The 119,035-nt window shown below is 44.5% G+C and overlaps 5 protein-coding genes and 2 long non-coding RNA genes across 14 annotated transcripts; 3 read left to right on the top strand and 4 right to left on the bottom strand.

The window, feature by feature from the left end:
* Nucleotides 1-7,559: 7,559 nt before the first annotated feature.
* HSPA5 (heat shock protein family A (Hsp70) member 5) lies at nt 7,560-12,662 on the top strand. The gene is made up of 8 exons (XM_079962077.1): nt 7,560-7,734; nt 8,527-8,758; nt 9,109-9,246; nt 9,819-9,931; nt 10,025-10,415; nt 10,918-11,155; nt 11,346-11,513; nt 11,786-12,662. The coding sequence occupies exons 1-8, from the start codon at nt 7,616-7,618 to the stop codon at nt 12,349-12,351; spliced, it is 1,965 nt and encodes a 654-aa protein (XP_079818203.1). The 5' UTR covers nt 7,560-7,615; the 3' UTR covers nt 12,352-12,662.
* A 1,139-nt stretch (nt 12,663-13,801) lies between these two features.
* Nucleotides 13,802-22,067, bottom strand: RABEPK (Rab9 effector protein with kelch motifs). The gene is made up of 7 exons (XM_079962211.1): nt 21,770-22,067; nt 19,313-19,473; nt 17,698-17,850; nt 16,587-16,748; nt 16,193-16,342; nt 15,354-15,503; nt 13,802-14,080 (listed from the first exon to the last, which is right to left on the bottom strand). The coding sequence occupies exons 1-7, from the start codon at nt 21,841-21,843 to the stop codon at nt 13,833-13,835; spliced, it is 1,098 nt and encodes a 365-aa protein (XP_079818337.1). The 5' UTR covers nt 21,844-22,067; the 3' UTR covers nt 13,802-13,832.
* A 2,421-nt stretch (nt 22,068-24,488) lies between these two features.
* Nucleotides 24,489-38,125, top strand: PPP6C (protein phosphatase 6 catalytic subunit). Its single transcript, XM_079962240.1, has 7 exons — nt 24,489-24,944; nt 30,385-30,480; nt 31,243-31,308; nt 34,229-34,370; nt 35,680-35,759; nt 35,898-36,107; nt 37,150-38,125. The coding sequence occupies exons 1-7, from the start codon at nt 24,870-24,872 to the stop codon at nt 37,396-37,398; spliced, it is 918 nt and encodes a 305-aa protein (XP_079818366.1). The 5' UTR covers nt 24,489-24,869; the 3' UTR covers nt 37,399-38,125.
* Nucleotides 37,649-40,849, bottom strand: LOC307207959. Its single transcript, XR_013834892.1, has 2 exons — nt 40,680-40,849; nt 37,649-40,593 (listed from the first exon to the last, which is right to left on the bottom strand). It is a non-coding gene; the product is annotated as an uncharacterized lncRNA (long non-coding RNA).
* A 5,047-nt stretch (nt 40,850-45,896) lies between these two features.
* Nucleotides 45,897-57,269, top strand: ARPC5L (actin related protein 2/3 complex subunit 5 like). Its single transcript, XM_079962280.1, has 4 exons — nt 45,897-46,160; nt 53,299-53,369; nt 54,424-54,600; nt 56,631-57,269. Exons 1-4 carry the CDS (start codon nt 45,995-45,997, stop codon nt 56,691-56,693), a joined length of 477 nt encoding a protein of 158 aa, XP_079818406.1. The 5' UTR covers nt 45,897-45,994; the 3' UTR covers nt 56,694-57,269.
* Nucleotides 51,133-53,307, bottom strand: LOC307207952. The gene is made up of 2 exons (XR_013834884.1): nt 52,081-53,307; nt 51,133-51,934 (listed from the first exon to the last, which is right to left on the bottom strand). It is a non-coding gene; the product is annotated as an uncharacterized lncRNA (long non-coding RNA).
* A 1,020-nt stretch (nt 57,270-58,289) lies between the features above and the next one.
* On the bottom strand, nt 58,290-102,397 carry GOLGA1 (golgin A1). 8 transcript variants are annotated; one of them, XM_079962049.1, is made up of 25 exons: nt 102,244-102,320; nt 101,526-101,631; nt 92,156-92,426; nt 91,328-91,418; nt 90,230-90,304; nt 88,926-89,023; nt 87,966-87,998; nt 86,272-86,400; nt 85,457-85,626; nt 84,043-84,154; nt 83,048-83,143; nt 82,539-82,664; nt 80,440-80,535; nt 76,469-76,564; nt 71,014-71,109; nt 69,477-69,632; nt 68,688-68,783; nt 67,253-67,333; nt 65,120-65,222; nt 64,439-64,599; nt 63,375-63,533; nt 62,789-62,848; nt 62,064-62,210; nt 60,680-60,766; nt 58,290-59,915 (listed from the first exon to the last, which is right to left on the bottom strand). In XM_079962049.1, exons 3-25 carry the CDS (start codon nt 92,288-92,290, stop codon nt 59,835-59,837), a joined length of 2,484 nt encoding a protein of 827 aa, XP_079818175.1. In that variant the 5' UTR covers nt 92,291-92,426; nt 101,526-101,631; nt 102,244-102,320; the 3' UTR covers nt 58,290-59,834. The 8 variants fall into 8 exon arrangements, with proteins under 8 accessions (XP_079818175.1, XP_079818176.1, XP_079818174.1 ...); XM_079962050.1 differs by lacking the exon at nt 101,526-101,631 and having other exon boundaries at nt 69,477-69,629; nt 102,244-102,397; XM_079962048.1 differs by lacking the exon at nt 101,526-101,631 and having other exon boundaries at nt 102,244-102,397.
* Nucleotides 102,398-119,035: the final 16,638 nt, after the last annotated feature.

Raw genomic sequence — 119,035 nt, forward strand, 5'->3', positions numbered from 1 at the left:
CTCCCCTGCTGTTTTACTCAGCTGAATAAATGAGTGATTATGGGAATCTCCTCTGTCTATGGCATTTATTGGCTTTTCAGTGACCAAGGCAGCTTGGGCCCAATTAGTTGACCCCAACACCCATCCCTCAACAGCTCCCATCTTGATACTTGATTTATATAGTATTTTATTAGTGCCTGTTAAGGTAGGGTTACCAGACGTTCCCAGTTCCCGGGGACAGTCCCCGGATTTGCAAATCTGTCCCCAGGAAATGTGGCAGCGGCAGCCTCAGCAGCCTGATAGCGCATTTGGCTCTGGCTGGCTTCAGGAGCTGCTCACTGCTCACTGCTGTGGCGCCCGCCATTTTTCCTCTCCAGAAGTCCCCATATGATGTGTCTTGTGCACAACACATCATATGGGGACTTCCAGAGGGGAAAAATGGTGAGCACCATGGCCATGAGCAGCTCCTGAAGCCAACCAGAGCCAAATGTGCTACCAGGCTGGCTCCAGGCTGTTGACTGCCTCTGCCGCTGCCACCACTGCCAAAGGGGAACCGGGGACGTCTAGTGGTACAGATCTCCTGCTCACTTCCCCCTTTGTTTTGACTGATCGGGGAAGGCTCAAGAGTCACGGGTGGGCAGTGCGCCATTGCCCAGGAGGGATGCAAGGTGCGTAGTTTCTCTGCCGGGCAAGGTGCAAAGCCCTTCTTTCACACCCTGTGAAACATAAATGCGCAGAGTTTTTAAAAAACTGGACAATGGCGTGCCACGTGCCCGTGATGCCCGAGCCTCCCCTGATCTCCTGCCCCCTTCCCCCTTTGTTTTGACTGATTGGGGGAGGCTTGGGAGTTGCAGCCAGCCGGCCGTTGCCCAGTTTTTTTAAAACTCTTTGCATTTACGGTATGTTTCACAGGGTGCAAAAGAAGGGCTTTGCACCTTTATACAATATGCATGTGTGCTTGGGCTCAGGGTCTTTTGCCTCACCATCCCCACTACTGACTCCCTGTTGCTACTCAGCTTAAAAAAAAAAAAAAAAAAGCGGTCCCTGGATTCATTGAAAAAATTTGGTAACCGTATGCTAAGGCACATTTTCTCTCTTGGCTTCAGTCTTGGCTGGTAGGAGGGGCTAGCACCTTGAAAGACAACTGGCAGAAAAAGAAGCATACCTGCATCCTCAGCTCTGAGGCTCAGCACCATATGCCTGAGTGAAAAATAATCATTTTGTGATGTATTCACAGAGTTCTGCACACATCAAACAGGTAGTTTAAAGTGTGTGTAGAAAACATATTTATTTCTAGGCAAAGAAGAGCCAAGCTCATTAATCTGAATTGGTTCTGCAATTATTGTGTTTGTAGCACCATTAAGGCCTTTCAGTGGCACTTGCAAAAAGGCTGGAGATATAACATGGTGTGTTAGTGAGGGATTGCAAGGAGCAGGACACACACCCCTTCTCCCATTTGGGGCTGTAATCTACACAGCTGGCAAGAGAGGTGGGTGGGACGAGAGCAGATGGTATCCAGAACCTCCCACCCCATTCTCTCTTTTTTACCCCAAATCAGCTTTCCCCTTGCCCAAAATAATTACCCAGCCAGATTATCTGACTGGGCATTCTTAAAGTAGGCTTTGACCACCAGGTGGCTTCCCCAAGGTTTTGTTGGACAACTGGCTGTCATACTGTCTGAGGCTAATGGGAGTTGTAGTTCAGAGCGTCTGGAAGGCATCAAATTGGCAAGGCTCCTTTGAAAGTTTAAGGCAAGGATTCAGATACGCATCTGAATATCTTGCTGGAAAACAACAGGAACATGTTGTGCCCATATTTGCCTTCATGGCTTCCCATAGATATCTGGGTAGCCACTGTGGGAATGCAGGACGCTAGACTAAGGGGGGCTTTGGTCTGGATATTATGGTTTGTCTCATGCGTTTTTATTGTTAAGCAACAAATCAGTTCACAGAAGGAATTACTGAAGGCTGTTTACTTTCCACATGGCACATTTCACAACACCCAGTAGTTTGATGTTAAATTGTTGCTGTAACATCCAGCCTTTATTTGCAGCTCTTGTTTCCCCTTGAATGACGGTAGTGTGTGGGACCCCAGAATAGAGCGTAACTCTCGTATCCTGTTTAGCAGAAGTAATTTGTATGAGGACTGTATAGTGACACAACAAGCTTATAAAAGTTTTAACTGTCATGATTTCTTCCATCGAATTGTGGGAATTGTAGTTTGTGAGAATACTGATACATCTCCATTAAAGATCCCCGTCACAGCAGAACTATAGCTCTCAGGATTCATTGGGCTTGGGCGCATCCAGGAGGGGGCAGGGGGCAGCTGCCCCCACAGATCAAGTAAAACAATAAAAATACTTAATTAACTGAGGTTCTGCCCCCCCCCATAAATTCTGGCTACACCTATGCCTTGGGAAGATGGAATAACTGTTAAACCTATTTAATTATGTGGCATAGATATATATATGTATATAACACTGCTTTTTTTCAAAGGTAGAATCACCTCTGTTTTATCCTGCAGAGGGTTAACAACAGCAGCTAGGAGGAAGATGTGCACTTTAGTGGCATTAAGCAAAATTTAACCTCTTAGAATCATAGAATTATAGAATCTTAGAGTCATAGAATCTTCTTGGTATAGGTCTTGTTATATTTTATAGGTATACAGGCTTCACAGGTTCTTCCTGAAGGCAGCTGAGCAAGTTGAGGAAGTCTGTGCTCAAGTAACCCTAGGACAGCTCCCTCATCTTCTGCCTGGATGAATGCTAGGAAGTTGAATGGCAGGATATGGTGCAATACTACGAAACTGTGGGGTGACTCATACTATGTACATTTATTCAGATATTAGTCCCACTGGGTGGTATCTGACTTAAGTCATAAAAGACCAATTGATATCAATGTCTGCTGACTTCTGTAGGTTTACTCTGAGCATGGCTTAGGCTTCCAGACGGTTGCTGTTTTCAGGTGGGATGCAATCAGATACTGGCAAATTTATGTATTTATTTATTTGATTTATATCCCACTTTTCCTTCAAGGAGCTCAAAGTGGCATACATGGTTTCCCTTTTCCTTGTTCTATTCTTGCAACAACGCTGTGAGGTAAGTTAAGCTAAGAGACAGTGAATGGCCCAATCACCCAGTGAGCTTCATGGCTGAGGGGGATTTGAACCCTGGTCTACCAGGTCCTAATTCAACACTATAACCACTGCACCACACTAGCTTTAAATCCAGGTTGTGCAACTGAAGTTGATTTGGTGCTTTTGTGCAACAAACCTGCTTCCCCAATCCCATCAGAATTTTTATAATAAGTAACAAGAAAATGCACTGGAAAGTGATAGATAATAATTGCTTGATGAAGTATCTCTGCAAACAATCAGAATAGAAGTTCTAGAAAAGATGGTGTGACTGTTGTCTACCCTCCCCACAAATTTTGTGCAAATAAAAAAGAGCAAAGCGACCCTAATTGGATACCACCCATAGTGTGCAAAACTAAGTGTATTTAAGATTCAAAAGCTCAACCTAAACAATATCCCTTCAGTGGATGGTTATGTCTGTTTTTCCCATGGGAACTCTCAGTTGGACATTCTATGCCAGGGATGCCCAAACTTTTTTCAAAGAGGGCCAGATTTGATGAAGTGAACATGCGTGAAGGCCGACTTTTTTTTTATTTTTACCCCAAAGTTGTTGAGCTTTTTTAACAATTGTTAAGCTTTTTTTAGGATTTGACCCCAATGAATAAACTGCCACAGGGCCGGATAAAAACAGACTTTGGACGTGCCTGTGAATGCTTCATGTAAAAAATCGTGCGTGACTACTGCACGTGTGTGTGTGTGTGTAGAGGATCTTCTTTGTCTTATCTACCTCTATGCTGTGACATAAAGAAGAAAGATTATCTTACCCATCAAAAGAGTTTATTTGTTGCCAGCAAATATGGACCCTGGCAAGCTAGTACTTGATATAATGGTTTGAAAAGAGTTTTTCCTTTGCATTAATTATTGTCAGAAGCAGGGGCACGCCTACAACTGGAGTTGCTACACCTGTGACTAAGGGGGAAATTGCAAGTTGATTTTTTCCCTAGTCACGAAAGCTTATGCAATTTTGAATATTTCCCAACACCTTATACCTTCAAGCTATTGCACTGTTTTTATGAGGCTGTCATTCTCATGAACAGTTATGCCACTTTCAGACAACCTGTTAATTAAGCATTCGCATTGATTTGGAAGTTTGCAGGAAGGTTAGACAACCCAGGCCAGGCATAGGCAAACTTGGCCCTCCAGATGTTTTGGGACTACAATTCCCACCATCCCTGACCACTGGTCCTGTTAACTAGGGGTGATGGGAGTCATATTCCCAAAACATCTGGAGGGCCAAGTTTGCCTATGCCTGACATAGGCTATTTATTGAACATGCATTTTGATTTCTTTGCAGGGACATTAAGCAACACTGAGTCAAGCAAGTGTAAGCCCACACTTTCCATTTAATTTTCCTGTCACTTTTCTTATTGCAATAAGTCCATTTTGGGTGGGATGGGGAACAGGTTTGTTTGCAGTATTCTGGTGAAAAGAACGTACGTAAGAAGAGCTTGCTAGATCAGGCAAGTGGCTAATTTAGTCCCGCACCCTACTCTCACAGTGGCCAACCAGATGCCTCAATGGGAAACCTGCAAGCAGGACCTGAGCACAGGAGCACGCTCCCCTTCTGCAGTTTCCAGCAACTGGAATTAAGAACTAGAGGCAGAGAATGCCTATCATGGCTAGTAGCCATGGATATGCTTTTCCTCCATGAAATTGTCTAATAAGCCATCTAAGTTGGTGGCCATCACTGCTGCATGTGGGAGTGAGTTCCATAATAGTCAATTTCTTTTATTTCCCGAATCTTCCAACATTCAGCTTCATCGGATGCCCACAAATTATGGCATTACAAGAAACAGAGAAATGCACTCTCTATTCACTTTCTACATGCCATGCATAATGTTATAAACTGTCAGTTTGCATTTCTTAGTGCAGAAAGTATAGATCTGATGTATAGAGATCTTTCCTATTCTCCTTAATACACGAGGATTCTGGAAGCTACTCTGTGTGACAGAAGCAAGCAGAGGGGTTAATGATTGGGTTATACCTTCTGGGAAGCTGGTTTGAACTAGTTCTCTTATCTCTTCCAATTAAGGGCATGCTGACTATAGAATGCTTAGTGTTAAGGTTTAGTCTTAAGTTTTTGTAAGTGCTGCAACTGGATTTTTATGGACTGTGCCAATCCTGAATGTACAGTATTTGGACTTGTGACCATTATGCTCATTTGCCTTCAGCACAAGTAAAGCTCTACTGGATAAAATATTGCCTCTGGTCTATTTTTGGAAACTCTGCTACTACGAGTTTACGTTTTTTCTTCACACGTACAACATAAATGTGTCACCTCTTCCTGGCCTTTTCCCTAATCAGAAAGTCCCAAATACTGCAACTGTTGCTGGAGGCCTCCCAATCACTGTTGATTGTGGAACCTGAATTTACAGTCGCACGGCTGGATCCCACCAAAAAACAGCAGCAGTCTGTTGGTTACAAGGGGGTGGTGCTAGTATTGTTGTAGGGCAAATCTGCTGTTTCACTAGTACCATTAACTACTCGTGAATCGGGCTGAAGAAAGAGTCTGTATTTAGGCTCCCCATTTTCTCCTACATAGAATGAACTGTGTTACAACACCATATAACACAGTTTGTCTGCTTAATTATATACTCCCTATTTTGTCTGGGAAACTCAAGGGATGAAAACGAGGTTCCAACGTTATACCCTCACAATAACCCTGTGAGGTAGGCTAGGCTGAAGCAGAATGACAGGTCTATCCTCGGCCAGTGAGCTGCATGGCCTACAGAATATAGCAGCCAGCATCTCCCCCAGTCCTAGTCTGACACTTTAACCGGTGCAAAGCAGCCTTCAGTACGGCCTACGGAGACACTGTGGCAGCCATAGGCACAGCAACCCATGCCTTTTTCTGCTCCCGCCTATAAGAGGCTGCTAGGCCTCGTAACCATAGAAACTTCCAGAAAGAGCCAACCCTTCCTGCCTAGAGATTTTTCAACATGACGCCCAATTCCAGCCAATGAGCTCGCTCCGCTTGGCTCATGCAGCAGCCCTTGATTGGACTGCAACACCGGTAGGACGGCCCAATGAGGTTCGAGGACGGCCGAGAGGAAAGAGAAGGGGTGGGGATGGAAAGCGACACAACCAAGCCTGACGGAGCGGTGCGCGACGGGGGCCTGACGTCACAAAGGGAGCGGACCTATCGGCTCCGGCCAGCTTGGTGGCAAGCGACCAATCGGGAGGCTCCAGCGAGAGAAAATGGGCCAATAGTGCGACTCCACGCAAGGCCACGGGAAGGTATATAAGAGCAGAGGGGGACCTCTGGGCCAGACCGTGATCTTAGAGTGAGAAAATCGCACTTCAGATCGTTGCGTTCGTCGGATAGAGCGTGAGGCGACCGCGAGGTCCTGTTACCTAATACAGGTAAGGCTCGGGGTGGCCTAGTGCTTGAGCGGAGGAGGGGGCGGGGGCCGGGGCCTAACGAGAAGGGGAGGGCGGCGTCTCCAAATCTATCGGGCCTTGTGGGGTCCCCCTTGCCCTCAAAATGCCACTTCGTTCTCAGTTATCCAGGTTCCCATTGAGAAAAATCCTATCGCGGCTCACGGTCCAAAGCGCGCCATTTTTATTCCCATTTCCTGCCAGTTCCATATTCCCCTTGGTGGTGGTGGGGTGGCGATTGCAATGATAACAGTATTTGGCATGCATAAATGAATGAATAAAAGGGGTTTATATCGCAGAATAGGAACAGAGGTTTGTGCGGGGTATTCTTTTTCGCTCCCCTTGCTCCTTATCGGGGAGAGGGGATTTATGCAAAAAGCAGAACTTGCTAGACGTCTCTGTATGGTGTTTGTTTGTTTGTTTGGGGTAAATGGTAATGGCTGGGTTTCTGGTGGTGGGTACAGCGACTACTCCCTTCTCCCACTTTTTATGATGGTTTTCTTATGAGAATGGATGAAGGCAAAACAGCTGCGGTTGTAGTGAACAATGTTAATTATTTGATTTGAGGCTACTCGTTTTACAGTGGCTCCGTATACCAAAAAAATGGGAGGGGGGAGCAGGCTATCTCTGGCACTGGATTACCAATTTACTCTTTGCCTTTAACGTTGGGATTGTCTGAACTAAAGTTAAGAGGTTGATAGCCCTTTTTTGATGTGTTCGGTTTTGCAGCTTTTACTCACTGCCTTTCCACATGATTTTTCTCAATGAATGTAGAATTTACCACAGTGTGTGGGTTCACATTCATGTTAAGTATCACGACAGCTACATATTTTCTTAACCCCTTGGCTGCCTTTTCCTTGAACAGAAAAGTTTGGGGTGGGGTGTTCTCTTTGAGCTGCCTGCATGTTTGCAGGCTGTGGGTGTTGGTAGCCTCTAGTCTTGATTGGCCCTCCCAGCCTTTGCTAAGGATATGTGGGACCAGTAATACTTACTCTCTAAATCTGCCCCCATTTCTGTTAAATGGGCATCATGGTATTGTCTTTTTGCTCATAGTATTGCCACTGATGATTAATTTTGCTTATTACAGGGTTTTTCTCTTACTGTGAATACTTGGTACAAGGGCAGAATGAAGTACGCGCTTGTCTGCCTGTTGCTCATTGGCAGTGTATTTGCTGCTGATGACGATGACAAAAAGGAAGATGTGGGGACTGTGGTTGGCATTGATCTGGGAACCACATATTCCTGGTAAGTAAAAGAAGGGTGCCTGTTTGATTGAGTGGCTTCTGTGTGTCTTGAATAGCTTATGGCCACTGCACCAAAATATGGCCAAGATTTGATGCAGTGTTGTGAACCGTCATTCTGCACTAGTGTATGCAAATTAATTGTACTGTACTACTATTTTAATGCACTTAGTACGTCAGGGGAGTAACAATATGATAGCTATGCAGCTCAAACTATTTTGATTCAATGTAGTCTTACAGCTAAAAGCTTGAGTACTGGCCAGAAACATTAGTATTAACCTGTTTAGCCCAGAGGATACAACTACAGTGGTGCCTCGCAAGACGGAAAACTCGCAAGACGAAAGAGTTTTCCGTTTTGGAGGTGCTTCGCAAAACGAATTTCCTGTGGGCTTGCTTCGCAAGACGAAATGTCTTGCGGGTTCCTGCGGGTTTTTTTTCCTCCCCCCCCCTTTCTAAGCCACTAAGCTGTCAATGGGCTTGCTTCGCAAGACGAAAAAACTGCTAGACAAAGAGACTCGCGGAACGGATTCTTTTCGTCTTGCGAGGCACCACTGTAGCTTACTTGTTGCACCTCTTCACAGGGCTCAGATTTTTGGCTTGATTTGCTTGATTTTCTCCTGTTTGCTGTTGGTTTTATGTGAATTCTGTTTTGTTTTTTTGTTGGTGTTCCTTTTTTCTTGGTTGTGTTAGTGCATTTTAATGTACTGTATTTCAGGTGTATTATATTTTGTGAACCACCCAGAAGGCTTTAAATAATACATATATTTTAAAAAGTAACTTCCATTCTCTTTTACAGTGTTGGTGTTTTCAAGAATGGGCGTGTGGAGATAATTGCTAATGACCAGGGTAACAGAATCACACCCTCCTATGTGGCCTTCACACCAGAGGGGGAACGTCTTATAGGTGATGCAGCAAAGAACCAGCTGACTTCAAACCCTGAGAATACTGTATTTGATGCCAAGCGCCTCATTGGTAGAACATGGAATGATCCTTCTGTGCAGCAGGATATAAAATACCTACCTTTCAAGGTACTCATTTTGTGCCTTTTATGTTATGGTATATATAAAGTACATTGAACACCTTTTGGTGTGAAATTTGAACCCAGCCTGTCCCCAATCGTAGCACTGTCTTAGAGACACTAGGTCACTAAGCAATGTATGAATTGTTTTTCCAGTCCACACAACTTATGGCACTGCTTTCACTCTGCTTAAGATACCAGCATCCAAGCATGAGTTATTCTGCATCTGGCAACCCGATGGGCAGGTTGTCTGGTCCTGCCGCTTCTTCAATGGAACCTCTTTAAGTCCACCACAATATTAATATTGTAGATGGTGTGCTTTTGGTTTGTAACCATGTCCACTTGTACTTGTCTTTACAGGTCATCGAAAAGAAGTCCAAGCCCCATATTCAGGTTGATATTGGAGGTGGCCAAATGAAGACCTTTGCCCCAGAAGAAATTTCAGCAATGGTTCTGACTAAAATGAAGGAGACTGCTGAGGCCTACTTGGGAAAGAAGGTAAGATGATGTTTCCGCTGGAGCACACAAGCAAAAAGAATAGGCACTGAGGGGAGCCTTCGTGAATCTACCGTGTATGGAGATTGGCCAGTGCTTGGTCTAATCTTTTGCTGCTTACTCTAGTTAGCAGCAGGTCTCGATGCCTTTCTGGTCTAGAGATCATTCTAAACTGGCTTGAACATGTAATATTCTACTTACAGTGTAAGTGCTCTGCCACTGAGCTTTGATGCCTCCTAACAGGCCTGGCTGCTTGTACACGAGGAGTCCCCGCTTTTTTGGTTCCCCAAGACATAAAATGGATGGGGGTGGTAGAATTGTTCTCCAAGCTGAGAAGGCCAATCTGTAGCCTTCTGGATGTGTTTTAATTCCAATTTCCAATATCTCTGACAGTTGACAATGCTGGATGGGGCTGATGAGAGCCCTGCAGCATCTAGAGGGCAACAGGCAATCCACTCCTCTAAATAGTCTTGAAAGGTGCATTCTAGACAATCGGGCTCCCCACCCCCCAAAAAAACCCTTTATTAGATGTTAATTTGGAAACAGCAATCAGAATTACTCTCATTCTTCTCCAGGTCACCCATGCTGTTGTCACTGTGCCAGCTTACTTCAACGATGCCCAGCGTCAGGCTACAAAGGATGCTGGTACTATTGCAGGCCTGAATGTCATGAGAATAATCAATGAGCCGTAAGTAGGGTTTTAATAGTCTTCTGCCAGTATTTGGAGTTTGTGTGCGCTTTTCTCACATTTACCAAACTAACAAGTTGCTCTTTCTTACAGGACTGCTGCTGCTATTGCTTATGGCCTAGACAAGAGGGAGGGCGAGAAGAACATCCTTGTCTTTGATTTGGGTGGTGGAACCTTTGATGTCTCCCTCCTCACAATTGATAATGGTGTCTTTGAAGTTGTGGCAACCAACGGAGACACTCACCTGGGTGGGGAAGACTTTGACCAGCGTGTAATGGAACACTTCATCAAGCTCTACAAGAAGAAAACTGGAAAGGATGTTCGGAAGGACAACAGAGCTGTTCAGAAGCTTCGTCGAGAAGTTGAAAAGGCCAAAAGAGCGCTTTCTTCTCAACACCAATCTAGAATTGAGATTGAATCCTTCTTTGAAGGAGAAGACTTCTCTGAAACCTTGACAAGAGCAAAATTTGAAGAACTGAACATGGTAGGTATCTTGAATTTTAAAATAGGTTGTTTCTAATAAAATGGCTCTACTATTTGGAGCAATTGCTGTACACAAAACATAAAATTGGGAGAGAAGTAAGATTATAGTAACGTAATAACATGTAGTACATGCGCGTCATGGGAAAAATAAGGTGGTGCCCTCCTGTGTGAAACTCCCAAGTTACAAGAGAAAAATAAGGTGGTGCCACTTCCAAGACACTATGCTGGTCAAACTGCACCAACAGCAGAGAATAAATTGGTTCCCTAATGGCTTGAGTCAAAATTGCTTGCCCTCTAAAAGATAGCAATGACTGATCTTTGTAGATTCTCCTGTTAAAGGAAAATGAGATATTAAGAGTAGGCCCATCTGATCTCAAATAGCATCATACATGGGCATCTTGGGGGCGGGATGTATCTGATAATTTGGTGACTGTATCATCTTGTGGCCTTGTTCTGTGATTGCCTTTCCACATCAATTAAGTGATTTTTAATTCTGCTTGTAGGATCTCTTCCGTTCCACCATGAAACCTGTCCAGAAAGTCCTAGAGGATGCAGACCTAAAGAAGTCTGACATTGATGAAATTGTGCTTGTTGGTGGCTCTACTCGCATCCCCAAGATACAGCAGCTTGTGAAAGAATTTTTCAATGGCAAGGAACCCTCTCGTGGAATCAACCCTGATGAAGCTGTAGCTTATGGTGCTGCTGTGCAGGCTGGTGTACTCTCTGGGGATCAAGATACTGGTAAGTCTGAGTGACTTAAATGCTGCATGAGGTGTTGGGCAGAGTAGCCTGTACAAGTGAAAAGCTTCCAGTCAGCCACATAACTGTTTGGAATGGAAGATCTTTGTCTTTGCTGGCTGTCAAGTTTGTTACTACAGCTAGATAAATTATGGTGATGCTTCATCGCTTAAAACCTCCTTTTCATTCTTAGGGGATCTGGTGCTGCTTGACGTGTGTCCTCTGACCTTGGGCATTGAGACTGTTGGTGGAGTAATGACCAAACTTATCCCAAGGAACACTGTTGTCCCCACCAAGAAATCACAGATCTTCTCCACAGCTTCAGATAACCAGCCAACTGTGACAATTAAGGTTTATGAAGGTAAGTGGCCGACCAACATCATTTGGTTTGGAAACTTTGAGTTTTTTGTCTTCTGGGCAGTAAAGAGTAAAAGGTGACTCCAACACAGCTTAATTTTGCAATGCATGTTTCCACATTTGTGAGGTTCCTTAACATGCTTTGAGTATCACTAGCTGTTGATTATTAATAGAAACACAAGTGAGATGCCTTTAAAAAATGATAATCTTGTACTTGCGTGATTACCAGAGTATAATCTGAGTGATTTCATGTGAAATGAAATTTCCCCCCTGTAGGAGAACGTCCTCTTACAAAGGATAATCATCTCTTGGGAACTTTCGATCTGACTGGAATCCCTCCTGCTCCTCGTGGCGTCCCTCAGATTGAAGTTACCTTTGAAATAGATGTGAACGGAATCCTTCGTGTTACGGCTGAGGACAAGGGCACAGGCAACAAAAATAAGATCACCATCACCAATGACCAGAATCGTCTTACTCCAGAAGAAATTGAGAGGATGGTCAATGATGCAGAGAAGTTTGCTGAGGAAGACAAAAAGCTGAAAGAGCGGATTGATGCTAGGAATGAGCTGGAAAGTTACGCCTACTCACTGAAAAACCAGATTGGAGATAAGGAGAAGCTCGGTGGCAAGTTGTCATCTGAAGACAAAGAAACAATAGAGAAGGCTGTAGAGGAAAAGATTGAGTGGCTAGAGAGTCACCAAGATAGTGACATCGAGGAATTCAAAGCCCAAAAGAAGGAACTGGAAGAGGTGGTGCAACCAATTGTGGGCAAGTTGTATGGTAGTGCAGGCCCACCCCCTACCGAGGAAGAAGCAGCAGGAGGAGATAAGGATGAATTGTAGACATCAGTTTCCTAGATGTTGATGCTGTAAATATTGGACTTTGAACTTTTGTTTAAACTATTTGAACTCTAGATTTGGAATGTGATCTGAATCTTCACATTGGGTGGAGTTGGAAATGCTAGCCCAAAAGTGGCTGTATACTGCTTTTCGTTAGCAGTTGATAAATGTCCAGCAGGGGGGTGGGCAACCTGACACGGGGAGCGGGTGAAGTATTGAAACCATTCTATTTAACAAGTTGGGTTGTGTGTGTTATGTGGAGAACTTTTCTACCCTCCACAAGTGACAACAATAAATTTGTTACTTACACTGGATCTGGGTCTATTTGATCTTTGTAACACAAATGCTTACAGGAACTAAGAACACACCAGGACCAGAGCTATGGTTCTGTCTGCATGCTTCTTGGGTCTGACCCCCTCAGACACCACCTTCCTCAGAGCAGAATACAATTGGGCGAAGAATTATTCCCATGCATGTCTGCTAGGTGGTAACAGGCCATTGGGTGATGACTTGGCATATGTGGACAAGCCACAGAAACATTAGAATCAGAATTGTTACAGTTGCAAGATACCCTCAGGGTCATCTAGTGGTCCTTAATGTTTACATGTTTTGTTTCTAGATGAAAAGTGATGTGTAAATGAGCTCAGTACGTATGCATTATTGTGCCAAGTCAGAATACCTCAAGTTGGATCTCTGAATAATTTTAAGTAATTTCAGGCCCAGAAATATACAAGAGAGAAGCTAAGGGCTGGACCAAGCACACAAAGGAGATGATTTTGGATAACTTAATCCCTAGCTTTATCAGCTGCTCAACTCTGCAGTTTGTTTGCTTGATCACACAAGAAGCAGCCCATCTACTATTTTAGTTAACCATAACTAACTCTGAGAGCCATGATGTGTTGCTTATTTAATATTCAAGCTGTCTGGCTCTTTAATCAACATAAGCTAATGCAATGAACCCACTTGGCCAATAACCTGTGTTAATTACAATCTGCTGCCCATTGTTGGCAAAAGCTGTGTGCCCTTAGGAGTTAATGGTACTTTCCTATCTGTACTGAACTGTTTCAGTGCAGTAAATCTGTTATATGGGAAATTGTCCAATCCTGAACCCTCCAGCACTAATTCTTATTAGCTTCTTCTAACACATCCTGATTCATCCTATTGTTGGCAAGAGAGCACCATTTGGGGTTCAGTGCCTGTAGAAACTACACATTTCATTTTCTGAGAGTCTTATTTCACTTCCATGGTAGTAATATGAAGCAGTCAAGCACCCAAATTTGATTAAAGGAGGGCAACTCACTTGTATTTTATTAAACACTCCCCTTCCTTTCCCAGCCATTCCAGCCACTGGACACGCTGAAACTTTCAAGAGGCAGAAATATGCGCACACACTTAATTTGTAGTCCTCCGGCACAAAATGTGGATTGTCTTGCATTACAAGGAGGGAGGCAGGTTAAGATTATTAAACATTTATTTAAAACATTTTACTTAAGAAGAGTTACAGCACTGTCTTTGTAGATTTCCCCTTTAATATCCATTCCACCAAACACTAAGCACAAGTGTTCATCTGGGCAGCCTTGAGATAGACTGTCTCCATTAGAGCCTCCAGCTCCTTCCTTCCTGTTGCTGTCCTCACTGGAAGTCACTTTCCACGGAACAACACACATAGACTGGTCCAGACGAGCAGAAGGCACAGGAGTTTTAAACTCCAACTTTGTCCAATGTCCCTTTTCTGCAGTTAAAAATAAATAAATAGAAAACTATGCAAAAAAAGAGGGGAGCAGCAGCAGCTTGTAAATTAAAACATCACTATATGTCAATCTTGAAGAGAGCTGGAAAATTAGACCTGAAGCTTCTACAGGGAGTGGAAATATTGGGGATCTCTTTTCCCTCTTAACATTTTAAGTGACATACACGTGAATAGTGACGGCTGCCAGCTGTATGGTTTTAAAAGCAGCAAAGAAAGATTCTTGGAGGATATGGCAAACCAATTGTTTGGAGTCAAAAAGGGGAGACTGCAGTTTTGCACAATTCCTGCTTGCAGGCTCCTGACAGAGAACAGTATGTGGGGCTATTTAGACCAGAAGGGCTCTTGTGGGTGTTATGGAACACTGAAACACTGAGCGGCTCTTAGGCACCTTTCAAACTATTCCCATCTAGACCAGGAGTAAGAAACTCATGGCCTGCCAGATGCTGTTGGATTCCTAACTTCCATCAGCTCCAACCAGCATGGCCAAGGGCGGGGGTTCAGCAACATATTGCAGAGCCACAAGTTCAGATGGGTTGGGTAAAAATAATAAATTACGTACTATTATTCCTGATCTAGCCCACTGCTGCCTAATACTGAGAGCAGCTCCTCAAGGTTTCCACTAGTGAGATAGGAAAGGGGCTTCTCTTTCTCCTATCAACTGCTGCAAAAGATCCTTTTAACTGGAGAATATTTGGGATTAAACCTGGGACCTTTCTGCATGCAAAACACCTCTTTCACTGAGCTATAGATGCTTTTGATAAACATGAAGCTGCCTTATTCCATATCAGATTTCTTTTGCACACGGAGTCCAGGTGTGCCTACTCTGAACTGACCACAACTTTCCAGGGTTGCAAGCAAATCTGTTTCAATATCCCTTGTTCCCTGATGCTCCTCCTCCACTTTGTTAAAAATTGCAGACTCAAGGGACTGAGCCTGGGACCTTTTTCATGCAACAGGTGAGCACAACCTCCGATCTACTACTCCCACTCCCTTTAGTATGTGGTGACAGTGTTTATAATCTGGGGCGGGGCGGGGGGGTCACATTACATAATCAGAGGCCACATAAGCACTCTCTGTTTTGGATTACAGGCTCCCATCAGCTTCAGCCACTACTAGCTTCAGATAAGGTCATGTGGGGAGGTTACATGGCTGGGGCTGCCATCTCAAAATTGCTGGCAATGGCATACACAAAGAGGACTCCCCAGTATAATGTTCCCGATGGAAGCTAAGCAAAGATATCATAAGAAACACCCACCTATGTGATATTTATACATTGTGTCCAGTGCTCCTGTTGGGTCCATTCCACCAAATATATACAAATGGCCCTGAAACACAACTGCTGAGTGGGCTGCCCGCCCTGCTGGTACAGATCCAGTAGCCGACAGGGTCTCCCACTTCATTTCAGCTGCAAGCACATTAAACCAATCCACATCAGTGCTCATCAGGTGCAAAGCTTAAGCAAATTGAGCTTGAAACACACACAACAGGGCTGCATGCACATTCAGCGATTCTGCAACAGGAAAATGAATTTGGTAAAGAGTTTGGGACAGTTAACTTTAAAGTTAAAGTTTCTAGCTGTAATGACAGCAAAGATTATTGGGGGCGGTGGCTTAAACAGATGGGAAATGCCTGTAAAACAGGAATCAAAGGAAGGCTAAATGGTATTTAGAATTTATATTTCACATTAATGTCTGCCTTTCCATAAAGGAACTTATGGCAGCATACACGGTTATCCTCCCCTTTCCTCCCTTGTATCCTCACAACCCTGCACGGTAGGTTAGACTGAGAGATTATGCCTAACCTAAGGTCACCCAGAGAGATCTGAGCGGGGATCTGATTCCTCGTCTTCCTGGATCGTGTCAAACGCTACCCACTACCCCACACCACCTCTTAAGGCTGTACCATAATTCTGTAGTAACACAGCCTGCAGGTGGAAACTGTAATCAGGATCCTACAGTATTTCTCACATTCTTAGCCTTTAAGGCTTTATAATGTGTGGCTTCTAAAAGCTAAAGATCTATAGGTTGTTTGTTTGTTTAAGGCAAGGTGGGAAGATAATCCCTTTTCACCAAGTTTGCATCACTGAGTACTTACTTGTATCAAAGCAGAAGAGATCATCAAAAAAGGTATCACCGGCCAATCCGCCATGTATGTAGAGCCTGTTCTCGACAGCCACCACGGCATGGCCATGTCGAGGAGCAGGAGGGTCGCCCCGAACTTCTGGTTGCAGCCATGTCAGAGTGGCTACAGGTGGCAAGAGATAAATGTATTAAGATGAAGCAACAGCTACCTCAAGGGCCTCGCTCCCTGATTCCCACACATAGGGTTAAAAGGCCTACATTAGTCATGTTTATCCATTTCAACGGGTTTTCTCTAAGTAGGACTAACAGGATTCAACTCCTACTTTGCTCCATCTGCTGCCAGGCCCAGGGGAATCAGCTAAACATTTGGTTTGGGAAATATCTGCACAGGAGCAGAGGAAGCTTACCAGAGTCAAAGATGTGAAGCTGCTGGTCTTTGACTGGATCCACCCCTTTATCACCTCCTCCAAATACATATAAACGGTCCCCAATCACTGCTGAGGATGTATGATAAGTCCGAGGGGATGGTGGAGTGCCGCTCACCTTAGGGCTCATCCACGTTCCAGCTTCTAACATGGAAAACAAAAATATTTGTAAACTAAGCTACAATATTGAAAAATTGGGGATTGCACACAAGTAAGTTATAGGCACAGAAAATGAGGGTGCAAATTACACGTCACATGTGGAAGAAAGAAATGGAATTCCTAGTCCCTTTGGTTACCAGGCAAGTGCTTAAATGCAAGGCTAATTTAGTGGTACTTTGATTCAAAGGAATGTCAAAGAGAAACTAGAACTTGAAACTACTGAACTGTAGTTCCTCAAGAGATTTAGTGCTATAAGTTAGGGACTGAATTGAAACATTTTGTGGGTTTTAAATCAAATTACATGTGCCAGTTTGCTGACCAACGGCTTGGATGTTAGGATGTTATAAACCAACTATTTTGTGTGTATGTCAATGGCCACTGTTAAAACACAATTATCACAATGTCTACATATTATTTCCTTCTGATCTCACAATTCCACCTTCTGACCCACCAGTGCAGTAACTCAGGATAATACTTCATGCATCTAAAGAAGCAAAAGCTGATGCCATAATAAATTTATTAGATATAGAAGGTGACACAATATACTGTTGTTTTTGCTGCAGTACGATAACCCAGCTACCACTCTGAAATGAGTTTTATTGTTATTTTCATCATCTAACAGATAGCCAGTGTGGTGTAGTGGTAAGATTGTTGGACTAAGTCCTGAGAAACTAGGGTTCAACCCCCTGACTAAGGCCAAGTGAAATTGGACCACTCACTCTCCTAGCTTAACCTACCTCACTGGGTTGTTGTGAGGATAACCATTCTCAAGAGAGCTATATTTGCTGCTCTGAGCTCCTTGGTGGGATAGTGGGATGCAAATATACTGGATATGAATGAATTTAGAAATTGGACAGCTGCATGTTTGAAATCTTAAAAAAAAAAAAAATACTCCAAGAAGTAATAAAATGAAAAGGAAATAACTAATACTCACGGAGGTCTAGAACTTGCACACAATTCCTGTTCCCAGTTTCACTGGCTCCTCCAAACACCCAGAGGCTCGTGGGCCAACTTGTGGGAATGAAGGTGGCATGCTCATACCGCGGCAAGAGACCCCGCCAGGCAGGTGCCGTCCAGCAGTGTGCATCTGGGAGCCAGAAAGACACGTAAGAGCTGGTAGTGGGATCAGGCCAAAGGCGGCTCATCTAGTCCAGCATCCTGTTCTCACAGCAGTGCCTGATTTCGGGCAGTGTAGGTGCTTCCCATACATAGGGCACCAAAAAAGGGAGAGCCAAATTGAGACGGTCCATTTCGGTGTGCCAAATTTTGTCATAACTCAGCGCACCTTATTACTAAAGATTACCATAGTCTGCCCCTGCTCAGGGGCCAGCCAGATGCCCCAATGCAGAGCCCACAAGCAGGATCTAAAAGCAGCAGCACTCTCTGCAATTGCTGTCAGGTAAAGGGTGGGAGGCGGGTGGCGCTGTGGGTTAAACTACAGAGCCTAGGACTTGCCAATCAGAAGGTTGGCGGTTTGAATCCCCACGACGGGGTGAGCTCCCATTTCTCGGTCCTTGCTCCTGCCAACCTAGCAGTATGAAAGCACGTCAAAGTGCAAGTAGATATATAGGTACCGCTCCGGCGGGAAGGTAAACGGCGTTTCCGTGCGCTGCTCTGGTTTGTCAGAAGCGACTTAGTCATGCTGGCCACATGACCCAGAAGCTGTACGCCGGCTCCCTTGGCCAATAAAGCGAGATGAGCGCTGCAACCCCAGAGTCGGTCACGATTGGACCTAATGCTCAGGGGTCCCCTTTACCTTTACCTAAAGGGTGGATGGGCAGGACTTCCCCAAAATGGCCTGGTGGGCCAAATGGAGTGGATTGGTGAGCCAAGTTTGGCCCCTATGGCAATGGCACCATCAGGGCAGAGCTTTTTGGAAGAAGTCCAGGGCACCAAAATGCCACAGGGCTCCTTTGCGTGTCGAGACCCCGCAGCCACCCCCTCGTTGGAAAATAACTCACACAAGGACAGAGATATTAAGTTTATGTTATTGGGCAAATTTGGCCACAACTTTATTGAATTACAGAATGTGAGTGGCATTGGCTTAGGCATTGATTGACTATATCTGACTCCTGCCCGCTGTGCAGGAAGTCCGGTAAGGATAAACCACCAGTAGGGGGAGCCCTGTCCATGCAAGAGGAAGTCCTCCGGCTCACTCCTCAGTTTAAACTGTCCCCGGCCACACCCCACCGGCCAGCAGATTGGCTGGCCGGGCTCTGACTTGGCCAGGATCCCCCAGGCTAAGGGGGACAAAGTCCCCCACCCCCGGTGGGGAGTGGGTGGCCACATGGTCCACTGCAACTCTTCCCCGCTGGGAAGTGGAGCGGATTTACCACATTTGGAAACCTGGTGAAGAAATACAGATCGCCATCTAAAGAGGGAGAAAGAACCCTATGAATCCAGGATCTAAAATTACTGCATTGCAGCCATGAGGACCAGGAACTTGCTTTTTTTTTACAAACAAAAAACAAAAGCAGTTTGCTTAAGAAGCTGAATTCTGCAACATATCATATGCTTCCTTCCTGCTCTAATGACACTCTAGCCCTTACCAAGATCCATGACGTAGGAGTCGGCAAAACTGCCACTCGGGTCTGCTCCCCCGACAAGGATGACTTTCCCTTTCCTGCTGCCTGGCTCTGCAGGAGGTAGGTACAAGGAATTCTGCCCCACACGGGCACAGGGACTGTCCCCAGGTAGGAGAAGGGCATACCTGGCATGGAGAAATAAGCAAAAGGGATCTCAGAAAGGCTGCTGTTCCATGTGGAGCAGAAGATGGAGCATGTCTCTTTAAGCCTGCAATGCTATCTATGCACACTTACCCAGGAGTAAACACCACCAAACAAACATGCATAAATGGTGTAGCAGCTACTAGGATGAGCTGGGAACCAGGATAACCCTGGGCTATGAACTCAGTCAGAGAGTCTTAGGGAAGTCACTCTCAGCCTCTCCATCTACAACATGGGGATAAAACAAGGCTGGGTAACCTTGCTGGGCTGTTCTATGGATTATTGAGGGCGTATGTGCAAAATACTGTGAATACCCCAATCTTATTATTCATACAAGAGTGAAACAAACTGTTGCAGTATGGACTCTGCCAGACAGCCTCTCTTCCAGGATACTCCATTCCACCACCAAATTTTCTCTTCCCTGCTTCTCAGAAGCCAGTCATTATTCCTTGCTCAGTGTGTACATTTCACCCTAAGTGAGCTGTTTTGCCCTCTCTGGGTCTAATCACTCCCCTCCCCCCACCAAAAAAAGTTAGTTTTAAACTTTTGAAAAACTTCAAGCTCTTCCAAGCCTGTTGTGTGTGGGTGGTGCTGTTTTACTTACATGAGATCACATGCCAGAAGATGCTATGCAGCGTTTGCCAAATGGATGCCCTCTAGGTATTTGGGACTACAACTCCCATCAGCTCCAGCCAACAGGGTCGTTGTCATCCAGAAGATCTGAAATGCACCTTCTTGGCAAAGACTGTCTTCTCTCTGTCCCATCAACACCAGAAGCCCATTAGGTGGTGACAGGAGAGAGAGGCCTTTCTGTGGCTGCTCCCCTAGATAGGATTCCCTCCCAAGAGAGGTTAGATGAGCTCCCTCCTTGTTATCCTTCCACCAGCAGGCTAAGGCCTTCCTGTTCAGACAGGCCTTTGGGAACTTAAGGTACAGGCGATGCTGACCACTGGGCTGTTGTCAAGACAAACAGGATTTCAATTACTGGTTCCAAATGTGTTGTGATGTATTTTAAACTATTGTTCCTAACTAGTTTGTTTTTATTACTTTGCATTTTATAATGCTGCTTCAAAATGTTGAATCTCAACTTGGGAGAAAGCTGGGATATAAATATAATAGGCAAACGAATAAATAATACACAGTAGTATACAGGATAGCATCCTCACCCCCTGGTACACCAGATTTCTGCAACCTGATGTACAGTCATGTTCTTTTGAGGATAACGAGAATTGTTATTTAAACCATCTGGAGGGCATCAGGGTTGGGGGAGGTTGATGTGCACAACATTTTTAAAAATTTAGTTTTTAACTGAGGTTTGCATATTTCAAAAGAAAGAGCCACAACACAATCATAAGGTAATACTACCAATAAATAAATTACCAGAGTCGCCACCCCCTACAGCGATAAACAAGATCCATACCCCACACTACAATTCAAAATGTACAGTAAGTGTGGTGTTAGAGTGTTGGACTAGGGGTCTGGGAAACAAAATTCCAAGTCTGCACTTAGCCATGACGCTCACTGGGTGTCCTAGAGTCAGCCCCTTCACTCTCAGCCTAACCTACTTCACAGGGTTGTTTTGAGCATAAAGCGGGAAGAAAGAGAACTATAAGGGCCACCACGAGCAGCTTTGAATAAAAGATGGGCTATAAAATAAACATGGCAATACAATTAATATAAAAACCTGTCAAAAGCAGCATTAGAACATTGTAAGTGTTGTCTTCCCCCTTTTATTGGATTTTTCTTTACAAAACACAATACTGTAATTCTTTCTTTCTTTTTTTAAGTATTTACTTAATGCATTTTCATTAGTACAGTAATGCAAGAATTCTCACTGATGCGTGCAGACCATTTGACAGGGCTGCAGGAGATCAGGGCCCTGCCTCGTCGAGCCTACGGTCTAAAATTCAACCTAGGAAAGCAACAGCAGAAATGAATGGCGCGCAAGAAATCGGAGGAAGGAGTAAATATCGGAGGCAGAATCTTGTAAAGGAAGGGCTATTATTAATTTAAGCCTCTGGCCGCAAGCAGAGTTTGACTGCATATTGCATGTCATCTTCCGCAAGTTAATACTCCCTTTGAAAGGCTATTCCCCTCTGCTGGGGGGCACAGGAGAGAGAACTCCCTGATCGATGGCTGCCCCTTCCAGGTAGGCTGAAGCAGATCCAGGGGGCCCACGTCTCAGTTCAGAACCGACCTCCCCGCACCCTGTTTCTCTTTGCACGTCAACTCCCTCAAACTGCATCCCACGTGCACTGATGCCCCGCCTCGAGAACGCACCAGTTGCCTTCCTCCGGGTTTCCTCCAGGCTTCAGCTCCAGCAGCGCCGTCCGCGAGCCCGGCTCCGGCCCCATGGATGCAGGCCGAGGGAGAGGGGTGAGATAAAAAAAACCGACGCCCCGCCCCCGGGTCCGTTGCTAGACGACCAGCAGCTCCGCCCTCAGCGTGGCCACTGTGCAAGCGGACAGCGCTTCACGGTAACACCACCCCGCTGCTGCACACTTTTAAATTTCATATTCTTTCTCCTCAGTTCATTCTAAGGTGCAGCATACTTTTCTCCCCGCTTATTTTTTTTTAAAGAAAGAAGGCCACGTGAGAGCGTTTCTGAGCATGTGCAGATCTCTTCCCATTTCATCACACAAGCCGTTACTTCCTCCTGCTTCAGATATGTGGGATTGCTGGTGGCCAGGCTGCTATTAATATGTTTATAAGGTGTATCATATATATTTATATAAAATATTTCTTATTTATATCTGTTTATTCAAAATGCCTTACAAGGAGTTGCATCCAACTGAGAGTAGGCCTACTGAAATCAATGGGCCTGTCCATTAATTACAATGGGTCTATGCTCTGTGTATGCCCAACATTAGATACAGAACAACATTTTTTACCTGCCCTCCACCATGTGGTCCCCATGTGGGTTACACAACAACTGCTTAATAAATATAAAATTACAACAAAAACAACAGAATTCCAGACAAAAGCAGCACAAATACAGATTAATCGAAAGAGAGGAGTCAACTACAGTGGTACCTCGGGTTAAGAACTTAATTTGTTCTGGAGGTCCGTTCTTAACCTTAAACTGTTCTTAACCTGAAGACCACTTTAGCTAATGGGGCCTCCCGCTGCTGCTGCTGCGCTGCTCCCCTGCAATTTCTGTTCTCCTCCTGAAGCAAAGTTCTTAACCTGAGGTAATATTTCTGGTTTAGCGGAGTCTGTAACCTGAAGCGTCTGTAACCTGAAGCATCTGTAACCCGAGGTACCAATGTAAAAGATACTTTTATGACTGCAGTTTCTGGATGAAACATGAGGGAAGCCCCATATAGAGTACATTGTAGTTATCTGGTCTTGACAGAACTGGTTGACAGCTCTCGGGATCTATTGGGTTACAAATGATTTGTGGCACATCAGCCACCATCCCTTGTTTAAAAATATTTGTTTCTTTCATCCAGTTAAGTCCTCTTTGCTGCAGTCTAGGAAAAGCCTCACTTTTTCCTCTCAGCACCTATAAGTTAGTTTAGCCCATCCTCAGATATGATTAATCTGTGGCATAGCCAGTTCTGGAACACTGCACTTACAAAAAGAAATAACAAAAAAGATTAGAAGAATAGGAACACCAGTTGCCAAGAACAGTTTTATTTCATATCTTATTCTTTGGCGATCACTCGTAGCCGAGTAAGATTGTTTTCCATGAACATGATTTTAACAGTGAGTCTGTAAGTGACTATGGAGGCCAATTCTGGATCCACACATCCTTCCACAGTGGGGACATAGGTTTCCGGGCGGGAGTTGATCACAGTGAGGGTTTGCCAAGCATTCCTTCCTCTTAGCACGTTTCTCCCTTTCATCCTGAATCTGAGTCTCTTCAAAGCCCATGACACCTTTGGTAAAGGCTGTTCTCCAATTGCAGCACTTGCAGGCTAGTGTTTCCCAGTTGTTGGTGTCTATACTACATTTTTAAAGATTTGCCTTGAGAGAGTCTTTAAAACTTTTTTGTTGACCACCAGCATTCCTCTTTCCATTTTAAAGTTCAGAATAGAGTAGTTGCTTTGGAAGACGATAATCAGGCATCAGAACAACATGAGCTGTCCAACGAAGTTGATGCTGAAGAACCATTGCTTCGGCACTGGTGCTCTTTGCTTCTTCCACTATACTGGCATTAGTTCACCTGTCTTCCCAAGTGATGTGTAGTTCATCCCCGGACACATGGTTGATGGAATCTTTCAAGGAGTTGGAGATGGCGTTTCTAAGTGGTCCATGTTTCACAAGCATACAGTAAGGTTGGGAGTACAGTAGCTTTGTAAACAAGCATTTTGGTTTCCCTGCAAATTTCCTGGTCCTCAAACACTGCACTTCAATTGGTAGAAAGCTGGACTCACAGAGCTCAAGGGATGCTGGATTTCGGCATCTATGTTGGCTCTTGTAAGGGATAACTGCCCATATACACCCCAGAGAAAACATGACTGGAACCTGCTCACAACACGCATGTAACCCTGTGGAGGTTATTACCTGGCGTAAACTGCATTTTATGTACAATATTCATATATGCACACAAACACATACATACTGCAGATCTCATTTAACTAATGTACTAGGCACATTTTTATATAATTGGACCGATGAAATGTGAATCAACCTGTAGATGAATTTGCGTGTGTCTCCTGTATTGTGTTCTTGTATTCTGGCTCCCGGCCTCTTAAGCGAGATGAGCACGCAACCCCAGAGTCGGTCATGACTGGCCCGTACGGGCAGGGGTACCTTTACCTTTTATTCTGGTTTTTTATAAATATAACAAAGAATTGCTGGGTGGGGGAGGTAAAAAAAGGCAAAAGAGCACCGTCTGGCACCCACTTTACATCCCGACCTCCCTGTGGCGTTGAGCTATAGGTTTTGCGCCAGACTACGAATCCCAGAATGCAATGGGGTTGGGATTCACCTCAGAGCGCTGTAGGAGGAAGAAGCCGGTAGTCGTCTTCAATCTTATCGGAAATCAGTCTCCCGACGTCGAGTTTCGAACCTCCAGCGGAAGTGGGTCCCCTCGTTTCCGGTCTGGCTTCCCTCCCGCCGTGGGAGGGGAGGGAGCGAGAGGAAGAGAGAAGGAGGCGTTTTTGCGTCCTCCTTACTTTTTGCTTTCGCTTATTTATTTATTTATTTATTTTAAGGGACATTCGCCCTTTTTTCATCCGGAAATTCGAGGGAGTGGGTTTCCCGCTTCACCATCAGGAATTGCCGTGTCCTCGCTTCCAGTCCTCTCTCTCTTCTTACCTCGCACCCTCCTCCTCCTCCTCCTCCTCCTCCTCCTCCTCTTCTCTCTCTTTCTCTCTTTCCCCCCTCTTTTCCTACCTCCCACTTTCTCCCCCGAGAAAGCTGCCCTCCCAAAATGGCGCCTTTGGACTTGGACAAGTATGTGGAGATTGCGCGGCTTTGCAAGTACCTGCCCGAGAACGACCTCAAGGTAAGAGGAGGAGGGGAGGTTGGGTCTTAGGAGGGGCAGGGGGCGAGTGGGGACCCCTTCTCCCCTCTCTTTCCACGTAGGGCTCTCCTTGAGCTTCAGCTTTCACGGAAGCCGCCCCAGCGCGTAGCGGCAACACGGGCAACCCGCTGAAACGCTTTAATCAGTGGTCCCACAATTAGCTAATTACTGGGCACCCCTATTTTTTAAATGCCAAGCCATGGACCCCCTACTTTCGAATCCCTAATAAGCAAATCATTTTAGGTATACTTAAAAATAACCGTAAAATTTGTAATATTACAACAAAAAATGGCAAAGACTTAGTGGGGGGGGGAGACAAATTTAATTTTATTAATGTATAGTACAAGTAAACAAATTATGACATGTCTAGCAGCTACTAAACCTTGATTTTATTTATTTGTTTCTTGCTTGCTTCCTTGCTGCTCATCTGGCTTGGTTGCCCCAGCCACTTGGGGCGGCTCCCAACAAAACACTAAACCTAAATGTGATGGGAGAAATCATGTCTCTTTTGGCCCCCCTCAAATTTCCTGCCACGTTCAGTTCAGTATTGCCTACTTTTATTCTCAAATCTGGTTCAACATCAAGCCAATTTCTAGATATTTCAAAGCTTTTTCAACTAACTTCTTATAATTAGCAAAAACCTTCACCCAGAATTGGTCCAGTCTACATTCTTTGAAAAATGATTGTAATGAATCATCACTAGTCACGTCAACAAGTGCATCTTCTGCTGATACAGTCTAGGACTTGCCGATCAGAAGGTCGGTGGTTCAAATCCCCGCTACGGGGTGAGCTCCCATTGCTCGGTCCCTACTCCTGCCAACCTAGCAGTTCGAAAGCACATCAAAGTGCAAGTAGATATATATGTACCGCTCCAGCAGGAGGGTAAATGGCGTTTCTGTGTGCTGCTCTGGTTCGCCAGAAGCAGCTTAGTCATGCTGGCCACATGATCTGGAAGCTGTATGCTGGCTCCCTCGGCCAGATGAGCGCTGCAACCCCAGAGTTGGCCACGACTGGACCTAATGGTCAGGGGTCCCTTTACCTATACTTGTAATGCCTAATAAAGATTTGGCGAAGAAGAATTAGGTGTACATCACATTCAAAAGGATTCTATAGCCATGAGTTTTCAGGATTTGATACAGAGAAGTAATCTCTGAAGCTAGTCACTAAATCATGCAGGTGCTCAGTGGTGTAATATTTACTTCAGGTATCAATTTTTCGTCGGTGGCCTCCAGAAATGTCTCCAGTGTTGGAATATTAGTGAGGCTACCATCTTCTCAGCTTGCCCATAACCATAATTTCTAAATCATTGCCTCAATCTTACCTTCAACGTAAAAAATATTCACATCACTACCTTGGAAGCTTGTGTTGAGAGTGTTTACGTGAAACCGTCTGCTAAGTAGTCTACCATACACAACTGCTCAAAGTTGTTAAACTGATCACATGGAAATTTTGAGTCCGTCAGAAAAAGTCATACTGCATCACGTAATTCTGGACCCTTCAAATGAGAGTCTGTTTTATATAATCAGACATATCATATATGCTTCATTTCACAGTGTTGTTCAAAAGAGGTACAGTGGTACCTCGGTTTAAGAACAGTCCTGTTTACGAACAATTCGGTTTACAAAACTCTGCAAAACCGGAAGTAGTGTCCCGGTTTGCAAACTTTACCTCGGTCTAAGAATGGAATCTGAATGGTGGAAGGGCACCGGCAGCGGGAGGCCTCATTAGGGAAAGCGCGCCTCTGTTTAAGAACGGTTTTGGTTTAAGAACGGACTTCCGGAACAGATTAAGTTTGTAAAGTGAGATACCACTGTACTGTGTTGATTTCCTTAGCTGCAGACTCACCAAGTACTCATTTGCATGTAGCTGGCCCTATAGTATGAGCCTTTCCTGCTTTGGCAATGATTCTTGTCATATCAAGAAGCTAAGGTTGATTCTCCTGAGTGGTCACACCAGAGTTTTTCCTATGGCTTTTTGCCCCTTCTTCAACTGCAAGTTTGATCTTGAAAAAAATCTATTGGTTTGTTTTTTTGTAGTGGTTGTGTTTTGTCTCCAAATGGCATTGAAGCGTAGATTCATTAGCCAGAAGATCGTCATCATTGTACTTACGGATTTTTGTTTTTTCCTGTGATTGAGATATGAGATATAACACTAGTAGACGAGCTGACACTAAGCATACTAGGAAGTATCCACAGAATTAACAGTACTAATGGGTGGCACCACCTGAGAGTCTTTTGTTTCCTGCTCTGTAGTATTCCTTGGTCTTTTCAAAGATCCCATCTTTTATCATGAATTTGTTTTTTACCGGTTGTTTTTCTGTAAAAAATTACACAAAACATATTGTTACAAAAGCTGGGTGCCACCCACTCTCTGCTGAGCCAGTCTTCCCAAGATGGCTCTTTCTTCCCAGAACACCTGTTCCTGTCACCTCATGCCCAGTTACCCTGGGAACCTTCTGTCTGCCCAGGTCCAAAATACCTCCTAGATGGGCCATCAACACCTTTTGTCTTGTAAATCCCTCTGTCTCAGGTGAGGTCTTGGTCTGGAAGGAAGCTTAGCTTGTACTTTTCCACTGGCCTCCAATTTTCCCTTCAGGTAATCAAAATTCTACAATTTATTAATTTCTAGGTTTTGAGGGGGGTGTCCCCCAAATTTATAACAAGAACTCCAGTATGTGTTCTAAAGACCAGGATACTTCAAGCTATTTGAAGTAAAACTCTATGTAGACTGCATTGTAGAAGGCTGCTATTATATTGTATTTATTTATAGAATCTCCTCCTGGGCTGTTTAGTATATACGACTAATCATAGTGACAATCTGCTTAACTATTTCCCCTGTTGCACTTCCAAGATGAGACATGAATCCCAAACTCAGAAGGCAAGATTCACTGAAATCCTACCTACAAGTAGTGTTAGAGTCCTCTAAACTTAATGGTAGTTGAAAGCAATTATAAGTTATTTTCAGTTAAAAAGGGAAGGGATCCTTTACAATTTTAAAAAAATGATAAGCATGTGAACCTACCCCTTGGTTTGCACTCTCTCTCCCTCTCCACCCCCTGCAATCGCAGGAGCCCTAAGAAACTGTGTCAAACATTTTTGCCCAGTCCCAGTTTACTTGCCATCTAGCAACAAGTTTTTCCCTGCCAGCAAGGAGAGCAGAGCCTGGTTGATCTGTGAAAGGCTTTCACTGTGCAATTAGCAAGATAAGCGAGTCCCTTGGACCTGTTCCCTTAATTGGGAACTTTAAACTAGTAGGTTGAATTTGAGTGGGGGTGGGGGTGTTGAGCCTTTTAATGGGTAGAATATTTTTTCTTTATGTATACCTTTGTTGTTGTGTTGACTTTTCTAATATTACTGCTATTGTCATCAAATTGTCTCAAGTGCATTTATCTATGTTACCTTCAAGTTTAGAGTTCCACCTCCATTCCCGCAACGGCCCTGTGAGGTAGGCTAGGCAGCAATTTGACAATGGGCTCAGAGTTGGACATGAGCACAGGAGCCAAGTGGGAACTTAAACCCAGTTCTCCTCAGCTGTTGGCTAAAGCGTGGGTTATTTTTGGCCCACCGGACTATAGCTCCCATCAGAGCATTGGATGTGTGGATGGCAGTGTGGCATCCAGGAACCTCTAGAAGGCTATACATTCCCCATCCCCAGCTCTAGCTACCTCTAGCTATCAAACTATGCTATATGGCAGTTAGTTCTGTGGTCTAGATTGAGGTGCTGATAATGCCAAAGTTGTGGGTTCGATCCCCATATGGGCCACCTGCATGTTCTTCCATTGTAGGGGGTTGAACTAGATGACCCTTGGGGGTACCTTCCAACTCATGGGTAGGCAACCTAAGGCCCGTGGGCCAGATCCGACCCAATCACCTTTTCAATCCACCCCGCAGACGGTCTGGGAATCAGCATGTTTTTACATGAGTAGAATGTGTGCTTTTATTTAAAATGCATCTCTGGGTTATTTGTGGGGCATAGAAATTTGTTTATCTCCCCCCCCCAAAAAAAATATCGTCTGCTCCCTCCCACAGTCTGAGGGACAGTGGACCGGCCCCCTGCTCAAAATGTTTGCTGACCCCTATTCCAACTCTTCAATCTAATCAATATTTTGTGGTAGAGTCCTATATCTCTTTGCTCAGTGAGGTTTATTCAGATGTATGTGACTTTAGAAAGACCCAAAGCTTAGTGGAGAGCAGTAAGGGGCTCTTGCTCATTTCATCAATTGATAAAAGGATTTTGCAGCAGTTGAAGCTTTTATTTTCTCTGTGTAGAAAGTGTCACCAGTCAACATTACCTCTTCAAAAATTTTTCCTCTGTTGGGATTAGCTGAGAAGCTGCAAACTGTCCCCCTCCTCATCTTCAAAGTATCAAGGCAGTGACTGATAGGGGTGTGTGGGTTCCTTTTTCTTTGAGTGGGAGTTTGGTGGCAGGTTGCCTGGCAGCCAACTCCAGGAAATGGGCTTGTAGTTAATATTGTGTTGTATGTTTGCTGCTTGGGATTAGGTTTTGTGTATGTGTGTGTTTTAAGTCTTTGCAAGATCCCTTTGTGTTGAGTACTTTGAGTAGGGTGTATTTTTTCTTCCTTTCGTGATACCTTCTCTTATCCACTTTATGGTAGCAAAAAAGCTATGCTAACATACAGTCATACCTCATGTTACGTTTGTTTCAGGTTGAACATTTTCAGGTTGTGTCCCGTGGCAACCTGGAAGTACTGGAAAGGGTTACTTCCGGGTTTTGCCACGTGCGCAGAAGCGCAAAATGACGTCATGCGCAGAAGTGGCGAATCATGACCTGCGCACATTAAGAACCCTCATTGTGAAGCCATTGTTTTTGAGAGGTCAATTTATGTTTGATCTACTGTTATCTTCCTTTTGCCACCTATTGAAATTTGAGAGTTCTGAGAAAAGTAGATAAAATCTGGGATAACTGGCTCTTACACAGAACAGAAGCCTTTAATTAACAGGAAATAAAATCACAGTTGGATTAACTGCTGAGATGTGTGACCTAATTTCCTAGAGGAAGTAAGAGTTTCCACCAGGTAAACTGGAAGGACAGTTTTGTAGAGGATTTTTATTTACAAACTACAGTTGTCTAGATGGTTGGACAGTGTTCTCCAAGCTACTAACATGAGTTTGACCAAACTTAGGGAGGCAGTGGAAGACAGGAGTGCCTGGTGTGCACTGGTCCATGGGGTCATGAAGAGTCGGACATGACTAAACGACAACACAGTTGTCTATAGACAGCTGCTTAAAGTTCCTGTGGGTTAGTAACTTCAGTGTACATGTTTACAAAGCTGACCCTTTCACAAGTTTCACATGTCTGGTTTGACATGTTCATAACCTCGTTAGCTGGCTATGTGCCATTGTGATGACCATAATGCAGAGAAATATTGTATTAATGACCAAAATGCACTCTCTCTTTGTAGCGCTTGTGTGACTACGTCTGTGACCTTCTTCTAGAAGAATCTAATGTGCAGCCAGTGTCTACACCAGTTACAGTCTGCGGTGACATACATGGACAGGTGGAGTTTTATATGGATTGTTCCTTTGATGCTATACCCTGCAATAATAAAGGACTGACACTTGCAAACAATCTTTTGCATTGTAAAAGAATGTGCAAGTATTCACTAGGGGGACATGGAAACAGCAATGCAACATAACATCTCTCCCTTTTTTATACCTTGAAAGAAAATGTTTTTGTTGTCATTTGTTCATAATGATAATACTATACATTCCACAAAATTCAGAAGTGACAATTGGTTGAGTGTACTCAAGAGCAAAGTGTGTTAATTTTCTGGAAGTAAGCATGATCTATTCATTTCTTTCTCCCTCCAAACAAGTAAGCCAGCTTTGCAGAATGGGGACTCAGCTGCATAGCTGCAAATGAAATATTTTAAGTGTGTTGTAAAGACAGTAGATGGCAAAAAAACAGCATTTTTACACACACACTTGTTTACATTAAACCATAGTCCATATCAGTACCTTTATGGGGTTCCCTGAACCCCCTGATTTCCCCCCACCCCTCTCTTGGCTTCCAAAATGTATCTTCCTTTTTAAACTGCATCTAATTACATTTATCCAAATTATTATACTGTACTTCATTTTTATCTTTTGTCATTTTAAATTACAAGTGCTATATCAATCCTGCTAGAGTTTTTACAATTTTTCCAGTGTTCTTTAATATACTGTATTCTATAAAGTTATGCCATTCTTTGTTGAATTTGTTATCCTCTTGGTTTATCACAGAATGTTAATGATACAAGCCTTTTGTTTTTGTGTTCCAGTTTTATGATTTATGTGAATTGTTCAGAACTGGAGGTCAGGTTCCTGACACAAACTATATATTTATGGTATGTACAAATTAAATTCTAAAAATAACTAGCAGGTTTTTTAATGTAGTACATCCATGACTTGGTAAAGCAGGGGGCTCAGTGTATGTTTTAATTTGGGTCCTGTTTGCTTGCTTGCTGTGTCTTGCCTCTGCTTTTTTTCTCTCTTTACCATCTCAGAAAATACAATCTAATTAGTGAAGGCTTGGACTGAAGTGCTTGATTGCTCATGTTCCTGAAATTTCAAACCTTTGCTCAGCGCTGTGCAAAACTGGTAGAAGTAGAAAATGGTTCAAATTCTTTTCAGGGCAATGAGGAAGAGATTTGTTTCTTTGTGAGGGGGTATCTTATTATTATTGATGCAACTTTCATTATTGTGGGAATTCCTACTTTGCATGAATCAGTTACTTGAGATAGGAGAGGTTCTGAATCTGAACAGAACATTTGAAATGTATTTTATATGAGCCATAGTAGAAGGGCAGAGGTTGTAGTTTTCTGCAAGTACAGTTTTTTTTAACCGTCATGCTCCTAGAACTTGTGAGGGGCCATAGCTCAGTGTTAGAGCACATGCTTAATACATCAAAGGTCCTACATCAGAATTAAAATTTGCTCATGCCACACAGATCTTTTTTATTGATAAGAAATATATTGGAAAACAAAAAGAAATAACTCCTAGCAGTGCCGGGTTTATAACATAGAACACAACTACTTTATAATATGATCACAGGATATCCAGAAAGTATAAAACAACACAGCTACATGAGAACATGAATCATTCCCAAAATATAATTATAAACGAGCCTCATAGTACCTTAAGTATGTATACAAAGTCATTGGTATGAGCTTTCTTTTGCTGGGTAATCTTATTTATATTAGGCCTAATTTGAGGCACGCTCATTTTATCAGTAGTGTGGTATAGTGGTTAAGAGCAATAGACTCGTAATCAGGTGTTCGGCTCCGCTCCTCCACATGCGGTTTCTGGGTGACCTTGGGCTAGTCTCACAGCGTGTTTGTTGTGGAGGAGGAAGGGAAAGGACAATGTTAGCCTCTTTGAGACTCCACTTCGGGTAGTAATAACGTGAGATATCAAATCCAAACTCTTCTTCTTCTTCTTAACAGCACAGAGAATCCTTTCTCTTTTATGATATTTCATATTTGTCAGAGTTGAAAATCCCTGTTCCCAACAATATGTCAAGGAGAACTGTAAAAGAATAGTCAATACTATTCTCCAGCACTATTTTCCAGCACAATTATGGATCTCAGTATTGTCCTCAGTATTACTTGATGCTCTTGATTTTAAAAAATATCTTTCCATATCCTGCAACTAAAATAAAATATTTTCATACTATACTATGCTGCACAACACTGAAATGTTTAGGTGTTTCTTTGATTGTCCTTTAGTCTACCTAAAGGTAGACTACACCCTTTGAGAACTACTGTCCTAGATTCAATCATTGTCATCCCCTGTTATCATTCATTATTTAAATTCATTGCCCACCCCTCACCAGCAGGTCCCAGGACAACAAGTTAAAATTCAGAATTAAAAACAGTTAAAACAGTTTGGGGTCACAGAAATAGAACAAGTCCCAAAAATGCACATTTCAGTTGTCAAACACCAAGGTAAAGAAGTGTTCATCAGTCTCTGAAAACTGTATGGTGAAGAAGCCAAATGCATCTCTCTGGGGAATAGGCCTGGGCGATTTTGTGATAGATAGTTGAAAACCAGTTTAATAACAACTGGTTCAAAATATTTGCCCTGATGATAAATCTTATGAAGCCAAGCCAGAATGCTTTTGTCTGTTGTTCCGACGCGTCAGCTCTCCCCTGCCTCCTGCAGGGGGCAGCAAACCACAGAGCAGCCATAGACTGGGAACTTTGCTCTGGCGCCACCGCCATAAATTTCGCTTCTAGGCAGGCGGGTAGGTGCTGGGATCGGCATTCTGCCGTGGGGTTATTCCGAGTTTAGAAAATAAATAAATAAACCTTGCACCACTTAAGCCTCTTCTTTCCCAAGTTTCCTGCTACAGTGGTACCTCGGGTTACATACACTTCAGGTTACAGACTCCACTAACCCAGAAATAGTGCTTCAGGTTAAGAACTTTGCTTCAGGATGAGAACAGAAATTGTGCTCCGGTGGCACGGCAGCAGCAGGAGGCCCCATTAGCTAAAGTGGTGCTTCAGGTTAAGAACAGTTTCAGGTTAAGTACGGACCTCCGGAACGAATTAAGTACTTAACCTGAGGTACCACTGTATTTTTCTTTCTCCACACCCCACCCGTGTGTGTCTGCTTTCCCTTTCTCTCTTTCTCTGTGTGCTTGCATGTGTCTCCCCCCTTGTTCTGCCTGCCTGCGTGTGCCTTTAAGGAAGCCCCTACGCCCCACATGAGCTGAAGTGGTATGGGGGCTTGCTCATCTGTAGGGCTGGGCAAGGTATCTCAGCTGCTTCTTCCTTGCCTAAGGTGGGAAGAATCAGCCAAGATACATTTCAAACATTGTGCTATATTATTATGTTGCAGTATTTAGCTACTGATACATCACAGTGCTGAAAACCAGATATTGCCCAGCCCTATTGGGGAGGAAATTCCACAATTTGGGGGCTGCCCCAGTTAAAAAAAAGTGCCTGCTCTGCTGACTCCTCTGAAGGGGACTGCTTGTTTTTATAATATTATGTAAGCTGTTTTACTATCCCTCCTTTTCTTTTTTCTTTAATTGTATAATTATGTGTTGTGCCCTGGGACCTTAAAGGCAAAGTGTGGATAAAGAGTCCTATAAATAAATAAGCAAGCAAGCAAGCATACATATACTTCTGGAAGCAGAGGCTAGCAGCCCAGTCCTATGCATATTTAGTCTGATACAAGTGCCTCAGAGTTCAAGTGCATGTAACATTGCAGCCTGAGTGTCTCATGTCATGCAGTATAGTAAAACATTGTTTAACTTTTCAGGGTGACTTTGTAGACAGAGGCTATTATAGCCTTGAGACGTTTACCTATCTTCTTGCCCTAAAAGCAAAATGGCCTGATCGCATCACACTTTTACGTGGGAATCATGAGAGCAGACAGATAACTCAAGTGTATGGATTTTATGGTAAGTTCTCTTCCCACCCTACCTTCAGTTTCATAGTTATAATCAACATAAGCCCGTGATGAGTTGGCTTGTCCTCTTAGAAGCTGTAGAACAAGGATGGTGAAGCCTCTGGCTCAGGGACCAGATATGGCCTCCAAGCCTCTTATACTTGGACCTTAAGACTCACCCCAGACCATCCAGCTCACCTTCCCTGCTTCACATCCTTATTGCCTGTCCTTTAACACTAACAATAACTCTTGCTTATCTGGATGAAGCATAGAGAGGGGTGTGTTAATGTGTGCAGAAACTAGCCTCCTGTACAAAAGTAAACAAACAAACAAACAACCTTAATTGCTCCACCTTCTTTTGCCTCTGATTCCACCCATCACTGGCTGTGGCCTCTGCAACTTTGCCAGATGTGAATGTGATCCTTGGGCTGAAAAACTCCTTGACTCTTGGGCTGAAAAAGTCCCTGGCCCTTCCTGTAGAGTTTGGAACATTTTTAGAAGGATTGTGAACAAGGGGTTTGTCGTTAAAACAAGCATAAGCTTCTGCTTTATAATGTAGGAAGCTGTCCTTAGAATCTTAGAGTGAAGCGTAGTGCTAAGATCTAGAAATAGAGATTCTGTGTAATTTTCCTCACAATATATTTTGAAGTGCACCCACCCACCCAAAGAATCCTGGGAACTGTTGTTTGTTAAGGCTGCTGGGAATTGCTGTTCTGAGAAGTAAACTGTAGTTCCCAGGATTCTGGCGGGGACACGACGGAATGAACAGTGCTTTAAAAATATGTTGTAATATGGACAACTGATTGGACCTGTATCTGCAACTGTGTGTGAAGGAAGAATATGGCTTAATTAGATTTGTCTAATGGAGTATTGGACTCGAAATGGAGCAGGTTGTTTGTGGGCACGCTGAGTGATGCTGGGCATGCAATACTATTTAATTTACTTTTTGAAAAAGAAATATCTGTCAAAGTCTCACAACTGATGTAAAAAGCATGTTCATCTGCTCATTGAGCATTTCTTTCTTCATGATATATTTAAATGATTACACATTTTTTCAAGTTATTCAAGAAATGTGAACCAGTTAGGATAAAACTTTTAAAGTAGCTAAATCTGTTTTATAAGGTTGTTGTGAATATAATGAATTTTGGATGCAACCCAAATTAAATGAGTGATTAGGTGAACAGATAATGCTGGGTTTTCAGTCAACATGGGAGCTCCTATCTCCGCTGTTGTTCCTTCAACCCGTCTAGTTTAGTCTGAGAAATTATAATCACTAAAACATTACTCTCTTCACCTCTTTCCCCTGCTTCTTTCTCCAATAGATGAATGCCAGACCAAATATGGTAATGCTAATGCCTGGAGATACTGCACCAAAGTTTTTGACATGCTCACAGTAGCAGCGGTAAGGGTTTCTTTTAAGTGAATAACAAGTTATTTTCTGTCTCTGTTTCTCTAATTATACATTCACCAAAGGTTTTTTCTTAATTTCAGGATTGTGGTCCTAATAACATCTTCACCTCCTATCTTTTTTCCCTTCAAGTTAATAGATGAGCAAATCCTCTGTGTACATGGGGGCCTGTCTCCAGACATAAAAACACTGGACCAGATTCGGACTATCGAGCGCAACCAAGAGATCCCACACAAAGGAGCTTTTTGTGACCTTGTTTGGTCTGACCCAGAAGATGTGGACACCTGGGCCATAAGTCCCCGAGGTGCAGGCTGGCTGTTTGGGGCAAAAGTCACGAATGAGGTAAGAAAACCCAGTTTCCCAACCATGTCTCTGGCAGTGACTCTGGCCTGCAATCAAAGTATTGCCTGAGAAAGAGAAATGATGGGGAGTTTGAGACTGTGTTTGCCTCAGAGAACAGGTTTGCGTTTTGGGAACAGTTTTGTTTTATGATTCTGTTTTTGCATCACACAACTGTTGCATTTGATATCCTGTTACTTGCACAAGGCAAGTTAAGACTGGGTGTGCTCTTGCCAACCTAGCAGTTTGAAAGCACTTCAAAGAGCAAGTAGATAAATAGGTACCGCTCTGGTGGGAAGGTAAACGGTGTTTCCGTGCGCTGCTCTGGTTCGCCAGAAGCAGCTTAGTCATGCTGGCCACATGACCCGGAAGCTGTACGCCAGCTCCCTCGGCCAATAAAACGAGATGAGCGCCGCAACCCCAGAGTCGGCCACGACTGGACCTAATGGGTCCCTTTACTTTTACCTTTACAGCCCTATGAGGTAGGTTAAGGTGAGAGGCTGTGACCCACCCAAAGGCACCCAGTGAGCTTCATGGCTGAGTGGGTATTCCACCTCCCATCTTCTAGGTTCTTTTCCAACACACTGCTATATAGTGTAAATCTTGTGTTCGGGGATATTTTATTGGAAAATACGACACTAGTGTAGGATGTCTGGATACAGTAATCAAAATGGTTGCACTTCATGTTACTTCATATTGAAAGTGCCTTAGTGCTGTGTCACTGCTGCCTGGTTTTGTTAACATATTCTTAAAGATTGTGTTCGGCTTTCAGGATCACATTTTAAAAGCATCAACTCTTAAGGAGAAACTGAGAGTTTAAGGGGAGAGAACAAGAGAGTATTTGAAAGGAGACGTTAGTATGAGAGAAAGAACATCGCCGCCTCCTGCTCTGTGTCTTTGTGCTGGGCTTCTGTAGTGTTGCCATGGCTCCTTGTCAGTGGAATAGAATGCGTGTGCATCTGTGCGTGCGCGTGCACTACCTCCAACATTTTTACTGTAAATATTTTCCTTAACTTTCTTCCTTATTTTTTTGTTTACACCTTAGTTTGTCCATATCAACAACTTAAAGCTCATCTGCCGAGCCCACCAGCTGGTGCACGAAGGTTATAAATTTATGTTTGATGAGAAGTTGGTCACAGTGTGGTCTGCTCCGAACTACTGCTATCGCTGTGGAAATATTGCCTCAATCATGGTATTTAAAGATGTAAATACAAGGGAACCAAAGCTCTTCCGTGCAGTTCCAGACTCAGAACGTGTGATCCCCCCAAGAACAACCACACCGTATTTCCTCTGAGATGTGGCTTTGCCCTTTTCTTTTGTGACATACCCTTTTAGCACTTTGCTGCTGAAATGCTGCCTCTTGCCTTTTATATACTTAAATTATCTAAATGTGTTGTATATTGTCAATAGGGGTGCATATTTAAATCTCTCTCTCTCCTCTTATCCCTACCTTACCTTACTTGCCAGCTTTTGAAATGTCTCTGAGCACCCACCTACCTACCTACCTGTTTTATAGTACTTGTGATTTATTTTTTTTAGTTCAGTTCTTTTTTTTTTCCTTCAAAAAATAGGAACATGCATTTTCCCTTTAATGAAATAAATATGAACAGCAAAACATCAGAACTAGTCTGATCTTTCATTCAGGGGGTTGACTTTGGGGAGGCTATTGTTTTTAATAAGCTCTTTAAAAATTTCAGCAGCAAAGTTGTATTTGGTGTGCATGATGGGACTGTCCGAGCCCTGCTAGTGAGTACATTTCCAAGATGTAAAAAAAATGTCCTGGCTTATATTTTGCTTTGTCAGCATAAATAAATGGTGTTAATGGCTGCCCCTGATCTCCCTCCACCCGTTGCTTTATTTTTTAGGATTTAAACTAAAATGCAAAACCTCGTACAGGTAAACGAATTTGTACAATGAAATAATTGTTCTGATTTTTCTCAGATACTTTGTCTTTTTAATAAAGTCATAACTCAGTCTCTAGGTTAAGCATTCAAAATAAAGCCCTACATTGTTGATGTGAATTCATGTCTTTTCATTCTCCCCACCCTCCTTTCACAAAGAAATCTCACATGTGTGGTTATGGTTTGATTGATAGAATGTTTGGATTCTGCTAATACAGGACTTCTTTTTCCTTAGCTAAATTTCCACATAGCAGCCCCTGATTTTCAGGTGTGTCGGAGCTATCAGTTGTACAAGGAAATAAGCAACTTTTAATAAGAAAAAGCGATACCTAGGCATTTGTGTTCCTAGATGTTTTAAATTATATGGCCCACAGAAGGATCTGACTTGGTTGCATATTATGTACAGTAGTAATATTATGCAGCCAAGTCAGACCCTTCTGTGGGCCATATAATTTAAAACATTTAGGAGTTATAAAACTGTAAGTTGTGATATAGTTGAATGAATTGAACTACTGAAAGGCAATGAGACTTGCACAATGCATGTTTAATACAAGCATTAGATGCATTAATCTCAGTTCACCTGTCCCATCTAAATGCAGGGCCCTCTTGTCACCTGATGTAAATTTCAGCTTTGGAGTGTGGCTGGTACTGTTATCTAGTACATAAACTGTTCCCTTGACACTGCCTTTTAATCAGGTATTTCTGATACACTGAAATGTTTGCTTCCAGGCACCAGAATACAACTGGGTTGCTTTCATTCGGAGAGCTTGTCTAAAACATTTGGTAGAAACACCTGTATGCTGGAGTTTGCTTTTGTTTCAATCATGTGTGCTTTTTGCTCTCACTGAAGAATGCCCACACTTTTTGGATTTCCAAGTTCCTCTTTGTTAATAGCCCTTCCTGGTATCACATCGGTAGATGTTCAAATTCAACCAAGATACAAATATTCAAGTACAAAGTATAAATATTCACTTTATATCGCTTTTACAAATATTTTTCAAATGACGAAAGTTACCTTAGCTACACCAAATCCACTAATTCTACAAATGTGGTCAAGCTGTTTTTGCAGATGGACCAACTCCTCTCTCACAAGTCGGTTTTTATGGTTGCCTTGACCACTGCCTCCTATTTATGTGTGTGACCTTTTGCTTCTCTGCTGTACTTCGCAGCTTGCCTCTCATCAACACTGATGAGCTAACAGCTGTGGAAAATATCTATGACTTCCGCTTAAGTGAACAATTTGGTATATGAGATAGAGATGAGATATTGATCCTGGTAACAAGGATGCATGGCTATGTGCTTACAGGACCTATGCATAGCTTCTTTTTTTTTTAAAAAAAGTAATTTTCTTTTTTCTCATTACAAATATACTTATAACATACAGTTTACATAACGTCTCTCCCTCCCTTTGGACTTCCCCCAACTTCTATTTCTGATTTATTATCCTCATTATTATATTCTGCTATTTTCTACAAATATCATATTTTTCCTTTTATTACATTATTTGTTCCCTATCCATAAAATTGTGAACGTTTATTTAAGTCCTACCATCAAGTCAATATTCTTTCTTTGTTTCTGCAAATATAATATAAAGGGTTCCCACGCTTTTCCAACATCCCTACTGTCCTTTCCCTGAAGTCTGTCTGTCAGCTTTGCCAACTCCACATAATATACATAGCTTCTTAACAGTAGAGCCCTGCTCTGCATTGTGGACTGCTGTTTTAATCTTATTCCCTGTGTCAATATATTTTAAAATTTAGTTAAAAGCCTTTCTTAAACTGCTAAATATTTAAACATCTCTTTAAGTGGTATACAAAAATACAATAATAAAACAGTATACTAAAAACAGCTGTATCCAAAGTTAGCTCTATAAAACCCATTGAAATTAATCAATGTGGGTTCCTTAATTTCAGTGTGTCTTAGAATCATAAAATTGTAGAATCAGAATAGAAGGGACCCTGACAGTCATCCAGTCCAACTCTGCAATGCAGGAATCTCAGCTAGATTATACTTGGCAGATCACCATCCAAACTCTTATAAACCTCTAAGGAAGGAGAGCCCACCACTTCTCATGGGAGTCTGTTCCACTGTTCATTAGCTCTTACTCACAGAATGTTTTTCCTGATGTTCAGTGGAAATCTCCTTTCTTGCAACTTGAATCCATTGGTTCATGCCCTCGACACGAGCAGGATAAAACAAGCTTCCTCTATATGACAGTCCTTCAGCTATTTGAAGATGGCTATCACATCTCTCAGTTTCCTCTTTACCAGGCTAAGCATACCCAATTCCCTCATCTATTCCTCATAAGGTTTGGTTCATCGCCCTCTGCACACGCTAAGATTGTTAATACCCTTTTTAAATCGTGGTTCCCAGAACTGGTCACAGTACACCAGGTTTGGTCTGACTTCTGTTGATTGGGACACTACTGTTGATGCAGCGTAGAATTGCCTTAGCTTGATTTGCTGCTGCATCACACTGCTGACTCATGTTAAACTTGTGGTCTACTAAGACCCCTAGATCCTATTCACAGATACTGCTAGTAAGCCAGGTGTCTTCCATCTTATATTTGTGCAGTTGGTTCTTCCTGCCTAAGTTTGTTGTTGTTGTTGTTTAGTCGTGTCCAACTCTTCGTGACCCCATGGACCAGAGCACGCCAGGCACTTCTGTCTTCTGCCTAAGTTTAGAACCTTACATTTGTTCCTATTGAAACTGATTTGTTAATTTGGGCCCAGTTCTCCAGTCTGTTAAGGTTGTTTACACAGTCATACCTCAGGCTGTGAACGTGAGCCATGCGGGAGGCATGTTTGCAACCTACAGCACCGCGTCTGTACGTGATGCGCTTCTGTGTATGCGCATGATGTCATCTTGCGCTTCTGCGCCGAAACCCAGAAGTAACCCGTTCCAGTACTTTTGGGTTTGACTTGGTCAGCTACCCGAAAACCTGCAGCATTCGTAACCCGAGGTATGACTGTAACGATGTTGAAAAAGAATGGGCCCAGGACAGAACCCTGCAATACCCCATTTAACATTTTTTTCCTGGATGATGAGGAAATGTCCGTGAGCATTCTTTCGTTTCCGTCAATCAACCAGCTACAAATACACCTAACAGTTACCTTGTACAGTCCACATTTTACCAGCTTCACAAGAATATCATGGGGAGCTTTGTCAAAACACTTACAGAAATGAAGATAAACTATGTTCACAACATTGCCATGAACCACCAAGCTTATAACTACAGTGGACCCTCCAGATACAAATTAAATTTGTTTCAGGGGTCCGTCCACAACCCAAAAGGTCCGTAGGCAGAGGCACCGCTTCTGCACACGTGCAGCACGCAGAGTGCTTCTGCGCATGTGTGTGGGGCGAAACCTGGAAGTATACACTTCCAGGTTTGCCATGTTCGTTACCCGAAAGTTACGTATCCAGAGCAATACGGAACTAGAGGGTCCACTGTATATATAAAAAACAGATTTGTATCGCATGAGTTTTTATGAGGAACTCATGCTGGGTCTTAGTAATTACAGCACCCTTTACTAGGTGCTCACAGATTGACCATACAGTCATACCTCCACGAATGTCCTCCCCCTCGATTGTTGATTTCAGTGGACATCCGAGGCAAACCCAGAAGTACCGGAACTGGTTACTTCTGGGTTTGCCGCTTTGCGCATGTGCAGAAGCGCTAAACTGATACACACGCAGAGCAGAGCAACGCTCTGTCGAGTGTCTCTCTTGTTGAGTGTCCGGGGCTCCGGAATGGATCCTGGACACTTGATGAGGTACCACTGTATAATTAATTATCTGTTATCTGTTATCTGTTGTAGGACCTTTCCTGGTATTGGCAGTTGGCAGTTACAGTTGTTGTTGTTTAGTCGTTTAGTCGTGTCCGACTCTTCGTGACCCCATGGACCAGAGAACGCCAGGCACTCCTGTCCTCCACTGCCCCCCGCAGCTTGGTCAGACTCATGCTGGTAACCTCGAAAACACTATCCAACCATCTCGTCCTCTGTCGCCCCCTTCTCCTTGTGCCCTCCATCTTTCCCAACATCAGGGTCTTCTCCAGGGAGTCTTCTCTTCTCATGAGGTGGCCAAAGTACTGGAGCCTCAGCTTCACAATCTGTCCTTCCAGTGAGCACTCAGGGCTGATTTCCTTCAGAATGGAGAGGTTTGATCTTCTTGCAGTCCATGGGACTCTCAAGAGTCTCCTCCAGCACCATAATTCAAAAGCATCAATTCTTCGGCGATCAGCCTTCTTTATGGTCCAGCTCTCACTTCCATACATCACTACTGGGAAAACCATAGCTTTAACTATACGGACCTTTGTTGGGACTTATTTCTCCCCCTTTTTGAAGATTGTGACAACATTTGCCCTCCAGTCTGCAGGGACCTCCCCTGTTCTCCAAGAGTTCTCAAAGATTATAGACCAGGGGTCAGCAGTGTTTTTCAATTGTGGGCCGGTCCACCATGCCCCAGACCATGTGGTGGGCCGGATTATATGGGGGGGAATGAACGAATTCCTATGCCCCACAAATAACCCAGAGATTTAAATAAAAGGACACATTCTAATCTTGTAAAAACACCAGGCAGCCCCCACAAATAACCCAGAGATGCATTTTAAATAAAAGGACGCATTCTACTCATGTAAAAATATGCTGATTCCCGGACTGTTCATGGGCCGGCTTGAGAAGGTGATTGGGCCACATCCGGTCCCCAGGCCCCTGTTATAGACACTGAGATTACATCCGCAAGCTCTTTTAGTACCCTTGGATGCAGCTCCTCAAACCCTGAAGATCGGAATTCATTTAAATTAGGTGTTTCCTTACCACATTTCCTCCTATTTTGGGCTACAGCTCTCTCCTTGCATTGTTTATTGTTTTATCGCCAGGTTGGGCACAGTTTTCCTTTTGGGTGAAGACTGAGGCAAAGTAAATGCTGAGTAGTTCCACCTTCTCTCTGTCACCCAAAGAATTTTCCATCTCTTCCACGCAAGGGACCTACTTGCTGCTTCTACTCTAAGTCGAACTTAGTTGGATATAAACAGTATTATGAAAACAGAAATTCAGTAATAAGAGTGAGCTTATGGTTCAAGGAAAGCCTGTGCAGATAGAATATAGAATAAAATATGCAGGAGTTTGGGGTAGGTTGGAGTATTGTCTGAGACTTTCTGGATTGAAGTCAATTACTAACTTCCATTTTCACTTGTACAATACTGCAAATGATTTATTTTGCTGTATATCTCCTGTGATGCTTGTAATGTCCTTTATAAATGTGGCATTCATACAGAGCCCCCGGTCGTCTCACATACACCACTAATCCGCTGCCACCAACCAGGGTCTCCCTGGTAAATCACTTAGTCTCAGTCAGGTTCTTAAGTTAACAAAGAAGAGTGTAGTTTATTGCAAACAGAAATAAACTTTAACTGCATTCAAAACGTTGTTACTCTTTACCTTCTTAGTCTTATTTTATCCTGTCTCTAACTCTTCTACCTCCCCTCACATAAGAACCAACTGCACTAACTGTCTCTCTATTTCCAACTGGCAACTGCTTTCCCAACTGCCTTTCCCAACCAACCAAAACTAACCCAAACCTCAGGCTGAGTCCTTTGATAAGCAGGTAGGCTCTGCCTCTGGCTTTTCTATTGGTCTGCCTGTTAACCCTTTCTCTCCCCCATACAGACATTTTCAAACGAACGGGCAAACGCCACAATAATAACTTTTAAAATTGTAGCTACCGAGTTATTGTCATTAGGATCCTATGGACAACCCAGTTTGAAGCAGCTGTTTTCTCAACATCTTCACAGTGTAAATGTGTGTGGGTGTACACAAGAAACTGTAATTACAGTACATAATGACTAATGTGGGGTTTTTTTAATAGGGAGATTTTGCACAATACTTCTTTATGATAATTTAAGTATTTTACTGCTGTTTTGTTGATTGTTTTAAAGGTGTGGGGTGAAATCTGAGATTGTACTTTAATGGAAGCCTACAGCTTCTTAATATTTTTTGGATATTGCAATCTATGCCCGCTAAGCAGCATATTGAGAGCACTCTTGTTCAAGACCTGAATATTTCTTTTGAAAAACACAGTGGAAATGGATATTGCCCTCACACTACCTACAAAAAATATATGCCTTAATTTCCCCCCATTCTGAAACGTAACTATGGACTAGCAATGTTTGCTCTTCTTCCTGTGGATTTTTTTAAAAGAGTGTGCACATACGCAGATGCAGTAATACCTGCCCATGCTCCAAGAATGGAAAAATACAGCAGAGGAGTGATTAAGATGGGAAGTAATCCCAAACAGCATGAATATATTCCATCAAGCTCTTGCCACTGGTGTGGATGGCAAATGGCAGAATAGCAATGAATATGAATGACTTAGAAACTGGAATGTGAGTACACTAGTGTCCCAGTCACATGCACACAAAAATAGGATCCAAACAATCCATTTGTGCAATAACTCCCCTTTGTCTGGAAGCAACCATAATCTAGCATTTGTTGTAAATAATTTGCCAAGCTTGATTATAATTTTTTTAAATGTAGATGTACACTGAGTGATTTGAGAGACTGAAGTGTAACAGTACAGTCATACCTCAACTTACAGACGCTTCAGGTTGTGCGTTTTCAGGTTACAGATGTGCCAAACCGTGGAAGTACCGGAATGGCTTACATCCAGGTTTCGGCGCTCACCTAGGTGCAGGAACACTAAATCACACTTTGCGCATAAGTGCCAAGTCGCAATCTGCGCGTGCACAGATGTGGTGCTGCGGCTTGCGAATGTGCCTCCCGCACGGATCACGTTCGCAACTGGAGCGTCCACTGTACTTGTTTTGTAGGCCCCTTGAAATGAAACTGACTTGACCAGCTTCCTAGACCTGCAGTAATTCCCCTGCCTCCCACCCTCCCCAGCCTCCTGCCCAGGGATTTGCAATATGATGCACTGAAAACAAAGCAGACTGGCTGGCTTTTTTTAAATAATAATAATAATAATAATAATAATATTTTTTATTTATACCCCGCCCTCCCCAGCCAAGGCCGGGCTCAGAGCGGCTTACAAGCAATAATAAAAACAAGATGAATGATTACAAACTTAAAAATAAAATACAACATTAAAATAATGGAACATTAAAATATTAAAATGTAGCCTCATCGCAGCATTTTTTAAAAAATGAAGCTGATTGGAGGGAAATTGAAACAAGCAAAATGTGAAATGAATTGAAGTTGAACTGGACTGAGGTAAATTGACCTGGGTGTTGGCCATGTTGAAAAGGGCCAAAGTTCAACAGAGAAATCGGAGTGAATTGAGGTGAAAGTGAATCAGGTTCTGGTAGCTGTTTATATTAAGAGATTAGGCAGATTAACAAAGCCGCATTGTGGTTTATGAATTGAGGCCGCGGACACGCATATGCATCTTTATTTAAAAGGTGCACTTTTAATTCGAATCCCAAATCGAAGTGGCACTGAAGGAAAGGGGGCATAGTTGTCAACTTTCGGATTTGAAAATAAGGGATCAGTAGCCTCACCTGCCCCGGGAACAGTCTACGGGATCTCTAACAATCCGGGATAGCAGCGGGAAACTGCGCTGGAATAAAGGAATTTCCCGCAAAAAAAAGGGAAGGTTGACAGCTATGGAAAGGGGCGAGAGCGGGAAAAAAAGATGCTCCGAGCGGGGAGGCGGGGAAGGTGGTTGCCTTGTGAGGTCACGTGGGTAAGAGCCGCTCGAGGCGGAGTGACGCAGACCGAACCGGAGCTTCTCCTCTTCACACTTTCTCGCCCTCCGCCCTCGCCGCAAGCCAGGCCCCGCCCAGAGGGTGGGTTGACCGCGCCTGTCAGTCGGCCCCGCCCTCGCCCTGGCAGGCGGGCGGGCGGGGTTTCCTTTTCCGGGCAGTGCTGTCCTGAGGAGGGAAGTGTAGCCTCGGCGGCGGCGGCGGCGGCGTGCGTGGCTGTGGCGGCGGCGCCTCGGGAGAGCGCCCGGCTGCCGTCCGGCTCAGCTATGGCGCGGAGCTCGCTCTCCTCGCGCTTCCGCCGCCTCGACATCGATCAGTTCGACGAGAACCGCTTCGTGGAAGAGCCCGACGGCGCCGATGCGGGGAGCGGGGCCGGCGCGGCGGAGGCGGAGGGAGGAGCCGGCCCGGAGGTGGAGGCGGCGTTGCGGCAATATCCTTTCTCGGCCCGAGCGAGCGACCCCGGAGGCCCCTCGATGTCGCCCACCCTTGACTGGCAAGGCGCCCTTCCAGGGTTTCAGGCAGCGGGGTGGGGTGTGTGTGTGTGTCGGGGGGTGTCTCTGTCTGTCTGTCTGTCTTCCAGGCTTCCAACCCTCCCTAGAGATGTCGTTGGGGATTGAACTGGAGACCTTTCGCGTGCAAAGCATGTGCTGTGCCACTCAGCCTTGGTCCACCCCCATTAGAGATAAAGTGAAATGCTAGTGCTGAATAAAGATGTGCTTTTAAATACAGAGTCAGACCGTCGGTCCGCCTAGTTCAGTGTTGTCCGCACGGACTGGCAGCAGCTCTCTAATAGGGTTTGAGGCAGGGGGATCTCTCCCATCCTTACCTGGGGATGCTGTTGAGGATCCAGCTAGGGCCCTTCTGCGTGCAAAGCTAATGTTCTGTTGTTTGAGCAAGAACTGCTAAATAAAAAAGGAACGTAGGAAGCTGCCTTATTCTTTTTTTCCTGTGTGCCTCGGGCATTGCTTCTCTTCAGCCTCCCTCTATTTCCCCCCCTACCCGTACTCTTTTGGAGATCCCTTTGTTTTTGCCCACTTTTGTCTCTGTGTGCATCAGTGCCTTCATTTCCTGCTACTCTCTCCCCAGTGTGCTTTGGGGCATTTCTCTGCTGCCCACCTTTCTCCCTCTTCTCCCATATGGGCCATTACTTCTCATCTTTATTCTCTTCCCTGCTCTGTTTCATGGGGCATTCTTTTTAAACCCTTTTCTCCCCATGTGCCTGGGTGCTTTCATCTTTCCCACTTCTTCTCTTCCCATTGTCTTTGTATTAATCTGTGAAAAAACATTAATTTTATCCAGAACAGGGATTCTCCTTTAAGCTCAATGTGAATTGAGGGATCACCTCATAATGTTTTTTACCATATAGGGGAAGGACTGTAGCTCAGTGGTAGTCTTTGGTTTGCATGCAAAGGGTCCGATATTTCCCCTCTGACAAAGGGTCCGATATTTCCCCTCTGCTGCAAGTCAGTGTGGACAGTACAGAGAATAATGGACTCAGTAATGGGTACTGACTGTTTGAAGGCCACTGTGCTAGATTGTCCTCCTCTGCCTGATCTTTCCTTCCCTGATAGATTCTAAGGAGATGGTTGTATCTCTTGTTGTAGCTGCTTTTATGGAGAAGGCACCATTCTTTTATTTCTCCCCCCTCCCTGGAATATTTCTGTCCACTTCACTGCTTATCATTCTCTCTCTTCGAGCAACTGTCACTGAGGAGGAATGTAGACTTTGCAAGATCAGGCAAGTGCGTAGTTAGCCATTTACCCTACTGTGAAACTCTGGAAAGCCTTGAGAACATATTGATTCTCCTAAACACCTCATCTCTGACTTTCCCCTTTTGGCATTGGCAGAATTTGCTTCACATCCAAACACTGTCTCTCCTTTTGTCCAATAAAATAGCTAGAGTTCTATCCAGTGTTAGTCCTACACCCATTGAAATTGATGTGCATGCCACTCTTGGTTCATTCATTTCAGTGGGTCTGCTCTGAGCAGAACTTAGAATCATAGAGTTGGAAGAGACCACAAGGGCCAACTTAGTTGTGCACAACCCTTAGCTTCCTATGATTTCATTTAGTGGGGGGAGGGAGTCCTCCTTTACCTAATACAATGGTACCTCAGGTTACAGACACTTCAGGTTACAGACTCCGCCAACCCAGAAATAGTACCTTGGGTTAAGAACTTTGCTTCAGGATGAGAACAGAAATTGCGTGGTGGCAGCAGGAGGCCCCATTAGCTAAAGTGGTACCTCAGGTTAAGAACGGACCCCCAGAACGAATTAAGTTCTTAAACCAAGGTAACACTGTAATGGACTTCATAATAACCACGTTTTTCTTCCATCAGAGGGTCTGGGTAGTCCTCAGGGGTGCTCATCCTTTTTTAAGAAGGCAGAGGTTGAAAAGGGAGGGGTATGGATGGAGCTTGCATTTGAAAATCGCCCAGGGTAGGGTGAAGCAGCCTCTAGTGAAGGAACTGTCTTAAGGGTTGGTCCTTAATGCCTGTAGCCTTCTGGAAGTTGCTTTACTTGTAGTGGCTGCTGATTGTAGCCATTCGTGTCTAGTCATTACAAGGAGGGGCAGCTTGGGTCTGGAAAATTGTGTGAATGATCTGAGGAGCTTCAGATACCTGCAGAAACACTGTCTGAAAAATGGGTGTGTGTGCATCTGCACAGGCTCTGTTGGGGAAGGGTTATGAGTGTGTAGAGAGACCAGGTGATGTTGCAGGGCAGGTCACCGTGGTATGAGGTTAGCCCTACCCTGCGGCTTTCCACAGTGTGTAAGCAATTAAAAACACGCGTAAGGGTCGTGAGGCATGCTTCCGTCATGCATGGAATCAGGTTTGGCAAGAAGGCACTTGCCTTACTGGATCTCTGAAGGGTGCTGGTGACAGGGGCGGGCTTGTTCGTGCCAGCCGGAATTGGCAAATGTGGCCCTGCCTGTGCCTAATGGTGAAATGGGAGCCTGTGCTTTCTGGAATGAGGAGCAGAAAGTCCAGTTCAGAGACCAACAGGTCAGGAAGCTATTGCTTCTGTCATTTCCAGGAGAGAAAGAAAGATGTTAAAATATGAGTGTGTGCTTTTGCTCCAAAAAAAAAGATGTTGAAATGTAACCAGAGCTGAATTGATGCAGCTCTGTCTTGGACAGTGCTTGCTGAGAGACTGAAATAATGTATTTAAAGTGTGACCTTGTACCGTCTGTAATATTCCAAGGAGGCTAGTGACAGCTGACGCACTACAAAAGACAGGAAAGGCCAGCATGTTACAGAATCAATAGTATTATCAGCTCTTTCGTGGGTTCAAACAGTATATTTGCTGCTGGGTTTGTCCTATCTGCTTGCTTGCTTTCTTGCTCTCAGTAGTTGGCATGTGTATCTTTCCAGCAAGAATAACCCCATAGATTCAGAAGTATAAGCTTTATGAGATGAAGGGGATGTGACTCACAATGGCAGAATTATGAACAGAAGTGTTAAATGCTTTGAGATTCTCAAGATGAGATGCTTTGAAACAGTATTGTTCATGCTTCTAATGATGACTCTCCCAGGTGTGGCACCTCTTGGCTTTCTCTACCTTTCATCTCCTTTGCCATTGGATTTCCATAAGTTGTTCTCTTGGTTAAATGGAACACACTAGTCTCTGCACTTAAATATTGTTATTCTTTGCTGAGAGTAGGCTGTGCAGTTGGTAGAAGCATATTTCTGCTTGGCTGAAGAAGTCCTGTGAACTCTGTATGAAAGCAATTTCCAGAGCTTGGGTTCCTGCTTTGGATAGGTGTCTTTTTAATTTTTAGGTAGCTGTTAGTTATGCCAGAGTCTGAAATCCAAAGTTAACTGCATCCTTGTAGATAACAAGAATTACAAATCAACATGATTGTTTTTTCACTCCTTCTCATTTTGTTGTTTAAAGCTGTGGTTTACAAACTCTTATTTCTGGGATTCTAGGAGCCCCTCCACAAGATTAGTAATTTGGGGGTGGGGGTGCTTCCTGAAAGATTGGTTAACTAACAAACTATCTTCCCCTGCAATGTACAGCCTTAGGTTTTTATGGGGCTACAGTGATGCAGTGCATGGTTACAGTGCAGTAACCTTTAGGATTATCTGCAATGCAAATGTATTGTGCACCAGATATGAATGGGGTTCTTTCGCAGACAGATCTGCATAGAAGGTATTCCCTGTAGAGGTGTGAAGTTTGAAAAACATGGGTTTGCTGCCGGTGAGGGTAGTGTTGTAGTGTTTGAAATTAGCCAGCTGCATTTTGCACCTGCCTGTTGGCCACTTGCTACCTGACATCTTCACCATCTGGAGGTGCACGCCTGGGGATCATTGGCTCTTGACTGTTTTCACACACCAATACCACATCCTGTAGAATTCTATCAGTTATATTTTATCTGCACAATCAGAATGAATTTCAGGAACCAAAATGCTTTTTCTGTGCAGCCTGAGCTGAAGCAGTGAACAATGTTATAATTAATTGTAGCTTGTCTTCACTTACCCCACCCCACTGCCCTGCTCACAGTTGTGAAGAATATTCTTATGTTATGAATGGTCCATATCACCATTAATAAAAGAGATAGGAAGAGGCCAATACATATGTTGACTGTCCCTGGATCAAGTGACTTTTCTTCTTTAAGTTCTCAAAGCTTTTAACCTAGCTCAAGGTTGTCCTCTAAACTAGCCAGATATTTAACTGATAATCAATCAATCATAGTCAGTCCAAAACTGAAAAATAAGACTTTTGAGATATCTTGCCCAAAAATGGCAACTAGACATTCCGTTTTGGAGACGGAAATCTTGGTTTAAGGAGCCATTTGGTGCCTAGTTTATATATCTGAGTTTCTAACACTAGATGAGTGTTGTGGGTGATTTAGGGTCTATTCTTCATCCCTTAGTGAATGAAACAAGACACTTTGGGTGCTGTTCTTCCAGGATTTGCCAAGTTGTGAAATCACCATTAAAGGTAAAGGTAAAGGTAAAGGTAAAGGTACCCCTGCCCGTACGGGCCAGTCTTGACAGACTCTGGGGTTGTGCGCCCATCTCACTCAAGAGGCCAGGGGCCAGCGCTGTCCGGAGACACTTCCGGGTCACATGGCCAGCGTGACATCGCTGCTCTGGCGAGCCAGAGCCGCACACGGAAACGCCATTTACCTTCCCGCTGGTAAGCGGTCCCTATTTATCTACTTGCACCCGGAGGTGCTTTCGAACTGCTAGGTTGGCAGGCGCTGGGACCGAGCAGCGGGAGCGCACCCCGCCGCAGGGATTCGAACCGCCGACCTTTCGATCGGCAAGCCCTAGGCGCTGAGGCTTTAACCCACAGCGCCACCTGCGTCCCTGAATCACCATTACTGGTGAATTAAATCAAACCATTGAGAGTTCCTATGAAGGAAAAGAATATTCCACTCCCTGTTGTTTTTTGCAACTTTTCAATGAATGAATAGAGTTAAACTGGTAATAAAGATGATCAGAATAACTCTGCTGCCAACCACCGAGGGACATAACCCAGATTGTTCCTTTTATTAAGAGGTCAATGCCTTTTAAATTTGAATACTGTAACATGCATAGGTCACACAGGCGTTTTCTGTGCTGCTAGCATATTTGGATGTCTTGTCTCATTTAGTCTGTACAAAAAATTCTTTACCACTTACTGTAACCAAAGGTTTTCACTTCCACCCTTGCCTGCAAATTCATTTGCAGTGTATAACTTTGGTGATTAGATTGAAGGAATTCCTTGTCTCCCAGCAAAACTGGTCTGTGTACTGGGATGTGACAGTGCATTAGAACTGTGGTGCTGAGGAGTAGGGTTGTGTATTTGCTATTTTAAAAGCTCGAGTTTAATCTTCCAAACTGGTGTTCTGAAACCTGACCTTTAGCACCTTGCTCAAAATGTTTCTATGGTAGCTTTACTTGTCTTGTGAGAGACAACAGTACAAGAAAATTTGAAAGATCCTGTGTTGGTTAAAAGAGTGTTGAGAAGAAACAGGTATCAGGTAGTTGAGAAGATTGCATAGGTAGGCAGTGGGACTCCCCTTAGCAACTGCCTCATGCATATTGAGGAAATGACTTACCTTCTTGCTACTGTTTAGCTGCAAATGTTCAAGTTAGACACCTAAGACCAACTAAGAAGGTTGAGCAGTCTTCAGTTTCTTGTAGCTACCCTTAAATTTGGAGTTGTGATGTTCATGTGGGGTGCTGGGTATATTTGAGGAAAGTGAGTGTGTGCCCTAGTCCAGTGTTCCCCAACCTTGGGCCTCCAGCTGTTTTTGGACTACAACTCCCATCATCCCTCGCTAGCAAGACCAGTGGTCAAGGATGATGGGAATTGTAGTCCAAAAACAGCTGGAGGCCCAAGGTTGGGGAACACTGCGGCCTAGTCCATCTCCCACCACCATTCAGCTGAATGGACATTTGAGACTGCTTCCCTGAAAGGCAAAAAAAATAGCCTTAGTTGCTGTGTAGGCTGCTACTTGCTCACTGGTTTCAAGGTTGGTAGTCCTCTTATATGTGTGCCATCCATGAGACTGGTTGCAGGCTGTTTAGTTTTCTTATTTTGTGTGATGTGGTGGAAGCATGTGTTTGTGTGTGTAGACGGGTCTTTGCAAGTTTAGCAGCCCTAATTCATTTTAGTGAAAGGTTTGAACTTTGTATGGGTTTAAATTCCTTGCAGCCACTGGCAACACCAGCTCACTGCTGCTGTGAGTTCAGTCTTACTCATTTCAGCTAAGTAAAGACAACCATAAAAAATAAGGGGCGCTTTTAATCTTTAGTGTGTTTGTGGAGATTTAATAATAAATGCAGCCTTTTTGTCTACTGTTCCTTTGGTGTCTTTTCTGATTCCTTGGTATCCTGGCAGCCGCATAAGTAGAACATAATATTATCATTTTAAAGAAGCTTTAAGGAGAAAGATTAACAAAATCAGATTTGTTGTAATAATGGGAGAGTTATACTGATAAGTTCCAAGGATGTCTGAGACATCAGGTTTCCTTGATCTGATAGTTCTGTCGCTTCTGCTTTGGATGATAAAGGGTTTCCTGTCAACTATAATGTGAAGTTTCTTTTAATAAGTGTAGAGGAGATTGACCTTGGCACGGGAGGAGGCCTTCCTTGCAATCAGTGACGCTTTGTGTGATGGAGATTCTAATGGACTCCTTGTGGAGTAATTTCAGGGCAACAAAAAATGAAAGGCACTAAATAATGTTCATCACATGGGAGAGGGGAGCAAGTTCTAATTTTGGAAGACTGGTTCCAGCTTCAATGTTTTTCCTTTATTTGCTTGATAAATGAAGTGCCTTGTGGGGCATCTTTGCCTGCCTCACACAAACTCAACAGATGCCCGTTTCTGTGGCAGAAGCCAGGTCGTCAGCATTCCTTTACTAGAGTGAATTGTAGGCTGCCTGGCAATGGTTGGGTTTCCTCAGGGTTGGTCAGTGCCCAAATTGATGTCCTTGGGTCTAGCTAATGTGTCACTGTGCAGCGAGTGCTGAGAAACCCTGGTTAAATTTCCAGGCCTGGTACAGGGTGCTGGTTTTGTGTGTGTTGTGTGGGTCAGCTCAGTTGCTTTAGTTCCTTGACTTATGTGGCTGCACAGGTGATATGCTCAGAGCTTTCCATGCGGCTTTACAGAATTCTCCTGTCAACACAAAGAACCATGCAGCAAAGGTAAGTTGAATCCTGGAGAAAGTCATTGTTTTGATAATCAGAAATGCTTAGAATCTGGAGACCTTCGGGTTACAAACACTAGAATGTAAGTGCCTGTCTCCCTAATTGCTCACCAGTGCTTGGCTGGGGGCACCCCATTTTTGTATTGCTCTTTTTTAAAAAAACACAAGCCATCAAAAATGTATTACATAAAGAAATTCCACATTGCCTTGAAGAGGAAGAATAAGAGTCATCTTAAATCCTTCAAGAACATCTTTCCAGAGATTGTGTTACAGTTACGCTTAGTTGTGGTAGTGTAAGTAATGAAGCTACTCCGTATATCTTCATAAGTGCCATCTTCCACCGCTTCCTGATGCCACAGCTCCAACATATTGGGAGCATGGTTCTTCCCAATGTCCTGCTACTACCAGGGCTTTTTTTTCAGCCAGACCTCGCCAGAACTCAGTTCTGGCACCTCTCAGGTGGGCACTATTGCCATTATAAGTTCATGGTGAGTCCCAGCCCCCTTTTTGCTAGAAAAATAGCAGTGGCTACCACCAATATAACAGCAGTCAACCAAAAGCTCACCAAGCTAAGGGTATCTTTTCCGGCAGAGAAGGTTCTGAGCATTCCTCCTTTAATCAACATTTATTAGTCATTAATCACCTAACTAGGTATCATAAAATGTAAAAGATAGTACTGTAGTACAGTACTGTTGAACAATCTTATAAAACACAGGGGTTCCTCATTGACAAGGGAGATGCACCCTGTACATGCCCTTGTGCTTTATTTCTGAGGTTCATAGTTCCTAATTAAATCTTCCCAACTCTACCTCCTAAACTTCTTTTCCACCCCTCCGCCTTTTTTTATCTCTAGATCTTCATTCACTGCTCTGTTGACCCCATAAGGTCAATAGTGACTCCTTTGGGAAAGACTGATCTAGTGTGTTTTTGGTAATATGAAAAGACTTGTTTCTGGATCCTGCCTTTGCTGTTAAGTGAGTTCCTGGGAAACAGCTGGTGTCGGTTGGGTTGTATTTGCGGTCTTATTCTTCTCTTGTTGCCTGTCTCTCCAGGAGCGGGCCCAGGAAGTGGTGCTGAAGGTTCTGACCTCCTTTAGAGGCAGCGAGATTGAGCAGGCTGTGAACTCCTTAGACAGCAACGGTATTGACTTGTTAATGAAGTACATTTATAAAGGATTTGAAAAGCCAACAGAAAATAGCAGTGCAATACTACTCCAGTGGCATGAAAAGGTAGGTGATTTCTATCCCAGCTTGGAGGTCCTAATCCACGTGGTTCAGCAGGTCGGTTCTATTTTTGAAGGGCCAGTGACGTGTCACTGCCCACTTGTACAAAACACTCTTGCCTGCAAGAGGATGAGGATTGGGGCGAGGCAGGGGAGGGGCTCTTGAGAAGTGTAATCTATGGAGGGATGAAAATGCAACATACAAAATTAGAGTTGATGGCAAGAAACATAAATGTTGTACCAGCCTTTCTGTTAGTGACTTTTCCAGGGTTGGCAGTGCAGGATACTCAATACTTGCCTCTCAAGAGGTGCAGATGTACCAGTGGGCGGGCTGGGGACGGACGACTTTTGTGTTCTCATGACAACATGAAACCTGTTTCTGCTTGCTTTCGTTTCCAATGGAAACGACAGCTTATGCCCAAAGTGGGCTGATGTTGCGGGGATGGGGAGTGTGGAGTTTGTGAAATCAGATAGCTTAGAAAGAAGAGTTTCTGTGTGGCCTGCCAGGCTCAGAGCAGCAGGGTGTTTCCAAGAGAGGTTTGGTACAGTGCCTGGCTTGTGCACCATTGTTTGCACCACTCTGCAGGGTAATAATAATAATAATAATAATAATAATAATAATAATAATTTATTATTTATTATTTGTACCCCGCCCATCTGGCTGGGTTTCCCCAGCCACTCTGGGTGGCTTCCATAGAAACCAAAAATACAGTAAAATATCACAGATTAAAAACTTCCCTGAACAGGGCTGCCTTAAGATGTCTTCTGAATGTCAGGTAGTTATTTATCGCTTTGACATCTGATGGGAGGGCGTTCCACAGGGCGGGCACCACTACCGAGAAGGCCCTCTGCCTGGTTCCCTGTAGCTTTGCTTCTCGCAATGAGGGAACCGCCAGAAGGCCCTCGGCGCTGGACCTCAGCATCCGGGCAGAACGATGGGGGTGGAGACACGCCTTCAGGGATACTGGGCCGAGGCCGTTTAGGGCTTTAAAGGTCAACACCAGCACTTTGAATTGTGCTCGGAAACGTACTGGGAGCCAATGTAGGTCTTTCAAGACCGGTGTTATGTGGTCTTGGCGGCCGCCCCCAGTCACCAGTCTAGCTGCCGCATTCTGGATTAGTTGTAGTTTCCGAGTCACCTTCAAAGGTAGCCCCACGTAGAGCGCATTGCAGTAGTCCAAGCGGGAGATAACCAGAGCATGCACCACTCTGGCGAGACAGTCTGTGGGCAGGTAGGGTCTCAGCCTGCGTACCAGGTGGAGTTGGTAGACAGCTGCCCTGGATATAGAATTGACCTGCGCCTCCATGGACAGCTGCGAGTCCAAAATGACTCCCAGGCTGCGCACCTGGTCCTTCAGGGGCACAGTTACCCTATTCAGGACCAGGGAGTCCTCCACACCAGCCCGCCCCCTGTCCCCCAAAAACAGTACTTCTGTCTTGTCAGGATTCAACTTCAATCCATTAGTGCAAAGAAAAGAAGCCTGCCTTGTGCTGCGGTTTCTCACAGCTTCCAAGAGCAAATTCAGTCACCTGAGGTTAAGAAGCTGCACCTGCCCAAAGCCATTACAACTGTAGGGTTATGGAGGCTAGCCTTGCTTATGGTTTCCCCATCCCATGTGCACAGAAGACTCAGAATGAAGTCTAGCAGAAGCTCCCATCCTCAGCTATTCAAGCACAGCATTCTCCCTATCTTATTGTCTGGCCTGGGGTAAAGGGATTCATAGAGCCAAAGGGCTAACAATAGGGGGGAATCAGTGAACTCACATAAAAAAGCAACATTAAAGTCAGCAGAAAACTGATGGGTTCTTCTCTCCCTCCCACCTCAAAAAAGAAAAGAAAAAAGAAATAGCGAGAGAGATTGATACAGCCTGGTTACTCAGCCCATAAAATTAACTGGTTTTACATGAAGAGGTGATGTACCTTTTTTAGAGGTTCTGCAGATTGGGTGAGCACAAATGCTTATCATTCACTGCCTCATTTGCTGGGGTGGGCTTGAACTGGCCCATAAACTAACTTTTCTTTCTCTTCCTGTCGCAGGCATTAGCAGTAGGTGGCCTAGGCTCCATAGTCAGAGTCCTGACTGCACGAAAAACTGTTTAAAAGACTTTATGTTCTCTGGAATTGAGACACCAAGAACTCTGTTGGAGTCAGGAAGAAGTACTGGCTACACCGATACTTTGGTCCACTCTTCTAGGAACCACAATCTACTGAAATACTGTGTGTGTATGTGGCAGGCGGGGGTGTCCCTGCTTCCTCTCTTGGAACAGTGTCCTTTAACAGAGGTGGTGGTGGTGGGGCAGTTTTATGTATTCTTGTTTTCTGACTATCAAGGCAGGAGCTGGGAGGGGAGTCTGTGTTGTGAAGGGAAGTGGGGGCAGCCCGTTTGTGTGCAAGCACCTGCTTCCAGAACAGCTACAGCTCTAGCCAAGTGTGTGTGGGTGAGTGAGACATTAATTTAAATTTAACAATTATTTGGGATTTTGGGATGGGGTGGGGTGGGGAGCTGTTATGTCAGATGCAAAATGAGAATACCTTGTTTTGGGGGTTGGAAAAGGGTTTTATTATGCAAGAGAGCTTTTTGTACATAGTTGAGACTAAGTGGGCTGAGTATGAAGTTGGTTTCATGTAAAGTGCCTGCTGCTCTTTCAAAATAAAGTTCTTGGATGGTTAGAATAATTAGCAATGGATTTTAATGGGAGTGGGCTGCACCCTCTTCTGCCTATACATCCAAACACATACATTATGCACACCCACACACATTCTCTCTGCCAGGTTTTTTTTTTTATAAAAATAACCTACTGCTACTATGTGGTAGAGCTTTCATTTTTTTCCATGGATGTCACTTAGTTGTCCATACATTCCTGCCTAGGAAGCTTAGCTTTTATATTTAAATCATGTACCATTTGGGTTTGAGGAAGCTGAAATTGATTTTGATATGGTGGAAGGCAGCAGTAGTCTGCTTTATATGTTTGAAAATCCAGATTTTCCACATTCAGACACTAATCTCAAACTGCTAACTAGTTGCCCATCTCCCCCCAAAAGATGGTGGTAGACAGATGAGTCTTTTGTCAAAATAACACATTGTACATGTCTTCCTAGCGCAGATCAAAGGCTAGTTTCCATAATAGCAGCTGCTAAGATGCCTTTAGGAAGCCCACAGGTAGGACCCTTTGTTCTTGCAGGGTAGTATGTGGCCATTAGAGGTTGGTTAAAGACAAGAGTACTTCTGAAAGACAGCTTGATTTTATAATCCTGCTTTAAGCTTGCCCTGTTACTGTATTGTAAAGTATTACAGCCTAGAGAAAACACATTATAGTACATTCTTAATTTGAAATTGAGGTGAAGTGCTGTATCGACTGTGAAGCTGAGAATGGAGTGCAATCTTTTCAGGAACCTGCACAACAGACTTCCAAGTGGACTATAGGGGTAATAAGTAAAGCAGTGCAGTTGAAATAGGCACTTTGCAGTCACAGCAGGAAAGGTGATGTGGCGTTTTTAACCCTGAATGGGGAGACAGATGACAGAAGGGCTGTTCACGTTCTCCGGAGGACAGAGTCTGCCTCTTCTGTGTTTAAAAAGAGAAGAGAGAACTAATTCCACATGCCCAGTGAAAAACTTTTCCATTAAGCAACCGTAGGCAAGGCTTGGAACCTCCAGTTCTACCAGTTAAGTATATACCATGAAACATGAAGATAATTAAGTAGCCTCAAGTTTTAATCAAAAATGTATTGCACCACAAATTAGGACTCTACAAGCCATTACATAATACAGTCCATATGTACACAGAATGAATGGACTTCCCAAGTGTCCATAAAGGCTTTTTTCTACATACACTCCAAAGGTGGTTTGTGTTTTCTTTGTACAAGGAGAAAAAGTGCATTGGTTGCTACCGTTGAATGAATATACACACCTCATTCGTGCTCTGATACCTTACCTTACAAGAATTCAACACTAAGGCTACAATAGAGTCCTGCCCAAGAGGGTTTCCATACAATACCTTTAAAAAGGTGACTCTGGGAAAATACAATAAAGTATCAACCAGTAGAAATTTTACGCTGTGCTCTTGGTAAGAAAAACCAACCCCACCATGGCTGATTTTTTCTTCTTAATAAGCACTTTGTAAACAAAAATATACTGTAGCTTAGCAATATGCAGTGGCAATACTAAAATTGCAACCTGCTCTCTTAACATGGTTGATGTTCTGTACAGAATAGACAGTATCTTTACATAGACTGGTTAATAAAAATATAGGAGTGGGGGGCTTTTTTGTTTGGTTTATAACTAAAGAAAAAAGAATTCTTAAGCAAGGTCATGTACTTTGTTTCTTCTTTCTAATGAGCCAAACTGACTGTTACTTTCAAGTAGTGTAAAAAAATTAACTGTGATTATGTGAGGAGCTCCCCATCTGTTAAAGTAAAGCAACATGGATTGCTAGTGTTGCAGCTGAAATGGAGCTAGGATATGTTGTCAGAGGCTGATGCACCTGCAGCTCTCAGCTGCCCCCTTCCCTGCAAGCAAATTTAGCAAGAGGTGAAACAGAACATGTTCTCTCAAAGCAACCCCATCACCTGTTTTCACTTTAAAAATGAAAGGTTGCCACCCTCCTTCCGCTCTGCAACTTGCTATGTTCATCTAGAAAGGTAAGGCAAGTACATGAAGCTTTGTGAAGACCACTTAATCATTTTTCTTTAAGAAAAATAAATCTGGCCCTGGCTGAAGCAGATGGGGCTGTTTGCAGCATAGGTGTGAATGCACCAGCAGTTTCAGTCAGCCTTGGTGAAGCAGTGCTGAGAAGGGAGGTGTTATCAGTCTGAGAAAGCAGAATTGCTCCCCATCCCGACAAGGTTTTCTACACTGTCTGGAATGATGTAAGTGCAGAACAGACACATGCACTTGTTCCTCAATATACAACACTCGGGATTTCTGTTTGTGACAGAAGCTGCCCCATGCTGCTAATTCCTGCCACCAGAATCACAACCGCTTGGGTTCCACAAGGCCTCAGAAGCCAGGGCCATTTGTTATCACTAAATGATGGAATAGGGAGAGGGGGTGTCAGGCTGCAGCAAAGGACACTCCTTTTACAGTACAGCTTTGTAAACAATTTTTCAAAGTTCTTGTACAAAAATACTGTGGTGACAGCAATAAAGACACCACCTCAGTTGGTGGGTGCAGGATTCTTTTCATAGAAAAAAAAAAGCAGCTGGAGGCAGGCAGTACATCCTTGGGTCAAGGGGGGGGCATTCACGACCACGGAGTCCTTGGACTTGAGATGGAGGGTCGGATGCTGCCCCTGGGAGATGGTTTTGACCCAAACCACGACATCTGGCAGAAGGAAAACAATAAGACAAAAAAAAGGCACACCATTAACTGATCAGCCAAACATTAGGGGCAAAGGAAGGTGGAAAATCTGAATAAAGCTGTGTGCATCTGCAAAGTCCCAGCAGAACAAAAATGGGGAGCAAGAAGTCAATACCCTGAAAGTTTCCACAAAGATACATAGGTTGAAAAGCCATCACTAGGCCAGTCTGGGGTGTGAAGCTAACGCAGAAAAGTGATAGGCAATCTCAGTATAATGCAAGACAGACAAGCTTAATTAAGCACAGGTCTCTGAGGACAGATGCAAGAATCCATCAGCAGCCAGGAAGAACAGAGGAGCCACCAGGACATGGACTTCTGAACAGTATGTATATATACGTGGAAAGAAGACAACTCTGGAGTTGATAGAATTGCAAAGAAGAGCTGCATTCCCTTGATAAGGCCTAGGTGACCCATTGCCATGTAGAAGCAGCAATTTGCAAGCACATTAGAAAAAGGCCTGAGTTTAAATATACTTAAATATATACTGAGCTTAAATAAATATACTTGATGCATGCACCCTGTAATGCTAATGGCAATGTGGCTGAGACCCAAATTGAAAAGGAAGATTCCCAAAGCACATGTGATGGAAGGACTGGAACAAAAGCTCCATTTCTGGCACATAGACCCACAATGCCTGCTTCACACATGCAAGCTATCCCTTGATATAGGGGTCATCAAGTGAGGGAAGATGCCCAAGTGAACTTGTAAGAGCTCAAGCAAAGTCTTACCTTATACTCCAAGGTTTCCTTGAGCATGTTTTCTTCCTCTTGAGAGAAGTTTAGCAACACAGACATGGCTTTTATCAGGTGGAATGCCTGAAATGCAATAGCCGGTGAGTTACAATTGATTTTTATGTATAACCCTTACAGATTTGATCACAGAGGTACAGCCAACTAGCTAGAGAAAAATGCTTGTCGCTCTTGGTGTGTGCTAGTGGGAAATGCCTGGTGCTGCTGGGCAGTTTGAAGAAACCAACAAATAATCTGATTTTTAAACAAAGTGTAATTTGTGAATTTGGGGGCTATGTGCACACACAAAAACATATCCACATTCTGACCCGACCTGGAGAACAATGACCTGGTCCCAAATCAATTTGTGTGTGTGATGGTGGAAGCTAATGCTTATTAAGGTTTAATCTGATCTGCCATCTTGAGTCAAAATGGCATCTAAATGGTGACAAAGTCCACTACCTGAGTTAGGCAGCTGAATCTATGCCAAAGAATGGACAGAGTCACACCAAAGTAATGTTTCAACCCTTCATCTTGATCCAAAATGGCATTTGGCATCCAAAAACTGACAAGGACTGCTGCCTCCACCTGAGTAACCCTTGTACTGCATTTGGAGATAGTACTGTATTTTTCTGTGTATAAGGCAATGATTTTTGCTAAAAAAAATTAGGCAAAAATTGGGTGTTGTCTTATACATGGATAATGAATGCAGAAGGGGGACGTGCGATTAATGGCAGCAGCAAGCAGGAGGTTGGCGGCGGGTGATTGGTGGCTGCAGCAAGGCCTGCTGGCGATTGGCTGTAGCTGCAGCAATTGGGCAGGCGATTGGCAGCTGTGGCGAGGCGGGCAGGTGATTGGTGGCTGCAGCAAGTGGGCGGGTGGGCTGTTGGTGATGGTGAGCGGGCAGACAATTGGCTGTGGTGAGATGTGCGATTGGCAGTGGCTGTGGCAAGCTATTAGCAGTGGCAGGCAGGCGGGTGAGCGATTGTTGGAAGTGACCGCCCCCCAAGCTAAACATGGGGGTGTCTTATACACGGAAAAATACAGTATCTTGAGTGGTGGTTGAATGCATAGAGAACAAATGGGCAAACCACATTCCAAAATATATAGGAGAAAATAGTGGATTAGACTTCTGTGTTTCAAGCTGGGATTCCTGAGGTACTAGCTTATTGTGGTTAATTTTGTACGTATGCTTCATCAAGGTGGCAGGCAAAAATTCAAAAATATTCTGAATTTGAAGTTATGGTATGTCACATGGAACTTATCACCTGAGGTATGTTGATTCACAGCCAAAAGCAAAATAAAGAGGGAGGAAACTGGAGGGCGGGGCAGGAGGATGAGGACAAGTTAAAATGGCATCGTCAGTAAAACATGTTTTTCTTACCTCTGATTCCCGGCAGGACATAAATTTTAGCACCACGTGCTTAAGGTATTCAAAGTTTATCTCTCGGGAGTCATTCAGATCGGAGTTGTTTGTTACAGTCAAGGCAGCACTGGGGACCTCAGGGACCTCACCATCGGGTCGCATTTTCTGAAAAGGATAAAAACCAGTGCTAGCTTTAAGGGACAGCCAAAGCCGCCACATGCAACACTCCTGAAGCCAGGGCTCACATCCTCCAAAGCCATTCTGGAGAGCAAGAAACAAATGGGCCCTGCTGGGTCTGCATATATACCACACTATCAAATTCTGTTCCCCCCTCCAAAGGCGACTATAGCAACCTACATAAATTATGCAAACTGGGTAGCTCATTCACAGCAAGTGCTCACTAATTTGGATCATTTGTTCCAGTTATGCTAGCTAGTCCCAAACAACACTTGAGAAAATTCAAGTCACCACTCAGGCTTCCAAAACATCAGTAGTATTACCCATGCATATATTCATCCCCATAAGTGCTAGAAATTTGTCTTTACAATAAAATTCAAGAGCTGACATCCTCAAGAAACTGAATTCTGCTTCTGCCACCAAATTCTACACTTTTTTTCCTTTGCATGCTAAAATCATGGCATGCACGCGCGCGCGCGCGCACACACACACACACACACACACACACACACCAAACTAGTCCCTATGATAATGACAGACTGCCATTCAGCATAAGCTGAACTCACCAATTCTTTCTGCAAGGTTTTCTTCAGCTCTGCCATCCTCTGCTGCAGCTGCTTTATTGTCTACCAGAGGAGAAAGGGTAGGGAGAGAACATCAGTTCACAAGTCTGGCCATCAATAAAAGCCACTTCACCTCAACTATCAAGCCTTTTCCACAGTGGCTCCCCACTTTTGGGATGCTCTCCCCAGGGAGGCTTGCCTGGCACTTTCATTACATATCTTTAGGTGCCAGGCAAAAACACCCTTCTTCTCCCAAGCTTTTGGCTAATTAAACAACCTATGGCCTTTTAAACTGGGTGGTGGTGGTATTGTTTGACTTAGACTCCCGGAACTGTTCAAAAACCAAGGCACAACTTCCGATTGGCTGTAGGAGCTTCCTGCACTCAATTGGAAGCCATGGAAGCCACATCAGATGTTCAGCTTCCAAAAAAGTTCATAAACCGGAACACTTACTTCCGGGTTTGTGGCGTTCAGGAGCCAATTTGTTCAGGAGCCAAGCTGTTCAACAACCAAAGTACCACTGCATATCAGAAACAATTGGAAGGAGGGGAAAAGTAGAAGAAAGGCTTATGAACAGTTGAACCCACACCTTGTTCTTCTCTGCGATTTGCTGCTCCAAGTCTCTGTTTTCCTTCTGGAGCTGGACAATATCAGTGGCCGCCACCTCCCCGTTTGGCTCTGTTCCCCCATCTTCAGAGGGACACAGATGCTTTTTCAGGGCTGCAGAAGTCAGTTCTAATGTAGCAGCCTAGCAGGAGGTAAAAACGGGCTGGATTTAGCAAGATCAGAGAGGCGACAGAAAGAGAGCTTATGTGCATCCTGAAAAGATTTGGGACAAGTAGGTTTCTCCTGGCCACATATGAAGGGGCAGGGTGGGTGAGAAGAGATAAACAAGCAACAAAACCACAGGAATAATGGCTGCACCAAGCTACAAGCAGACCAGCCAATATGGGTCAAAAGGCTGTACTGGCACCTCCAAAACATATCAAAGAAAGCTTAAGGTAGAAGCCGCACATCTGTGATGAGGTAACCCAAATTCTGAAAACTGCATAAATTGTGTTTATTTTGCATATATGTGTTTTGCTTCCACAATCATGGGAAGTGTTAAGGAATTATAAAGGACATGGAAATCTTACATAGCAACCCTTCTGGCTTCTTAGATTTCATCAGGCATTGCCCATAAACTCAAGTGCATCTTTGCATCCATAAGGCTGGAAACTTGTCAGGTTTTAAAAAAGAAAGAAAACAAAATTGTTGGCATTTAAAAATCTGTCACAGTAGGTGGAGCCACAGTCAACGCATTCTAGTTTTGGGTCCACCTTTACCCTTGTTGACTTCTGCCAGGGGAACACAAAAACTAAGGAGCTAACACTGAGTTGTTTCCACCCTTCCCGTCCCCAACTGTAAGGAGGTAGGTAGGAGGGTGGATGACAGCAGACCAAGTCTGGGGGGGGTGCCCCATTTCACCCCTAATGACATTATGGTTTGGCTGAAATTGCCCAATGGACTAAATGGGGAGGTGCATGGTCTGGAGGTTCCCCACTGCTGCAGTGTTCTAGCACTGAAGAGAGGAACATTCCAGAGGAGAAGCCACAGTGTTGTTTTTAGAAAGGCTAAGGGCTCGCCCTGCCCAAGGAGGGGGAAGCTGCTTACTTGCTTCTCGCTGGCTAAGAGGCGCTCCTGCTGGAACTGTAGTTGCTCTTGCAAAGCACTCATCTGTTTCTCTGCCGCAGCTTCTGTCTCCATGGCCTGGTGCTGGCACAACTCAAGGTTGGACTTCAACTGGTCCATCTGCAGCAGAAGTGCATCGTGGTCTAGAAAGAAAGGGAAACCAGTTTAGAGGCAGGGAAGAGAGGGTGGGATGCAGTCATTAATCAATAAGCATTCAGTCCAAGAAGCATTCAGTCTGTTCCCCCAATTTTATCCTCACAACAGCCCTGCAAGGTAGGCTAGGCTGAGAGAGGAAACGACTAGCTCAACATCACCCAGCAAAAGATTCATGGCCAAATGGGGGTTTGATCCTGAGCCTCCCAGGTCCTAGTCTGCCATTCCAACATAACATAATAAAATTCAAAACAGTAACAATTAATTGCACATTTATTTAAAATGCAAGTAAACCTATTTAGTTTAATTAATTCAACAGAACTGATGAACTTGATCCAGTCATTCCATCCACTTCGGACCACTGTTCTAACCTGTGGTGCTCCAGATGCCATTGAACTACAATTCATCCTGAGCTACTGGCAGCTGCTGACGACAGCTGGAGTCCAACAGCACTTGGAGACCCACATCACCCTCCTTGCTACTAGTAAATGAAGCTTTGCTGGGTCTTACCTTGCCTTAAGTGCTTCAGCTCTTCCTCTCTTTTCAGAAGTGCCTCTGCTTTCTCTGCAATCAGCAGGTCCTTCTCATTCAACAGCACAGTCAGTTCCACAAGCTAAGCCACCAGGGGGAAAAAGAAAGGCCATGGACAGGTATGATGTAGCTTCCAGCCCTTGCTTTTCAGACATTCCAAAATGAATGTTTATCATAATCCAACATCACTGTAAGACTGGACCTACTTGAGGGCTATTTTACACTAGGCACTGGAGTGCTATATCAGAAAAGGAGGATGGCAGCCAAAGATGATGTCCTTTCTGTGCAAAATCTGGTGTAACAGCATGTACAAGCAGAAGTGTCCAGACAACATATGCTACCTGGACAAATGTCGGCCCTTGCCAACCTGGGGCCCCCCAGATGTTCTGGACTTCAATGCCAATGTGCTGGCTGAGCTGATGGAAGTTGTGGTCCAAAACATCTGGAGGGCACCAGGCTGGCTGAAACATTTGCACAATGAGCTTTCGTGGCTATTTCCTGTCTTTGCTTTCGGATCTAAAACAGCTAACTTTCCCTCCTTCCCTTACCTCACCTCAACACATGATGCTTTTTGACAAATGGCTGTTCACACTTTCAAGGGTGAGATGCAAGCAACACAGGACACCTGTGGAGAGGGCTAACTACTGGCCCTGATGGCTGTGCTCTGACTCTACAGCCAGAGGGAGAAATGCCCCTGAATACCAGTTGCTGGAAGCCACGGGAGGGGGGAGGTCTCTTGTGCTCGGGTCCTGCTTGTGGATTTCCCATAGGCATCTGTTGGCCACTAAGGGAAGAGGATGCTGGACCAGAAGGGCCACTGGCCTGATCCAGCAGGTTGTTCTTCTGTCCCCCCCCCCCACTCCTCTCACAAGCTCACTCAACTCTCTCTTCCCCTTACACTGTCCTCCATCCCCAAATATCTGGAACACCTTTCCCCCTCTCTAAACTGTTTCTCCTCAAAATCCTCTTTGTCTTGATTAATCCTGATTAACTTTGCTGGACCTCCAAACCTCTTCTGTATCTTCCTAAATTTGCGGGTTAAGAATCCACCATTTCCAGACTTAATTTCTACAGCACCCAGCACCCTGCTGGAGCTAGAGGAATATGTAACAGGTGAAGAAGGATCAAAGGCTAAAAATGCTCCAGAGCCTCCGTGAAGAAGTGTGACAGATTTCTATGGTGAAAAGTTCTGGCTTCATAGCAGAACAAGCCCTGGTCCCCAAAGCCACTGCTTTGGATAAAAGCTCTGCCCAAACACAATTCCCATTTCATAAACAGCAGGGAGCAGGTGGGGGAGGACAAGGAAGTGGGGGAGGACTCTATCAGAAGGGGATTTTTCCTAGCCACTGAAATGACTGGTTACCATGAACAGTTACCGTATTTTTCACCCTATAGGACACACTTTTTCCCCTCCAAAAATGAAGGGGAAATCTGTGTGCGTCTTATGGGGCGAATACAGGCTTTAGCTGAAGCTTGGAGAGTGAGAGGGGTCAGTGCGCACCGGCCCCTCTTGCTCTCCAGGCTTCAGGAAGCTATCAGCAAGCCTGGGGAGCCCGCGGGACCTCCCGCAGGGCTCCCCAGGCTGCGGGTAGCAGCCTGCCACCCGGTGCGCGAGGTGCCCTGAAGCAGAGCATCCCTCGCACCAGGCAGACATCGGTCAGCCCCACAAGCTCGGGGGACAGCGGGGAGGCGGAGCGCCGCCATACCGCTGTTCCCCGACCTGGTTTTGGGGGGGAAATAAAGGAAAAAATTTTTTCCTTTATTTCCGCCCCCAAAAACTAGGTGCATCCTATGGGATGGAGCGTCCTATGGGATGAAAAATACGGTAAGTTACGACAGACAGCTTTTACCCAGGCTGTAAAGTCAAGACAGAGGCATCCGTTTTAGATTCTCAGCTATTATGGAGACCACCTGCCCATCTCCAAAATGGTCCCCTATCACTGCCTGATTTGCAGTCATTCGTGGTGGGCCAGAACTAATTTATTTGCATTGACTCTGATTTGACCTGTCAATACCAACACAATGAATGGCTCAGGTGCAGCCTCCCGCCGTGGCCAATCCTGAAGACAAGGCCAGCTACACCCACAGTGGGTGCCAAAGGGGTGAGCCCACCTCCTGCTGCAGTTGATGCTCCCTTTGCCCTCGCGTCTCCTCCAGGGCTTGGGTGGTTTCAGCGCTACTGCTCAATTCTGCCTGCAAAGCAGTAAGAATTCTGGGGTTAGAGAATGGAGGACTCAGAATGAGAGTAAACTCCCTAAACCCATGCACTGTAGTGTGGAAAAGGCCATCTTCCCAACCACAATTCTAGCCTACTTTACCTTGGCAAACTACCAAATCCCAAATGAAGGGAAAGCAAAGAGTTGTATCCAGCCAAGTTATACTCAAAAAAAAGTAAAGGTAAATGACCCCTTGACAGTTAAGTCCAGTCAAAGGTGACTATGGGGTGTGGCGCTCATTTTGCCTTTCAGGCCGAGGAAGCCGGCATTTGTCCACAGACATCTTTCCAGGTCATGTGGCCAGTATGATTTTACCACTACTGGTGCACAGAACACCACGACGAGTGCCAGAGTGCATGGAAACACTGTTTACCTCCCACCGCAGCGGTACCTATTTATCTACCTGCACTGGTATGCTTTCAAATTGCTAGGTTGGCAGAAACAGGGAAAGAGGAACAGGAGCTCTGTCACACAGATTCGAACTGCAAGACCTTCCGATTGGCAAGCCCAAGAGGCTCAGTGGTTTAGACTACAGCGCCACCCGCAAGGTCTAGAATAGACCCCAGTTAAGTCATGTCCATCAATTTCAATGGGCCTGCTCTAAGTAACTGGATGCAATCAAAGTCCATTTTAATCAAAGGAAGACGATAGAAACAGAAAGAAGACATCTCAGTTCAAGGTGGACTACTATTCTGACCTTCAAGGTCACATTACCTTTTGCCCACCCTCTGAGGGCTGCATGCCAGTGGTGGGCAGGGCCAAAGTCACCAGTAGGTGTAGCCACACTTAAAACACACACACACTTCATTCTCCCCCTCATCCCTTCAAATGCTTAAAAAAAGTATTTTAGTTTTTCCAAGGAACTGGTATCGATAGGCAATGCTGCTGGGGAGAGGGAAGTTAACCCTTTACTCCTGAGCTGCTATATCAACAAACAAAACCCCCTCACTTACACAGCAATAATATTTGAAAGGGGGCAAAGTGGGGCAGTGAGGAGTGAGGCCTGGAGTCAGCCCTGAGGGCCAGACAGAGCAGACTTGAGGGCTGCATTCAGCTTTCAGACCCATGCTCTACAGCTCCCCACCCCAGGTTTATAAGGATGCCGGCCCACAGAGGCAGCCTTTGCAACAATCTGCTAGCAACATTTGCAAAACAAAACCCATTAAAACACCTGCAAGTTGCACTGAACTGGCTGTCAAAGCTAGCACGTTTAGGTTCGGGGTCCCTCTCTTCTCTGCTGCACTAGCAGCGTAGCTTTTGCTTAACCCAAAAAAGGCAGAATACCAGTTTCCAACATGCTGGATGGATGTGACTGTTAAGAGCACAGATACCTTTAGCCTTTCCAATTCAGATTCTTGCTTCCTTAAGGCGCTTTCCAAGTCTTTGCATCTGCCTTTCAGTTCTTCGTTTTCTTTTTCCAGTTGGCTCTAAATGAAAAACAGAACAAAACATTGGACTCATGTAGGAATAAAGATCAAAGATTTATTCTTTGTCAACACTGGAGGTAAAGTTATGCTGGACTGGAGGAAGACTACTGTTGATCCAGACTGGATATCGCCTAGCAGGAGGAGAAACAGCTGGGTACCAACCTAGAATGAATACTTGGAATATTTTGATATATATATATATAGATAGATAGAGAGAGAGAGAGAGAGAGAGAGATACAGATGGAGAATTGGAAGCCCTTTTTATTTCTCTTTCTTTCCTTTTTTTAAAAAAACTTTTTTCATTCTTTTGTTATATTTATATTCCTGTTTCTGTTTCTTTTTCTTTCCTTTCCCCTTGCTTCTGGGTTGTTGTTGTTTTTTTTTTAATGTCCTCTACTGTACACACATGAAGCTGATGGACCCAGTGTGTGACGCAGGGAAAGGAACATCTCCCAGGGAGGGAGGTTGGGAGAAGAAAAGGAAGCTCCTAGGTGAGGGTCCGCCCCTTTTTGTGTGAGACAAGGGTTAAGATCTACTTTTCAAAGATGGATTTGCATCTTTCTTTCTCTTTCTCTTTCTGTTTTTTTTTATTGTACTGTATTATGAAAGGCTTTAATAAAATCTTATTAAAGAAAAGAACAGAAGTGGCTAGAGAAGGTGGACAGTTGCTCTGAAAATGAGAGCAGGACTCACCATCGTCTGATGTGCAGCCATCCTTTCTGTCTTCTGGGCAGCTTCCAGGGTTGCCATCTGCTCCAGCAGCCTCCCAACTTGCTCTGTGCACTGGTGCTGCACAGCGCAGAGGCCTTCCTGTGCTTGGATTCTCTCCAGCTGCAGATCTGTTTGCTGCTAAGAACGGACAGAGTGAGAGAGTGGGGTGGGGTGGGGTGGGGGAAGAATCCATCAACTCTGCATGTGCTCAGAACAGGTTAAGCAGAGGAAAGTGTGATGAAATAAAATTATATGAATATGTCTTAACATATATCTATATATGTTAATTCAATTGGCTTACTCCCATTCACATGCTTGATTCTGAAATTATTTCCAGGTCTGTTTTTAGATCTGTAAATTGTTTTGGTCAGAACCAATAAGGCAGAGAGTGAGGAATGGAGGGAAGGGGTGTAAAGCCTGTGGTTCTCCAGATGTTGTCAGACTCCTAACACTCAGTCATGGGCTGGCACAGCCAATAGTCAGGAATGATGGGATTTGTGATTTAAAATATGGAGGGCCACAGGTTCCCTAGGTGAAGGGAATGTTATTGTGAGGCTTGAGAAATAAATAGAAAACCATTCTCCTAGAAAACTTGGGATGAGAAAAGCCTGCAAAACACTTCCGGATTCTCCCCTATATTCTTCAGGGCTAGGACCTTAGGAAAAACAAGCAAACTGAAAAACCCACAATGCCTTTCTCTGCAACTCAAACAGGATGCAGGAAAGGCAAAAACAAAGCAAAAAACCCCAACCCTCTGATGGGCTTCTTCTTACATGAGTGGGCCTGGAGCATTTACAAACTGGGAGGCAGCAGTAGTAGCAGCAGCATTGCAATCCAGGAGGTGCCTTTTTCATTTCCCACAATGCATCACTCTGGGCATGGTGGAATATGAAAGTGCTGGTGAAAATAATCTAAACGGGGAATCTAGGGCAGACATCTGATGGGGGTCCTGGTAATTTATTTATTATTTCACAAAATTTATACCATTTGACTGTAAAAAAGCAATGCTCAAAGCAATTTACAATAAGAATAAAACAATGAAATCATCAGGCCGGGGAAATTAAAACCTTCAAAAGACAATCAAAATCAGCAATAAGCTAAAAAGCAGATTAAAACACATATCAATATACTACATGTCTAGGATAGGTTTGCCTTGACAAAACGGTTTTTAGCAGGTATCAAAAAGATTTGATTGAAGGCACTTGTCTGACATCAGTGGGCAGGGAGTTCAAAAGTGTGGGCGCTGCCACACTACAAGATCGTTTTCCTGCAAATGCAGATTATGTGGTGCCGCTAACAGTTCCAGTTCCACAGATCAGAGTGGACGGGTGGGCATATAGGGGGGGGGAAAGATCTTGGAGTTGCCCAAGGATGCATTATAGTGACCCCAGGCATGCCTTGCTCATGTGTCTCTACTGAAGCTCTCAAGTCAAGTAGGAACATTGGGCTATTGTAAGTATTTTCCTTCCCCCTCACATCCTGAAAAGCTCTGCCAAAAGCTAGGCCACCCTAAACTCACCAGCTTTTGGATCTGCAGCTCTCTCTCCTCCATCTCTTCTTTGCTTTTTGCAGCTGTCTCATTAGCAAGCTGTAGTGCCTGTTCTAGATCTTTCACCTACAAAAAAACCACAGAGAACCTACTTTGAAAGCCAATGTGGTGTAGCAGGTAGAGTGTTGGGCTAGGACCTGTGAGACTAGGGTTCAAATCCTCACATGGCCATGAAGCTTGCTAGGTCATCTTCGGCCAGACACTGCCTCTCAAAATAATCTACCTCACAGGGTTCTTATGGAGATGAAACAAGGAGGGGGAGAATCATGTACTCCACCTTGAGCTCCTTGGAGAAAAGGTGGGATATTAAGGCAGTAAATAAATAATTCTTTCCTTGGGTTTCTGACACCTCAAATGCATAAACAAATTACTGAACCCACTGAGGGTTCCCTAATGGTTCTTCAACACCCTGGAAAAAAGTGACAAGTGGGGTGCTGCAGTGTTCTGTCCTGGACCTGTTGTTGTTGTTCAGTGTATTTATAAATGACTTGGATGAAGGAATTGAGGGGATGCTCATCAAATCTGCATGTCACACTAAACTGTGAGGGGTCGCTAATGCCACAGAAGACAGGATTCAAAGTGACTTTAACAGATTGGGGAACTGGGACCAAACTAACAAAATGAATTTTGATAAGTACAAGTGGAAGCTTCTGCACTTGGGCAGGAATAACCCCAGATGCACAAATATAAGACGGGAGACACCGGGGACTTCTGTCGAGACAAGATGGCAAGCGCCAAGGCCGCACGGAGCTCTTGAGGGCCACCAGCACCAACTATGCTGCCTGGCTGGTCCCTGCGCCACCGCTACCACCACAATCGGGGGGAGGGGGAGACCGGGGTGCCCAACGCAACAACCAGGGAAGAAAGCCACCAATCAACAACGCCTGTACATCTCTATAATTCCACATCAGCCAACAACCACTACCACCAAAACACCAAACCACAACATCCCCCCACTTCAACAGAACACAGCGCACATCCCAGACGAAGGCCACCAAGACAATCAAGATGGCACTAACCACGGAGATGCCGAATGACAAGGAAGTTGCAACATCCCCCCCATGATGCCAACTGCCCAACAACAAAAGGGACCTGAGGGAAATGGAACAGAATCTAGCAGAACTGTTGAAGAACACAGTTACTCCCCTGAAGACGATAATCAGCGACCTGACCTCTAAAGTGGAGACCCCCACTGGCACCATCTCCACTCTAGAAAAGGAAAACCAGATGCAACTCAAACAAGTACTGTAGAGCAATTCTGAAAGGAAAACACATGTCTGAAAAATAAATTAGCTGATATGGATCGCCACCAAGAAAGAGAAAGCATGGAAGCAAGAATTAAACTAGCAGCCTTTGAAGATTGCAGTAGACGCTGCAATAGCCACTTCTGCAATTTCCCAGAGAAAATGAAGCACAAAAACCCAGCCAATCTCATTGTACGCTAGCTAAAAACCACAATCCCAAACCTGAATCTCAAAGTAGATGATCCGGAAAGGGCACACAGCGCTCTAAGACCCATGCCGAAAGCCAACACCCCTCCATGAGACATCATTGTGTGCTTTACCTGCTACAAAAAGAAAGAAGAAATATGGAACAACCTCAGAAACACAACTAATCTCTGATATGGAGAAGACCCCATCCTGGCCTTTCAGGATATATCACAACAGACCATAAACCGAAGAAAAAAACTACAACCAAGCAGGAATCAAGTACCAATGGGGCTTCCCCTTTCACCTTATTGTAACAACTGACACAACACAGCACACAGCCACCAACATTTAGCGAAATCATAAAAGGAGTCCCCATCCCCAAAACCTGGACCTCTTCGAAAATAGTCTCTATCCCAAAACCACTCAAAGATAGCCTTAAAATAGAATCATACCACCCAATCTCATTGATAAACCAAGACTACAAGATATTCACATCAATCCTGGCTAAAAGCCAAAAAATCTTCTTATGCAAACTTATCGTCCTGGACCAAGCAGGTTTTGCCCCTAGTCGCAACATAACAAACCCCATTAGGAAACTACTGAATCTGACAGAACACAGCAAAACGATCAAACTCCTACTGACATCCCTAGACATCCTTAAAGCCTTTGATTGCTTAGAATGGAAATAGCTATTAGCACTATTAACTAACATGAAATTTGGCCCCAACTTCCTACAAACCCTCAAACAAATGTACTCCCAAACCTCAGCAAAATGCAGAATTAACAATATGGACTCCAATACTATAGCAATCTAAAGAGGCACTAAAGAAGGACGCCCACTGTCTCCCTTCCTATTCATCCTGGTCCTGGAAACCCTAGCAATCCTACTGCGAGCAGCCCCAGATACCAAGGGTATGGAAATAAAAGGTAAAACCTACAAACTAAGGCTCTTAGCAGACGATCTGATGGTCATAACGCCAGACCCCATAAACAAAGCAACCACCCTAAGTAAAGAACATTCACATTCACAATGGTGTTGGCCCTACAAGTAAACTTTGCAAAATCTGAGGCTATGTGCTTCAACACTACCACCTCCCACCCGCATACCCAAAAGGAATTCACCAACATTACAAAGATAAAATTCTGCTGCATTTGAACCTAGGGGTTCAAATAAAGACCTCAACAAACTATACCTCTATAATTACAAGTAGCTGTGGTGACAAATCAACAGAGAATTGAGGAAATGGAACAACACCAGTTTCACCCTCTCAGACAAAATAGCAATGATCAAAATCAGGGGTCAGCAACCTTTTCCAGTCATGGGCCGGTCCACCGTCCCTCAGACCATGTGGTGGGCCGGACTATATTTTGAAAAACAAAACAAAATGAATTCCTATGCCCCACAAATAACCCAGAGATGACTTTTAAATAAAAGGACGCATTCTACTCATGTAAAAATACGCTGATTCCCGGACCATCCGTGGGCCGGATTGAGAAGGCGATTGGGCCACATCCGGCCCCCGGGTCTTAGGTTGCCTACCCCTGATCAAAATGATCACCTTCCCAAAACTACCCTATTTATTCCAAACCCTCCCAATCTGGATTCCCCCAACCCAACTTCAGAAAAAACTACACTTGTTTATTTTCTCACACAAATAGCCAAGAATAAGCCCCAAATACCTGAACCTCCCCTCCTCAGGAGGAGGATGGGGAATCCCCAACACAGAATCAAATTACATCACCAACCATGTATGCCACATAAGCCTGCATATTCTAGAAGACAAGACAAAAAAATGGGTTCACTTGGAGAGAGACTCAATCAAAAACATCCTTGCAACAGCGTACCCATATCTCTAAAACAAACTAGGCAGATTATCCCCATCTGCACTCACCTACTATTCCAACATGCAGCACAAAACATCCAGATAAAAACTTGGCAAGCCAAAGGCCTACACTGTTTAAAAGACTTCTACAAAAACAACAAACCCATACCAACACAAGAAATGCAAGACAAACTAGGAGACACCCAAATACCTTGGCTAACACACCACCAATTACTTGCCCTCTTAAACAATCCAGCAGTAAAATAAGCAGCCACTAGGCCCTTGACCACCTTCGAAAACCTTCTCCCAACAGCAGAGGGACATGGCAATGGGATGGTATCCACAATATACAAAATACTGGTCCAAAATCCCACAACCCCTCTTGGCACAATCAAAGAACAATGGGAGCTCAACACAGGCTATGAAATTAACCTCACCCAATGGACTAGACTGTAGTCTAAACTTCCCTTTAAGTCCATACCAGCCAAAAGAATGAAACTCACTCTGAAACTCACCTACAGGTGGTACTTAACACCATGGAAACTAGTGCTGATACACCCAGGAACCTCAGCAAGATGCTGAAGAAGCTGCACCTCCACAGGCACATAACCTCCACATGTGGTGGGAATGCCCTAAAATCCAACCCTTCTGGACAGCAGTCCTACAAGAGATATGCAAAATAACTAAACAGGTATTAGAACTCACCCAAGAACTGGCCCTACTGAACATCTTCTAAGATCATAATGTCCACTCACATTATGCAGAACTTATAACCCACCTACTCTCAGCAGCCAGAAGCCTCATAGCCAGACACTGGAGAGACCTGTCAGGAGTAAACATGGGCCAATAGTATCAAATTGTATGGGAAATGGCCTTACTAGAAAAGCTATCCAATAAACTGAAACTGACATGGGGACATATGGAAGAGGACACCTTCACCCCAGTATGGCTCCCCTTTATAACATACACAGCCCAATGAGACAACGACAAGAATCCACTGATAGCATATGAATCAATATGGCTTATCTGACCCAACAAACCCTCCCCTCCCCATAAAGGCCAACAAACCCCACTGCAGACAACCACAGACAACCAACCACACCCTGCCCCCCAATACCACTCACTACCAAGGAAATGTAATGAACAAATAGAAAGAGAACCTACCCAGTTGACACTGACACAAACCCCCACACAAACACTATACAAAATAATATAAGCCTCACCACCCTACCCCTCCTCTCTCCCCTCTTCTTCCCCAACCTTATACTGTACTCAACACAAATGTCTCACAACAAATGTAACTGATTTGTAAGAAAGACTTGTACAACCTGAAAAAAGAGAGAATGCATGTAATTTTGTAAAGCAAGAAAATCTTTAAATAAAAAAATTAGGGAGGCACCTGGCTTACTAGAAGTATGTATGAAAAGGCCCTAAGGGTCTTATCGGAGCACAAGCTCAACTTGAGTCAGCAGTAAGATGCAGCAGGAAAAAAAGCTAATGCTATTCTAGGCTGCATCAGCAGAAGTATAGTGTCCAGGTCAAGGGAAGTCATAGTACTGCTCTATTTTGTCTGGGTCAAACCACACCTGAAGTGCTGTGTCCAGTTTCTGTGTACCATAATTTAAGAAGGATATTGACAAACTGGAACGTGTGTAGAGGAGGGTGACCAAGATGATCAAAGGTTTGGAAACCAAGCCTTATGAGGAATGGTTGAGGAAGTTGGGTATATTTAGCCTGGCTAAGAGGAGACCTGAGAGGTGATATGATAGGCATCTTCAAATATCTAAAGGGCTGTCACATGGAAGACAGAGCAAACTTGTTTTCTCCTGCTCTGGAATGTAGGATCTGAACCAATGGATTCAATAAAGGAGTTTCCAACTAAACATCAGGAAGAACTTTCTGACAGTAAGAGCTGTTCAGCAGTAGAACGAACTCCTTTGGAAAGTGGTGGATTCTTCTTCCTTGGAGGTTTTAAAGCAAAGGATGGACAGTCATCTGTCATGGATGCTTTGGTTGAGATTCTTGCTTTGCAAAAGGTTGGAATAGATGACCATCTGGATCCCTTCTGACTCTACAATTCTATGATTCTATGCACACACCACCCCAGCCAGCCTGCCTCCCAATTTGGGGAAGAGGAAAGAGATATAGACCAGCTGACATGATGGCCCCTACCTGTGATGAACTACTTTCCTGGAGGCTCTGCACAAGCTCCTCTCTAATGCTTAGGCACACCTGCCTTTCAGCCAACTGGCAGTTCAGTTTGTCAATCTAGGAGGCAACAAACAGGACCAATGACTCAAAACCAGGAGAACTGCAGGGTGCAGCTTTCACTGGCTGTACCATGAAGGAGCCCACGCTTGAATGTTGTGGGTCTCCCTCCCTCCACCAAGGACCACAACAGAATATAGGGCCAGCAGTGCTGCTACAGTGGGACTTTGGGGTGGAGGTACAAGCCCTCACTCAGCAGCACAAGCAGGAGGGGACCCCAAATCCAGAGGGGCCACATTTTGAAGCAAGTGAAGTAATGTTTATTATGACCTAAACAGCCCTCTCCCCTCACCCCCATAAAACCACAAAATCCAGTTTAAAATTACGTAGAGATGTAGAGATAGATATAAAAATAAATAAAATGCCTGATGCCTTCATTATACACCTTTAGGCACCAGGCAACAACGTTCCTTTTAAACCAGGCCTTTGGTTGATTTGATTGACATCATACGCCCTTTTAAAAAGTGTTGGGGGTGTTATTGGATTGTTGTTTTTATTCTGATTACATATTTTGTGGTTTTATATTCTGCTTTTATTTTTATTTTTATTTTATATTCTGCTTTTATTTTGGGACGCAGGTGGCGCTGTGGGTTAAAGCCTCAGCGCCTAGGGCTTGCCGATCGAAAGGTCGGCGGTTTGAATCCCTGCTGCGGGGTGCGCTCCCGCTGCTCGGTCCCAGCGCCTGCCAACCTAGCAGTTCGAAAGCACCTCCGGGTGCAAGTAGATAAATAGGGACCGCTTACCAGCGGGAAGGTAAACGGCGTTTCCGTGTGCGGCTCTGGCTCACCAGAGCAGCGATGTCACGCTGGCCACGTGACCCGGAAGTGTCTCCGGCCAGCGCTGGCCCCTGGCCTCTTAAGTGAGATGGGCGCACAACCCCAGAGTCTGTCAAGACTGGCCCGTACGGGCAGGGGTACCTTTACCTTTACCTTTACCTTTATTTTGTAAACCGCCCTAAGACCTGCAGGTATAGGGCGGTATATGAAGGAGGAGGAGGAGGAGGAGGAGGAGGAGGAGAAGGAGAAAAAGAAGAAGAGAGATGGGAAGCGCCCTATACAGAGTTAGACCATTGGTCCATCTAGTTAAGTACCATCTACCCCGATTGGCTCTCCAGGGTTTCAGGAAGAGTGTTTCTTCCTGCCCTACCTGGAGGATGATGGGGATTGAACCACCTGCAACCTTCAGCATGCAAGGCAGGTACTCTACCACAAAGCTAAGGCCTTTCCCTTGAAAATAAAGAAGGTTCTAGTCCTCACAGTTCTGTATAAATGGCTGAATTAAATAACAAGCTAAGTCTACCAACTGCAGCATTATCTGCACTGACTGCAGCAGTTCTCAAGGCAGTGGTGTTGCAAAGGGGCGCAGGGGCAGGCGGACCACCCCAGGTACCATCCTGAAGGGTGGCAACATTCAGCGCCCCCCCCCATGGCTCCCAAGCCTAAAGCTAGCGGCAAAGCGGGGGTGCTTTGCTGCTGCTTTGCCACTTGCTGTAGGCTTGGGAGTCGTGGGCAGGCAGAGGGTGCCGAATGTCACCCCGTTTGGCACAGGACCCTGCGAGTAGATGCGCACGCGCGGGGAAATGGCGCCAGAAAGGCTCCTCTCGGTGCAGCTGGGTGAATGAGCGTGAAGCTACAGCATCTCCCAGAAGGGAAGGAGCGAGAGGAGGCGCGTGCGAGAGAGGGGGAACACTCCCTTTGCTTCCTCCAGTGACTGACTGCAGGACGAGAAGAGGGGTGGAGGCGCCCCCACGTCTGGTAAGCCACGAGCAAAAGGGCTCAAAATGGAATGCAGCGGCAGTGTGGGTTGGCTTGCTATTGGATAAGTAGTTTTCTCCCGCGCGTGGGAGTCCTCAGCATGAAGCTATGAATGGCACCAGGAAGCTGCATGGGGTGAGGGGTGGGGTGAGATGGCGGGATGAACTGGGGTGAAGGCAGCACGCAGCTCCGTCTCACTGGGGTCTCCTGGTCTGTTTCGTTAAAAAAGGAAAGCGCTCACTTTGAGAAACTGAGTATCCGTCCGTCCCTAGTCCTAGATAATCCTTGGGAAGGGAAGGAATTTCTTGCCATTGACAGCTGCCGCTACTGCTGCCTTCTCTGTCTGCTACTCAAGGTGCCAACCGGCCAGTAATTACTTTCAGCTGGTGGGGTTCCAGGCAGCAGCTCGGGCAGAAGGTGGCTAGTCCAAACAGGAGTGAGCAGGCTGCGCGAAAAGAGCAGCAAAGAAGCACTACTTTCTACAAATAATAATAATGATAATATCTACAACAGCTTCCCTACAGTCTCCTGTCCCCAAGTCACTGGTGCCGAATGAGCCTCGGTTCTCCTCCCACCATTGATCTGAGCGGATTGCAGCCTATGGCTTCCATTTCCAGCCAATTTATGTGGGAGACAGTCCCAATCCACACAGGGTTTACTTCAGAATAAACACTCTTGGGCTCAGGCCATAAGTAGTCATACTAAGTGCTTTACACACGAGTAACCCGCCTTCTCCCATACTCAAACCCTTCTTAGGGGCAAGTCCCATTCAAATGACCACAACCACAACCCCAAGCCTCTTTCCAAGGAAGGAAATCCCATTGCGTTCAGGCCAATAATAATAATAATAGTAACAACTTTTGTGTAATCTCCTCTGGGTCGAAGTCCTGATTTCTTGTTTTAGCATGAGGGTTTCAAGTGTACTTAAGATATGGAATGTGGCTGCAAGCAGCCTTGCTAGGGGGTAACCCTCGCCATGCTCAGTGAGGAAGGAAACATGCATAGGATCCCACTGCGAGGACGCTTGCTAGCCGAGCTGGATACTTCCGAGTAAGCACACTTGGGGCTGCACCCTCTCAGTTCCAGAATTGGCCCAACCCAATTCAGTGGAAGCCCTCAATTTCTGAATTTTGTGGGGAATGCCGGGGGCGGGGGATGATTTGGGGGTGGCAGCTGGGCTGCTTTCAAGGTCGACTCCTTACTCAGGAGTAAGTTCCTTAGACATCCATTTTACTTGATGTGAGTGATCTACAGGAACATGTCCCTTGGGTCAGCTTGCAAGTGCCATCCTATATGTTCACTCAGAAGTAAGTCCAACTGCGTCCAATGAGCCTTACAGTCAGGGGTGTAGGCAGGGCTAGGCAGGGGGGCAGGGGCAAGGGGGTGGACTGCCCCAGGTATCTTCACTGACTCCCAAGCCTCCCAAGTCTACCTCGAGCTGTCAATGTGGGGAGAGGGCGTGACAAAAAAAATTCTGCATTGGGTACCATCTGACCTTGCTACGCCTCTGTCTCAAGGATTTCAGGACTGGGGCTTTCCCAGCCTTACCTGGAGATATTGGGGACTGAACTGGGGGCCTTCTAAATTCAATGTAGATGCACTCCTGTTGAGCTACAGCCCATTCTTAGGGGTGATTATGTGAGGGATCGCTCAAAAGATGTGATTCCTGCCCCCTCAACCAGTCCAAAGTGGTACAGCCCAGGGCACACAGCACTTCGTGCCTTTCCTGAACATGTGCTTCACTCATACCTTCCTCCTGAAACCAAGTCCTAGATCAGAAATATTTATTATTATTTTTATTAAACAGGTGCTGTGGCCTGGAAAGGCTGCCGCTTGCCCTGAAAACCATCTCCTCCAAATATATAAAAGGTTGGTTGCAGATACTCAGCAGCCAAGGAAAAGCACTCAGCACATGCTCAGAGAAACTCTATTCCTACTACATCACACATTCCAGGGCAGAGCAATGATCCTGAAAACCATGAGAAGATAGCCCCTCCAAACTGAGTACCTGGCTTGACCAAGCCAAGAGGAATCCCCCCACCCCAGAAAGTAATTAGGGCTGTAATTCACCAACCACTAAGCACCATCCCAGGCTTCAGAAAGCAATCCTGCCCTGTGTACCTGAGTCTCCAGAAGACTTAAACTCTCTGCATGGCTTGTCCGTGCAGCTGAAAGCTGCTGCCTGGCCTCCTCCAGTTTCTGTTCCAGAGCACTTTTCTAGAAAGGGGAGAAAATTCAATGACTACTAATATTATTGTTACTATGGCTTTTATGTGTTGATGTCTCACAACTTGGTGGCCCTCCAAGCAGTCAACAAAATACAATGGAAAAAAGAACAGACGAAAATGCAAATAAATTAATAAAAGTACAGAGCAACCGTGCAAATGAAACAGAGAATCATTAAGCAAGAGTTTTCTACATGGCATCATTAAAAGTCTGCAGCCAAAACTGTAATAGAATTGGAAAATGCTTCAGAAAAGTAGGGAAAGGGTCATAGCTTAGTGGCAGAGCATCTGCCTTGCAGAAGGTCCCAGGTTCAATCCCAAATTGTATCTCCAGCTAGGGCTGGGAAATAACTCCTGCTGGAAATCCTGGAAAGCCTCTGCCAGTCAGTGTAGACAGCACTGAGCCAGATGGACCAACAGTCTCACTCAAAAAGAGGCAGGTTCTTGTGCTCCTAGAAGTCAAGTAGGCAGCTATGTGAGGGAAGAACTGTGCAGCAGGAACTGTCCTGTCTTCGTGGCCTTGATGCTGTCACCAGATCTGCCCCTGGTTCTGAGTGATGTGGGTGGGGAAAGCTTCAAGGAAGGGTCTACTCTTTACGAAGGGCAAGACAAGCAGAACCTCCACTGACACTGGCTGTAAGCTGAAGAATAACCTGAATAACTTGTGCTTGAGCTTGTTTGCTTCCTCCACCTTCCCATTCATTTTTTCTCATGTGCAGTCTCTTTTTTTTATTGTGAGCCTTGAGGGCAGAGCCTGTCTTAGTACTGACTTTTCTAAACGGCGGGTGCAAAGACTGCAAAGAAATAAAACAGTGGTAGAGAACCTTGGGCCCTCCAGAGTGGTCAACTATAATGCCCATCAACCCCAGCCGGTGGCTGAGGATGATGGGAGTTGTAGTTCAGAAAACGCCTGGAGAGCTGAAGGTTCCCAACTCTTGGACATAAAACAAAAATCTGGTCTAATGCCAGCCAAACTTCTCACAGTATTTAGTATTTCCTGGGTGGCATGTAAATACTCACTACTCACTCAAGAGAAAAATTAGGGCCATGCCAAACCTAAACCAAGTGAGGACAATGACATTGCTAAGCTGAATTCACATCTGATTGATGTTTTAAGACCCATCAGAATGGGCAGCCCCACCCTTTCAGTTACCCATTTGCAAGAAGACCATGCTCTACATCCAGAATGAACTGAGCCCATGCTATCAAAATCCTTAAAGCCAGGCTCTGACCAGAAAGCATCATTAGCCCATGATGCAGCAGGAAGGATCTAAAAGATCCATCCTTCCATTATTTTCAAGTGGTGAGTGTTGTTGCTTGTTCAGTGAAAGGGGAGTTGTATCAGTAGGCTTGGGGGAACATCAACAAAATCTTTAGCAGGGGGAACCCTAATGGGGAGAAAAACAAACCCCTCAAAAAGGTCCAGTGAATACTGAGCAAGCTCAGTAAGAATAGAATACTGGTTGACAGCAGTGGGTGGAAGGGAGTACTGTAGAGGAGGGCACAGCTGACTGAGACACTACAAAGGAGCACTCCACACTGCCAACATCTGTGGCCAGTTCCACTTGTCTCTACAAACAGCATTTTACTGGAAGTGTGAAAGCTCAGCAGCTTCCATAAGGCTGGTAAGGTAAAGGTAAAGGGAGCCCTGACCATTAGGTCCAGTCGTGACCGACTTTGGGGTTGTGGCGCTCATCTCGCTTTATTGGCCGAGGGAGCCGGCGTACAGCTTCCGGGTCATGTGGCCAGCATGACTAAGCCGCTTCTGGCAAACCAGAGCAGTGCACGGAAACGCTGTTTACCTTCCCACCAGAGCGGTACCTATTTATCTACTTGCACTTTGACATGCTTTCGAACTGCTAGATTGGCAGGAACAAGGCCGGTACCCAGCCCTAAAGAACATCTTCATGGATGATGAAACAATGGACTGCATGAAAAGATCTGATGCCCTCAGTACAGCACTCTTGCAACCCCTTCTAAATGCCCCACATTTACCTCCCTGAGCAGCTCCTGGACATGCTCGTCACCAGAGAGATTCCCTTCGAAGTGCTTCTCCAGGATGGTCACTTTCTCCTGCAAGTGGCCCACAAGTTGGCTTTTCTCCTCCACCTCAACAATCATCTGTCGAGAGACATACGTTTGCTCTGCAATGAATTCTAAATAAACATGGGCACATTGAAGCGGGCATACCCATCAATGTAGGAGGCTGCGCATTTGCAACCAGGCACTGAGCAGGGAGAGGAACCAGTCTCTCACTTTTGTGCAATGGGGATTTCTGATGGGCATATTTACTAAGACCTTTCACAGGAGCCATAGGAGGTACTGATTCGTGCACCCCTGGGCACCAGGTTGCTGACCCCACAATCTCTGCACATCAATTCCAGTTTTTCTGGTTGCTGAAATATCTGTATCATCACATAGCATTATCTTCTTCATTGAAGAAATGTCCAAACTCTGGAGGTCTGCTTACCCCTTTTCTCAGTGTGATAACATCCAGGCCATACCTTTTGCTTATTCTGTTCATACTCCTGTTTCAGAGAGTCATGTTCTCGCTGCAGTGCTTCCAATCGCTTTTCACAACTGGCGGCAGATACTTGAGCCTAAAATATATGCTTTATTAGTTATTGGGTTTTCCTGGGTTAGTAAAGAAACCCAAGAACAAAGAACAAAGTTATTGAAATAAAAAGCAATTTCAATGGGTTGTACACAACTTTAGTCCTACTCAAGGGTGGGCCAACTGAAATTAAAGGACACGGCTAACTTAGAGTCATTCGTTTCAATAGGCCTACTCTAAGTAGAGTTTAGTTGGACACCTACTGAATTCCCCCCATAAAAGTTATAAACCACTTGATTGCTTAAAGAAAACAACCCTCAAAGTGGTATACAAAGATAATTAAACAATAAAATATCAATAATGAAGTTAAGAACAGTGTTTAAAAACATTTTAAAGATAATTAAAATAAGCTTAAAAACATATTAAAACACATGTCAACATTCTATGTATCAGTGTAGGTTTGCTGAAACAAAAACGTTTTTAGTAGGTGCCCTCCCTGCTGCTGAAATAGGAGATGCTCCCATCAGCATTGGAATTCTGCTGGCTCCTGAAGACACACCTGCTTGGGAAAGACTTCTCCTGAATTGAACTTGTGATTTTATTGTTTTCACTGTCTTTTCACTGTTTTAATTGCTACGTTTTTATTGTTTGTTTTAATGTAGTTCCAGTGCATGTTGTAAACTGCTTTGAGATTTTTTCCCCTTAAAAATATAAAGTGGTATAGAAATGATATAACAACAACAACAACAACAACAACAACAACAACAACAACAGTACTACTACCGGAACTAATGATAATGTAAATTAAATAATAAAAAATATTATTTAATTTCTCTACTATCCTTCAATTCATTCGAAGGGAAAAGGAAGGCTTTTAACTACACACTCTGCTTGCAAGAGAGGCATCTGATGTATGTGGGTAAGAGAAGAGAATCTCCCACTTACATTTTGTAGATCTACTGACAGTTGCTGAATGTACGCTTGGAGCTCCTGGCTCCGCTGCTCTAAGGTTGTGATCTTGCTTTCTGCATTCTCCTCTGCATCGATGAGCTCATCCCTGTGAGGGGAGGAAATGAAAGGAGGAAGAGAAATTTAACTTGAAGGCCAGAGATCAGGGATAGCCAACACAGTGCCCTCCATATATTGTTATGACTCCAACTTCTATCAGCCCAGCCAAGAGGGCCAGTGGTCAGGAACAAAGGATTTGGGAAGTCCAAGAATATCTGGACGGCCATAGGTTCCCATCCCTGAGCAAGAAGTTCAATTCTCTGTGTTAGGTCTAAGCTGAGATAATGGTTTCATATCCAACCACAGGAAGCTTTATTTCATTTGCTCTGAAATGGTGCCCCCATGACCTGTCTTATGGAGATGGCAGTGGTTTTAGGTCTGCCCCTTAGAGCAGGCTTGAGAAACCTGGGCCTGCCAACTTCCATCAGCCCCATCATTTTGATGATATTGTTTGGTTTTCTATTGTACACTGCTTAGAAATCTTTAAAACATTAAGGACTTTAGAAATGCTTTTTTAAAATTGTTCATTAAACTGTTTTGAAGATACAGATTAAAAAAATTAAACAAACAATACCAATGCAAAGAGTGAGCCATTAACATAACAGGCTTAAGACAGCTCAGTAACAATGCAAACTCATCAGCTTATGTTTATATTTCTTCTACAGGGTTTCAAGGTAAAGAGGTAACTCAAAAGGTCCATAGTCTAGAGTAGTCCTCTGATGTGGTGGACCAGCTATTTTTCCCCTCCCAACATTCCAGATTCTGGTGCCATATTTGGTCCCGGAAGCATCCCATCCAACCTGGGCTGTGATGGGGCTGCCACTGGCCAGCAGCCAACGGCTTGTGGACCGGCACCAGTCCTTTTGAGGTAGCACTGGTCTAGAATATATGAAGGGCAAGGAGAAAACATTATCCTTTACACTGGCATATCTTAAAATCATCACATAAAGATTCTGCCTTTCCTAAAAGATGCTCAAGGTGGCGCACATGCTTCTTCTTCCCACTTTATCCTCACAACCCTGTGAGGTAGGTGAGGCTGAGAGTGACTGACTGGCCCACTGAACTTCAGGGCCAAATGGGGATTTGATCCCTGGTTTTCCAGGCTGTAGTCCAACACACTAACTATAACACCATGATGGCTCAATAAACACTACCCATATTTTCCTCAAATGGGTCTTTCACCTACTATCCCCTGGCTGCCCTGAGTTTTTGTGTTTTCTCTAAAAGGGCACATTGCCAAACTTGTGCAGCTAAGAGGAGATGCTTTTAAATAAATAAGAATTTTCAGGCACACAAAGCCTGTCCAGGACAAGACACCCAGAGGGTCTAAGCAGAACATTCTTTCCCCAACCTCTCTGCTTCCAGCTCTGAATGCTGCTGTCGTAGTTGCTGTAACTCTGCTGCCTGGTGGGAGGACAAAGTGCGAAAGGTCTGCAGCTCCTCTCGAGTGCGCTGCAGCTCTTGTGTGGAGGATCCCAATTCCTGCTCCATCTGGGCCAGTGACTCTTCCTTCTTCAAAAGCTGCATGTTTTAAAGAAAACAAACAACAAAACCACATATCAATCAGCTAGCTCTCAGAGGCAGAGGGAACTTCTCAGTACAGTGCTACCCTGGAATATGGCAGGGCTGGCCAGTTTAATGCTATCCACATGTAGTTGCACTGTAATTCCCACCATGCCTGACCTCTGAGCCCTGCTTGCTGGGGCTGGTGGGAGTTGTAGGATGGCTTCCTATGCCCCTGTGTCTTAAGGGAAGGACCATAGATCAGTGGAAAAGCATTTGTTTTGCATGCAGAAGGTCCCATGTTCAATCCTTGACATCTCCAGGACAGGCTGATAATGTCTCTTGCCTAAAACCCAGGAGAGCTGCTGATGGTAAGTGTAGACAATACTGAGCTAAACAGGGCAAACTTCTGATATTCCTGCTTTGAGATTGCCCATGTACTCCCCTTTGATTCCCACGGTGAAAAAGAGGTAGAACATAAACTAAAGGGTGAAGGCAGAGTCCAATAAGCCCAAGGGTAGATAAGAGAGAAAAAGAGGAAGACCAGCTGGGGGGCGGGCGGTCAGTGGAATATAAAGGCAAGAGCTTCCTGGATTATGTCCCAGAGGTCTAGGCTGGGTTTGGCTGCCCTACCCCAAATGGGTTTCCCTTGGGATCACTCACCATGTGCTTGACTTTAGCCAGCTCCTGCTGCTGGAAGCCCTCCAGCTCATCAATCTCATCCCTTTTCTGGAAAAGGTTCAAGCTCTGCTCTTTCATCTCTTGTAGCTGTGCCGAAAGGAGCTTCTTCTCCTGTTGAGCAGCCAACACATAGAAAAGAAGATTAGGGGGATTTCCCAGCTTCAGTGTAAAAGCCAATTAAGATCTGAAAAGGGGGAGATTGTCCAGTGTTCTGCTTGGTGGGAGGAAGGCCCATCTGCAAAGGCCCTATATATCAAAAAGTAGTCACAACAAGGATTTTGGGGTGGGTCTTGATGTTCATACGCAATCTAGCTAAGGTCTGTCATAGAAATTATCTCTATTCTGTGTAAAGAAAACTGAAAGAGCAACAACAAATGCTACAAAATACACAATAAAACCATGTATACAAATTACTAATATTTATAGAAAAAAGTTCTCACCCAGGACCCAAACAACCCACAAATTGCCCCAGAAATCTCACAATGAAGAGCTTTTCTGGGACCCACTAGCGCCACCCTAGTTTCTCAGGTGAGGCTTTATGAACAGACACCCAGTCTGATGGCGCTTCTACTGTGTCACATCCAGCACTCAGATCAGTTGTACTGCACACACACCAGTTCCAGGTGACAGGAGGTTTGGCTTGGTTAGTTTCCCAGGGGTCCCCTCAAGGATGGCAAACAGAACACCCCTCCACTCAACTGGAGGCTGCATCCAGTGCTAGTCCATTATTTTCAATGGGTTTACTCTGATTAGAACTTAGTTGGATGCAACCCTTGGGAACCCTTAAAGCCACATCCCTTGAAGCAGAAAATGAAGCAGCAGCTTTGGGAGTTCTTGCTCAGGGGTAAGGATAAACTGAGAGGTACTGCCAGGTGTAAGTTGGGGTGTCGCAGGCTGACCTTGTTTTCAAGGCTTCTGGGCATTGCCACACTCTCTATTGTCGAGGGGTGTTACAAGCAGAGTAGTCTCTGTCTTTCATTCAGCAGGGACGGCATTTAAAAGTTTGACAATTGTACCTAAGTATTCAGAATATTCTTCTAGTCTGGTAATTATTCTATTGCTTGTTTGCCATTAGCTACCCCTGAGTAGTATAGGTGCTCAAGTAACTAGAAGTCTTTTTTGTTCAAGATCCTAGGCCTCAAGAATATAGAGAAAAATCTGGAAGCCTTTTACAAGCTTCTCTTATTCAAGTGTTCTAGGGAATGGTTTTCTGCTTCTCTTTCAAGGATCACAATAATATTTCCCTAGCCCAGTAGAGGGAAAGCCATGGCCCTCCAGATGCTGGCAAACTACATCTCCTATCACCCCCTGTCACCAGACATGCTGGTTGAGGCTGAGAGGAGTTGGAAACCAAACATGCAGCGGGGGGGGGGGGGGCAGTTTCCCACCTTCCTGCCTTATGGAGAGAGAATTTACATCATTCTGCTGGTAACTCTGCAAGACCACATAATGCTTTTGCTATCAAGAAATGTCTATAGGATTCAACAGTCTAGACTGTCATGGAAGACTGAGGGACACGAGGCACCAAGACTAAGTTGCTTATGATGTCTGCAGCACAGCTGGGAACTAAATTTGAAGTCTATTTGGGAAGGGGAGGAAGAGAAGATTACAGCCTCCAAAAATGAGATACTGTCTGTTTGCACATTTTAGGGCCCAGCTCCAAGTAAGCTACTTGCCTTTTCAAGGTGTGACAGCTTCTCCCTCCATTCCTGGGAAGGAAGAAAAGGACAGGTCAACATTTGCATGCCAGAGGGGCTATAATGAGGGAGAAGCTGGCAACAAACCAGGGAGCAGAAAAGTTCAGAGCCTACACCATCTGTCCTGCACAGTTCAAAGGAGCAACAGCAACTGGTGCTGTTATTGCATCACAGAGAGGCTCCCTTCCTTAAAGGGACAGTCTCAGAGAGAAGGAGCATGACTGTTTGTTATTTTATATGATTTATGCTATAATGTTTTACTGTGTTTTATTATGTTACTGTTATTTATTGTTTGTAAGTCACTTTGGGGTTCATTTAAATAAAACGCAGCACAGAAACACAATAAATCAATCTTCAGTGGTGGCTTCTCGCTTGTGGAAAGCTCTCCTCACAGGGAGGCTCACCTGGCACCTGGCACCATCGTTACATATCTTTAGGCACCAGACAAAAACAGTCCGAAAGACCGTTCGAGTTCTGCAATGTTCGAAAAGGGCTGGCTGCAAGTTCAATGGAGAAAACTGAAAAACATGCAGCAGAATTCATTCGATTTCCAAGGCGCGTTTGAAAATGGAAGCAATTACTTCCAGGTTTTCGGCTTTCGAAAACCAAAATGTTCAGCTTCTGAGACACTCAAAAACCGAGGTACCACTGTAATTGTAAGTGGCTCTGAGTTGCCAGGGCAAAAAAAGTTACTAATAAATTTAACAAATAATAACAATCTTGAGAGACTATTCCTGGGAGAGTAGGAATGGGAGAGGAAAGTGCCCCCTTAATGTTTGTTGGGACTACAAACCCCATCATTCCCTACAATGACCATGCTAAGCCTGAAAAAAGTGAGGACCTGGCAGAGTGGGGTTGTCCAGGAAGGCTTGTCCCTCTCCTCACCCATCTCAGAACTTTTGGAAGCATGGCAACAAAGGCTTCACGAGCCTGACTGACCTGGTCCTTCTTCTCCAGAGCCAAAACCGTGCCTTCTGCCATCTTGGCCGTGCTGGCTTGATGAGCCTCATTCTGCTCTTGGAGCTTCTTCACAAAGGCTGCGGGTGACAACACATGAGCCGGAGAAACACCTGGGTGCTGCTGTGCCCAAGGCCCAGACTCATTCCATCTTAGGAGTGCAAGTTACTGCCTAACAGTGAGCCAAGGCTACTCCAGTGCTGCCTGCTCTGACTGGCAGTAGGTCCCCAAGTCCCTCAGAAAAGTGTTAATTGCTAATGACTGCTACCTGAAATCAGTAGTGGCTGGTGCCCAATGGGGTTGGGTAGGGCAGAAGGCAGGGAGTCCAATGGTAGGTGGAGGCACAGCCAGTGACAGATGGAGCTAAGCAATTCTAGTTTTGTCCTCTTCCCCCTCCCTGCAGAGTTCTACAAGGGCAACACTGAGATTAAGGAGCCGCAAGCTGACAGGCAGTGCCATCTCCTGGACTGTTGTGAGTCAGAAAACAGGCAGGCAGATATTGGCTGTGGGTAGACTGAGGTTAGTGGGGCAGTTCCACTACTGCCTGAAATTGTTTTAACTGGAGATTTTTGGGGCAGGGTTGGGGGGAAATCACACCAGGACCTTCTATATGGAAAGCATGTGTTCCGACACTGCCCCTTGGTACTGCCCCATCAGCAGAACATTACTCCACAGAATGAGGTAACTCTTCGACAGGACCCAAGCTGGAGTTTGGGGCGGATGCTCCCCCTGCTTATTCAAAAACCTCTGAACCTTGCACAGGTCCTTCAGAAGCTGCAGATAGCAGCTGAGAACTTTGTATGAGAGATGCCTATGTTTTGTATGTATTATACTTCTCAGAATAAAGAACCATTCACAGTTCTCTGCTCATTTCACTTTCTCTTCTTTCAGTGTCCCAGCTACACTTCAGGCAGCACTATACTGAGCAACATTAAGTTCTGACTCTCTCCTAGGCCCAAATCTCACCCCTCATCTGCTTTCCCACAAATGAGGAAGTAAATAAGGGGCCTGCTCAAGTGTATGCCAAACCACAGCTTACCATTTCAAGAATGAGATTCAGGCTCACACGCTGCCTCCTCCCCTCAGGATTTTGCTAGTGATAAACCTGTTTCGAACAGCCAGACTAAAGTCCATGCTGGCCTACAAACTGTGCCTTCATCCTCATTTGCAAGCAAGCAAGCACAAATAATAATTTTCTTGGCTGGCTCAAGTTCAAAAAACAGTTTTACTTCCTGAGGCTTCTAAGCCCTTTTTTAAAGGGAAATGGAAAGAAGATGGGTACGTACAATCCTGATGGGTCTCTAATGCGTTCTCAAGCTTCTCCTTAATCTTCTGCAAGTTTCGGACCTGCTCGGCGTAATCTTGGGGGAAGGAGGCAGCAGCACCAACCAGAGATGGGCAGACAGGAGGGGAAAAACCAGGAGGAGGGGAGGAAAAAAACCTGGTGAGTGAAGAGGAATAATGATTTCCTTTGTTTGAAAATCATTTCTGTTAAGGAAGGTGAGGCAAACGGCCATACCTCAACACCAGGCAAAACAAAATACTGCTACTGCACATGAAGTATGAAGAAGAGGTACAGACAGAAGGAATTTTGCTAGGAACAGAGAATCAAACATTGCTGAAAGGGCAGGGCAAGTTACCAAGACCAGCAGAGTGGCTCCAGCAGGCCATTCCTTTCTCGGTAGCCCATAGTATAGTTGCACAGAGTATGTGTAAACACAGACCTTGATGCTCTATAAAATCACACATACACCATCCACGCTGGCTCAAAGAATGGAAGCAGTTTTATCATCATATGTTAGAAGAGCAATGGTCATTTTTGACTGCCTATCCAAGTGCAGACAGTGGAAGGATTAATGGAGTCTTACAAAGGTGGACTACAGAAGTGGAATTAAAAACAGGAAGGGCTTTTTTTGGCAGGGTGGGAGTGCTGCCCACTCTAGCAATGGATAAGAGACATTTTTCAGCTTGAGGGCTGCAGTCCTTTGTACACAACCTTTGTTTGGGGGGGGGGAGAGACATGCCACTGGTGGGCAGGGCTAGAAGCAAAAGTGGGGGAAAGCAATGGATGTGACTCTTTTGTGTAGCAGGTTACTTTTTGGCCACATAAATATCAGAGGGTCTCTGCAAATACATAAATCCCTTTCCATCCTCTATTTACACAAGCAAGAGGCATGATCACATCCAAGGACACGTTTGGGCCATGCTAGAGGACAGTGTGGAGCAGGCCATTGAGAGGCATGGCCTGGACAGAGTCCAGAAGGCCAAGAGGGCTACTTTTGGCTCACCCTGTACTTTGAACAGGTATGACTTCTGAATGTTGTCTATACAACAGAGAGACCTGTGTTCTTAGGCTAACCCCTCACCCCCAACATGGCACCTACCAGACAGCTTGACTTCCAGCTTCCGGATTTGTTCATTCCTCCGGAAGAGCTGAGACGAGAGGTCCTCCCTGGAGCTGCTTCCATCTGAGGGCTTAGTGGATTAAAAGATATATAGTAGGAATACTCACTTTTAAAAATTCAGAAATGAACAGTCCAACACTTGTCCATTTCAGTAACAGCAACAAAAAAGAGCCTGCCCACGGGAAGCAGGGGGAGAGATGAGAGGAGAATGGCACTTTGCTGCAGTTTTTACATCATGCTACAATTTTTAAAGCATGGGCAGTGTTTTGTCCCTTCCACTAGCAAAAATGGTGCTCTCAATTCTTCTCTTATGATTAGATAATGTTACACTAGCTGGATAGGCTCATTCCTCTCAACTCAGCATTGGTCTTCCTCCACCTTCATGAGGTGCTAGTGAATTTTGCCTTTTTATGCTAAGTTGCATAGCAGCTGTCATACTGGCTGCTTGATACCCTTGCCAACACAGACGTGAACCCCGCACTGCTCACCACTCAACACCACTCACTTGTCAGAGTTACATCAGGTGACTGACAGGTGGACATACTGCTTTATTGAAAATTTGGAATGGTAAAGCGGTGCTGGATTCAGCCCACACTATCAGTGCTACCACCTGGTGCACTTCATTTCTTCTCCTGGACAAAAGGAATTGGTACTACGACATTCAAGAGGACCAAACCACACCAAAGAAAGATTGATAACATTTTTAGGTTTGCTTTTGTATTCTGTAGACTTCAACATAAAACTGAGCAAAACAACACATAGTTGTCTTAAAAAACTAGATAGCAAAACGTAGCATTTGGCACTTACAAAGTCATCCCCGGAATCTGCTCCTACAGATGTGATGGACTCCTTGCTGACTGATCTGGGCATTCTAGCCACCCCTCCTGGCCGCGGAGAAGTAGCTGCCTCTTCCGCAATCTTCTTCTTTAGTTTTGCAAACATCTTCAACAGCCAGACAGGCCCTCAAAGGCAGGATCACCACAGTTCAGACAGTCAAGGCACAAGCACACAGCAGTCTGTGTCTGATTTATCTTCCATCCAATCAGTTCCTCTCCCTCAAGGGGCTCATTGCCCAGTGCTGTTTCAAAATTAAGGGGGTACATTTGTAATGACCAAATCTGACAATACAGTTCAGTGAACACAGATTAGGTAATCTGCAAGAATTAGTTCAAGATCAAAATCTATGTTTGGAACAATTCTGCATTTTCTTTCAAAGCATTACATGCAGTGAAATTCAGCCCAATGGTCCATAACTTTTCCCAGTCCTCAAACATAATATTATACCCAATGTCCTGTGCCCACTTTATCATAGCCGATTTAACCATTTCATCTTGTGTGTTCCATTTTAACAGCAAGTTATACATTCTTGAGAGTACCTTAGTCTTAGGCTCTAACAGTTCCGTTTCTAACTTCGATTTTTCCACCTGGAATCCTAACTTTTTATCAAGTTTAAAAACTTCTTTAATCTGAGCATAATGTAACCAATCTCGCACTTTGTCTTTCATTTTCTCCTGACTCTGCAATTTCCAATTATCTCCATCTTTTTCTAATATTTCCCAATACTTCGGCCATTTGGCCTCCATATTGAGTCTTTTCCGGGCCTTAGCTTCCAATGGTGAAAGCCACCTTGGAGTTTTGTTTTCCAATAAGTCTTTGTATTTTGTCCAGACATTAAACACTGCTTTTCTGACAATATGGTTCTTGAAATTCTTATTGATCTTAACCTTGTCATACCATAAATATGCATGCCAACCAAACGCATTGTCAAAACCTTCCAGATCTAGTACATCAGTGTCTTCGAGAAGCAGCCAATCTTTCAACCAGCAAAAAGCTGCTGATTCATAGTACAGCCTTAAGTCTGGCAGGGCGAAGCCCCCTCTTTCTTTCGCATCAGTTAATATCTTAAACTTAATTCTGGGCTTTTTGCCCTGCCAGACAAATTTAGAAATATCTCTCTGCCACTTCCGGAAACACTCTGTTTTGTCCACAATCTGTAATGTTTGAAATAAAAAAAGCATTTTCGGCAATACATTCATCTTTACAGCAGCAATTCGGCCTAACAAGGAAAGTTTCAATCTTGTCCAACTTTCTAAGTCTCTCTTAATTTCTGCCCAGCATTTCTCATAATTATCTTTGAATAGACTCAGATTTTTTGCTGTTATATTTACCCCTAGGTATTTTACTTTTTTAACCACGTTCAACTCTGGCTCTTTCTGAAACCGTTCTGACTCTGTAACTGTCAAGTTTTTCCCCAATACCTTAGTTTTCTGCTTATTTAACTTAAATCCCGCTACCCGACCAAACTCTTGAATTAATTGTAATACTTTTTTCGTGCTAGATTCTGGCTCCTGAAGGGTCAAAACTAAATCATCTGCAAACGCTTTAAGTTTATATTGTTTCGCTCCGACCTGAATACCTTCCACCAGCCGGTCCCCTCTAATCATGTTCAAGAGCACCTCCAGAACAGAGATAAATAACAGTGGGGAAATCGGGCAGCCTTGTTGTGTTCCTTTTTCAATTTTGAACTCTTCAGTAATCACATTGTTAACTATCAGTTTAGCCTTTTGTTCTGAATAAATTGCGTCAATCCCGTTCCCAAAACTCCGTCCCACCCCCATTCCTTCCAAATTTCCCTTCATAAATTTCCAAGAAATATTATCAAAGGCTTTCTCCGCATCTATAAAAATTAAAACTGCTTTTGTGTTGATATTTGTTTGCAAAAGTTCCAAAATGTCAATTATGTTCCTTGTGTTAGCAAACAAATGTCTTCCTGGGAGAAAGCCTGCCTGGTCTTTGTGAATTACCTGATTCAAGACTTTTTTAAATCTACTTGCTAATATGTCTGCAAATATTTTGTAATCCACGTTTAGGAGGGAGATGGGGCGGTAGTTCTTGAGTTGAGTCTTTTCAGTTTCCGATTTTAGTATCAATGTGATAAAAGCTTCTTTCCACGATTCCGGCGCCTTTTTCCCCTCCAAAATTTCGTTGCTAACCTCCAGCATTGGTTGTATCAAATAATCTTTCAATATCTTATAATACTTGGAGGTTAGTCCACCTGGCCCTGGAGATTTGCCCAGGAACAATTCTGAACTCCTTGAATTCTAAACCTACATTGCTCTCCAACTCTCTTCTGTCCACCCACCCCAACCTCAATGCAAGGCAAAGTACTGGAACAGATACAATACTAATCAAATCTAGGGGAAATCAGAGTTTTATAAGAAACTGCATGAGACGTTAATGGACTTTATAGATCGAAATATCATTTTGATGGGAGATATGAATGGCGTTGTCTCGACATATATGGATAAATCTGAAAGACAAGTAGTCACAAAAGATGGAAGACTACCAAAGACCTTTTTTGAATTGACAGACAATATGGACTTGATTGATATTTGGAGAACTAAAAATCCCCTAGGTAGAGAGGGGACCTTCTTCTCTGAAGCCAATTTGACCTGGACTAGAATAGACCAAATCTGGATTACAAGAGGGATGGCACCCAAGATTCGAAAGGTGGAAATCTGCCCCAAAATCTGCTCCGACCATAACCCAGTGAAGATGGATATGAAACTAACACCCACTGGTTCCTTTAGATGGAGAATGAATGACACCTTGTTTAGAGACTCTGAAATTGTGAAAAAGGCCCAAAAAACACTAAAAGACTACTTTGAGATAAATTTGAAGACTACCGTGGAGAAAAGAGTAATCTGGGATGCAAGTAAAGCCGTAATGAGGGGGTTTTTGATCCAGCAAAATGCTATAAAGAGGAAACTTCAAGAGGAGAAGAAAGAAAAGATTTTAGAGAAAATTAGAGAAGGCGAGAAGAGATTAAGGACTAAACCTAAGTCACAGGACATTCTACGAGAAATTAAATTACATCAGGCACAATATTTGAAAATGGTTAACCAGGATATAGAATGGAAAATTAAACAAATGAGACAAAAAACCTTCGAATCGGCCAATAAGTGTGGAAAGCTGCTAGCTTGGCAGCTGAAGAAAAGACAGAAATTAAATACTGTTACCAATCTTGAAGTAAATGGACGAAATATACAAAACCCACGGGAGATTCAAGACTGCTTCCAGAGATACTTTAAACAACTGTATTCACAAGGGCCACAGAATGAGATCAAAATCGAGAAATTTTTGGAAACAAATGGATTACAAAAAATTTCTCAAGAGAATAAATTAATACTGAACGACAAAATTTCTGAACAGGAGGTTGAAGGTGCCATTAAGAACCTGCAACTAGGCAAGTCTCCAGGCCCGGATGGGCTAACCTCCAAATACTACAAAGACATGAAAGATTACTTAATTCAACCTCTAATGGAGGTTGGCAATGAAATTATGGAAGGGAAAAGAGTGCCGGAGTCGTGGAAAGAAGCTTACATCACGCTTATACCGAAAAATGAGATAGAAAAGACACAACTAAAGAACTACCGCCCCATATCCCTACTTAATGTGGATTATAAAATTTTTGCTGATATTTTAGCTAGAAGATTGAAAAAAGTTTTAGCAACAATGATTCATAAAGACCAAGCTGGCTTTCTCCCAGGCGGACAATTGTCAAATAACACGAGAAACTTAATTGACATTTTAGAAAAGCTTCAAGTTAATATAAATACAAAAGCTGTTTTAATATTTATTGATGCGGAGAAAGCCTTTGACAATATTTCGTGGAGCTTTATGAGGAAAAATTTGCAAGGGATGGGGGTTGGAGAAAGGTTTGGAAACGGTATAGGCGCGATTTACTCAGAACAGAAGGCGAAATTAATAGTGAATAATGCAGTAACGGAAGAAGTTAAGATAGAGAAAGGGACACGACAAGGCTGCCCAATTTCCCCTTTGCTTTTTATTTCAGTCCTGGAGGTCTTGCTGAATATGATTAGAAGGGACCAACAGATTCAGGGTATACAGGTCGGAGTTAAACACTATAAACTTAAAGCCTATGCAGATGACCTAGTACTGACGCTACAGGAGCCAATCCCTAGTTCTAAAAGAGCACTGGAAATAATACAAGAATTTGGTCGGGTGGCAGGTTTTAAATTGAATAAATCAAAAACTATGGTTTTAGAGAAAAATTTGACAGCAGTAGAGAAGGAAAGGTTTCAGGAAGAAACAGGTTTAAAATTGGTGAAAAAAGTGAAATATCTAGGGGTGAACTTGACTTCGAAGAATGTAAATTTATTTAAAGATAATTATGAGAAGTGTTGGTCAGAAGTGAAAAAAGATCTTGAAATTTGGACAAACTTGAAACTTTCCTTACTGGGTAGAATTGCTGTTATCAAAATGAATGTATTGCCAAGAATGTTGTTTTTGTTTCAGACGCTACAAATCATTGACAAAATGGACTGTTTTGAGAAGTGGCAAAAAGAAATTTCTAGATTTGTCTGGCAGGGCAAAAAGCCCAGAATAAAATACAAAATTCTTACTGACGCAAAGGAAAGAGGGGGGTTTGCCCTGCCGGACTTCAAGTTATATTATGAAGCAGCAGCTTTTTGCTGGTTGAAGGATTGGCTACTTCTTGAAAACACGGATATTTTGGATTTGGAAGGATATGATAATGTTTTTGGGTGGCATGCATACTTGTGGTACGGTAAGGCTAAAGTGTACAAGACATTTAAAAACCATATTGTCAGGAAAGCATTGTTTAATGTCTGGATGAAATACAAAGATTTATTGGAAAATAAAACCCCTAGGTGGCTCTCACCTATGGAAGCAAAGGCCTTAAAAAAGCTTAATATGGAATCTAACTGGCCAAAATATTGGGAAATTCTGGAGCAGGAGGGAGATAAAATGAAATTGCAAAGCTATGAGAAACTTAAGGATAAGGTGCGAGACTGGTTACATTATTTTCAAATAAGAGAGGCCTATCATTTGGACAGGAAAATTGGTTTCCAGGTGGAAAAATCAAAGTTGGAAACAGAATTGTTAGAACCCAATGCTAAGATATTGTCGAGAATGTATAACTTGCTGTTGAAGTGGAATACTGAGGATGAAACGGTAAAATCTGCTATGATAAAATGGGCACAAGACGTTGGTCATAACATTATGTTTGTTGACTGGGAACAGTTGTGGACCACCGGTATGAAATTCACGGCATGTAATGCCTTAAGAGAGAATATTATGAAAATGATATATAGGTGGTACATGACCCCAGTCAAACTTGCAAAAATCTACCATTTGCCCGATAATAAATGTTGGAAATGCAAAGAAACTGAAGGGACATTCTTTCACCTTTGGTGGACGTGCCCAAGGATCAAGGCTTTCTGGGAGATGATATATAATGAACTGAAAAAGGTATTTAAGTATACCTTCTTGAAGAAACCAGAGGCCTTTCTTCTGGGCATGGTCGGCCAATTGGTGCCAAAGAAGGATAGAACTTTCTTTATGTATGCTACAGCAGCAGCAAGAATACTCATCGCAAAGTATTGGAAGACACAAGATCTACCCACTCTGGAAGAATGGCAGATGCAAGTAATAGACTATATGGAACTGGCTGAAATGACCGGCAGAATTCGAGATCAAGGAGAAGAGCAGGTGGAAGAGGACTGGAAGAAGTTTAAAGTCTATCTACAAAAACACTGTAAAATCTTTGAATGTTGAGGACATTGAAAAGGAAAGAAGGGGTTCTAGTGACTGAGTTAAATAAGAGCACAAAGGGAGGGATCAAGAATCAAAATGAACAAAGATTGAGCTTGCTGAACTAATTATTACATAGAATACAAGATCGGGAGGCGGGTGGAAGTAAGGAAAATAAGGTTTTGAAGGTTATAATTGGAAAGTGAGGGATTTTTTTTTTGTTTTGTTTTTATATGTTAAAACCTCCTTTTTTCTCTTCTTTTTTTGTCTATGTTTTCTTTTCCTTTGTAATGCATGTAAAAATCTTTTTTTTTTTTTGTAATGTTTGTGAAAATTTGCTTTTTTGTTCTTTTTTGTGAAAAATGCAATAAAAATTATTTTTTTAAAAAAAACAATACTAATCAAATCTAGAAACAAAATTGTAACTAATGTTTTTTGAAGCTACTGTCACTGGGAACCACATTTGCACTCAGGTTTCAGACCTTTTAATAATCTTCAATTCCTTCATATTTTTCTTAAAACCAATACAAAAGATTATGTACTTCTGAGCCATGTTTTACAATATTTACAAGTATCCCAATAAAAATAAACTCCATAAGGCTTTAAAATTGACTGTAAAATTTAAACCACAAGATGTGCCCTTGATTGATGGGCTCAAGCTATCAAGACAGAATGAGACACAACACTAAAACATCATTAGAAATTCCGGCCCATACCAATACTTGGCTCTTCTGATTTTGTTGGCTTCAAGTATATTGGAAGTCACAGGGACCCGTGACATGCGCCATATGCAAGAGGCAGAACACAGGTTGCAACATCAAAGCAGGGCCCCCAATGCAAGATAAAAAAACTCAAGAAGAGGTCTCACTGAAGCCACATGAAGGGGAATTACCATTTCCTGGCTCGGCCTCTCTGTCTACCTAACACCATCTTCCTGAGCAACCATGAATTATTCACTGGATTTCCTGACAGCCTTGCAGAAGCTATAGGACACCTGACACCACCTGTCCAACATGCTGACCTTGAAAGTACTTCATGAACATTGCAGGCTGATTTGTTATAGTAACTTCAGCTTCCCCACGTATTTAACTCTGCCTCTCACTACCAAATCTCATTACGACACCCTCAAACTTGAACCAAAAGGATGACTTACAGGATCCACTCTGAACCAACACTTAGCAAGAGGTGCCATAGCTTGTGTGCCCAGAAATCACTATCGCAAACCAGGAAGCACTCTTCTCTAGTTCTAGAAGCAGGTGGGATGGTGGAAGCAAATGACTAATGGCAGGCAATGTTAATAAATTATGCCTAAACTTTTTAGCTTTTCTAATGCAATTTCTAAGATAATGTTTGAAAAGCATTTTTAACTTACACATGCCTGTTATTTACATATACAGTGGTGCCTCGCAAGACGAAATTAATCCGTTCCGTGAGGCTCTTCGTATAGCGGTTTTTTCGTCTTGCGAAGCAAGCCCATTGACAGCTTAGCGGATTAGCGCTATTAGCGGCTTTTAGCGGATCAGCTGATAAGCGACTTATCAGCGGATCAGCTGATAAGCGGCTTATCAGCGGATCAGCTGATAAGCGGCTTAGGGCTTAGGAAAATAGGGGGGAAAGGGAAAAAACCCCGCAGGAACTCGCAAGACATTTTCGTCTTGCGAAGCAAGCCCATAGGGAAATTCGTTTTGCGAAGCGCCTCCAAAACGGAAAACCCTTTCGTCTAGCGGGTTTTCCGTCTTGCGAGGTGTTCATCTTGCGGGGCACCACTGTAGTTGAGAACATAGCCAGAGACACTCTTTATTTATACATTCTGGCTCCGAGAGATCATATTTGGCCCCCGGTATGATGCTCTTTGAATTTCTTGCCATATTCAGTTTCCCACCAACTCACATTAGACTACAGTAATGTCAATACACTCCCCACCATCACCTGTTAGTGAAGGGGTGGGGAAAGTCAAATTTGGCCTGTGGGATCATTTTAAGACAAGTGATGCTCACGCTATATATCAGGCACACAGATCTGTTATCTCCAGTGTAAGCACCACAGTAATTATTACTGTATTTACCCCTTATCAGTTGCTTATTGCAGTAGAGGCAAGCCCCCTTAGGAGCAGCTACGATGAGCTGCGCTTCTGTCTTATATTCTTCCTACAGAAAAGACTGCTGTCTGGGACTGGGCATATGAGACATCTTTTGACAATCTTTCAGACACAACTCAATGTGCTGGTATTAGTTTAAAATTCTAACACAGCTACCTTAATGATTATTTTCTCCTATATATGGACCTGTCCAGACACTAAGGTAATATTAAGAAGACTTTCTTTGGATTCCACTTGTTAGAAGTGAGCTGGGCTGTGACCCAAAAAGGCCTTTTCAGCTGTGGCAATTCAACATCCTTTCAGTGACAGGTGGAGACTTTTAGGTTTCTTTAAAACAAAGCTTTAAACTGGCTTTTAAAAACCTGGTTTGGTACTGGTGCGCTGCTCTACTTCATACTTTATCGTAACTACTGTTTTGTTAACCTGGTGCTGTCTAGATGTGCTGGGCTACAACTCCTTCAGACCACACCAGCACAGCCATGCTGTATGGAAATAGCAGTCCAAAACATCTGGAGGGCACCAGATTGGCAAAGGCTGCTTCTCTGCCTTATTCACTGTCCTTAAACTACCATTAGTTATTTTGGGGCCCTTTGGGTAGAAGACAGCAAGAAGAGAAAGCTTAAAAATAAAACCAACCATTTCATGAAGCAGTGAGCATGAGTCAATACACACATTTGAAGCTGCTTTAAGCATCTTAAATAAATTTGATTCTTGCCTTCCAAAATTTGCATAACATTATCTTTAACCATTTTACCTTTAACCATTTTACCATTATCTTTAACCATTTTACCCCTCATTGTTTACATTGCTACTATAATACCCATTTTCAATGCAACCAGATCCACATTGCAATCCTGCCCCATCTGTATTCCAGGGGGCTTATGCACTAGCAAGTACTCTCAGGTCTTGCTAGCAAGTTTCCCATAATGGGCATCTGGCTGGCCACTATGAAAACAGAATGCTAGACTAGATGCGTCTTTTGGGGTCTGACGCTAAAAGGCTCTTCTTGTGCTATAAGTACGGTACATTTAGGATTGCAAAGGGCATTATGGTATGGATGTTTCAGCCAGGAAATATCTTGTCTGAAATTCCCACTTGGTCACAAACCTCAGTGGATAACCTTTGGACCAGCTTTGTTGTGTGAGCAAAATATGGAGGCATGGAAAGACTTGATGTCCCTGCTCTTGAATAAAGCACAATAAAAAAACATCAAGTAGGTGATTCCAAATATAGTTTTATTACTGGATCAGAGCTTCTGAGGCATGCCAGGTGTTTTCCTTTTTCTGCAGTGCCCAAACAATGTTGCTAGCATCAAAATGCTAGCGTGTATCCCATCACTCACCCCATAATTAAATCTGGATTTATTCTTTTTTAGGGGAAATTACAACACACACCCTGTTTGTAAATTAAGCCCCATCTAGAAGGACTCAAGGTTAACACTAACAATAATGATACAAAAGTCACAACATAAAAAAGGAAAACAAAAAGTCACTGGAGTCATACCTTTATTTGGGTCAACTAAAATGCTGCAAAACAGTGGTGTGGTTTTGAGTTACGTAGAAGTCTTCTTCACACTTACTGTACAAAATAAGGCTTTGGTGGGGCAAGGCTTGGAAAGAGGGAAAAAGAGAAGTAGGTATTTCCCTCCCCTCATTACTGTACTGTGAAAGCCAATGAAGAGCGGCAAGACCCAGGTTCAAATCTCTGTTAAAGCCATTAAAGCTCACTGGGTTACCCTGGGTCAATCACTATCTCTCAGCCTGAAATGCTGTGAAGATAAAACGCGAAGGAGAAGTGTGCACACCACCTTGACCTCCTTGGAGAAAAAGTGGGACGTAAGTGTAAGAATAATTCATAAATAAATAATGAATAACGATGCCTGAATCTTCCCCCCTTCCCTCCTCGAACCCATTTCCTTTTACATGCCGCCTGAAGAACAGCGTTGGGGAACCCGAACACTTTCTCGCATCTTTTGCTTGGTCCTTTTATAGGCAATAAATATGGTAAATGAGCGGGGAAGACGGAGGCTCTTAACAGCCGCGCCAAACCTTCCCTATTTACTGTATTTACCGTCTCAACTTTCTTTCCAACACCACTACCACCCTCCAGAAAGCAAAACAGAAACCCACCCCCAACGACCGCAATACACTGACATTTCACGCACCCTCTAAACGCCAAGGAAAAGAAAAGGCGGAACATAAAACCCTTTCTCTTAACTCACCGGCTGGTTCCTGACAGAACGGACGCCTCAACCACTCAGCCGGACCCGGAAACAGTGTCACCACCGGCTGGCGGAAGTGACGTGGCAGAAAGGGACTAGGGACGCGTGCGCAGAGAGAGGTGCTGTTTGTTTGTTTCTTTGTGTGTAAGTGTGTGTAGCGAAGGAGACGATATAAGGTTGGAGGGCGTGGCCACTTCGGAGGCGTGGCTAAAGAAGAGGCCCCACCCCTCGCGTGACTGAAAAAGGGCGGATATGAAAAAAATGGAGGCGGTACTTGCGTCACACGTCGCGCCCCTCCCACTTTCGCCTCAGGACGACGTTCGAGGAGGCGGGACAGAGCGGGAGGCAGGCGCTTAAAGGACTGCTTACGGACGCTCACCGTGCATTTAAAGCACACGCTTAACGCTCACCCCGCAAAGTATTCTGGGAACTGTGGTTTGCCCTCACAGACCTACAATTCCAATAGCACCCTTTGCAAACTACTGTTCCCAATAAAGGTGATTTAAATGGGATGCGTGTATGCAGCCTGTACAGAAAATGAAAGAAACACCATTTTGTTCTTTGCTGTTATATAAAAAATATTTTTCCTTTTTAAGAAAGAGGTAGCTGTCTACACTTAAGTAAACTCGCTTCAAGTCTCTGCCAAAGCAGAGTGTGACTTTTTTTTTATTGCTGTCCTTTGCTTTGTGAGGAAAGTGCTGATTTGTTTTTGTGAAAAGGCTAATAAATTTTTATATGATTATTATCTCTCTCACCTGTATATGTCAATTTTGTTGTTCCCAACTTGGATTCAAAATATTCAATGGGCATCAGGTTATAAACACTCCAGATAAATAAAATAAAATTACCCTAAAGGGGTAGTCAACCTGTGGCTTTCCAGCTGCTGTCGCTGGGGTCGCAACTCCCATAATCCCCAAGGACTACATGCAACATCTGGAGGGCTAAAGGTTGATTATCCCTCATACCTCAACACTTTCCCCATGTAACCCTAGGTGTATTTCCTAATTCTAAATATAAAATTCACTGCTGAGGGCATTACACCATAGATTTAAATCACATAGCTCCCCCCAACCCAATAATCCTGGAAACTGTGGTTTACCCATCACAGAGCTACCATTCCCAGCACCCCTAACAAATGAGTTCTTTAAGAGAATCCATATGCTTTAAATGTACATCACATAGTAACACAGGAGGCTGCCTTAAGGTAAAAGGTAAAAGACCCCTGGATGGTTAAGTCCAGTCAAAGGTGGCTATGGGGTTGTGGCGCTCATATCGCTTTCAAGCCGAAGGAGCCAACGTTTGTCCACAGACAGCTTTCCGGGTCATGTGGCCAGCAGGACTAAACCGCTACTGGAGCACAGAGGACCATGACGAGTGCCAGAGCGCACGGAAACACCGTTTACCTTCCCGCTGGAGCGGTACCTATTTATCTACTTACACTGGTGTGCTTTCAAACTGCTAGGTTGGCAGAAGCTAGGACAGAGCAATGAGAGTTCACCCCATCGTGGGGATTTGAACAGCGGGTCTTCTGATCAGCGAGCCCAAGAGGCTCAGTGGTTTAGACCACAGCACCACCTGCGTCCCCTAGGAGGCTGCCTTATACCAAGTCAGATGCCGTGGCCCATCTAATTTATTGCATACCCTCCAACATTTCTCCAGTGAAAATAGGGACATCCTCTTCATTGAGACTAAAGAGATATATTTTTATAAAGGATATTTTCTTCAGTCAAAGGTGCTCTTTAAATGTCCACATTTCAGATGAACAGGGTGTGTTTTATAATCTGATACTTTATGCATCTGCTTTCAGCTGCTCAGCTGCAGAAATGCAAGCTCCAGAGCTGGGTTTTAGCAACCTCATCAGGATCTCAGGCACTCATCAACATGATTTCTAGCTTCTTTTGCTGGCTGAGCTGCTTTTTATAGATCAGCAGTTGCAAAAGTCTCATGTCTCCCTCCCCCCTCCCACCACCACCACCACCACCACCACCAATCTTTCTAAAATCAATAAAACTGCCTCTTTTGTGCTGGTTCATGGGATGCTTTGCCTTACATATTAATCTTCTATTTAGTGGCAGAGTCAATTTGCCTGCTTTAAAAAAAAACAGAAGGGGTGTTTCTTATGAAACCCTTGGTAAAGATCCATAGCCATACTTGTTACAATTGCTCATCAGAAGATCCTTGCAGATGGATAATTATATATTTTGTGATTTTGTGTTCTAGTTTTGTTCTGTGAGCTGCTCTGAAACCTCTGGGGATAGGGTGGAATATAAATAAAATAAAATAAAATAAATAAATAAATAACAAAACATTTCTCTCATAACACCAGAACTCTTATTCATGCAGCACATAGTTAAAACTGTGGAACTCACTGCCACAGGAGGCAGTGATGGCAACCAACTTGGAGAGCTTCCAACTTCTCCTGATTGAAGTGCAGAGTTTGAGGACCAGGACATTTGCAGGGAAACAAAAATGCTTGTTTATAAAGCTGTTGTACTACCAACCCTACTGTATGCTTGTGAAACATGGACCACTTATAAATGCCATCTCCAGCTCCTTAAAAGAGTCCATCAACCGTGTCTCTGAAAAATTTTACATCTTACTTGGGAAGACAGGCAAACTAATGCCAGTGTACTGGAAGAAGCAAAGATCACCTGTGCCGAAGCAATGATTCTTCAACATCAACTTCTTTGGAATGGTCATGTTGTGTGGATGCCCGGTTATTGTCTTCCAAAGCAACTCTCTATTCTGAATTTAAAAATAGAAAGTGTAATACTGGTCCTCAACAAAGGAGGTTTAAAGACTCTCTCAAGGCAAATCTAAAAAAAGTCGTATAGACACCAACAACTGGGAAACACTGGCCTGCGAGTGCTCCAATTGGGGAACAGCCTTTACCAAAGGTGTCATAGACTTTGAAGATGCTCAAACTCAGGACGAAAGGTAGAAACTTGCTAAGAGGAAGGAATATTTGGCGAATCCTCACCGTAATAAACTCCCGCCCGGAAACCTATGTCCCCACTGTGGAAGGACATGTGAATCCAGAATTGGCCTCCATAGTCACGGACCGTATTCATGGAAGAATCTTACTTGGCTATGAGTGATCACCAAAGAAGAAGAAGGTGGGGACCCCAGGACTAGGTCAGAAACAATGTGCTGGGGAGGAGTCTCAAGGAAGAGTTCTCAACCAAGCATCTCTTTTTCTTTTATTTTTTTAAAAAATATTATTTATTGATTTTTTACAAAAAAACTTTAAAAATGTTAACATAAACTGTAAGTTACTTTATGCATTTTCTCCCCGTCCTCCCCTTCCATGGTTTCCATATTTACCCTTTTTCAATAAATAAAAAAATTGATGAAAGAATTCCAATTATAAAGAAATAAAGTGATACCAAGGAAAAAGGTGGGAGTGAGGGGAGGAAAGAACAATGATGCATATGAAAAAGAAAGAAAACAATATTTAAAAATGCAGTATAATATACAGTACTCTCATACATTCTTACATAAATTGATAAAGTGTTATTACCCTTGAATGCAGCATATTTCACCCATACTATTCAATACATTCATTTCAATCTTCCCTCTCTTTTAAGCCTGATAGCACCCTCTCTAAGATCAAGGAGTTCCTTGTATGTGCCCCAGTTCTTGTTCACATTTAATTTATTGACTGGCCCTGCTTCAGTGGGGGATCATGAGGACTTTCTTTCTAGGACATTTTTCAGTCTTGCCGAAACACAACAACAACAACAATTTATTATTTTTACTCTGCCCAGCTGGCTGGGTTTCCCCAGCCACTCTGGGCGGCTTCCAATAAAAGATTAAAAATACATTAAAATGCCAGACATTAAAAACTTCCCTAAACTATATAAGTTCTTCTATAGAACGCAGATGAGGAAGCTGCTGCTCATACTTCCAAGTCCTTCTTGGGTTTTCACCTCGCTGTAGTAAATACTCAGTAAAAAGTGTCTAATCCCCAATGTCACCATAAGGGTGTGGATCGAGGTTGCAGACGGCGTCTCTGCTGAGCCTCCTTTCCTGGCAGATGACATTCTTGTGTGGGTCTTCTTGCTTCCAGAGGCCTCCTCTCAGGCTCCAGTCGATAGGCCGCCATTTTCCAGCGTGGATTCATCGTTCCATGCCGGAAAGACAGAAAGGAGGTTCTGTTAGAAAGGTACTGAGTATCAGTAACGTTAGACCCTCTTGTTGCCCCAGAAATTATCAGCGCTGATGGTGAATAAATAATTAAAAGGAGACTTTTTATAATGGAGAAAGGGAACCAAACTGCTGCTGGGGGGGGGGTTGCCTGCTCCCCCCACTCAATAAGATTGCGGAGAGTCCTGCAAGGATCAGGACCCTGGGTAGGCAGGCAGCATTGGCGACACCTGCTGCCCCAGCTAGGCATACATACCTAACCTCTACTGGGTTGGTGGGAAGATGAAATGGGATAACCCTGTGCAAAGCTGCAAAGAAAGCAAAGTGACCTACCAGATGCTTAGCTGCCGGGTGGAGTACAAAGTGGAGGCCAAAGCTTTTGGGATGTACCCACCACTTGACTTGTGGGGCTAGATGGCAAAGAGCCCTCATTGTGGCCTCGAGAAGAGAAGAGGGTTAGAAGTCAAGGAGAACTCAGAAATGAGCTCTTCAACAGATTTCACCTTCCAGTGGTAGCCCTAGGGTGAAAGTGATCAGCCCCTTCCTGTTTCTGCAATTCTCTGAGTTTGCTCCTTATCCTCTTCTCCTGTTCCTTTTTCCTTTGGTTTCACCTCTGTTTGACAGCCACTAAGCCATTAATTTGGATTGCAAATGCTTGCGAGAAGCTCAATGAGCCATGCCTGAGAGCCGGAGCTGGACCAACAATCCAAAATGGTTTGGCTGCAAGATGGAAATACAAAATGGGACGATGGAGGAGGAATGCAGTACTGTACGAATTAGTTGTCCTCCAAAAGCTAGACAATCTCTGAAGCTCCTGAGAACAATCTCTCCCTCCTATTGAGTAAGTCAACCTTGTTGGCCCTCACCTTGGCCACCTCGTCCTCATCTTTGAAGTGAATGACAATGACCAGTTCTCGAATGGCTCTTGTAGTTGTTCTGGGAAGCAATTGGTCTCTAGCCCTGACCCGAAGCAGCCCCAGATGTTCCATGGCTGCTGCCTGCCTGGATGAAGTTTTCCTCACACAGGCAAAAAGCAAAAGAGATTGTGTCTCTCATCAGAGTTGTTTAATTTCCCCAGCAGAAAAGGTGAGATCAGGGCCCCTGTCCACTGGGGTCTTTTGAGGCTGGCCAGCCCCCTATCCTCCCCCTGGTGCAGCATTGGGGGCAAACATGACTCTCCTCCAAGGCGGTGCCTGGGCATCTGTTTTCCATGCAGGCTTCCAAGAACAGGTGCTCCAGAGGAACACCAGAGCCAGAACATTTTCCTTGCATGCCAGTCACAACACCACCCTTGCTTTTCCAAAACAATAAATGGACCCTGAGGAGTATGGCAAGCCAGATTCACCAGGTCAGGACGGAATTACAGAAGTCCTTCTGTTGAGGCTGGAAAGGGCTTTTTAATTGTTTTAGCAAAATGGTTTTAATGGTTTCACAGAATTCATATACTGCCTGATGCTAAAAACCAACCCGACTCTCAGAGCAGTAAACAATGTCTTGAGACATTGTCACGCAGAACCCCATGAACAGAGGGACTGTTAATCTTTCAACCATGCCTAGGACCATTTCTCCTTAACAGTGTATTATGTAATGTGCAATCCAGAAAGCAGTTGTTCCATAATACTCACATGGGCAGCCAGATTGCAGTAGCTTACAGCCAGCATCTTCAGGTACTACAGAAAGAAATACTCTTTTCAAAGATCTGAAAGGTCCAACAGTTTTTCTTTTAGCACAGACTTGTGCTTGGCTGTGATTTGAATCTAAATCCTTCTCGCGCCCTCCCTCTAAGCATCACTTGCCATGTCAGAGTGCAAAGCAGGGATATCCCTCTGAGTCTGAGCTTCCGGATTTGTAGGTGATCATGCTGCAGCCAGGTGAGCAGGTGCTCCAGTGCTTCCTTACAGAGATAGACCAGCATATTGTAGATAAGCAGCTCAAGAGACCCAAGAGAAAGAAACTCTTTGGTGATAAGATGGGATACTTTCCTTGTCCCCACAAAGCACTTTTCTGATGGAGGTTTAGACGGGTTCTCATTTTATCCACCATCTGTAGTCTTACTTACAGATGGAGAGTTGGATCCAACTATGTCCTGTGCTGAGCAAACCCACTGAAATGAATGGACCTAAGTTCATCACGTACATCAAATCCAACTGGTCTACTCTGAAGAGACAATCCGGAGAGCCACAGAATATTTAAGGTAAATGATTACTCAGAGTACAAAGTAGGGGTGAGGTTCAAATTCCGAAGGATGCCTGTTGGCGATCCCCCTATTGGGGTTTCCGTCTAAATTGGGGAGGGTGGATGCTATGTATTCAGTGGTCTGTGTTTGCCTGAGCTTGAGTCTGGACTAAGGAATCTGAGCTCCTATGTTCTGATTTGATACATGATGTCCAATCACAGAACATTTCAGGATTTGGGCCTCTTCCATTGGCCCTTGAACTGTGAGTCGTGATTCACAGTTTGGAAGTTTAAACAGCCAATCATGTTGGGAGTGGGAATAGCCCAGGCTTTCAGAAATGTATATACCGTATTTTTCACCCTATAGGACGCACTTTTTCCCCTCCAAAAATGAAGGGGAAATGTGTGTGCGTCCTATGGGGTGAATGCAGGCTTTTGCTGAAGCCTAGAGAGTGAGAGGGGTCGGTGCACACCGACCCCTCTCGCTCTCCAGGCTTCAGGAGAGCCGCAGCGCCAGCCCCACAAGGTCGGGGGACAGCGGGGAAGCGGAACGCCGCCATCCCGCTGTCTCCTGATGTGGTTTGGAGGCTGACGGCGGGGAGACGCGTGCTTCTCCCTGCCGCCAGCCCCGGACCTGGTCTGCAGGTGGGCAGCGGGGAGAAGAGCGCTTCTCCCCACTGCCAGCCCCGCAAGCTCCGGGGACAGCTGGGAGGCGCAGCGCGTCTTCCCGCTGTCCCCGGACCTGGTCTGAAGGCGGGCGGCGGGGAGAAGAGCACTTCTCCCCGCTGCCGGCCCCACAAGCGCCTGGGGGAAAAAAAATTTCCCCTTTATTTCCCCCCCAAAAAACTTGATGCGTCCTAAGGGCCGGTGTGTCCTATGGGGCGAAAAATACGGTAAGTAGTATATAAGCTTTGTATATAAGCTTTGCCCCTGTTTTGCTGTTATGTCCAATAAAGGTTCTTGCTGTTGTCACTGTGTTTTGCCTCATGGGAACTCACCTACACTTCAGTGGTGACGAAGGTGGGATGTAAGGCTAGGTATGCAGCCTTGGCTAGCTCCCACAAGCTGAAAGCACTGCTGGAAAACTGTCGCCTCAACTGAGCTGAAATCACTGACTGCAGCCACAAGGCAGATCACACAGAGCGGGTGTCATGGCCACCCAGGGCCACATCGAGGTATTTGACACCACAGTTCCAGGGAAATGAGACTCCTATGCCACCCGGCTTAAGTTCTTCCTCGCAACCAATAACATGACTGACTCCAAACTGAAGCGGGCTATGCTGTTCAGTGTGTGTGGGCCTGCTACGTTAGAGATTGCCTAGGCTCCAGTGGCCCCAGCCAAACAGAGCGATACAACGTTCGATGCAATAATGCTGAAGCTGAGGACCCTGTTCGCTCCCCAGTCATCAGAGATTGCCTGCCAGCATGCCTTCTACAAATAAGACCAGGCCTCAGGTGAATCCATTGCTGCCTTTGTTGTGGCTTTGTGGCAGACTACCTGCCACTGCAACTTCAGCGAATGCCATTTGCCCTGAAACCCAAGTTTGATGCAGAGCTAGATCACCTCATCAAACAAGGGGTCTTGACCCAGTCCTGCATGTTCAATGGGAGACCCCAATTGTCACTCCCCTTAAGGCAAACGGGGTTGTGAGGATCTGCGCTGACTACAAGTGCACCCTCAACAAGGCCCTGCAGCAGCATGTGTATCCTGTTCCAGTTGTGAGTCATTTCCTTGCATCGCTGGCCAGTGGAAAAGTCTATGCAAAGCTCAACTTGGCCCAGGCATACCAACAACTTCTGGTCGCTGAGGCTACCTCTGAGGCACAGGCAATCATGACCCACTGCGGGGCTTTCCGCGTCAAGAGACTACAGTTTGGTGTCAGTGTGGCCCCAGACCTCTTCCAAAACCTCACGGAAGAGTCCTGAAAGACCTCCTGGGCGTCATTCCTTATTTTGATGCCGTCCTCATCGCAGGGGAGTCGGAGGTAGAACTTGCAGCCTGTCTTTGAGAAGTCCTGCACCGTTTCCAAGACGCCAGCCTTAAGGTGAAGAAAGAAAAATGCCAGGGGTGCCCAAGGTTGAGCTCCTTGGGTTCCTGATTGATGCTGACGGCATCCACCCCACACTGGCAAAGGTCAAGGCCATCCAAAGTGCTGCACCACCACACTCGAAACAAGAGCTGCAGGCCTTCCTGGGCTTGCTGAACTACTACAACTCCTTTCTTCCCCATAAGGCAGCAATAGCAGAGCCCCTGTACTGGCTATTGGACAAGAAAGCCGCTTGGAACTGGGGCCATGCTCAAGATGCTGCTTTTAACGCTGTCAAACACCTGCTCTCCTCTGACAGCGTCCTTATCCATTTTGGTGAGACCCAAGCCCGTTGTGCTTGCCTCTGATGCTTCCCCATATGGAATTGGCATGGTCCTCAGCCACCAGTGGCTGGATGGGCGGGAGGCCCCCACTGTATTCTACTCCAGGACCTTGTCATCTATGGAACGCAATTATGCCCAGTTAGACAAGGAGGCCCTGGCTATTGTGGCAGGAGTGAAGAAGTTCCATGACTGCATCTACGACCGCCACTTCACAATTGTGACTGACTACAAACCTCTGCTGGGCCTTTTCACTCCTGATCAGCAGATCCAGATCCAGTCTCCAAGGATGCTAAGGTGGTCCATCTTTCTCAATGCATATGGCTATGTGCTTCACCATCATCCTGCTAGGAAACTGGGCCACACAGATGCCCTAAGCCACCTGTCATTGGCAGACATTAACACCAACCCATCCCCAAACTATGGTGTGATGCTACTGGAGGCTCTGCCCCAGCCACCGCTCCATGCCACAGATGTCGCCACGCACTTGGCAAAGGATTGCACCATCTCCCGCATCTTCAACTGGGTGTGGAGGGGGTGGCCAGCGAGTTGCCTTGATGCAGAGTTCTCCCCATTCGTCCCCAGCAACATGAACTGTCAGTCTACCATGGATGCCTGCTATGGGGAAACTGGGTCATGATCCCTGCTAAGCTGCGGACCAGAGTGCTGGAGGCTTTCCATGTGAGTCATCCAGGCACTGTCTGCATGGAAGCTTTGGCCAGGAGCTACGTCTGGTGGCCAGGCATTGATGCAGCAGTAGAAGAGTGGGTCCAGCACTGCCAGACCTGCCAAGAGTCCCAACCAGCCATGCCCAAGGCCCCAATTCAACAGTGGGAGATGACACGCACACTGTGGTCAAGACTCCACATTTATTTCACTGGCCCATTCCAAGGTCAGACGTTCCTGATCATTGTGGACTCTTTCTCAAAGTGGCTCGAGGTGATGCCAGTCTCAACAATGACCTCCAGGGTCGTCATCCGTTCACCACACACAACCTGCCAGAAACTATCGTGTCCAACAATGGCCAAAACACCAAGAACCAAATTGGAAAACCACATTTACAAGGCTCCCCCAGAAGTTGCTATTTCCAGAAATTATGAATTATGCAGATCTGCCTTGACATGCAAACAGAATCAAATTCCTTCTGCATCCTTGCTCCCTAAGTAGCCACTTGAAGGATAGTCTCCCTTGGAAAATCAAGCTGGACCAGAAAACCCCAGAAGCTGAAGGAAAAGGGACTCCATTTGTCCCTTTGTGATGTGCTACTCAGTTGAGGAATTCCTGGGCATGCAGGAAGTTGGCAGCTATCAGCAGCTGTGGAAAGTAATGGCACACAGGTTCCTTGTATTCATCCATCCTGAGGATGGTGTGCAACAGGCTGGTCAGGTGTTGCTGGAGAGAGAGAAGTGCAAGTCACTTTCCCTGCTTTTCTGCAGAATACAGAAACCCCTTGATATTACTCTGGGGAGAAGAAGCCAGAAAGCAGGGGATTCGTCCTTACCACAGTGGTAGCAGCCTCTGCCAAGGAGCTCTGATGCAGCTGCTGAACCTTCAGATGGAGTAGTTGTTGTTGGTCAGCCAAAACCTCCTGCCATATTCTCTTGCAGGCACAGCAACAGTCAGATCTCTTGGCTCAGGGATGGCACATTATTGCACAGAGGGGACCATTTGGTTCTCTGGGCAGTGGTGCGGGGCCAGAAAGGCGCTTTGCCTCTAAACCTGACCCCTCCACAGGTGGTCCGGCTCCATCAGGAACTCTACTGCTTGCTGCCATGCCACAGAGAGAGGAAATGGCTTGGTCTTCCCTGGTCTCCTGCACTCCAGAAGGATCCCTCAGTGATCTGGATCAGCCCCTCTGTGCTGCTGCATCTCTGCAGATGGCAAAAAGAGAGGGGAAACCTGCACCAATCTCACCCCTTGCTGCCTCGCCTAGAGGACAGAGGCCTGTCCCTGCCTTCTCGGCTTCTGCTCTGTTGCTCTTCCTGTTAAAGGACCTAATCCTGGCTATGATATCACAACACTAGCCCTCCAGGTCCAACAAACATGTGTCATGGCCACCCAATGGCATGAGGTGGACTCCCCTACTTCAAGGCGGAGATTCTTCTCTCCCACCCTGGCAGCACCTTACCTCCACAGCTTTGCCGCTGAACTCTTGCAGCAAGTGGGAGATGTCCAAGGGCTCGAAGGTGCTCTCAACAGCAAGGTCACTGGCCAGGAAGCATTTGGCCTCCAAGAGCTGCTCCACAGGAAGGAAGGTGCCAAAGACCCGAAACAAGAGATGAAGGTCAAAAGATGGCCACGGGGAGAAAGTACTCATTCATTCAGAGCATTTGTACTCCTCTTCTCAGCCAAAAAGGCTCCCAGAGAGGCTTATACAAAATCAAAAACAAGACACTCCCTAGTCACAGGCTCACATTCGAATAAACAAACCAACAAACACAAACAGAAGCTTCCTTTGACCTTTGATAGCTCTTTGCCAAACTTGGTGATATCATTATTCTATGTCCTAAAGCTAAGTCCCCTGGAAATGCCAACTTTCACTTACCTCCAGGAGTCTCTGAGATGCCATATTCTAATCTAAATAAGCAAGCGTCACTACAGCAAACCTCTGCCAACCGCTCCACACTGAGGATGCCAGAACCTCAGTTCAAACAGTCACAGCCTCCGTTGCTTGGTGCCATGGAACGCACGGCCAGCATGCCAAGATTCCAGGAGAGTCCATGTGGCCTGGTGGTTAGAGTGCTGGGTTTGGACCTGGGAGAGCAGCGCTCAATTTCCTGCTCGGGGCAGGAGGAAGCTATAGATGGCCCCCTGAGTTCCTTGGAGTTCAAGGAGGAGTATAGGAAGCTGCAGTGTTCTGCAGTGTTTGAGGCAAACATGAAAGCAGCACAAAAAGGAGACCAATACGGTGCCATGGATCAAACGTGGGACTTTCTGCAAGTGAAGCAGGTGTTCTGCCATCAAGCTTTGCTCTTTCTTCAGATACATGGAGTTTTGCATTTTGGTTGGAAGCGACCCAGAGTGTCATCTAGTCCAACCCCCTGCAATGCAAGCCTCAGTGTATTCAATACTGCATGTGTTTCTTAAATATGTATATTTTAACTGCTGATTTTATTAATGTTTTCATTATTTTATGTCTATTTACTACATAATTACAGTACAACTAACTAAATAAAAGAGAAACGTAAACAGTATTACAGTTTGCCAAACTCATTAGCTTTTTTAAAATTTGTAATCCACAGTTAATACTTTTAAAAAGTGCTGATCTATACAAAGAAAGAAAACCACCTCCCTCCCCACCCCAAGTCTAACATATGATGTAACAGGGGTAACTACCTCTTTCTCTCATGAGTTAGCATCCCTTCCAAATCATTCCCCAAGTTTCAAGCTCTTCCACCTGTCAAGAAGGGCTGGGACAGAGGTCCCGCCAACTAGGGGCTCAGGGGCAGTTACACAGGCAGAAGGTCCCAGCCTCACAGAGTGTTTGTTGTGGGGGAGGAAGGGAAAGGAGAATGTTAGCCGCTTTGAGACTCCTGAAGGGGAGTGAAAGGCGGGATATCAAATCCAAACTCTTCTTCTTCTTCTTCTTCTTCTTCTTCTTCTTCTTCTTTTTAGACCCAGTCTCTCTGCAAAGCTGCTAAATATTCTTCCAAAAGTTGGTTTTGGAATCCGTCTGCTTCGGGAGACAATATTGAATCTTGATGTTTTACTGTCACTTCAAAGCCCCGCTAGGCAGCGTTGCCATTGTGCTGGGAGCCTGTCTCCGCGTGCAGGGGAAAAACGTCCCCTGTAGCATCATTACGGTGCCTTATGTCACAATCGGCCCCTCCTTTGTTATTCCCCCACCCCGCCTGGGTAAGTGGGAGCTGAAGCCTTGATGTCGATTTGCCCCAGGCTGAAAGGCGCTGACTTCCAAGCAGGCAGGCGGGCAGGCAAGCCGAGCACAAGGCTGAAGCCCGCAGAGAAAGCTCGCGCGCAACCCGGGAGCAGGAGACGCCCCTGCAGATCATCGCTTCCCTGCAAAGCCGCTTGCCACCCGCGGCTGGATCCCGCGGCTAGATCCGGCCGCCGGGAAGCAGCAGGTGAAGAAGGGGGCGTGGACGCAGCTGCCCCTCACCACTCGGCTCCTTCCTCTCCTCCTGCTGCCGGGCAAGGGCGCCCCGCCGGATTGCAATGGCACTTCTGCCCCGCTGCTCCCCCCCCCCCGCTTCCCCCACCATCATCTCCCTCCTCTGCTCTAGTGCAGCAGTCTCCGCCTCGGCCGCCCTACTTCCTCGTCGCCCGCCCCCCAGCCAAGGCAGTCCCTCCAAGACCCCACCGCCCCCTGGCTCTCAACAGAAGGATGGTACACATGAACGGCATGGAGCTGAGCGCGCCGGACTCCGCCCGCAACGGGGCGCTGCTCATCGCCGGCCAAGAGCGCAGCTTCGAGCTCCGGCCCCTTGTTGAAAGGTCCGCCCCCCTCCCAGTGGCGTAGCGTGGGGGGTGCAGGGGGGGGCCGGCCGCACCGGGCGCAACATCTGGGGGTTAGGGAAATCCACGGGTTAGGGGGCGCAAATCCACGGGTTAGGGGGCGCAAATCCATGGGTTAGGGGGCGCAAATTACTTGCCTTGCCCCGGGTGCTGATAACCCACGCTACGCCACTGCCCCCTCCCCCGAGGAAGCTGCAGCATTGAAGCCCTTCCGCCGCGCTAGGCAAGGGCAGGGCAGCGGCATTCGCCCGCGCACTTTGAAAAGCGGCGGTAGCTCTCCGTCTCCTTGCCAGCTAAGCGAAAGCGGGACATTCCCGGATCTGTGAATTCGCGATGTCCCGGGACATTGGGGCACTAGAGGGGTCGGCTGTTGTCTACCCCGGGGTGGCAGGAACATTGGGCCCTCCAAATGTTGCTCAGCTCCAAAGCCCATCAGCCCCAGCCGGCGGGGCCGAGAATGAAATGTGACTCTGGCCCCAAGATGGCCATGCAAGAAGAAAATGCATTTCTGCTGGTAGTGGGTGGGGAGGGGTTGATTCCCCACCCCCCAAAAGCCTTTTTGATTGCTTCCCTCATATAGTTTCATGTTTAACCCACTTTTCGATAGAAATTTCCAGGTTATTTTCATTTCTAGAACCAAATTTAAGATATCTGCTGTCATTGACCGGTGTGTGACATCACAGGAAGAAAAAACAGCACAATGTACTGCTAACGCAGGTGGGTTCTTCGGTCTATAATCCAAGGCTTTAAAAAAATCCTCCAAGCCTGGCATTTCCTAACTATTTTTCACAAGAATTCACTGCCTTGATTTTAAATAGCCATAATTACTATATATTGGTAGTATGCCCCCCAAAACCAGTTTCTGGGGCACAGGAGGAGAGAGTTTTAGTTCATATGTCCTGTTTATGGATGTTCCATAATCTTGTTAGCCACTGTGAGAACAAAATGCTAGACTATATGTAGGCTTTGAGTTTGACCCAGCAGGGCTCTTATATTTTCTTTCTTTAAAGCCAGAATGTAATGAGATTTTCATGAAAACTGGAAGAGTGGCTGTGTAAGAGGGCCTTCCTGCTCTTAAAGATGATTGAGAATAACATTATTATTCATCAATGTGGTTGAGAATTATAATGATAAACAGTAATGATTGAGTTTCATTCATTTAAATGTGTAGCCCACCTATTCCTGAAGGCTGAAATGCACACTTTTAAGCAAATATGTTTATTGTATATTGGTAGTACATATAATTTGAGTGGGTCTCAGATACAAAATTCATGTACAATAATTCACAACCGATGAGTGTACTCACATTTCAAGCAAACATTAACCAACGTGAAAGCCTTAAATACACTGACAGCAAAACCCCAGAAATGTCATATTCTTGTTACTTAAACACAACATAAAAAGCATTTTTTTACAGTATTTTGTTCCCTTGATGCTATGTTAGGTCTGTAGAGAGTCACAGTGTTAGATTGCAAATTTTATTTAGTGGAATTGTCTTCCCAAAAGCAGTAAACAGAAGGGAGTGGCAGACGCGCCAAATTTACAAAAGGTTGCCACATGCCCAGCTGTTACTATCTTGCGGAGATAGCTTTCATTGAACCCTTGGGAAAACACATCTGTACAAACCACAGCGCAGATTATAAATATCAGGCAACAAAGAAATGTCAGATGGGACAAGAAAGGAAAACATCCATGGTTGGGCGTATGGCTTGGTAATTCAGATGCATTAGACACACAAACTTTGTACGAGAAAAGGGAGAGAGAGAGAAAGGAAAGAGAAAGAAAAAGAAAAAGATTGGGTTTCCACACGAATGGTGTGTGTGTAATGGTGTGTTAACTCTTGGCAAAGGGGGGGGAGCCATTTAGAACCTTGTAAACAAGAATGACCCCTGATCTTCTCAACATCAGAAAACAAAAGCATCACATCACACTGGTCAGATCAGGAATGTTGTAAAAATCTCAAGTCATAACATAGATAGACTGGCACCAAAGACGTGGTTATGTAATAAATGTAACAGTGGCTTTGTGAACCGTTACAGGGGTTCCCCTACAGCATCATCACATGCACTATGAACTAGCAGCACTGAAAACAGGTTAGGTACATGTAAAACGCTTGTGCTTCAATCCCTTTGAGAAAGAGATTCTAAGAGATACAGCTGTATATTCCCTACAACTGGCATCACAGTTCAATAAACATTTCAACCACAGACAAGCATTTGCCACAGATTAAAAATTTATCTTGTTTTTACCACTAAGAAGTCATGTTATTAGTTTCCAAATGAAGTTGTTGTTGTTTTTAAAAAAAAAAAGTAGGCATGTTATTTTCTAATACAAGCTTATTTATTTGGTGTGTCTTTTAATTGCAAGTTTATTAGCAATGTGGGGAATGTGCCATTCTAGGTAAAATGTTACACCACATTGCTTGACTTCAATTTAATGTTTGCTAGAATTTCAGCAGGGATCCCATCTCACTAAGACTAGCACTGGAGTCTGAAACTTGATTTCTGTGTATTCATAGCCCTTCCCAATTTAAAAGCTGTTGGTGTTGTCCAATATTTTATTTTATTTTTTAAAAAGCTTGCTGATGCATATTAGTTTAATCCTTTCCTTCAATTGTGCGGCAGGGTTCAGTGCTATTCTTAATCTATTGTACATAGGCTTCCTGCTGCATTATCCAAAACATGCCTGCATGAGCAAAAGATGAGCAGAATCACCATAGCAGAGAACATACTACCATTTTTCTATAGTCAAACCGAGCATCTGCAGATCTAGAAGCTTACAAGGCACACATAAGCAAACGAAAGATGCATCAACATGCAAAAATGACACAGAAATCGGAGGCTTAAAGATCCACAATAGAATCAGTAATCAGGCCTTAGTGGTATTTAAAATTCAAAAGCCACCAGTTAAAAAAAATAAAGATAGAATCTGACATCTAATTTCAATGCATTGTTCAAGGAATCGTTGCTTGTAGCATCATTACAAGATGTCCAACTGTTACTTGTTCATCACTGTCAGCTCAGCCAGAAAAAACTGAAATAGTAAGCAGTTCCTAGCTTAAAACCAGCCTGCTGATTACAGATGCATTTACCTAAAAGGCACACTTCCTCCTAAGTAATTTTCAGTTTTTCCAGAGAAATGCAAAAATGTGCTCTATTCTTAGAGGAAGCAGTAGAATGTTTATTGTTTTTAATTACCTCCTTATCCCTTTACTCATCCTCATTTGGCAGCCCAACAGGACAAGAAGGTGGAGGAAGGAGAGTTGGTTGTTGTGCTTTAGGCTATGGCATAGTGGGGGGGGGGGGGGGCTAACTTCTTGTGGCCCTCCAGATCTTGTTGGACTCAAACTCCCATCAGCCACAGGCAGCATAGCCAATGGTCAGGAGTGATGGAAGACGGGAGTCCGGCAATATGTGAAGGATCACAGTTTAGCTGATCCTGGCCTAGATATGAGCAATTCTATCTAAGGAAGGTTTAGTCCATGTTCTGCTTCTGCTGTCCAGCTTAAGCATGGCTTAACAACAATGATAAAAGGGCTAAAGAAGCCTGCACACTGAATGCTGGGAGCTTCTCACTTGGCAGCAGATGCATATTTTCTATTTAGTGTACATCTCACATTTACTTCTTGCG

The sequence above is a fragment of the Podarcis cretensis genome (genome assembly GCF_951804945.1).
Source record: "Podarcis cretensis genome assembly, chromosome: Z".
Classification (NCBI taxonomy): domain Eukaryota; kingdom Metazoa; phylum Chordata; class Lepidosauria; order Squamata; family Lacertidae; genus Podarcis; species Podarcis cretensis.

Coding starts and splice junctions, on each gene's coding strand:
- HSPA5 (XM_079962077.1), top strand. CDS start 7,616: ATGAAGTACGCGCTTGTCTGCCTGTTGCTCATTGGCAGTGTATTTGCT. Junction 9,247..9,818: donor AGGCCTACTTGGGAAAGAAG/GTAAGATGATGT, acceptor ATTCTTCTCCAG/GTCACCCATGCTGTTGTCAC. Junction 11,156..11,345: donor CTCTGGGGATCAAGATACTG/GTAAGTCTGAGT, acceptor TTTCATTCTTAG/GGGATCTGGTGCTGCTTGAC.
- RABEPK (XM_079962211.1), bottom strand. CDS start 21,843: ATGGGGCCGGAGCCGGGCTCGCGGACGGCGCTGCTGGAGCTGAAGCCT. Junction 16,343..16,586: donor GCTTCACATCTTTGACTCTG/GTAAGCTTCCTC, acceptor TGCCACCTGTAG/CCACTCTGACATGGCTGCAA. Junction 15,504..16,192: donor TCTCTTCTGCTTTGATACAA/GTAAGTACTCAG, acceptor ATGTGCTTGCAG/CTGAAATGAAGTGGGAGACC.
- PPP6C (XM_079962240.1), top strand. CDS start 24,870: ATGGCGCCTTTGGACTTGGACAAGTATGTGGAGATTGCGCGGCTTTGC. Junction 31,309..34,228: donor ACACAAACTATATATTTATG/GTATGTACAAAT, acceptor TTAACTTTTCAG/GGTGACTTTGTAGACAGAGG. Junction 36,108..37,149: donor GGGCAAAAGTCACGAATGAG/GTAAGAAAACCC, acceptor TTTACACCTTAG/TTTGTCCATATCAACAACTT.
- ARPC5L (XM_079962280.1), top strand. CDS start 45,995: ATGGCGCGGAGCTCGCTCTCCTCGCGCTTCCGCCGCCTCGACATCGAT. Junction 46,161..53,298: donor GGAGGCGGCGTTGCGGCAAT/ATCCTTTCTCGG, acceptor GTGGCTGCACAG/GTGATATGCTCAGAGCTTTC. Junction 53,370..54,423: donor CAAAGAACCATGCAGCAAAG/GTAAGTTGAATC, acceptor CTGTCTCTCCAG/GAGCGGGCCCAGGAAGTGGT.
- GOLGA1 (XM_079962048.1), bottom strand. CDS start 92,290: ATGTTTGCAAAACTAAAGAAGAAGATTGCGGAAGAGGCAGCTACTTCT. Junction 91,419..92,155: donor CAGATTCCGGGGATGACTTT/GTAAGTGCCAAA, acceptor TAATCCACTAAG/CCCTCAGATGGAAGCAGCTC. Junction 68,784..69,476: donor TGGCTGCACATCAGACGATG/GTGAGTCCTGCT, acceptor TTTTTCATTTAG/AGCCAACTGGAAAAAGAAAA.